Source organism: Panthera onca, chromosome E1 (assembly GCF_046562875.1).
Source record: "Panthera onca isolate mPanOnc1 chromosome E1, mPanOnc1 haplotype 2, whole genome shotgun sequence".
NCBI lineage: Eukaryota > Metazoa > Chordata > Mammalia > Carnivora > Felidae > Panthera > Panthera onca.
In genome coordinates this window covers 1,203,138-1,323,419 of record NC_138352.1, presented here as the reverse complement: position 1 = coordinate 1,323,419, position 120,282 = coordinate 1,203,138, and the positions used below count along the sequence as shown (strand labels likewise).

The following is a 120,282-nucleotide window of genomic DNA, read 5'->3' as shown; positions in this document are numbered from 1 at the left end:
AATGAATCAGGGCACCGTTGGACAATGGCTCCAGAATGATGGATGAAAAGGAAGCTGTATCCCAAAAATGGGAGGTGGCAAGACGCAAGCACTCCCCTTCTGGGCCATGAGGGTGTGACTTTTCGATGTTAGTTGCCAATACCATAACTACAACGGCCCCTAGAAGGGTTTCCTCATTCACTTGTTTATTTTCCCACAGGGCAAGTGCTAAATGTTCTTAGACTCAAGGAGTGGAAGGTTTAAAGGGAGGGGAAATGTGTTCTTTCCCGCTCTGAGCCCCGGGGGCGATCTGATGCTGGTAACTTGTGGATGTTGCAACGGCCCCAACCCTGGGCACCGGGAGGCTGGAGGGCAGCAGTCCTACCTAGCCCTCCCGGCCCCAGCCTCGCGCTACCACTTGGTCTCCAACATGCACCCCGAGTCTCTGAGCCAGTCTCACCTGGGAAATGAGGGGCAACAATCTGCCTCTTAGGGGAAGGATGAAATGAGGCAGAGGGACCCTTGGGATTAGGGGCAGGATCCCTGGATTCAGAGGGATTTAGAAGATAAAATAACTGACTGGCCCACCCAATCTGCTGAGGAGAAAGGATTTGGGATGATGCAACATGGGAAGAGCAAGGTTTGGGAGGTCGGCTTTGGCTGAGGCAGCTCGTGCAAGTGAGCCTCGGTCAGCTCCTCTACAAAATGGGGTGGTAATAATACCTCCTTCACGAGATGGCCGCGAGGGTCAAATGTGACAATGCATGGGCATGCTGTCGCACCCTCATGAGCTCTATATGAATATTAGAAGAAAGGGGCTCCTGGGTGGCTCAGTCGGTTAAGCATCTGACTCTTGATTTCTGCTCTTCATGATCTCATGGTTCATGAGTTCGAGCCCCACATCGGGCTGTGCAGTGACAGCACGGAGCCTGCTTGGGATTCTCTCTCTGCCTCTCTCCCTCTCTAAAAATAAATAAGTATTAAAAAAAAATTTTTTTTTTTTAAGTAGAAGAAAGACTAAGAGGAGCCTAGGGTGGTTGGGGAGATCATCTTTCAGGGTGCTGTGCCTGGACTTTCAGTGCTGAGAATGAGACCCAAGCCCGCATGGGCTCTTCTGATCTTAAGACCCTCTGATGGTGACTGGGTTGCCAGGGGGAAGTACTTGTGGCCTGGGTCTGTTCCTGGGACTTCTGCTTCTTGGTTGGCATCTCTGTAGCATGTTCGAGGAGCAGAGTGATGTCTCTGGTTTTGGTCCTCTGCCTCAGCCACCTGGAGGAGCCCCCACGGCAGAGAAATGGGAGGGCAGTGTGGGGTCGAGGCCAGCACCAGCTGCCTTGGGCCGGACCACGTGGTCAGATGGTGGTAAAGGGTAGGGGGATGGTGACAGCGACGAAGGTGGCAATCTGGGACTGAATTGTGCCCAGAAACCTCAGAATCCATGGCTGTTCTGGGCTCCCTTTCCCCAGACGCACATTCTGTCTGGTAGATGGAGGGGAACCGTGCAGGGAGGAAAATAGGAATAGAGAATGAGGGAAGGTAGCGCAGCTCTCACAGCACATCCAGCCTGACATAGCCCCCCTTTTGGGGGCCGGGGTGGGTCCTCCTCACCTGAGTGGACAACCCCCCGATGGTAGCTGCCAGAACGCACCTGAACTCAGGCTGCTCCCTTCTGCCGCCTCCCCCTTGAAATGAGTACAGATCGGATGTTCTCTCAAGCTGAGACCCTGTGTGCACAACCCTCAGGGCTGGTGACAGCAGACAGGGGAAGATGGCAGGGAAGGCCTGGGGGACATGACCCCAAGAAGAGCGGGAACAGGACAAGAGGGAGGAGACTCTAAATTATCCATCAGCACAGGCCGGCCAGTGGCCCGATGCATAAATGTATAGAGAAAATAAGTGGGGGCGGAGGGGGATAGAGAAGGGACCAGGGTATAAAAAGGGCCCGCAAGGGACTGATTCCAGGATCCCAGCACCCGGCTCCCCAAACCGCTCAGGGTCCTGTGGACGGCTCATCCCCAGCTGTGATGGCTGCAGGTAAGTGCCCCTAAAATCCCTTTGGGTTCAGTGTATACTGAGGCACAAGGCGGTGGCCCGGCATGTGGATGGGGATACTAACCCTGGGCTTTGGGGCTGCTGAATGTGAGCAGAGACATCTATGCCCAGACATTTGGCCAAGTTTTAAATGTTCTCCGTCCCCGGGCGGGGAGGGGAAGGGCTGACGGGAAACAGAGGCCTCTTGCTGTCTGGGCCACGGCCTCGCCCTCTGGGTCCCTCTCTGTAGGCCCTCGGAACTCTGTGCTCCTGGCGTTTGCCCTGCTCTGCCTGCCCTGGCCCCAGGAGGTGGGCGCCTTCCCAGCCATGCCCTTGTCCAGTCTGTTTGCCAACGCCGTGCTCCGGGCCCAGCACCTGCACCAGCTGGCCGCCGACACCTACAAAGAGTTTGTAAGTTCCCCAGGAATGGGCGCCGGTGGGGGGCAGGGGGGCGCAAGAAGGTGTGAATATCACCCCTGGGACGTAATGGGAGGAAACTGAGGAGCTCAGGGTTATTTCATCCAAGTGAAGAGGCTGTCAGCTGAGCACAAACTGAGGGAGCTTCCGAATGAAGCAGTGATGAGGACCGTGCAGCTGAGACCCCGGCGGGCATTCTTTCTGCAGGAGCGGGCGTACATCCCGGAGGGACAGAGGTATTCCATCCAGAACGCGCAGGCTGCCTTCTGCTTCTCGGAGACCATCCCGGCCCCCACGGGCAAGGACGAGGCCCAGCAGAGATCCGTGAGTGGCCAGGGACGCCCGGCCAAGGATCAGGGGCCTCCCTCGTCTGCAGGATTCAGGCCCTGGGCAGCCTTCTCCCTGGGGCCGAGGGTGTGCAGGGAGGCAGGTGGGCGGCCCCTGGGGCAGAGGCTGGCGTGCCCACCGCCCCCTCCATCCACAGGACGTAGAGCTGCTCCGCTTCTCCCTGCTGCTCATCCAGTCGTGGCTCGGGCCCGTGCAATTCCTCAGCAGGGTCTTCACCAACAGCCTGGTGTTCGGCACCTCGGACAGGGTCTACGAGAAGCTCAAGGACCTGGAGGAAGGCATCCAAGCCCTGATGCGGGTGGGGACCGTGGCGCTGCGGGTCCCCTCTTTGGGGCCTGGTGGCAGCCAGGCTGACTTAACTGAGGGGTGGGGGCTTGCGTGCACTGGGAGAGGCCGCCCCTTTCTTTGTAGTAAACAGTCCAGCCTTGACCCCTGAGAAAGCTTACTCGTTTCCCCACCGTGAATCCTCCGTGCCCTTGTTGGAGCCCTGGAGGGGAGGGCCACCCACAGAGGGACAGGGAAGGAGCAGTGGCCAAAGACTGGGCCTCTCCGTCCCTCTTCCCCTTTTTGCAGGAGCTGGAAGATGGCAGCCCCCGGGCCGGGCAGATCCTGAAGCAAACCTACGACAAGTTTGACACAAACTTGCGCAGTGACGACGCGCTGCTCAAGAACTATGGGCTCCTGTCCTGCTTCAAGAAGGACCTGCACAAGGCTGAGACGTACCTGCGGGTCATGAAGTGTCGCCGCTTCGTGGAAAGCAGCTGTGCCTTCTAGTTGGTGGGCATCTCGGTTGCCCCCTCCCCAGCGCCTCCCCTGACCCTGGAAAGTGCCACTCCAGTGCTCACTGTGCTTTCCTAATAAAATTAAGTTGCATCGTATCATCTGAGTAGGTGTCATTCTATTATGTGGGGCAAGGTCCAGGCTGGGAAGACAGCCGCAGACATCCTGTGGGGGCCGACTGGGAATGATACCTGACCTGATTCTTCCTGGGCTAGAAAGAAACCGACACATTTATTCCTCTCCATCACACATCGGGTCCCTGCCCAGGTCTGAGGTCCCAGCTCTCTGGGCAGTCATAGGTCAGGAGCACCCCTATCGAGTACCTGGAGGTGTTCCTCTCTCCCCCGTGGGCACCACAACACCAAATCTAGCCCCCAAGAGCAGGGAAAAAATGGAAAGCAAAATAAGCTATTAAGTACAGAGGCAAAACATCCTGACATGGGAGAAAATTATGAGAGAAATCCTAGAATTACTTTTGTGCACAAAGTCGAAGGCGAACACACATTAGACCCACCTACTCTTAGGAAAGGGGAACAATGCAAAATGGCTTTGGGAAAAACAGAACCAGCCTGTTTGGGATCTGGATGGTGGCAAGGGAAGTGGAAGAAAGACTAAGTTGGGGTTGCAAATTCAGGGCCAGCAGGTGCCAGGCAGACAATTACGAAAGTAATGAAGGCTTGGTGTGAAGGGATAAATCATAACTGACGCTCCACTTCCTTGTCAGGGACACATGCCAGCATGTGGGTACCGGGGAAGTCAAGAGAACTCAGGACCCAGCTAAGGTGGGACCTATCGAACCTTGTTGCCATTCAGGACTGTGGGAAGGGCTGCCGGACCTTCTGATTTTTCGAGGCAGACAGGACGTCCAGACTTTTTCCTTTTAATGTTTATTTATTTATTTTGAGAGACAGAGAAAGAGCAAGCACAAGCCAGGGAGGGGTAGAGAGAGAGAGGGAGAGAGAGAATCCCAAGCAGGTTCCATGCTGTCAGCACAGACACCGATGCGGGGCTCGAACTCAGGAACTGCGAGATCATGACCTGAGCCGAAATCAAGACCCAGTTGCTTAACCAACTGAGCCACCCAGGCACCCCAGCACATGTGAAATCTAGTTTTTAAACATCGGTGACAAATCCCTATTGAAAACATGTTTAAGGACAAAAATTAATCCAAACACAGTTTCTCCTCAAGCTGTCATTGAGCAATTTCTTCTGAGAACAGTGGATTGGGGTAACTTGTAAGGGCAAAAATCAGAAATAGTTGGACTTGTATTTATGCTCACGAGTAGATTACTTAACCTCTTGGGGACCCAGGGTCCTCGCGTATAAAATGAGATGATAATAAATTGCCTTACAAGGCTAATGTCAGGATTAGATAAAATGGTGTTTCTGAAGTGTTTGACACATTACAGCACTCAAGAAATCAGCTGTTTTGCACTGAATTTTGGGGGTGTTCCCTGTTTTCTGATGGAATGCTTAAATACTTGTTATTAAAGTTCATTTATTTATTTTGAGAGAGAGAGAGAGAGCATGTGCACATTCAAGAGTGGAGAAGGGGTACAGAGAGAGGGGGACACAGGATCCACAAAGGTCTCTGTGCTGAGAGCAGAGAGCCCGATGCAGGACTCGAACAGACGAACCGTGAGATCAGGACCTGAGCCAAGTCCTACACTTAAGAGATTTAGCCACCCAGGCGCTCCTACTCCCTGCAATTCGGATTTAATTGGTCTGGAAGGGATCCGGGAAGGAGTGGTTTTTAAAGCTCCCCAGGTGAGTCTAATGCGCAAACGCAGTTGAGAACCACTGAGTTAGGGACCACAAAGATGAGACAGCCGGGTCCACCGGAAATGAAGACCTGGGTCAGTTGCGGCACTCTCTGTTTCTAATTCTAACCAAAAATTTCTGAGAAGCAAGTAACGAAAAGGCAATTACTGTATGATTTCTCTCGGCAAGATACTTCAATTCATAAAGACCAGAAAGTGGAATGGTGGTTACCAGGGCTGGAAGAAGAGGGAATGACGAGCTGTTGTTTAATGGGTGGAATTTTGCAAAATGAAGGGTCCTACAGACACTATGGGAATGTAGTCGACACTACTGAGCTGAATACTTAAAATAGTTAAGATTGGGGTCGGGGGGCACCTGGCTGGCTTAGATGCTACAGCATGCAACTCTTGATCTCAGGGTTGAGTTCGAGCCCCTGGTGTTCGAGTTGGGTGTAGAGATTACTTAAACATAAAATGCTTTTTTAAAAAATGGTTAAGATGGTAATTTTTATGTTATGTCTAATTTACCCCAATTGAAAAAAAATTTTTTTTAAATTTCTAATGAAAACTCTTCCCAAAAGTAAGATTAGTGAGATTTTCTAGCAATAATGTTTGTCTGACTCCATGCGATCTTGTAAATTTACTGTAATCTAAAATGACCTAAATTTACTCTCACCTGAATTTCTTCTGTGAAAATTTAAAAAAAGGAAACCTAGTTTAGAATGGGATTGGGCGCCCAGCAGGGGGAGCTCTCTGCCCTACCACTTGGCAATTGCAGACCCAACTGGAAGAGAAGGACCTTAAGTGGAAACTAGTTTCCTAACCCAGTGAGAGGAAGAAGGTCTTTCCTCCTGCCCCGGCAACAGCGCAGCCAGTGAGAAACAGTCACAGCTCAGCCAATGAGAAGCCACCATACTTCCAGTTCTCACTTTACTCCAATGAATTTTTTGTTTATAACAGCCTTCCCGACTTCCTCCTTTCCTCTATTATGGAGAGGGGAATCTCTCCTTTATTCTGCGGACTTGCCTAAGGCTTTACTGCAGCCTGCTTGTTCTGAGTTGTGATTCTCTGATGTTCCCATATAAACCCATTTTTGCTAGCAAAATAACAGGCATTTTATTATTTTTTTTTTTTAATTTTTTTTCAACATTTATTTATTTTGGGACAGAAAGAGACAGAGCATGAACGGGGGAGGGGCAGAGAGAGAGGGAGACACAGAATCGGAAACAGGCTCCAGGCTCTGAGCCATCAGCCCAGAGCCTGACGCGGGGCTCGAACTCACGGACTGCAAGATCGTGACCTGGCTGAAGTCGGACGCCCAACCGACTGCGCCACCCAGGCGCCCCTGCAGGCATTTTATTTTTAAGGTTAACATTAGTCCAGAGAAGAGCCTCCAACAACTCTAAGGCTGCTCAGCAAACAGGTGCTGGCACCCACAGAGCCAATTGGGCTTGGCTGGAGGACCCTGGAGTTTGAGGGTAAGTTTTCACCTGGATTTTGAGCTCCGCTGTCTTTGTGTTTGAGTTCTCCAGACTTTATTTAGGATCTGTTTTAAGACCTTATCCCATCTGAGAGTGTTTGCTTGGCCTTCAGTTTGACTCCTGTTTGAAACCAGACTGCCCCTGGTGCAACTGTGCCTGTTGGAAGTGTATTGGCCTTGGGTTTGACAGAAAACAGACTCACTACAGCAGAACCTGGGGGCCATATCATTTGTTCCTCTTGGATCAGCTACCGTCCTTTTCATGGGCAACATCTTCAGCTGATATTGGCAGAACCCACAGCACACCTCTGGTCAGGATTCAAGTAGATACCTCAAAAACCCTTCCCAGAATTAATACTGTATAAAGAAACCCTTCAAGGCATCCAGACCAGAATAGAAGATTATAAGGCTTGGAGCCTCATTATCCCCTGTCCTAGTCCCTATAATACCAACATTTTACCAGTGAGAAAACCCAATACTGAAGATGGAGGTTTATCCCGGACCTCTGAGCAAAAAATAACACTGTTATCCCTTGGCACCTGTTGCTCCCAAGCCCCATATGCTACTGAGGTCTGTTCTCACTGAAAGCTAATTTTTCTCTGTAATTGATCTATGCAGTGCATTTTTACCATTCCTTTCATAAGGATAGCCAATACCTTTCTGCTTTCATTGGGGAAGAATGGAAATGCACCTGGACAGTAAGCCCCAGGGTTACAACACCAAGTCCTCCTTACTTTTCATGAATCTTAAAAGCTGATTTGGGTGAAAGAAAGTTTTCTGTAGGCTCTACTTTGTTACAATTTGTATATGATTGATGTCTCTGCTCCCCTTCTCAAGCCTCTTCACAGGAGACAGCATCCACCTGTTAGAACTTTTGGCCTTAAAGGGACATAAGGTCTCAAAAAAAAAAAAAAGCCGTTTGCTCAAACTCAGTTCAATACCCAGGGCATCTAATCCTGAAACAAGGACTACATTTAGACCTGGACAAAACCCCTCACAACTGCTTAACCCTGATAGATTACCTTTTGGCACCCCTCCCCCCCATGGAAAGTTACAGGAGGCTCTAACCATTGCAGGTTTTTCATGCTTTACTGATGGTTCTTATTTGAAAGATGAAAATGGTAAATAATGTGCTGGGTATGCTACTGAAGCTCCTTTTGAAGTCATTGAAACAGCAGCTTTACCTTTGACTAATTCAGCCCAACAGGCTGAATTATACACCCTTATTCGAGCATGTAACTTTGCTAAGGATAAAACTTAGCATTTATACTGATGGTCGGTATGCTTTGGATGTAGCTCATGACTCTGGAATATTATGGAAACAGCAAGCTGTCTTTACCTCCCATGAGGATAAAATTAAAAACGGCTTCTATGTCCAAAATTTATTAGATGCCATCCTTTTGCTGGCTGCTCTGGCTATTATTAAGGGTCCTGGGCACTTGAGACTCAATTTCCTGGAGACCAAAGTAAACCACCTTGCTTATATTTCCGCTAAACACACCGCTCCCAAGGAAACCAAAAGCTAAACCTCTGTCATGTTCCAAAGTGATGTTCTCCCAAATGGTAACTTGGAAAAATTGACCAGAGATACCCAACAGTTGGCCTCAGAGATGGCAAAACAATATTGGAAATGCAATAATTGTTGGCTTAATAAAGAGAGAGACCTCTGGTTTGGACCAAATAACAATCCAGCGCTACCAAAAATTCCAAATCTCTCATGTACATGCATTAAACCATTGGTCTACTGACAAAATAATAGCATTCATGAATCAATATTGGTGGGGAAATATTAATAAGGTCGCAAAAAGCACCTGCGTCTCTCGTTCCACCTGTCGAAAGTATAATCCAGGGAAAACTGTACAGATGGATTTCATACAGCTTCCCTTTCTCATGGATATAAATGTTTTAGTCATGGTTTGTATGTTTCTCACTGGTACAAAGAGTTCTCTTGTAGACAGGCCAATGCTGCTTCTGTGGCTAACATTCCATTAGAAAAAGTTATCCCTACCTGGGGACCCCCTCTCGAACTTCATAGTGATGAGAGAACACGCTTTGGCAGTCAAGTGCTTCAACAAGTCTGTGCTGTTGGCTGATTTCCCAGCACTTCATTGTGCACACCATCCTCAATTCTCAGGGTTAGTTGAACAGACTCATGGCACTATTAAGACCCAATTGGCTGGGGCGCCCGGGTGGCTCAGTCGGTTAAGCGGCCGACTTCGGCTCAGGTCATGATCTCGCGGTCCGTGAGTTCGAGCCCCGCGTGGGGCTCTGGGCTGACGGCTCAGAGCCTGGAGCCTGTTTCGGATTCTGTGTCTCCCTCTCTCTGCCCCTCCCCTGTTCATGCTCTGTCTCTCTCTGTCTCAAAAATAAATAAAACGTTAAAAAAATATTTAAAAAAAAGAAGACCCAATTGGCAAAATTTGAAGAAATCCCTCAAATACTCTGGCCAAAAGCTGCCATTAGTCTGAAATCTCAGATCTACCCTCTTTGGTACTCATAGACTCTCACCCTTTGACGTAGTCACAGCACATCCGATACACTCGGCCCCTGCCTCCTCTGACCCACGGTTGACAAAAAGAGAGATACTTCAATATTGCAAAGGCCCAACTGCTTCTGTTAAAATAACAGTCTTTTCACAGAACACTCCCAAGAGATGACAACCTTAAGCCTCACACCTTGAAACCTAGAGATTTCATCAGTTGGAAAAGACGCCTCCAGAAATGCTCTCTTCAGCCTTGCTGGAAAGGCCTTTGTCAGGAGCTTCTAACCAACCCTTATGCCACCAAACTCCAGAGAATAGACTCTTGGATTCACATGATACATCTAAAGAAAGCGCCAAACGCTGACTGGGCCCTCATGCCATCTGGTGACCTGAAAGTAGAGATGTCCCAGAATTGAAGCAGATGATATCTGAGGAGACCACTTTCCCAAGATGTCTGGGCAGGTCTGTCTACCTTTTTCTCACTGTTGCTTCTTTTTTTATGGAAACATAATGCCCTTGTCTGCATTCCCAAAGCCCTCGCAAAAGGGGGAAACCTCTTTTGATTATGGCCTTTTGGAAACAGCCTCATCATGATCCCAGGACAAATTAATCTTACACTTGCTTTTTCTGAAGGATTAGAAGGTTCAGAATTCACAAAAGGCTTCTTTCATCTGGACTATTAACTGACTTTAGATTCTTATCCAAATTCATGGTCTCTGAACTTTATGGTCTTTGCAGCCTTAGGAGGTTGTATTGTCAATAACACATTTGGTTCAAGCAGTTCTTTTGATATAACAATACTGTTTTTAAACATCTTTGAGATTTTTCTGTTTTGCAGAAAGTTCATCAGCTGTTGCTTTATATTTATAGCTGCACTGTATCTTCCCGATTGTGCTTGGTTAATTCTCTCAGTGTGCTCCTCTGGTATCCACTGCTCTTCTTTCATTGTTGCTTTAAGTGGAGACTTCCAGAAGGCACACATGATTCCTGGTTTGCCTTCATAGGGAGCGCCTTTCTCCCCTAAGTCTGAATAAGTGCAAATAAATATTTCAGTTAGCTACTTTCAGACGTGGAGTCCTGGTTTAGAACCATCATACAGTACGGAATTGCTATGTTACTTTTTCTGCTTTGTATAATCATTTTGAGTTTTGTATTTTGTTGCCTATCAGGCTTCTAAAAATGATGCACCCAATAAGGTGATGCTGGCTCAGTGCTTGGAGATGATCTCCAGTGCGTAACTACAGTCTTGATAGATAGGGACTACAGATAGGAAGTACCTGACAGTTCTCTCCCTCCTAATCTTCCTTGCTGCTCAAATGTGGTTTGAGTGGTTGCCAACCGCTAGGCGCTTTCCCTCCTACTTAGGACATGACAACTAGGAAAGGTCCTTCCTGGTACTGAGAAAACCACTAAATGTGGAGAAACTGACTCTTGATCAGTGACACTTTCAAAGAAAGATCTTGATCATGAGAGGGAAATGTGCAAACTAGTGAAAGGAAATCTTGTTTAGAAAGGAATTGGGTACCTGGGTGGCTTAGTGACTTAAGCATCTGACTCCTGATTTTGGCTCAAGTCATGATCTCACGGATCATGAGTTCAAGCCCTGAGTCTGACAGCAGGGAACCTGCTTGGGATTCTCTCTCCCTCTCTCTGTCCCTCCTTTGTGTGTGCGTGTGTGTGCGTGCGCGTGTGCACACGTGTGCACGCGCACGCCTGCACACCTTCGGGCATGCTCTCTCTTTCTCACTTTGTCTCTCTCTCTCAAAATAAATAAACATTAAAAAAAAAAAAAAGGAATTGGGAGGCTGGCAGGGGGGCTTTCACACACTACCACTGCAACTGCAGACCCAATAGGAGACAGACTTTATACCTGGATGCTGCTTTCCCAGCCCAGCAGGAGAAAAAAAGGCTTTCCTCCTGTCCCAGCAACAGCCCAGCCAATGAGAAACAGTCACAGCTCAGCCAATGAGAAACCACTATATTTCCAACTCTCACTTTAATGGGCTTTTTGTTTATAACAGCCTTCCCGACTCCCCCTTTTCCTCTGTAAAGCAGCAGGTCCTTTCCTTTGTTCTGCAGACTTGCCTATAAGTTTTGCTACAGATTACTTGTCCTGGATTACAATTCTCAGCTGTTCTCAAATAAACCCATTTTTTGCTGGTAAAAATAACTGAAAGTTTTATTTATTTATTTTTTTAACGTTTATTTATTTATTTTTTAAAACTGCTGTTAGCTGTTAGAACAGTTTTATTTATTTATTTTTTTTAATTTTTTTTTTTTTAATGTATAGGTATTCTTGAGACAGAGACAGAATGTGAACAGGGGAGGGGCAGAGAGAGAGGGAGACACAGAATCCGAAACTGGCTCCAGGCTCTGAGCTGTCAGCACAGAGCCCGACGTGGGGCTCGAACTCATGAACTGTGAGATCATGACCTGAGCCGAAGTCGGACGTCCAACCGACTGAGCCACCCAGGTGCCCCTTAACGTTTATTTATTTTTGGGACAGAGAGAGACAGAGCATGAACAGGGGAGGGGCAGAGAGAGAGGGAGACACAGAATCTGAAACAGGCTCCAGGCTCTGAGCTGTCAGCACAGAGCCCGATACGGGGCTCGAACTCACGGACCGTGAGATCATGACCTGAGCCAAAGTCGGACGCTTAACCGACTGAGCCACCTGGTGCCCCTGGAAGTTTTATTTTTAAGGTTAACATTTACATCAGCATTGCCAAAACAATATATTGAGTTTTGATTCTTTTTTTTAATTTAATTTAATTTTTTAAAATTTACATCTAAAATTAGTTAGCATCTAGTGCAACAATGATTTCAGGAGTGGATTCCTTAGTGCCTCTTACCCATTTAGCCCATCCCCCCTCCCACATCCCCTCCAGTAACCCTCTGTTTGTTCTCCATATTTATGAGTCTCTTCTGTTTTGTCCCCCTCCCTGTGTTTATATTATTTTTGTTTTCCTTCTCTTATGTTCATCTGTTTTAGTCTCTTAAAGTCCTCATATGAGTGAAGTCCTATGATATTTGTCTTTCTCTGACTAATTTCACTTAGCATAATACCCTCCAGTTGCATCCACGTAGTTGCAAATGGCAAGATTTCATTCTTTTTGATTGCTGAGTAATACTCCATTGTATATACGTATACACCACATCTTCTTTATCCATTCATCCATCGATGGACATTTGGGCTGTTTCCATACATTCCATTTGGCTATTGTTGATAGTGCTGCTATAAACATGGGGGTGCATGTGTCCCTTCGAAACAGCATCCCTGTATCCCTTGGATAAATACCTTGTAGTGCAATTGCTGGGTCGTAGGGTAGTTCTATTTTTAGTTTTTTTAGGAACCTCCATCCTGTTTTCCAGAGTGGCTGCACCAGCTTGCATTCCCAGAGTTTTGATTTTTTTATACACATTTGAGAGCAGAACTGACACTTTCCCCTTTCTTCACAAGTCTGCCTCAGAATTACACGAACCTGGCCTTCTGGGTCAAACAAACATGACACTGTGCCTCACACCTTTTTTCATTCAGGGGCCCCCATCAAATGTGAGAAATACTTTAAGAGATATCAGTATGAGGGTCATCAGCTCATCCCTATCAGCATGAGACTTTCCTAATTTTAGTGTCTCAGAACACCTCAGCTCAGTGCAAACTGATACAATTGGTCATTCTACTAGTAGTCCCACATCTGAGGGAACAAAAAAGGAGGAAAGTAGAGACAGGAAGAGGGAAAGGAATAGAAGAGGAAGAGAGAACACAATGGAAAAGACAAAGGAAGTGTCAGTGGTGTATGTGGCTTTTGACGGCCCTCCGTGGGTGACCTGGTTTTTTGACTCTTCCTTTGAGTTTATTATGATTATGGGTATGATTACCACCAGCAGCTAGTGTAATAAAAGCTGATATTGTGAACATGTGTGCAATACCATGCCAGTGTTTTTTACAAGTACTATGTCATTTCTTTCCAACTATAATCCTATAATAGATAAATAGTATTATTTTCCCTAGAGTAAGAAGCCTGACTGAAGATTTAACTTGTTTTCTCTTGGGTCTATAAAGAAAGACACCAGAAAGTCATCTTGACTTTCCTAAGAGGATAAATTTTTGGAGTATTAAAAGTAGTTCTCTTCCCCTGAAGATAATCAGGGTAGCCGCAGTTAAGTGTGAGCCGATTGCTCTACTGTTCAGGAAAAGAACAAACCTTTTAGGGGGTGGGGGTCCCCTGAAGACAAGGCAGCTACCCTTAGAAGAATTGACTAGGAGAATTGACTCCCTGACCCCAGCATCCTTGGGGAAGGAAAGGGAGAGAACAGAGGTTTCAAATCTTCCCAGGAAAGGGCCTACCGAAATCTGAAGACCCATCCTGGATGGCTAGTCCAAAGTAGTGAGCTCTGTAACCCTGCAAGTTCATGCAGAGAATCACCCCTACCTGCACCAAGTCCTGAGGAAGCAAATCATCCTCCTAGAAAGATCCATGGTAGAGGACCTGGGAACCTGGATCTGCAGAAGCACCAGGTTTTATGGACTGTGTGGGACTGTCAACAGTGACACCATGTGGCAGTGAGAAGCAAAGGCAGGAACCTCCACTGTGCCTCAGGGCATGGGGGCCTTGAAGTGGGGTTTGCTCAGTGAGAGAACCACAGACCTGATGCAGCTGATCTCAAGACACTGAAATGGCTGGAGATTGCTGCATCAGGCTGCTCTATACTCTTTTCTTTTAAACCCACTTCCTTATTTCCTTAAGTGTTGAATTCAGAAAAGTGAGCAAGTTATATTACATGATGAGTGATGGCTGCTGTATTGAGTGGAAAAATGGAGGCTGAGGTCATTTGGAGGGGGTGGGGGATGGGATGCTTTTTTGCAAAATCAAACAAATTATTTCCAGTTTCCTCCCAAGAAACTTTTTTCCTTGATCCTGAGTTAGGCATTCTTATAAAGACCTGTTTTCCCAGTGTTAAGGTGCAATTGTGACTTCCTGTTGACTTGCTCTGGCTTCCCTCAGTGACTGTAAGCTTGTAGAAGGCAGGGACACTGTTTTGTCCACCATTATATCTCCACTGCCTTGTATGTATTGAAATCAAAGTGTTATTTTTATACCTAACCCATAACCCAGACTCAGAGAAGGTCTGGAAAGAATGAATCTTTTTACTTTGATGCCTGATGCTGTATTCTTTCTAGCTAGTGTCTTCTATTTGGAAGGCTGTAGACCTCTATCTTGAGGTCTGAACTTTAGTTTCAAGGTCAGGTCAAATAGGCTGCCGCCCTGAGCCAACACACCACCTGCCCTGGGCTAGTTGTTTGTGCTACCGACTTGACATTCTTTTCTTAGAAACTGTACTCAAAATGCAACCATGTGGCTTAATAAAAGTTTTCAAAAATGACACAGAAAAGAAATACTTTCAGATATTGTAAAATCACTTTTATTTTTTACCATATCCAACATTTCAGTGACCCATACATGACTGATTTAGGAGAAAAGATCTGGTTTTATGATTTTTCATGTCTTCTGTAGGGGTGAATATATTTTTTCCAAAGAACAGAGAAGGAAGCTGAATCATGAAATCATATGGTGAACATTGTCACAGCAGGAGTTGTCCCGAAGCTTAAAGGAAATAGTTTTCAGACATTCAAAAATATATACTTCTTTATGGGAAGGGAGAATAACCATTGGAAGTCTAGCCTTAGAGCCTATATGGAGAAAAAAATTAATATGTCAAATGTGAACTCACAGGTGATCACTTTATAATGGATTATGAAAATGAATTCAGAGATGTTTGGAGCCCTTAACCTGTGAAGGCAATTTAATGGAAGAACTCTAACTTCCACTTCTGGGGCTAGGTAAGCTGCTTGTCTGAGTTTATGACGTTTACACTCCTCTAGTGAGTTGAAGCCAGCTACTGACCCTTAATGGTGTCACCAAACTCAGCTCTGGGAGCCGGCACTCCAGAACCTCAGGTTAGGGGATCAGGGGAATGTGTAGGTAGGAATAGGTTCTGATTCCTATCTCTTTGTTTGGTACTCTCTTTGAAGTCCTCTGTGGACTAAAAAACTGGTTCCCACTTAGTCATGAAGAAACCATGAGAAATGAGTTGCATTTCTGAGATATTTCTATCTGTTCAGTCTGATGTTGAAAGCAAAGGGCTTTCTTTTGGGAGTGAGTGGACTGATTAAGCACACAGTAAGAAGCAAGAGGCCCTCTCATTAGCTGGACACTGAGACTGAAATTCTGGTGACTAGAATGAACTCAGAGGAGCTGAGCTTGTGGATGGATGAGAGACAAGGGACATGGGGGTCTGAAACACTGTTTTATGGGACTGTAGAACACAAAGGGTAATGTCTCTTCCTTTTTCCTCCCCCACTTTCCTCCCTTAGGAAACCCCAGGAGTAGAGGTTGCTTTCAAACAAATAGCTGTTTCCATTTAACAATTATGTGCATTGCATTTTTCTGCTTGCTGAACAGCAAACTGGCTTTCCTCCTCTTTGTTCTTCTCTTTCTGCCTATAGGGCAATTTCCGCCTCTCTATTTTGCAAGGCTGGTAGTTCAAATACAGTGCTATGGTGATTACACCCACTCCAAGAGCGACAATAATGATGACAAAGACGGTGGAGCTGATTCCTTCATCCAGGCCTGCCCAAGCACAGAAGACAGAGAATTGGGAGGGTCAAGAGGGCAAGAGAATCCCCCCCTCTCCGGCTTACCATGCCCACCTCTCAGTCTCACCCTTCCCTACCCACTGAAATTTTTCTTCTTTCCCTATTTGGGTAAGAATCCCAACCCCCTTGGGCATTTCCATCCTAGGCCTGGCAGCAGGAAAGCCACAGTCACCTCGAACGATGACAGCAATGTCTTTGCTGACAGAGCCCAGTTGGTTAGAGGCTGTGCAGCAGTAGGTTCCTGTGTGGTTCTGGGTTGCTTTCCGTGGCACTTCAAAGTTGAATATCACTCCATTCCAGGTACACACCAAGGTTGGAGTTGGGTTTCCCTTTGGGACGCAGGCAAGCAGCTGCTCTGTCCCTTTCACCCACGTCTGGTTGCCAGGGCAGTCAGATTCCTCTAACCGGGGCTTGTCTGGAAAAGAGAGTCCCCCAAGGAGCTGAGCTCAGTGTGCCACATTCCTTCCTCACTGAGATGCTTAGCTTCCTCTCCCCTAATCCGAAAGCTGTGTCCCTCCCACCTGACAGCTTTACTTCCCAAGGGAAGGAGCACTGTTCCCTGCTTTGGGGCACTCTTCTGTCTTCCATTTTCTAGGGGCAAGGAGTCAGAGATGCAGCAAAGGCATCTTAATGGATTCAGACTCAATGATCTGGCCTGTCCTATCAATGCTGGCTTCCCTGCTTCCCATCTTTGCTTCTCAGTGAGTGAGGAGATGGGTAGGGGCGAACCCAGAGATGAGGGATTTTCTACTTTTCAAAAACACAGATTTTTATATGAAAATTTCCCCCCTCAGCATAAAGTCCAACTATCACTTCCTGTGTTCTCAGCCATCAACCCTCAACTAATACCAGCTAATCACCCTGCATTCTCTTTTCCGTTCCCAGGTCCCCCTCATGTTTCTCTCAGCTTACTTTCCTGGGGATAATGTAAGCTTGGGGAGCTTTAATTTTATTTCACCCTTTGATGTTTTATTTTAATGAGAAAAATGTAGCAACTCTAATAATGAAGTTGCTGGCCAAGAACTCTGGAGATGAGAGACTAATAATAATCCTTGTTTTGACAAGAAAAATCAGGCCTCTACTCACATAAGACATGGAGCTGGACCGCAGTGGTTTTGCTCAACCGCTGACCCTGAACCTCCAAAGAGGCCTCACAGGAGAAATTTCGGCCGTTATCTTCCTCCCTGGTGGTAAGTAAAAGCCAGGCAGGTTCCCCAGGGGCAGGGAGATCTGGGGCTCCCTTAAGCCGAAGAGTAGGGCTGGGTGATGTTAACACATGCCCCAAACAGGTCACATTAATGTCTGTCCCTGCCAATGGGTATAATTCTTCTATCTCTAGGATTGGTGGAGGGAAGCCTGTAAGAAAAGGAAAGAGAGAATCAAACATTTTTCTCAAAATTCTCAGCCAGTTCTATACTCTTGCTTCTGATGGTATGGTATCTAGGCAGATAAGACAGGGAAAACTTTGGATACCCTACTGCTTCTGTGCTGAATGGCAAGAGCAGTGAGATTTGGGAATTTGAGAGCTCTTCTTATGACAAATGCGGTGTCCATACGTTTGGCTATTGCCTCTGTGGCAAGGACAGCAAGATGGCTTTTCATCTTATAAATTTCCTCCCCACCTCAAAAAGTTGTTCCCAGAAACAAGCTGAAGGACCTATAATCACTCTGTAAGTAAGATGGCCACAAGAAACGGTGAAGGCTGAACACAACTACTGTCTCAATGCATGTCTCCAACCTGCCTGCACTCATCAGAGAAAGATCACATGAGAGTGTCCCGAGGAAAGGTTAATAGGGATATTTGCAGTGGAACCACCAAGGATTTACTGTGGAAGTTTCAGTGGCAGAGAACCCTCGTGAGGAAGGGAAGAGGCAGCTCACTTACTATAGACATGCACTGGCTCTCTTGTTTTCTGTTCCATTGGACCCAGAGATACAAGGCAAGACAGCTCCTGATCACCAGTCTCCATGGCCCGAACTGTGGCATTGGCCCATGCTGTGTCTCCCTTCCAGGAGACAAACAGGCTCAGCTCTTGGTCTCCCAGGAACATGTGGAACATTACCTCTCTGGCGGGGAACACCCTAGCCAACTCGCAGCTCACAGCCTCTGCCATCCCAATCTCCAAAAGTGAGGAGACCCAGATTTGGGGACTCTGAGAGAATTCTGCCAAAAAATGAAGAAAAGGAAAGAAAGGAGAAAAGCCATGATAAATCATGTGCTATATAGGACCCCACAATTTAGGAAGGGAGTGTGGCTTAAAGCTCTCTGTCTCCCAGGGTAAGATTACAGCCCAGGTAGAGATGGGGCTCAATTACTCTCACACCCTAATCCTAAACTCTGTGGGAACTTAGTCCCAAAAGGCCAAGGTAAGATAAAGAAACTGAGCCTCAGGATCCTTCCATACCTGGACTCTGACTCACCAAAGATCCGGAGTACCTTGATGGCTGAGCTACTGTGAAAGAGCCCTCCACCATGTGAACTCAAGTCCAGTTCTGCACGGCAGGAGAAATTGCACCTATCATCTTCCCTTTGGGCTTTGACATTGATGGTGATCTCAGCTCTTTGGGAGGCCACAGCCAAGTTCATAAAGTCCTTTCTGTGTAGTTCCTGGTTACCCTGGAGAAGGGTAAGGGTGAGGTTCTCCAGGGGTGCTACACTGGGCACATGGCACTTCACTGTGAAGGCTTCATCCATGGCTACCCATGCCGGCTGCAGCTCCAGGATCACCTGCTCGGGTGGCTCTTTAAGAGAAAAAGGTGGGCTTGATGAGAGAAGGCTACTCACCTCTCCAGAAAGAAATGGTATAGGACAGAAAGCTGGTGATACAAGGTGACCGTTACTCTTAAACCATCCGATCAACCGTGTCAGCTTTCTGCCAACCCTGCCCTACATAAGACAAGTCAGTCTTCTGGCTCTTCTTCTGCCCATCAAAGGTGGCTAAAGTCATAGCCAAGAAATGTGACTGTTGAGGGGCAGGTCCCTTGCGTTGACTGTTGCTGCCATTCTGGAGAACTTTTATCTCTTACCAGAGGTGCTTCAGAGGCATGAGCAGCTTCTGAGGAGCTCCTTAGCATCACACAAAAACTACACCCTAGTCTACCAAGCTTTTACCCCAAAGAGATCACACTTACTCTTACGGCAATATCCTTGCCAATGCTATTTGCCCACCTGAAAGATCTTCCTCACCCATGCCCTTCACTTCAAATCCTTACCATTCTGCAGGAGTGAAGCTCAAGAGCCTCCTTTTCCATGGAGACAGAGACCCTCCTTTTTCCAGTCCCTATTTATTCTAAGAACTTGTGCCAAATAATTTAGCACAAATTGTATACTTTTTTGATCATTTATAAGCTGGCATTATTAGTATATGCCTCCTATACCTGAACATATTCTCAAGCACGATGTCTGGATGCCCTCTGTGGTCTGCTCCTAATTTAAAATCCTTCACCAAAGGGAAATAGAAGTAATTGGCTCTAGAATTCCTGCAGTATAACAGAAATCTCTACTAAGGGCCCAAATTGTCTCCCCCAAAAGAAATCTCTAATTTTTCCCTAAATAAGACATAGTCATGTTCCCCCAGTCTTCCCTTCCTCCTCAGTCCTACTCACGATACACAGTGATGTCAAGGCTTGTGTCCTTTTGGATCCCTGCACAAGAGAAGAAGCACTGCAGAACAGAATTCTCTGTGACATCCTCCAGAAGAAACTCCTTCCACTGAGGTCCTCTGTCCACCTGGGTTTTCTTTAAGTAAGTCTCAATTCCACTGGGTCCTGGGTCTGGACAGGTAGTGCTGCAGTTGATCATTAGGGACTGTCCAAGCTTTACCAGGGCCTGATCTGGCCAAACGGAAACCTCAAATATCTCTTCAGTTGCTCCTGAAATGATCAACCACACATATATGCCAAAGACTTTGGTGAGGACCACAAGACCCTAGTCTATCAAGAAGGCCTAGTCTATCAATTTGTAGGTTAGAAATAGGAAACCTACCCTGAAGAAAAAGTTACAAAGAACCAGACAAGAAAAAGACCCTTAATGAACAGGTAGAACCCTGATTCCACCATTCCCTGCATTCATTATCTTTCCAGTAATCTTGGTTTCTCCATTAGTGTCACCTTGGAAACTACAGAGTTGTTAAAACTCATGCCAAGGAAACCATTCTCTTCCTAAGCTTCCAGATGTCTTAGAAGCTCCCAGGACTGGCTGCTGAGGGCCCTCAAGGGCTTAGTAGGCCCTAGAGAAAAGAGCTCTGTGCTTACACCTCAAATCAGTGTTTCTCTGAAATTATGGTCTAAGAATTGCCTTCACCAAAATCACCTGGAATGCTTGTAAAACTACAGACTCTAGCTCCACCTCAGACTGAATGATTAAGCACTTGTGAAGGTGGGATGTGGAAATATGCAGTGAACAGAACGAGCACTCCTGATGATCCTTATGCACGCTGAATTATGAACCCACTAGCCTAAAGGTGACTCCTAGGGTCATTCATTTCCCAGAATTTTTCACCGCTTCTCAAAATAAGACTATTCCTTTTTTGCTTTGGTACTAAGGCAACATGTTTTTGGATGCTTAAGAGTTTAGTCTGTTAGGGAAATCTCAGGTGCAATGAGAGAGACATCAGGTAAAACTTTCAGATGCCTTAGGTAGGTGAGAGGCACAGTGTCCTGGAAGCTTCCCCACAGGTCCCCTTTAGCTACTCCACGTCCACCATCTGTTTCGTCTACCAAACACCGGGCCCTTCTAGGAATACACAACTCATGTGGCAGTGTTACCCACTGAGGCTCCAGTTCCTTTCTTGCCGTCTGGAGCGCTCGCTCCTCACAATTAAGCTATGGGTCCTCTCCTATCAAGGCGCTGTTGCAACTTCATGACACAAAAGGTGGCAACAAAGAAGTAAAAATATCCCTAAGAACAGAAAACTAGGACAGTCCTGGGCTGGCAGGGGGCCAAAGAGAGAAGGCATATTTCTTAGGGGAGAGTTTTCTCTGATGGTTTGTTCTCCTGTTCCTCAATTTGGGTTCCCCAATTATAAGCTAGAGACACCTACAGATTCTATGTCCTAATGATCCAAAAATAGGAATCTCTCCCAAGGGTCCAGACAAATGAATAGTATATTTTTGCCCCATTCAGTACTTCTTATGCTCTTACTGACCAGCCACCTGCACTTTGGCACATACTGACTAAAGAAACTATCACAAATAGCCTTACCTGGGCCAGGGTTCAAGGCCAGCAGGGCCCAGACACAAAACAGTAGCATTTCCATCCTTGTGAGAAGGGCCAAAAGCTGGAGAGAAAGGAGAAAACAGTGCTGGAGAAAAGTGACCAAAGAAAGTAAAAAGGATATAGAGAACTATTTCTTTGGTATTGCTAAAGATCAAACCCTTTCCTGACACCTTGAATAGTCTGGAGAAATTATAGCAAGAGTAACAGTGGTATGGTGTGGATGTACTAAAAGGACGTAGCAAGGGGCACGTGGCGTGGGTGGCTCAGTTGAGCTTCCAAGTTTTGGTGTCGGCTCAGGTCAGGATCTCGCGGTTTGTGGGTTCGAGTCCCATGTTGGGCTCTGTGCTGGTGATGCAGAGCCTGCTTGGGATTATCTCTCCCTCTCTCCGCCCCTCCCCACTCGTGCTGTCTCTGTCTCAAAATAAATAAAAACTTCTTAAAAATATACAAAAAAAAAAATTAAAGGACATAGGAAAATAGTAGGGGATATTAGATTAAGTGAGATTCCTGTATATGTCTGTGTCGCAGTTATCTGTTTACATATTTGTCTCCATCTACTTGAGTCAGTAGAAGGCTATTAGCATGGAAACATGAAAAACGAAGTTTGGAGAGATGTAATCAATGTTTATCTAGCACTGTCCAGTGGGAAATGACCGTGAATCTAGAAAACATGGTCACAAGAGTCCTGTTCTCTGATGTAAGGGAGAAATGTTTCATCAGGGCTCTGTTCGTGACCTCTATGAGATATCCCTCAAGATAATCCATCTCTCTCTGCTCTGCCTCCATGTTCACCAAGCAACCTTTGGATTATTTCGTTGGCTGAGTTAAATCCTAATTGTCCACCTCTCTTTTCTCCACCGATCTGTACCAAGTTTTTTTTCTTTTAAAGCCCCCCACTGAAGCTAATTTATTCTAAGAAAGGTTTCTTAACTAATCCTGTCCCTCTTCACAACCCCTCACAACAGATTGTCTGCACCTCCCTTTACACCAAATGTGATTTCTGAAGCTGCATGTTAAAATGCAATTCACTTTAGTGAATTATTTTTAATGATGAATTCATTACTATGCTAGAAATTCCCTGAGGACAAGAGACTATATTTATCTTGCATCTCCACCTCCTAGCACAGCGCCTGGCATGTTATGGATATCCCACGAAGTGGATGACTACCCTCTAATTCTGTAGTATTTGAATTTTCATACATTGGGTTTTACACAGGTGTACCTTTACTTATATTCTGGTCTGAAAGAGCATATAAGGGTTTTTTTTGGTCTTTTTTATACATGCATAAGATAACAGGCATATCAAAATTTATATTTCCAAGTGAATGTTACTCTTTGAATACTTTGGGAGGCTATAAATTTATTCCAGTAATGACACCATTATTCAAAACTTTTTTTTGAAATGATTTAGAGCTGGCTTGTAAGCTACACAAGAAAAATCAGTCTATTAAACTATTTTGTTATTCTTTGAGGAAAAAATGATATGACTCAGACACCTTATTCACCAGATTTAGCTCTGAGTGCCTTAACATCTCTTTCCAAGGAAGATCTCCTATCAACTGAAGACATTCCTAAGTACCCCAGACTTTGAAGGAATTTCAAAATAAGAGTTTTAAGTAATAACAGCTGTTTGAAAAAGTACAAAAGCCCTGAGTGGAATTGCTTATATTCATACATTATTTCAGCAAACAATTATTGAGCACCTACAATATTCCAGGCTCTTAGAAAGGTATAGAAGTTACCAGGATTTATCCCATGACAATAGGAATCCCTGGAAGTTAGTGGGAAAGACAAATGTAAATAAAAATAACAATATTATTCCAAGTGTTACTATAAAAATGGGGGGGGGGTGACAGTAAAGTGAGAATTAAATGACTAAATTCAAGCCAAGTGTTTATCCCAACTCCTGGCACATAAGACTTCAATATGTTAGTGATGACGGTGATTGTGCCACTGCTACTGATAATGATAAATTGATCCAGGAGCATTGAGGAGGGAATCATTACTTCTCTCTGAAGGAGCTGAGGTTTCTCAGGTCTCCTTTGAACTGCATTTTCTATTATGACTGGAAGTTTATTAAGGGATGAGGTGATACGGAGAGGAGGTCAGGTCAGACTTATTTGAGAAAATTCAAGAAGTTCAGTATGGGTAGCATACAGGAAAAAGGACTGTGGGATAAAGAAGTAGGTATACAATTGGGTCAGTAAGCAGGAATTTACAGAGCTTTTAAAGCAGGGGGGTGAGATAATCAGCTTTATTTTTCAAAATGACAACACTGGCAGTGTGTGGAAAAAGAAAGATGGAAGAAAAGACTGATGGCCACGAGATCTGGTAGAAGGTGACTGCGGTAATCTAAGGGAGATCCAAGGGGGCCTGAAGGCATTAGTGACTGCAGAATTTTTATATAGAGGATATTCAGGGGGATCTCTGTCTGGTTGAAAATGGGGGTTAGAGGTTATGTTTGCATAGTAAACATACTTGTTTTACTTAAAAGCGTATGTTACAGATTAATAAAATAGCAGTGTTCTACATATTTTTTCACATCTTGCATAATATTTAGAATATATCAGTTATTCGTGTCTACTTTTATTTTAAAAGCATCAAGGGGAGGGGCGCCTGGGTGGCGCAGTCGGTTAAGCGTCCGACTTCAGCCAGGTCACGATCTCGCGGTCCGTGAGTTCGAGCCCCGCGTCAGGCTCTGGGCTGATGGCTCGGAGCCTGGAGCCTGTTTCCGATTCTGTGTCTCCCTCTCTCTCTGCCCCTCCCCCGTTCATGCTCTGTCTCTCTCTCTCTGTCCCAAAAATAAATTAAAAAAAAGTTGAAAAAAAAAATTTTAAAAAATAAAAAATAAAAGCATCAAGGGGAGGATAGAGGAAAATGGCATCCCCACTGTTTGAAGGGCATGCATAACATTCATTTAGCTATATAATTTTTTAAAAATATCAGTCACGTTGGACACTGTAGAATCCCAATTACTGTTGAATTCGTTGAGGTAAAGTGCTCTCTTCCTAACACCCATTCCAAGCTAGGCACTTACTACGGATCTGTATCTCACTTCATTGACTCTTTTCTCCACCACATCTTGTCTAATAGCTTCTAACATTTAGTAACCATATACAGTACTATGTTCCAGGCACTACACTGACTGGCTTACTTTGGTTATCTCATAGCAATCTTATGATAATTGCCACTTTTACAGATGAGGAGATGGAGACTGGAAGAGGTAAAGTAACTTACCCCAAATCACACAACTAATTAAGAGGTGCAGCCAGCATTCAAACCCAGGCATCTTTACTGCTGGGCAATTCTTACTACTTCACTGCTTCTTTATATTCAGTGACCCTAGATTATCTGTGCTTCGATGGGGCCACTGTGCCACAAACAGTCCTGCATAGTGGTTAATCCAAGAGCTCCGGTTCATTCATCTCTCCTTAGCTTGCTGATGGTACCTTTCTCTGCAAACCTAATCTTGCCGTGAATTAATCTTACAGATTATATTCTCCTAGAGCCTTGGCTAAAAAAGATTTCCCATCTTTGATCTCTATAAGCCAACCTGGGTGGTTTTCCCTTGTGGTTGCCACTAGTACATGCCACATAGATATAAGAAAATGGAGGGGGGGCGGGGTCGTGCTGATTCTTGTTGTTTTCATTCTGGGATACTGACAATACTTTGTTTGTTCTATGTTGTTCCAAGTGCCCTCTCCCCGCCCAACTATCCTCACAGCTGTTAAGAGTTCATCCTTGGGGGAGCCTGCGTTGCTCAGTCGATTAAGTGTGGGACTTCTGCTCAGGTCATGATCTCACAGCTGATGAGTTTGAGCCCCATGTCAGGCTCTGTGCTGACAGCTCAGAGCCTGGAGCCTGCCTTGAATTCTGTGTCTCCCTGTCTCTGAACCTCTCCTGCTTGTGCTCTGTCTCTCTCTCAAAAATAAACGTTAAAAAAAAAAAAGTTCATCCTTGTTTTCACGTAGCATGTTACGATCAGGTACTGAAACATGACGTTTTTTTATTCATTCATTTTCTTTTAATTTTTTTAACGTTTAATTATGATTGAGAGACAGAGAGAGCCAGAGCATGAGTAGGGGAGGGGTCGAGAGACGGGGAGACACAGAATGTGAAGGAGGCTCCAAGGTCTGAGCGGTCAGCACAGAGCCTGACGCGGGGCTCGAACTCACAAACTATGAGATCATGACCTGAGTTGAAGTCTGACGCTCAACCGACTGAACCACCCAGGTGCCCCTTATTCGTTCATTTTCTTACAAAGCAAGCAGCATCCCTAAGAGGAAATGAATTTTTAAATCTTTTTTAACTCCTTTGGCTTACTTGCTCTGTAGTATTATATGCCAAATGAAAGGTTTAAAGTGTCTGAAATCCTAGGCCTCTAATCCAGCCACTGAAGGGTTGCAGGGAGGGCGTAGGCAGGTGAGGGGAGGACGGCACACGCCGACATGCCCTTGGGATGGCTTTGGCTGTGGAGCGCACCTGGCCTTCCAGTCCGAATCTGGGGCGCTCCCAGGGTGCCCTGCAATTTCTCATACATCCGGGAGTCACATCCCACCCTCTGCATGGTCTTCTCCCTCAAATTCCCTGGAATTCGCTTCCTCCTCGCGGAACACTCCCCCCAGGTGAGCGTACGTTCGTGATCAGGGCTCAGCACGAGCACCCCCGTGTCCTCCCCCCATAGTGCCCGGGCCGCTGCCCGCCAGCCCCACGCTACTGCTTTCGGGACGCGCACCTCCCTGACACCTCGCTTGTCAGGCCGGCGGGTCTACCTCCCCTGCCGGACTGTCAGCCCCGGGAGGGCAGGGCATCCACACCTCGACCCGACACAACAGCTACAAAGACTCGAGGGCAGGACCGAGCCCGGCGCTCGGACGCGGAGCGCAACGCCCGTTCCCGCTCGGAAGGAGTCTCCCGTCTGGCCTGCACACAGTGTGGCTCTCACGCTCTCGGCCCCACAGGCCGGGAAGGGCTTCAGAGGCGGATGGTATTTAAAACGTGAAAGGTATGTGGAAAAACCACTCCAGCGAGTGCCCCTCTGGGTTTCCGGCCCACTGCCGCGTGACAAGGCGAAGCCCGTCACACGAGGTCAGGCCTCTGCAGACCTGACGGAAAAAGCCAGGAGGAGACACCGGCATGAACCTAAGCACACAAAGCAAGACCTAAATCCTCACGGAGGGCCGCTCCTCGCCGCTCCTGTCACTCCTAGGATAGCTAGACCGCTCAGCTGCCTCGCCCGCGCTGTTCTCAGAAACTTGCCACGCGCTCAGACCGTTTGGTAGGCAGCGCCAGGCGGGGGCGCGCGCGCGAGCTTCTGGCCGGAGGATTTCCTGATCTGCCCAGAAACTCGTGACGTTTACCCAGAAGCTTAGCAAGGGTTGGCCGAGGCCAATGGGGCGGACCAGGAAGCTGAACTCACAGGAGGGGGTTGCAAGGGAAAATGAAGGTAGAGAAGCCTGTGTCTCGCTTGGTAGAGAGCTCATGTTTGATTCAAGATAATAGGTACTAAGCAAAACAAAGTGAACACAAAAGAGTAAGGGTTGTTGTAGGAAATAATGGCTCTGTTAGAAAAACAAAGGGTTGTCCGCCCCTGTGCCTATTCGTTGCGTGACGCGGCCTGAGCCTGTGCGAAGTCGCGCGCGGAAGCTGGCTGCGCGCGCAGCTGCGTTCCCGTGTTGGGCCGCGCAGGTTGGCGTTGGGTGTCGGTTTCTCAGTTGCTCAAAAATCTAGCTGGCGTCGCTCTCGGCTCTTCCTGGGTGGCCTGGCAAGTTGGTTCCACGGGACTTTTTGCCAGTATCAAAAAGACTTTTTTGTACACCCCCGTTTCTCCACATACAAGTAACACGCTTGAGTAAACGAGCATTCCCTTCCTCACTTCCTACCAAACGTGCCTGCGCTCTTGCTCCCCCGCCCAGCAGCTATCAATAGCCATAAAAATGGGGGTGAGTAAATCCTCCGTTGTGTCTCTCCACCCCGGACCCCTTTCCACCGCTTTCGTGGCAAACATCTTCGGAGGGTCGTTTCTCAGAACGCTTTTCCGGCGCCCAGGTCGGGCCATTCTCATGGGCATCCTGTTGTGTCCTTGTCTCCCACAGTCCTTGGCTGACCGTGAGCCATGGGCTGAGCTCCTTGGTGCAGTGAAATTTGAGGATTTGGGAGTTTTCAGGGGACCAATTACGTGCATTCCCTATCTCATTTACTGTAACTCCTTTGAGGAGGCGCTACTATTACCTCTTTTGTGGAAGAGGGTTTATTTCTTTTAGATTATGAGTGAGTGACTTCTTGTCCAAGAAGGGCAGCTGCCTTTCTTGTACCCTAGTTGTACCAATGCTTTGTCGTCTTCCATACTGACATTTTGGGGGAGAATGTCACCTGGAATAGAGGCTTTGGGGCCAGACCAACTGGTCTATGAATTCCTCTACGATGTCTTAACTAACTTTGACACTATGGGAAAGTTACATAACTTCTAGTTCTTCTGTTAAAAGGAATGACATTTAGTTTATGTATTTGAAAGTGCCTGCCATTGTTTTTGACACTACATCGGTGTTTGATAAATGATAGTCTGTCTTCCTTTTGTGATCACAGGAAAGGCCTTTCCTGACGACTCCCCACTAAAACTGCCAGGCTTTATTTGAGTCTAGTTTATAGGACCTATCAGAGTAACCCCTTCAGGCTACCCGCATTTCTCTTTTATGGCTTCGAATGGTTTTGCTCACTTATGTTAAATATTTCTGCATAGTGATACCAAATCAACATCATAATTACCGCTTGCTAGAAACCAAAATCTCTGTGCTTATGCTTAGTGGGATTTTTTCAGCTGCTTGTTTTTAGGAGGTGCCTTTGAACGTCGTTTTCTATTTTGTCATATGCTTGTATTTTTAATGTCCTTTTCCCAATTCCTGAATGGTGTATCAACCTTAACTTTGATTTCTTCAGTGGAAATATTAAATTTTAATATTGTAAAGGCTGCTAATATAATCCCATCTAATAAAAATAGCTGTATCATATAAAAATGGTTTTTAAAAATTTACGGTAATTTTATAAATTGGCCAGTGAATTGAATCTTGGCAAATGGGCTTGCTCCAGTTGACCCATTTCTTTATGTGGATGGTACTTTCCTAGGGAAGTTGAGAAGTTGTTCCTTCAAATGGATAATTGCTTTGGCCTGGGTCAAAGTTATGACTGTGGGAACGGGTTATAGTAGTAGTGAGTTTGAACCTGACAAAAGCAAGAGAAACTGCAGCTAGAGGGGCGTCGTCTTCTGAAGTGGCACCTCCCTTTTGACTGCTTTACTTGGTTTCTGGGCTCCCCAGATCTGCTACTTCCCTGATCCCTCAAGACTCTTTTTCTCCCTTACCTGTTTTTTACTCCTGGGGCTGTCAATGCCCAACTCAGAGGCACCTTGTTTATAGAAGCTAAACGGTTAGGTGGGATCAGTACAGTCTTTTTTTTTTTTTTTAATGTTTATTTATTTTTGAGACAGAGACAGAGCATGAGCGGGGGAGGGGCAGAGAGAGAGGGAGACACAGAATTCGAAGCAGGCTCCAGGCTCTGAGCCGTCAGCACGGAGCCCAACACGGGGCTCAAACTTGTCAACTGCGATATCGTGACCTGAACCGAAGTTGGATGCTCAACCGACTGAGCCACCCAGGCGCCCTAGGATCAGTACAGTCTTAACCAGAATTAGAAGAGCAGATAAATTAAGGGTTAAATCAGTAGTTAGTACTAAGTGAATCAACCTTGACCAGCCCATCAGAGTCAAGGTGAGGATAAGATCTGAGCTAAGAGTAAACAAAGAAAAATCCAAGAATCCAGGTGGAAGGTCACTAATCAGTAAAGTCTAAGAAAGCAAGAGCATAAAGCTTGAGAAAGATTTGGGAACCAAAGTTAACTGTTAAGATCTAAGCTGGTTTTAACCTTCTGCCCTGATGGGGTAACTCCTGATCAGGACTGACTTGGAACAGAGTTCTGGGGTGGGGAAGCGGAGGTAACTTTTATCAGAGCTATTTCCTGAGCAGGCATTGTTTCTGCATTGTCCTTGTCCTCTTAGAGTTCACACTGGAGGGGTGTGTGGATGGAGGCAGAACCCTAAACAAAAGCCACAGCACAATACGATGAGTACTCTTACAGAAATTTTGGCTGAGTATTAAGGAAAACAGAAAACAACTAATTGATGATGGCAGTTAGAAGGTGGGGATAGAAAGTCATGGAAATTCCAGAGGCAGTGACATTTGAGTTGGCTTTGAAGAATAAACAGACACTTGCATAGCAGAGAACTGGGGAGGAACACTTATTCATTTAATCAATGTGAATTGAGTATTTAACTTTGTTCCAGGTATTGTTCTAGGTAGTGGGGACACAGCAGGAAACAAAGCCCCAGCCTTGGAGGAGCTTACATTCTAGTGACGTCATAGGCACAAGAATCAGTGTGAAAGAGCTTGGTATGTTCAGGGAAGGTTAAGTTCAGTTGGGATGTTGGTGGAAAATAAAGCTATAGAGGTAAGAGGAGGACAGAGTAAGAGCCAATTATCCCATGCTGAAAAGTTTGGATACAGACTCTTCTGCAAGCCCTTGCCTTTAAAAAAATTTTTTTTTAATATTTATTTTTGAGACAGAGACAGAACATGAACAGGGGAGGGTCAGAGAGAGAGGGAGACACAGAATCCGAAGCAGGCTCCAGGCTCTGAGCACAGGCTCTGAGCCTCAGCACAAAGCCCGACGCGGGGCTTGAACCCACAGACCGTGAGATCATGACCTGAGCCAAAGTCGGACGCTCAACCGACTGAGCCACCCAGGCGCCCCAAGCCCTTGCCTTATAAACATTTTAGAGCTGTGGAAACCTTTCTGCCAAAGAATCTTGCAAGGTCACTCAATATATAAAACAGTAAAAGCTGAACTCTTTGTTGAAGCAGGGAGGAGAGGTGGGGGTGACACAAGAGAGGATCTCCCAGTGCTGCCCTCCCTCTCACTCTCAGGTCGCCACAACAGCTCTAAGAAACCCGAAGGACCCCAGTGGGTTTAAAGCCTACTGCTGAATGTAATGGAGGGCACACAAATATGGGAAAATGGAGAAATGTGATCATATTTGCTGCCTTGGGATAAAATTGCCAGGAGAGATAGGGTAGGATGGCCTTTTAGCAGAGAAACTAGTTAGATGGGTTATGGAAGAGATGCTGAGGACCTGACCTAGGTGGGTAGGATAGATCCAAAAAAGATTTAGGAGGGAAAATCAACAGAACTTGATGACTGAGCAAGAAAGGGGAGCAAGAAAGGGAGGAGTGAAAGATGACTTCAAGAGAGCACAGTGAAGGTCCTTAAGACTTTCTCTATTCACCTCTTTGCTTTTTTTTTTATTTTATTTTTTTAAATTTTTTAATGTTTTTTATTTTATTTTTTGAGAGAGAGAGAGAGAGTGTGAGTGGGGGAAGGGGAGAGAGAGAGACACACACACACAGAATCCAAAGCAGGCTCCAGACTCCGAGCTGTCAGCACAGAGCCCGACATGGGGGTCGAACCTACAAGCTGTGAGATCATGACCTGAGCTGAAGTCAAACGCTTAACTGACTGAGCCACCCAGGTGCCCCTCACCTCTTTGCTTTTGATTACACGTGTCCTGGGCATCTGGTTGGGTCACCCCATCTTTGGCTTTCATCTGCCTACAAGACCAGTTTGAATGTCTCATCAAGGCCCTTTGTCATGTCCTCATGCTCTGTATCAGGATAGATACAGGAGAGGAGACTGGGAGGGAGGACAATGAGACCTTGATTTTGGACAGATGGGTTTACATGACCTATGGAGCGTCTAGCAGTGAATTGGAAATACGGATCTGAATCTCAGGAGAGGAGTGGTGATTGGAGTTAGATATTTAGGCTTATCAGAAAGTAGGCAGTAATTGATGGGATGTGAATAGATAAGTATGTCTGGGTAAGTCATGTATAAAGAAAAGAGCTAAGGATCGAACTGCAGAGGACCAGAGGGGAGGGAGAAGTCAGAGATCCCAGGGGAGACCTTTGCCTTATCTTCCCTCTGTCTTACTGGTCTGTTTTTCAGTCATACCAGTAGTTCTGGGTCCAAACTCAAGAGCCAGGAGGTCGCCTCTGAGGGGGTCTGGGAAGTGACCAGGAAGAGGACTCAGACTACAGTGCCACCCAGGTCTCTCAATGCACCATAAACGTCTACCTTGAATGGGGAGAGAACAAATGGTAGAATCATGCCCCAGGCCTTAGCTCCAGAGATTTCCAGAGTGTCACCTGGGCTGTAGACCTGAAACTCACTTCTTGAATCCTGGTATATGCTCCCACTATTGGAAGACACTATTCTTGAGTTTTACCTGCTAGGCTGTGTGAACTATGAAAATATGTATCTGTGACTTCATTGTGTACATAGAGGAGGAACTTTTGTACACTTGATGATCCGGCAAAATCGGATTCTCTTCACCCTGGGCTGTTTTGTGCCTTTTAGCCTTATTCCATTATCTTTGCCTAACTCATTCATAGCCTTTTTTACATAACATCCTCCAAGAAGACTTCACTAATCCGTTTCCTTCATTAAAGGTTTCCCCGTGGTACCTTATGAATACCTTTATGTTCGCAATTGTCATGTGGAGAAATGATCTGTTTATGCATTTACCTTCTTTGCTAGAAGATGTCAGTGACTGGCACATAGAAGCTGCTCACTGAGTGTTTCTTAGATGGTGAACACGGCATCAGCTGCTTTGCCATCCAGCACTTCTGCTGCTCTGACTGTGCGGTGCCCCAGGCCTGCCTCACCACCACAAACGGAAAATGGATGTGTCAGCCGCTTGGGATTCCACCTCGGCCAGGCTCCTGGTACATCCCCAGTAGTGCTGCCATTGTGTTAAGTGTTTCCCGCCATGACCTGTCTACCCATACTTCTGAAATTCTAACCTCCTGTGGGCCATCCAACCAAGGAGTGATCTTTTGCTGGCCTGCTGTAGCACAAGTACTGGGCCATCTCGCTCCAAGGGCCTTTCTCCTATGAACTCTTTGGCAGCTACTTTGTCCACCAAACAGCTGGGTCAGGAAGCATAGACCCACTGGGAATTGTCCCTCTGGTTTGGGTTTATTAAATACTTTTAAAATACTTTAATAAATTAAATACTTTAGTTCCATTAAGTGTTTGAGTGCCTGTAGATGCAATAGGGTCAGAGGTTATAGGAAAGTACCTCTTCTGAAACCATAGAATGTTTCAGAATGAAATTCTGAAAAGTGGTCAGTGAGCAGAGTAAGGATCAAGGGAAGAAGAGAGGAAGAGAAAAAAGGCATTCCAAGTGAAGGGAATAAAGGCATGGGAATGCTGCCTCCAGGACCGCAAGTGCTGCAACTGGCTACGCCATTAGGTCCTATGAGGGTGGTGTGGGAATGGTCTCCCCTCCCCCCATCTCTTTTGATTCTTGAGCATTAACCTAGTGCTTTCACAAGGTCTTGAATTGCCCCTAGTGATGTATCAAATCCCGTTTGCCTATTGGGTGACCATCAGTAGTATCTCCTTCAAATCAAAATGCTTCTAATTAATCAGGTCCTACCAATTAGCCTCTTTTCTTTGAGTCCCCATAGCACTGGCTTTTCAGTTTGAAAACTTTCTTTGCATGTAATAACAGACCAGAGGTAATAACAGAGAAATAACAGCTACGAACAAGAAGTCATATATAGTGTTAAGTGCCTGGATTTTGGATTCCAGAGCCAGCTCAGAACCAGGTTTGAATCCTAAAACCATCACAGTGAGAGTAGGGGAAGTAACTGAATCTTTCTGCCTTGATTTCTAAAATAGAGGTAAAATGAGTACCTCATATGCATAGTGAAGGTTAAAAGAAGTAATACGGGGGCGCCTGGGTGGCTCAGTCGGTTAAGCGTCCGACTTCGGCTCAGGTCATGATCTCACGGTCCGTGAGTTCGAGCCCCACATCGGGCTCTGTGCTGACAGCTCAGAGCCTGGAGCCTGCTTCAGATTCTGTGTCTCCCTCTCTCTCTGCCCCTCCCCTGTTCATGCTCTGTCTCTCTCTGTCTCAAAAATAAATAAACGTTAAAAAAAATTTTTTTTTAAACAAAAGAAGTAATACGTGTGGTACTTAATAAGTGTCAGCTATTCTCTGCTTAATGAATAGGAAATCTTCTTTATCCTTACCATAACTTAGATATCCTGTTTTCCCCCTGACACCTTGAGGATGTTTTATCATAGCAATTAACTCATTGTTGGTATTGTTTATCATTCTCTCTCACTACACTTAAAGATCATTCACTTGTTTAAACACATGTATTGATTAGGTTATGACAGTGGTTAAAAGTAACACAATATATACCCCAAATTATTGAAAACAGGTACTTAAATACGTGTACATGCACATTCACAGCAGCATTACTTACGATAACTGAGAGATGGAAACAACCCAAATGTCTATCAATAGATAAATGGGTAAGCAAATGATGGCATATACATACAACGGAATATTATTCATCCATAAAAAGAAATGAAGGGCTGGCACATACTACCACATGCATAAACCTTGAAGACATTATGCCAAATTAAAAAAGCCAGACGCAAAAGTCACATGTTATGTAATTCCATTTATATGAAATAATCAGAACAGGTAAATCCATAGAGACAATGCAGATTGGTGTGTACCAGGGGATAGGAGAAGAGAATAAACAACTGCTTAATGGGTATGGAATTTTCTTTTGGATGAAAATGTTTAGAACTAGATAGAGGTGGTGGTTGTACAACACTGTGAATGTACTAAACGCCAGTGAATTGTTTGCTTTCAAATGGTTAATTTTACATTATGTGAATCTCAATAACAAAGAAAAAAGAGAAAGAATTCCCACCTTCAAAGAATTTGTATTTTATCGAAGGAGCCAGATCAGACAGTAAGCCAGTTCACACCTAGGCAAGCAATTACATATTGTGATAATTGCTTGGTGAGAAATAAAGTAAGGGGAGAGAATGGAAAAGATAACAAAGGGCTGGAAGTAGAGAGGCTCTGAGGTTGGAAGGGGCTTAGCAGTTTGAGAAATTGCCAGGAGAACCTCTGGACTCACTCTTAGAGAACCAAAGGCAATGGTTTAAAATGAGCCCAAGGAGGTAAGCAGGCGCCAGGCCTTGCAGAATCTTACATGTCATGAGGAGGGAGTATGATATTCAACCTAAGAGCAATGGGAAGCTGGGGAGGGTTTTAATCAAGGAGAAAATGAGGACCTGAATTACATTTAACTGTTTTATCTTTTTTAAATTAAAAAACTTTTATTAAGATTTTATTTTTAGTTATTTTTATTTATTTGAGAGAGAGACAGAGAGAGACAGAGAGAGAGGGAGGGAGGGGCAGAGAGAGCGGGGGGAAGAGAGAGAATCCCAAGCAGGCTCTGTGCTGTCAGTGCAGAGCCCAACACAGGGTTCCACCCCACAAACCATGAGATCATGACCTGCACCGAAATCAAGAGTTGGATGCTTAATCGCCTGAGCCACCCAGGTGCCCCAAGATTTAATTTTTTTCTTCCTAAAATTTTTAGGGAGAGAGGGATACCTGGGTGGCTCAGTCGGTTAAGTGTCTGACTTCAGCTCAGGTCATGATCTCACGGTTGGTGAGTTTGAGCCCTGCATTGGGGTCTCTGCTGTCAGCGCAGAGCCTGCTTCTGATCCTCTGACCCCTGTCTCTCTGCCCCTGCCCCACTCATGCTCTCCTCTCTCTCAAAAATAAATAAAAACATTAAAAGATTTTTTTTTTAATTTTTAATGTTTATTTTTGAGAGAGAGAGGGAGGGAGGAAGAGAACGGGGGAGGGGCAGAGAGAGAGAGGGAGAGACAGGATCCGAAGTAGGCTCTAGGCTCTGAGCTGTCAGCACAGAGCCTGACGTGGGGCTGGAACTCACAAACCATGGGATCATGACCTGAGCTGAAGTTGGATGCTTAACCGACTGAGCCACCCAGGTGCCCCCATTAAAAGATTTTTTTTTGAGAGAGAGAGAGAGAGAGAGAGAGAGAGACTATCCCAAGCAGGCTCCACACTCAGTAAGGATCCCATGACCCTGGATCATGAACCGAGCCAAAATCAAGAGTTGGATGCTCAACCCACTGAACCACCGAGGTGCTCTACTCTCCGATTTTATTTTTTAAGTTATCTTTACACCCAGTACAGGGCTCGAACTCATGACCCAAGATCAAGAGTCGCATGCTCTACTGACTAAGCCAGGCAGCTGCCCCTTATCTCTTTTTTAAATGCACTTATTAGCTTGTCTGTTTTCTAGTGTAAAGGTTCTCTACAAGGCAGGTTGTATCAGAATTACTTGGCAGGCTTATTCTATTATTTTTCTGTAAATTTAAATTCCAGTATAATTAACATACAGTGTTCTATTAGTTTCAGGTGTATAATACTGGGAGGCTTATTTTTTAAGTTTATTTTGAGAGAGAGAGCATGCAAGTGCGCATGGGAAAGGGGCAGAGAGAGGGCGGGGGGGGGAGGGGGGAGAGAGAGAGAGAGAGAGAGAGAGAGAGAGAGAGAGAGAGAGAGAATTCTAAGCAGGCTCCACACCCTTAATGCAGAGCCTGATGCAGGGCTCGAATTCTTGAGCCAAGAGATAATGCCTAAGCTGAAGTCCGTTGCTTAACCGACTGAGCCACCCAGTCACCCCTGGGAACCTTATTCTTAAAATATAATACTGGAAGCCATTGGATTGTGTACGTGTGTTGTTTAGTGGGGGTGGCTAGAAGGGATAGTTTGGAATAGCTCCCCAGGGGATTTGCCCCTACTGCTCCCTCAAACTCCTTGGAACAAGCTTGAAAGTCTTGAAATGGGTACTAATTACATTATCATGAATTCTTTCCGCACTTTACAGGGGTGGAGAGGGGCCCTGATTCAATGACTGTAACAATTTCAGTGGCCTGTTCTGAGACTGGCAGTTAATGCAAAGGTGGAAGGAGGAGCATGATCTCTGAGAAGACCCAGAGGCAGGAAAGCAACAGCAAAGTAGGGTTCATCACTGGAGGAAAGATACCAGCAAGTACAAGTGAGCAGAACTGATTTCTAAAAAGGGTGGAGAACTGTACTATGAAGAGGCTCTGGGTGCTATGGTGCAAGACTTTGTTAGGGGTGAAAACAAAAGCAGAGAATTTATATACTGAAAATCTATCTTGGCTGCTCAAAACTGTTGTCTGAGTAGCAACAGCATTGCTTTTGGAGCTTGTTAGAAATGCTGAAGCTTAAGCCCTGTCTCAGACCCCAAACCTACTGAATCATAATCTGCATTTTGAACAAGAGCCCCAGATGTTTCTTTTGCTCATTGAAGTTTAAGAAGCACTGGTCTAGATCATGGGGAGAAAATCCCAGATGACCAGAAGGTAGGCTCTCTGACACAGCTGAAGCACTTTATTTTGAATACTTTATGATACAGGACAGTGGCTTCTGAAAAGGTATTGCATTTTTTTCAATTAAGTACTATAAATCCTGGAGAAAAAAACCTTATTTAACTACAGGGAGGTTTGTCATAATGCAAATTTCCACCCACTAGAAACATTTCCTGTGGAGTAAAGTACTAGGCTTCCTTAAAGTGAGGCAGAGCACGTTAAAAATATGCAAAAAGAACTCGGATCTTGGCCAAGTCAACCCTTCACACAGCTGGATCGGGTCTGGGGCAGCTGACATCCCTTGGCAGCTCTGAGCCACCAGGATGGGCTTTTAAACAAAGTCAAGTTGGAGGCTCTTCTGCCCCAGAGAACAGCTCTGTGTTGTCTTTAATGCTGAAAATGTAGGAAGGCGACTCGAGAAAACTATTTTCAGAGAGTGTAACTAGGTATCTCGGGGAGTCGGCTACACCTGGGAGCTCTCAGCAACTACCCATTCTCTGTTGAAGCCCTAAGTGACCTTCGACCTCTGACCCCGCGCCTTGCACAGCGCTTCCTGCGCAGCTTTTCGCCCCCGCCTCTCCGGCCAAGGGCTGGTCCAAGGGGTGTGGGCGTGGCTCTGGGGCTGACGGTTAGGGGCGGTGCCCGTCAGGGGCGGGTCTCGCGATGGGCGGGATTTGAGGAGGCACCCTGGCATTGGGCCGCTGGGTATAGGTGGGGCCTAGCGCTGGGGTTGTTTGGGCGGGGCAGGGAGTTAGTTACCGCCTCTGGGTAACTGGACTCTGTCGGCCAAACCTCCGGAGGCCGCGGGCGGCAGGCGGGCCTGCAGCAGATCCCGGATCCGGAATTCCCCGGGCAGGACCGGAATCAGGATCGGCCCTGCCCCAAACCGGGTCTGTGGGGAACTCGAGGTCTTGGACTAGGAAATCCCGGAACCCGGATCAACAAACCCCAGAACCCGGAATTTAGATCGGAAAGTCCCGGATCACGGATCGCGGAGCGGACTCGACACGGAGCCCGGAGCCCGGATCGCGACACCGCCGGACGGGACGGAGCGATGTCGGGCCGTGTCGCGGGCGGGTTCCCGCTGCCTCCGCTGAGTCCTGGCGGCGGCGCAGTTGCCGCGGCTCTGGGGGCGCCGCCTCCGCCAGCGGGACCCGGCATGCTGCCCGGACCGGCGCTCAGGGGGCCAGGACCGGCTGGAGGTGTGGGGGGTCCCGGGGCCGCCGCCTTCCGCCCCATGGGCCCCGCGGGCCCCGCGGCGCAGTACCAGGTGAGGAGCGCGGATGGGCAGGCGGCGCCGCGAGCACGCCCGGGGCATGGAGCGACTGGGGCCTCGAGTGAGGGCCCCGGGGCAGCCGACGGACAGAGGGCACAGGGGCCCAGCGTGCGGAGTGCACGGGACAGGGAGGAGGGCAAGGCCGGGTGGTGGGGCAGTTGGGGGAGAGGGTAAGAACGATTCTGGGGTGGAGGGTTTGAAGCGGTTGGAAGGGCCTGGAGGCTTTCTTGGAACCGGGATTCTGAGTAACTGAGGGATGGAGGAGTTGGAGCTAGTGAGTTGTAGGCGACTGGGTTGAGAATGCTAGTGTAGATCCTAGGGTAGGGGGTTCTGGGAAGTGCTGAGAAAGTTTTGCAAAAGGGCCCTCACTGAGAAACCAGGGTTACCCTGCATTGGCCTTGGTCCCACTCCAAGTCCGCGCTGTTTTGTTTTTTTTTTTTTTCTAGTTGGGAACTGGCAGAGTTCTAGCGAGTCTGAGATGGTTCCCAGCTGCTGATGAGGAGGAAGAAGGGCCTGGCTTCCCAGGCATGGGAGGTAGAAGATAGAGGAAGAGGATTCCAATCTATGCCAGGCAGGGTCTACTCCTGGTCAGGCCCGGGAGCCCTTGCATGGGATGGTTCTGGGTTCGACCACAGATGGTGGTGGCGGGGCCTGAGGAAGGCGGAAAACCCAGCCCATTCTGGGCTGACTCTCTTTTTGGCTTCCTGCCTGGTGTCATAGTGTCCAGGAGTTGATTAGTCTGCAGGAGCAGAGAGGCTCCACTGAGCCCTGATGGTCTGGGGCTGGAGGAGCCTGTGAGAGTTGTTCAAACAGCTCTGTCCTGACTTCTTTGGAGTTTGGCTTCAAATAGAGAGCTTCTCAGGTTGCAGCTTCAAAGGCCATTGAGAAGCAGAGACTTCATCCTTAGGGTCAGTGTATGAGGAAAACTCATACAGTATGAGGATCCTGCTCATCAGTCCCCGCCAAGTGCATTGTTTCTGGTTACCCCAGAACGCTTAGGAATTGTGCCTGTCCTTTTCCCCACTCCCTCTCCACTTTTATTTAGACTTTAAGTTCTAACATGGCCATATTCCACCCAACCTGTGTGCCCCAGCATTTGGCACTGGCTTCTTTGCTAATCTCCCAAGGAAGCTGGGGCTTACTCTGTTATCTCCAGGTACAGCCTCCAAAAATGGATCCTCATGGATTGGATATGCATTCCTCCCCTACCCATGAGCCTTGGGCCCTCACTTTCTAAAGAGATTCTTAACCGAGGAGTGATTTTTCCCTCTAACTGCTCATTCTCACTCCTCCCTGTAAAGAAAAAGGGTCTGGGTATTGACAGAGATAGACCTGGTCCCATCCACTCCCATCTTGCTTTGCCACTTGGGGATTCATGGCTCCAAGGTGTTGCTGAGGGGTCCCTGCGTCAGTCATTCCATTCCAGCCCCTGGGCTACCTAGCTGAGGGCTGGCCTTGGAGCCTCCTTGTGGGCCTTTGGCCTGAGAAGGATCTAAAGAACAGATAGGAGCCTCTCCAGTTCCTTTGCTGGAAACCCATGGGCACTGTGGCCTGGGGAATGCCCCTGAGAAAATGAATTCCACAACCATACGTAGGAAGTGGACTAGGGCCAGTGGCAAGGTTTGGCTGGCTGGCTGGCTGGCTGGGTAGTCCCAGGCTGCTAGGGTTGGGAACCAAGGGGAAGGCACTGAGCCTCTGCTTCCCCAGGCTTTCTAGCCCACCAGCTTTTCATCACCTCCTCTTCTTCCGGGGAGGGGCATTAGAGGTAGAAGGGGAGAGGGAGGACCCAGTTCACTCTGGCTAAGTTTGAGGAAGATCTTGCTTGGCCTCTTTCCAAGTCCAGTTGTGTGACTTCAGGAGATGGGACTTGAGATCTCAGGAGCAAAGGGGTTCCTGCTATCAGAGCACATGGGGTGAGCTAGAAGAGCAAGGGTTTCAGGGCCCAAGTTGGGCAAGTAGGGGAGCCAATGAAAGAAGGGAAGTGACGACCCATCTCCCTCCACACAGTGGAAGGAGTTCTAGCTGTGGATCGTACTCAACAGAGGAGCTTAAGGAAGAACAAAACCCAAAGGAACACAGATTGTTGGGTTCACTCCAGTGTTCAAAATATTTTCTAGTTAGGGAGGGGTATGTTCTCTTCTCCTAGGCCCGGCCACCAGGAGCGCCAGGGCCACGGGCTTTGAGGCAGGGCTGTGTGTGTGCTCTCTGGAGACAGCAGCATCAGGCCCAGCCACGCGCCGCTGCTGTCCTGGGTGGTGGAGGTAGAATCACACTTAGGTCGTGGGCTGCTGCTGGGCTAGGGAGAGGACGTTGTTGCACACTTCCGAGGTTCAGGGCACTGAGCCAGGCCTACCTCGCTCAACTGCAGGCGAGGGACTTATAGAGCCTGAGAGGCCTGACCTGGGCTTTGTTTTTTTTTTTTTTTTTTTTTTTTAAAACTCTTGGGGTTTTTATTTTGAAGAGGAGTTACTGGTGCTTCAAAGAGCAGGTGTGGAGCTTGGTAAGACTAAGCTGGGACTAAGCAACCTTCCCCTGGGCCTCTTCTCCCTCTTGGGAGAAGCCTGGGGCCTGGGGTGGGCTAGGGGCCCTGCGCCTGGGAAGTTTGGAGCAGATGTCTGGGAGGGGCCTATTCCAGGCCCTGCCCCTGCAGCCTTGACTGGGGACTTCCTGCTACAAGAGCACCTGCCTAGGAGGGATGGGTGGTGCCTAGGAGGGATGGGTGGTGCCGAGGAGGTTTTGTGAAAGTCCTAGTGAGTGGCTTCTTGGGGACCTCAGGGCCTTGTCTCACTCTGTGTAGGTCCCACTGCTCCAGCTGTTCTTGCCCTCTGGCTCATGTTCAGGGTGGGGAAAATATGTCTAGCGTGTCTGGAGCCTGGGTTTACAGCTGTGGCCACACTGAGTTTGTTTCCTGTAATCTCTGGCCATGGCTCATTAAGGCCGAGAAACAGGCTGTCCCTTGCCTTTCAGCAGCTTGGACAAATCTCTTCGCGGCAGGCCTCCTGAAGCCCCAGAGTCCCCCACGTTCAACTCCATGCCCCCAGATGGCTTTTCCCACCCTACTCCCCCTTTGCCCTTCCCTACATCTCTGGGTCACTTTTCTTCATCTCTCCCTCTGGTCAAGAGTCTGACCCTCTGTGCTGAGAACATGAGTTTGGCGCTAGATGAAAAAGCGGGGGGAAAATTCTCATCTCCATGATACCGGGCTGGGGGTAGGAGGTTCTCTGATTTGGTGCAAGTCCCCACCTAGCCTGGCTTGGTGGGGTAGTTGTGCTGGTTGCATAATCTGGGCCCTGGGGCCAGCCCTGTGAAGCTGCCAGGGACAGTGTGTGCAAAGCAGAGCTGCCAAACAGGCCTTGCAGGCAGCAGCTATGGAGGGGGAGGCGGGGGGCGGGCGGGCAGGGTTACTCCCAGAAATGTTGGGGAGCTGGACCTCAGTGGGAAATCCTTCTGCAGACTTCTACAGAAGCCGTTTCTGTAACCCAGGCTCCTGGTGACCCTATGACTGATCTTGCATAATCTTCCCTCCGTTCTCCAGTTTGGGATCGGGAGGGCTGAGTTAAGCACCCAACAGCCCCAGCCGCCAGGTGGTGCACGGACCGCGGACAGAGCCCGGGTGCCAGCCGCTCTCTGATAGGCCACACAGGAGCCACAGCTTTCCTCTTGGGGTCTCTCGGCATAGGGGTAGGGAACAGGGCAGTAGGGAGGTGGAGAGAAGGGTCCAGTTCTGGGTTGTGAATAGGGGCCATATGGTGACCAGATGGTCTCTGTACTGTGCCCGAGGCCACCCGTACCGGTTGGGACATGCTCCGGCCCATCCTGTTGTGGCTTGCTCACCTAGGGTGCCCCTGCCTGATAGGCTCGCCAGCCCATTGGACTGTCTTCCTCCCTTTAGTCACACCACTAGGCTGGTGCCAGGAGATGGATGTTGGGGCCTTGCCTGCTCATATCACACTGCACCCTTCCACCTGGCTATGACACTGCCCCCAGGCCATGCTTCTGTCTCCAGCTGGGGAAGGAAGTAGATAGGAGTGCTTGGTGGGATCACGCGATGGTGTTGGGAGTGTCTTAGAGCCAGCTGGTTCCAGGGAGCAGGGCGTCGTGCGCTCAGGCTGGAAGGTGGCAGTGGGCCCCAAAACACTCCTGCGGGCCCTTCCCTCGCAGGTAGGACTCTCCTGCCCACCCCAGACTCTGGCAGGCCTCATTTGCTGGCACTGACGCCAGGGTGGTTGAAGGGGGCGGGGCAGGTGTGGTTTACATTTCTGCTCTTGGGCACCTGCTCCCCTTTGTTCCTGGTCCTCCAAGTGGGGCTCTGCGGTGTGCTGCTCAGGGCCAGACCCAGCCCAGGAGAGGGATGGAGGGAATGGGCTATAGGCCCCGTGGGGCTCTGCCGCTGACCTATGCACCCCCATTGGCTTGCTTCTTCCAGCGGCCCGGTATGTCACCAGGGAGCCGGATGCCCATGGCTGGCTTGCAGGTGGGGCCCCCTGCCGGCTCCCCATTTGGCACAGCTGCTCCACTTCGACCTGGCATGCCACCCACCATGATGGACCCGTTCCGAAAACGCCTGCTGGTGCCCCAGGCCCAGCATCCAATGCCGGCCCAGCGCCGGGGGTAAGACCATCTTGTTTCTCCTGCTCTGCCCGGCACAGCTCTGGTGGTAACAGCAGTTCCTTCTGTCCTAAGCGCTCTAATGACTGAGGGAGACTCCTGGTTCTTCTGGGGGAGGGTCCTAGGGACTGGAGGGGGAAGGGAGGGGGAAGTGTTTTGGACCATTGACCCCTTAAATGGGTTTCTGTCCTCCCCAGGTTAAAGAGGAGGAAGATGGCAGATAAGGTTCTACCTCAGCGAGTGAGTATGTTGGGTGGGGGCCTAGGAGGCCTTACCCAGTGGCTGGCAGGCTGCGGGTACAGTCAGGTTCCCCCACCTCTGGGATAGCGGAGCAAGGAGCCAGAGCTGCAGCTGAAACAAACTAATGAATTCCTCTCTTCTTCTAGATTCGGGAGCTTGTCCCAGAGTCTCAGGCGTATATGGATCTTTTGGCTTTTGAGCGGAAGCTGGACCAGACCATTGCCCGAAAGCGGATGGAGATCCAAGAGGCCATCAAAAAGCCTCTGACGGTGTGTGCAGCCCCGGCCAGTCCTGGGCCTTCCCAGACTTCTCTGCCTCCCCCTGATGTTGTGTTCCGGCCTGGGTCTGCCGAGCATGGGTCTGTGATTTCTCACACTGCAGGATGCAGCCCATTAGTGGAACATGAACTCAATTTAATGTGGTGGGGCCAGCATGTTTGTTTGTTTTTTTTTAATTTTTTAATGTTTTTATTCGTTTTTGAGAGAAATGAGGGACAGAGTGTGAGTGGGGGAGGGGCAGAGAGAGACGGAGACACAGAATCCGAAGCAGGCTCCGGGCCCTGAGGTCTGAGCACACAGCCTGATCCAGGGCTTGAACTTGTCAACTACGGGACCATGACCTGAGCCGAAGTCAGAAACTTTAACCAACTGAGCCACCCAGGTGCCCCAGGCCCAGCCTGTTTTTAACAAAATATAAAATAGTAGAAATTATAATACTTCACAGTAGTATAATACTTACCATAGTAGTAAAAGTATTGTTTAATGATGTTTTGTTTCAGATATTTATATGTGTATGTGCCTCCTGAGTCATTTAAGATGTAAACCTTATGGATCATCGTCAGGAGTTTGCAGGGCAAGACTAGAGATAGATAAGCGTAGTTCCTATCTCCATGCACACACTCCCCTGGTTTAAAAATAATAATCTAGAACAATCCCCTGAGTGGTAAAAGCTTTCCAGAGGCCAGAATACTTTGGGGCCAGTGTTTGAGTTTCGTGTAAAATGTGTGCTAGAAGCTTCCGACTTGCCCGATAGCACCCTGTGCGCACCTGTCAACACCACCAATGCACTGTGTTGGAGTTGTCATTAGTGCTTCTCTCTCCTCCGTAGTTGTGAGTTCTTTGAAGTCTGGGACTGGGATTTCCTACTCCCGATTTCCGGTACCTAACAAGGTACCTGGCCCCTAGACAGCATTCAGTATTGATGTCGAGTGGGTTCAGACAGAAAGATTGGGTAGCATTGTTCTCCAACGTGTTGGCCCACCTCTAGCTGGTTGTCTTTCTCTCTTTAGCAAAAACGAAAGCTGCGGATCTATATTTCTAATACATTCAGTCCCAGCAAAGCAGAAGGTGATAATGCAGGAAACGCAGGGACCCCCGGGGGAACCCCAGCAGGGGACAAGGTGGCTTCCTGGGAACTCCGAGTGGAGGGAAAACTGCTGGATGATGTGAGTTGGGAGAGGTGGTGTCTGCAGGGGAGGTGGCCTGTGTGGGCTTAAGACTGAAGTCCTGCCTGAGGGAGAGGGCACTGCTGGGTCACAGCTCCAAGCCAGAGCTTGAAGATTTGGATGGTTGTTACAAGAGCTATCCTGCGGGTGGCAGTGAAGTGTCTTGAAGAAGGGGAACCCCTTTCTAATTCAGTCCTCGTTGGCTGCCAGCAGGGTGCACCCAGAGTCCTTTCCCTGCATCCGGCGCCTCATTTTGCCCAGTCTCCTTGCTTCCTTCGGGGCCCAAGAGTCTCACTACCCTGAGATGCAGGGTGGAAATAGTACTTTTTTGGGGGCTTAGCCTAGGTTACGTTGAGAGGTCAGCAGCACCCCCAACTCGCACCCATTACTGTTCCCCAGCCTAGCAAACAGAAGAGGAAGTTTTCTTCATTCTTTAAGAGCCTCGTCATTGAGCTGGACAAGGAACTGTACGGGCCTGACAACCACCTGGTAGAGGTAAGAGTGGCCCTGGGGCGTGGGGAGCACAGGCTGACATGCTGGGTGGGCAGAGAAGTGGCGTCGGTCCTGTAGAGGGCGAGGTGTGTGTGCTCCGGCCCCACTCCCTTGGTGATGAGGTCTGCTCCCCTCCTCCCTGCCAGTGGCACCGGATGCCCACCACCCAGGAGACTGATGGCTTCCAGGTGAAACGGCCTGGAGACCTCAACGTCAAGTGCACCCTCCTGCTCATGCTGGATCATCAGGTGACAAATGTCTGGGGCCCCAGGGAGTCATCTGGGGGAGGAGAGCTGGTTCCTGTGGTAAACCCTTTCTGTCCTGCCCGATCCTTCCACTTTGGTTTCTCACAAGACCACACCCCCCTGACTCCCCTCTGTCTATCTCCAGCCTCCCCAGTACAAGTTGGACCCCCGACTGGCAAGGCTGCTAGGGGTGCACACACAGACCAGGGCGGCCATCATGCAGGCCCTGTGGCTTTATATCAAACACAACCAGCTGCAGGACGGGCACGAGCGGGAGTACATCAATTGCAACCGTTACTTCCGCCAGGTGAGCTGGCGGCCAACCCTCCCCTTGTCTCGTGGCCCTTGCCCTGCCTACTGCTTCACCTCCCTGCGGGGCTTGTTCTTGGCCACATTCTCCACACTGACCCTGGGATGGCCCATTTCCCTCTGTGCCCTCCAAGGCATCACCAGGCCTTTGGTACTCTCCCTAGATCTTCAGTTGCGGCCGACTTCGTTTCTCGGAGATTCCCATGAAGCTGGCTGGATTGCTGCAGCATCCAGACCCTATTGTCATCAACCATGTCATTAGGTAAATGGAAGGGGGGGGGGGGGGATGGGAAGGCTCTTTGAAGAGCCATTTACCTTGGGGCGCCTGGGTGGCTCAGTGGGTTAAGCGTCCGCCTTTGGCGTAGGTCATGATTTCATGAATTCACGGACAGCGGTGCAGAGCCTGCTTTGGATCCTGTCTCCCTCTCTTTCTCTGCCCCTCCCCTGCTCACACGCTCTTTCTCACGCTCTCAAAAATAAATAAAACATTAAAAACAAAAAGCCTTATACGTTAAGAACAAAAACCGTTTACTTTTGGCTTGATGTAAAACCAAAGAAAAGCAGCAGGTTTGGTTTCTTGCTACCTGAGCATGTGCAGGTTTGGCCCGGGTGGGTGGGATGAACGTAGCTGTGTGCTGACCCCTCCCCTCCTGTGTCCTGCCTACAGCGTAGACCCTAATGACCAGAAGAAGACAGCGTGTTATGACATTGATGTGGAGGTAGACGACCCACTCAAGGCCCAGATGAGCAATTTTCTGGCCTCCACCACCAATCAACAGGAGATTGCCTCCCTTGATGTCAAGGTGGGCCCTCTGCTTTCCCAGCCTCCTCAGGGACCCAAGATGAGGGTGGACAGGCTGTGTTGGGGGGCATTTCTGTACATGTGGCACCTTGGGAAGGGATCTTGCTCTGAGTCCTTTGGGGTTAGGCCTGGAAACAGGACATGCTAGGAGTGGGGACCAGTCTGACACAAGCACTCCTTTCTCCAGATCCATGAGACCATTGAGTCCATCAACCAGCTGAAGACCCAGAGGGATTTCATGCTCAGCTTTAGCACTGACCCTCAGGACTTCATCCAGGAGTGGCTCCGATCTCAGCGCCGAGATCTGAAGGTGTGGTCCTCCTCCTGAGGTTGATCCCATGCTAAGCCCTGGGGGGACTTTTGCCCCCTCCCCGTCACTACTTCTGCTCGCAGGGGTGGGAATGGCACTGCATACAGCTCTCCTCCTGGCTCTCTGCAGATCATCACTGACGTGATTGGGAATCCTGAGGAAGAGAGACGAGCTGCTTTCTACCACCAGCCCTGGGCCCAGGAAGCAGTGGGGAGGCACATCTTTGCCAAGGTGAGGCTCTGCCCTGTGTGCCCTCTTGAGGCGGCAAGTGGCAGAGGCCTGAGCCGCCGGTCTCTCCTTTCTCCAGGTGCAGCAGCGAAGGCAAGAACTGGAACAGGTGCTGGGAATCCGCCTGACCTAACTGCTCAGGGACCCCCCCCCCCCCCCACCTCCACCTGGAAGGGGACCGCCCTCTGGGGCCACAGACACATTGACTAAGGATGGGGTGAAGGGTGTCTGCTGTCACCCTGTGTTCCCCGGCTGTAGTTTCGTAAATGTAGTGATAGGATTCCTTGTTGCTTGGTCCCCGAAGCCTTATATTTACTTTACACTTTGGCTTTAAATGGGTTCAGAACAGATGCCTCCTCTGCTCCCTGCAGGCAGGCAGGCCCAAGTAGGTCCGCTGGAGGCTGTAGTTTGACATTGCAATGGAGACTTCAGAACCAGGCCCGCCAGCTTTGCTTGTTTACAGACCCCCTCGGGGCTAGCATCAGTGCTGGCTCCGAGGAGCTGGGTGAGGAAGAGGGGCGCAGCTCACACTCTTCCTGGCCTTTCTAAACCAAAGTTCTTTGCCATTCCTACCAGCGCAGTCTTGCTGCTGGTTTTTTCCTTTCCTTTGGGTATTTGCACTATTTGGGAAGCAGGTTTTTCTATGCGGGAGCCACTTTTTTTGTACAGGGGTAAGTTGGGGTTTTCAGGGAGCCCTGTTTGGTGCCTCCTTCCTTCTTTTCTTTCCTCAATCTATGCAAGCGGCTCTGGCCGCCATCATCTCCTGGGATGCCAGAGGGCGGCCACCCCAGCTCTTGGGCCCAGGGTGGTAGAGCCTCCTTGGAGGGGACTCCGGTTCTCTGGCATGGCCTGAGGTACGGGTGTGCGCGAGCGGTGGAGGGGGAGGTGGGGAGAACCGTTGTTGCCCTTTGGAACTCGGTAGGGAGGGTGGACCCCAGGGCTTGGCAAGTGCCACTTCTGGCAGGTTTGGAAATTTCCAAATAAATCCTTGTTTATCGGTGATACCCAGACTCGGTCATTGAACGGTGTGGCCACGCATTAACAGACCGAAGTCCTTAAGAGCTTGTCCTGCAGAGCTTTATTTGAAGGAGCCACACAAAAGACCACCGCTTCACTTCCACAGCTTCTTGATAGACATGTTTTTCTCGCTGTCCTTCTGCATGACCTGGAGAGAGAAAGCATTAGGTTACAAACTGAGCCGACACACGCTCTTTTCCCACTGCTCCAGAGACCCCGTCCACCAAGGCCGGAAGGTAGAGGCCTGTACCTTGGCTACTGCCATCTCAAAGTCCTCCTGCGTGACGTGGACTCGCCGCTCCCGCAGGGCATACATGCCGGCTTCGGTGCACACACCCTGAGCGGAGAAAGGAAGCCAGGCACTGTTGCCGTATGCCCTCAAACTCGGACCTTTCTGCCTCTGCCCCTCTCAACTCGGGCTCTCCGATTACCTTTACTTCAGCCCCTGACGCTCCAGGCATGAGCTCGGCAATCTTCCGCAGGTTGATCCCCCGGGTCAGGTTCATTTTCCGAGAATGAATCTTCAAAATGTCCAGCCGGGCCTGGAGAAGAGAGAGGAAAAGCCTGAGCCCCGTGGCCTCCCCGCCACAGCCGGAGCCGCTCCCAGCGCTGCCCGTCACAAACCTCCTCATTGGGGGGTGGGAATTCAATTTTCCTGTCGATGCGCCCAGGGCGGAGCAGCGCCGAGTCCAGGATGTCGATCCTGTTAGTAGCCATGATGACCTGAGTGGAGAAAGCGGCGTGGTGGCATCAACCGAGCCCTTCCTCGGGCTCACCTCACCCAGGGCCTCTCCTTGGACACCACCTCACCTTGATATTCTTGGTGGCCTCAAAGCCATCCAGCTGGTTGAGCAGCTCCAGCATTGTGCGCTGCACCTCACTGTCCCCTCCGGAACCCCCCTCCAGCCGTGAGGAGCCAATGGAGTCGATCTCATCCATGAAGATGATGGAAGGAGCATGTTCCCGTGCCATGACAAACAGCTCCCTCACCATTCTTGCCCCTGTGCAGAGGCCAGGCGGGCGTTAAGGAGGCAATGAGCTCCCTACCCTTACTTCCCCCCACTCGCTTCTTCGTTTTCAGGTGTCTAGTCAGTTACCTTCCCCGATGAATTTCTGTACCAATTCAGAGCCAGAGACACGAATAAAGGTACAGTCTGTATGATGAGCCACAGCCCGGGCCAACAGTGTCTTCCCAGTGCCTGGGGGCCCATATAGCAGCACCCCCTAGAGAGAAACGGGAGAACTCAGGGCAGAAGCCAGCCCCCACACCACACTCCGTGAACATTTCCTGAGCGCTCGCTCTGGGCTAGGTCTCACACTAGATGCTAGGAGCGTAAGTACCGAATGCCAAGGTCCCTCATAAAGCTTCTTTCTGAACCACCTCAGTGCTGCTGCGGCAGCCCTCTCCCCCAGCCCCTCTTCCACGGGGAGGGCCAGCTTAAGCGGGGTCCAGTCTGTCCTGAGCCCTGTGCTCACTCTGGCCGGGACAGGACGAACAGTAACAGCAGGGCCCTCCCGCAGAAGCCTTGCTTCTCACCTTGGGCTGTGCGATGCCCAGCGCTTCAAAGAGCTCGGGATGCTTGACAGGCAGCTCGATCACTTCTTTGATCTCCTTTATCTGCTTGTCCAGTCCACCGATCATCTCATAGGTTGAATCTGGCACTTTCTCCACCATCATCAGTGACACCAGGGGATCTACCTTGTTGGGCAATATCTTGTGCAGAGTGTAGCTGTCGTTTCTTAGAGCCACTCGGCAATTGGGTGTCACCTGGGCAGGAGGAGAGACTTCAGCAAGTGTTGTGGGGAGAGCTGACCCCAACCCCCCACATGCCACACTCACATCGTTGATGTCGATGTTCTTGTCCACATCTACAACAAACTTGCCTTCGGGATGCACCTAAAGAAACGAGGGCTCGTGACCTTTCCCGACGGCCACTAAACCACCCACCTTGCCCAGGAAGACCTAGGAGTCCTAAAAGAACAGTAACAGGTGTCCCGGCAAGGCTACACACAAAGGTATGGGAACGCCCTGGGCATTGGGCTGCTTCCTGGGGGCCATGGTGTCTTTACCTTAACCAACACTTTCTTCTTATCCATGGCCCGGACTACTTCCCCTACATAGGAGCCCTGTTCCTGCAGCAGCTGTAGCTCTTCCCGCAGTAGGCGAACTGGATGGGAAAGAGTCAGGGGTCACTCAGCTGCTTTGGTGTCCCCTCTCCCGTGAGTCAATTCAGTATGCGTGAATTAAGCACCATTTTAAAGTTTTGGAAGAAAGGCCACAAAAAGAAAGTCAAAACTTAGGTCTTCAAGGGAGTTACAATGGAGCTCAGGAGAGGCATGCGCATGAACAACCATAAAACAGTGCAAAGCATGACCTTGGATTCTAGGAGAAAACAATAAGCACCAAATGTGACGTCTCAATTTAGGGAAATCTGAACAATCAGACCTCGGACAAAATGCCCATATAGTCTTCCCATCTTTTCCTCCTCACCTTTTGCATTAAGCTCATTCCTCTGTGCCTGCAGCCTCCGGAGATTCTGGCTCTTGTCATTCACAATCAGCTGTGGAGGATAAGAAACAGAACAGAAAATATTAGAAGATTCAACTCTTGGCTAAGATCCTCAAGGCTGGTGTGAGCCGAGTGACAGAAGAGTACAAGGCACCTGAACGTTACAGATTGTCTAACGTGATCCTAATGACGCTATCCTTTCTTCCAAGATTCCCCCTGGGACCAAGGGCAGGCCTCAAAACAGGCTAGTTGTCCTAATGCTGGTCCAGGAATTATAAGCCCTAATGGAGAAATGTTACAGCTGGCTGTCATAGTTAATTTCTCACGGGTCAATAACATGGTAGAGTGAAAAGATCATTGGGTCAGAAGGCTAAATTCTAACCGCACTGCTGCCAATTAATAGGTAGATAAAGCTAAGGAAAGCCATTTAAAAGGTCTGTTACCAAACTGTAAGTACACATGGGTAACATCACCTATCCTGCCTCTTTTCAGGACTAGCATGAAGAACAAACGAAATCACCTGTAAAAGCACTTCAAAAATGATAAACCTGATAGCTGCAAAAGTACCAAGAGTTCAGAAATTGTCCTTGTGGTTGTCCTTCAACATTTTCCTTCAATATTATCCTTCAACATTTTCCTCATTGCTGTAGTTCTTGCTCGATCTGTCGGCTAGAGCTCTGGGTTGCCCAATTTTCATTCAGTCCCATGGAATCAGCATTATACAGACTGGGCAACTGTCTGCCCTCCTCCTCTCACCCTGCCCCAACCCCAGTGTGCTAAATCTTTTCTGAGCTTGTCTTCTCTTTTATAAGAAACCCACTCATTCAGGCTTCTTCTAAAAAGAACGATCTTTGGCTAAAAGGAACCTTTTAGGTTAAAATTTGACTCTTCACGATGTATAATAAACTGAAAATTGATTACTTTCAAAGGGGTGGGAGTGAAGAGAAACCAGAGACAACTTGTATACTTGTTATGGTTGACTAGTTATTTCTTCCACTGCGCCCCCAGGGGAATAATATGGATTGGTAGACACATGCTCCATCAATCCTTCACCCCTTTCTACCTAGAAGGGGGATGCCTCTGGACCTCTGGAGTCCGTGCTCACCTGCAATTCTTCAATCTTGGACAGATAATATTGGCGGAGTCCACTGCCTGCTTTTCCCTCTTCCAGCTCCATCTGAAGACACAGTGTAATTATTGAAAAGGCTAAAAATCCAAGGGAAAATCCCATTTCCAGCCCGGACTTTGGAGGAATGATGTGGGTTCGAATTTCTCAGTCCATCTCTTTAGAACCCTCCACTCCCATGACTAAACTAAAAGCAGAATAAGAGTGCCGCCTACCTCATAAGACTTTCAGGAGGATCAAGAGACAACATACACGGGAGTGCTTTGTAACGAATCAAGCGCTACAGAAACCCGAGGTATCATTACTTACAAGCGGAGCCACCAGGAGGATCGGGGGCCCTGCCTCCTGCGACTCGCGGACGGGCCGGTTTCCGTTCCCACCCTTCCCCTCACCCACTCTGGCTTCCACGGGGTCCTGTCTTTCTCTCCCGGCCCTTACCCGCCGGGGGCGGCACTGACACAGCAGATCCAGTCCCAGGCAGGGCCCCCTCTGGATTGGTCCGCCCAACCCCGACTCACCCGACCCTCTTGCCCCCAGCTGGCAGTCCACCTCGGATCACGCCTTCTTCGCATCGAGCCCCCAGTCCCCGCCCGGCCGCCGCAGCCGCCATACCTGCTCCGGTCCGTCAAGCGCCATCTTCCCTCTCCCGCAGAGACCGCCGGCATCTGAGCCGCCTTGGCGCGCAGGCGCAGAAGCAGGGGTTAGGGGCCCGACAACCCTGGCAGAGAAGAGTTCCGGGTCAATGGGCGGGTTGTGCGGCGAGAAGTTTACAAAAACAGAGGCCATGATGGGAAGGTGGCTACGCGAGGTCAGGCGCTTTGGAAAGAGATGAAGAGGCCACAGAATTCCTAAATTTTGCTCCCTAGTAACTCAGTTTTAATTCAGGTAATCTGTTCCTCTGGCCCCAACTTCCAACTTACTGTACTTGAGGCCACGCTCAAAATGGCGGACACTTGGAGCCGGGGACGCAAGCGACGCAAGCGGAAGCGGAAGTACGTGTGCTGCTCACACGTGCCGCTACCCGAGTAGTGAAAAAGGTGCTGGGGGTAGGTGTTTGCCGCACCGAAGTGGATTGTAGCGCTTCGGGAAGAGGCTTTTCGATTTCTACCTTGTTTCCAGATTGAGTGACACTACTCCCACACACCCCGTTCCACCATGGGCAAGAAAGGCAAAGTCGGGAAGAGCCGGAGGGACAAGTTCTATCATCTGGCGAAGGAGACCGGTGAGTCAGGGCCCGCGCCGTTGCCACCAAGGGAGAGAGCGAACGAATGACCTTTTCGATTCGCCCCTTTCCGAATATTGAGTTTGAATTTTGAAGACGGGGTGGTGGGTTGTGAGACCGCAGAACTCCTGGGAAAACGCCCCGCCGAGTTTAACGTTTTGTCGGTGCCCCCAGGTTACCGCTCCCGCTCTGCTTTCAAGCTGATCCAGTTAAATCGCCGCTTTCAGTTTCTGCAGAAAGCCCGAGCCTTGCTGGACCTGTGTGCTGCGCCAGGGGGATGGTGCGTAACAGCCGGTACCTGTGGCTCTTCATGGCTGTTCCTTGGTTTCCGGCCTTGGAGGACTGAGAGTTGCATTGGGGGAGGGAGGAATGCGGTAACAGTATCAGCCTCAAACTTCTCTATTGTAGACGTGGGTCGCAAAGAAAAGGTTTGAAACGTGTATCTTACATGCTCTGGCCAGTGCACCTGATAGCGGTTCTAATACACATGGTGAGAGTTCACATTGTCAAGAGAGGAAAAGGAACGGTCTTGGATTATTTTAATCGTTATTATTCTTTTATAGGTTGCAGGTGGCTGCTAAATTTATGCCTGTATCCAGCCTTATTGTGGGTGAGTAACAGGTGGCCCTCCTGAGGGTTTAAAGGGGTGGGAGTGTGAGATACTGATTGTATTCTACGTTTTCTTTCTCCCTGCTTGAGGCAGGCTTTTGGAATTCTCTGACCTGATTTCTTCCAGGAGTGGACCTGGTTCCAATCAAGCCTCTTCCCAATGTGGTGACACTCCAGGAGGACATCACAACGGAACGCTGTAGGCAGGTAACAGGAATCTATCTCTCTCTCTCTCTCTCTCTCTCTCTGGTTTACATGCACGCAGCCACATCTGACTTCTCACTACCCACATCCCCTGAACGCAAGCTTTTTTCTGTGTAACATGCCTTGAGCAGTGTCTGCACATTCTGTATGACGAGGCTCGTGATATGCTTAGTCTCCACTGCAGGTTTTATTTTAATCAGGAATGAGGTGTTTAGAATTGGAAGTGCAGAGATATCATTGAAATCTTTTCCAGTAGGCTTCCTAGTAGAATGTAACTCCCTTGAAGATGTATTGTTGTTGTTGTTATTATTTTACTATTACATATTTTTATCATTGTGTCACCTGTGCCTGGCACAGGATTGGGCCCACTGTGGGCATTCAGCAAGTGACTGGGTAGACAAATAACTGGACCAGAGACCCCGTTCATAGTCATTTCTGTGTTCCTGTTGCTCTAGTCCCTCTTCTTCTCTGTAGGCCCTGAAGAAGGAGCTGAAGACCTGGAAAGTTGATGTTGTGCTCAACGATGGGGCCCCCAACGTTGGGGCTAGCTGGGTCCACGATGCCTATTCACAAGGTGCCAAGAGTGGGGAGCCTGGAGAGGAGAGTGGAGGTGGGCAAGCCCTCTCAGGCTGCAGAGGTCCTCAGCTAATTCTCTCTTTCCCACAGCCCACTTGACACTGATGGCTCTGCGTTTGGCTTGTGATTTTCTGGCCCGCGGTGGCTGCTTTATCACAAAGGTTTTTCGCTCTCGTGACTATCAGCCCCTACTGTGGATCTTCCAGCAGCTCTTTCGCCGTGTCCAGGCCACTAAGCCCCAAGCCTCCCGCCATGAATCTGCGGAGATCTTTGTAGTCTGCCAGGGTGGGCATCGCATTTTTGTTCTCGTGACTCGGTTTCTTAGCTGCCAAAGCACACTTGCTTATATATCGTATCGTCTTAGGATTCCTGGCTCCTGACAAGGTTGACAGTAAATTCTTTGACCCCAAATTTGCCTTCAAGGAGATTGAAGTTCAGGCCAAGACTGTTACCGAATTGGTGACTAAGAAGAAGCCAAAGGTGTGTTTGGGGAATGGGACCACTCTCAGGTTCTGGAACTCCGGGGAGGTTGGGCCTGGTGGTTCTTATAGACAGCTTAGAAGGGCCTTTTTAACTTTCTTTATTTCCCTCCCTAAGGCTGAAGGCTATGCTGAGGGCGACCTCACCCTTTATCACCGAACTTCAGTCACTGACTTTCTCCGAGCTGCCAACCCTGTTGACTTCCTCTCCAAAGCCAGCGAAGTGAGTCCTGAGATTTGAGGGGTGGAAGGAAGCCTCAGAAACGTGAGCCCCAAATCTCCCGATTCCTTTCCTTACTCCCAAACAGATCTTGCTAGATGATGAAGAGTTGGCACAGCATCCAGCCACCACTGAGGATGTGCGGGCCTGCTGTCAGGACATCAAAGTGCTAGGGCGCAAGGAACTTAGGTGTGTGGCAGGGGCGGGCATAGGTGCCAGGAGCCCCAAAGGCAGGGAAAGGCCTTTGAAGACGCAGCAGCGGTTTCTTCCTCAAGGCGTCATTTGAGGAATTCAGCTAGCATCGGATTTCTGGGAACAGGATGCTGCTGTGCTAGAGATTGGGAGGGCGGGGCCAAAAAGGGGGCAGGGGCGAAGAGGGAAACGGCAGGGTCAGTAACGGTATTTCTGGGGCAGATCCCTGCTGAACTGGAGAACGAAGCTTCGGCGGCACGTGGCCAAGAAGCTGAAAGAGCAGGCGAAGGCAATGGACATCAGGTGAGGAGGGAATTAGACCAGGGTAGGTGTTGACTGTGTGTCGGTGGGGAAGCGTGTTGAGAAAATAAGCAAAGTGCTTGGACCCCGCGGTCAGTCTTAGCTCGGGAGAGGAAGAGGAGGAGGCTGATGAAGAGTCAACAGCCGGGACTGTGCGGCAGCCCTCGAAGGAGGAAGAAGAGGAGGAGCAACTCGACCGGACCCTGGCGGAGATGAAGGCCCAGGAGGTGGCGGAATTAAAGAGGTGAGGGGAGTGGGGAGGCGTTTGGGGAGCCCCGCTGCGGAGCGCCTCGGTGTGTGAAGCTGGGGGAGGGGGTGAAGGCACAGATGGGGAACCTTTAGAGCTGGGCAGGCAGGATTCCTCAATTGTCCGTCCCCTCAGGAAGAAAAAGAAGCTGCTGCGTGAGCAGAGGAAACAGCGGGAGCGTGTGGAGCTGAAGATGGACCTTCCTGGGGTTTCTATTGCAGATGAGGGGGAGACTGGCATGTTCTCCCTGCGCACCATCCGGGGTCACCAGGTGAGGGTGGGGTTAGGGCACACTGAGGAGACCGAATGATCTCACTAGGTATTTGGACGTGGGGGGCACTGAATGTCTGTTTTAAGTGTGCTGAATGTTCATGGCTCACGTTTGCTGTGTTCACCCATAAAATGAGAGGGGCCTCATTTTTGGGGAGAGGAGACAGGGGAAAGAACCCAGAGCTTTGTGCCTGAAAAGCCAGGAAGAAACATACGACTAAAATGACGAGATTAGGGGCACCTGGGTGGCTCGGTCGGTTGAGCGTCCGACTTTGGCTCGGGTCATGATCTTGGGCTTTGTGAGTTTGAGCCCCACATCAGGCTCTGTGCTGACAGCTCAGAGCCCGCTTCACATTCTCTGTCTCTCTGCCCCTCCCCTGCTTGCACGATCAAAAAAATAAGTAACGTTTAAGGACATTTAAAATGATAAGCTCAGGAACGTTTATGAGTGGGATGTGCGTTTATTCTCATAGAACTAGAATATTAGAACTAAGAGACACTCTTTGCAGTAAGCTTAGGTGCTAGTAGATAGAGCCAGGGTAACTGGGATACCAGGACGCATGATGGTTTCCTTCGGAGGAGGGCAGCGTTCTTCCGTTCACCAAGCCCAAGTTAGCACCTTGACGCCATAGGCTGCTAGGTGGTGCTTTCTGCCAAATACTGGAGAACCTGCTTTTCTATCATAAAAGCAGCATCAACAAGCACAGTGAACTTTTGCGGCCCTTGTGGGAAGGGAAACCAGGTCATCTTTGGTACAAGTGCAGGAGGGAGAGAGCACGGTGGTTCTGGAGCAGACTGCCAGAGGAGTTCTTTGCCTTAGTTTCCTTCTCTGTGAAAGAATAATAGAACCTACTGACCAGGGTTTTGGGGACGAATCGAAAGAGGGTTGAGGCATAATCACTGCTAATGTGGTAAACTCGCAAGAACAGCTAGCTTTGTTATTAGGAAAATGGATTTTGAGGTTGAGTTTGTAACCGAAATCATTCTTGTTAGATGTATGTTGCCTGGGCTCTTTTATTCCGTGGAAACAAAACTTGTAGATTTATTTTCAGAAGGCAATGTGCTTTCTGAGAGTAATTTTTAAAGAATAACCAGCGTTTCAGACTATTTTAACGTTTGATGTTATATATAGGCTTTGGGGTGTTTTTTAAAATTTATTTCTGGTACTATTGGAAGACAGCGCGTGGGATAGTGGCCTGGTCTAGAACGGGAGGTGTTAAACATTTAGTCCTGTCACTTCTCTGTATCTGCCACAGCGTGTTTTCAAGCTCTGCTGATAACACAGCCGGGCGGGGGGAAGCAGTAGTATGTTCCTTAGGAGTACTCTTGATCTCTTTGTTTCTGTCAAACTCTAGTTGTTAGAGGAGGTAACACAAGGGGATATGAGTGCTGCGGACACATTTCTGTCTGATGTGCCAAGGGATGACATCTATGTATCAGATGTCGAGGATGACGACCCATCTGTGGACAGTGACTTGGATCCAGAGGAGCTGGCGGGAGTTGGAGGATCTCCGCGTCTAAAGGACCAAAAGCGGTAAGGGTGGCGGTGCGTGTGCAGGATGGAGTACTGACCCCCTCAGTGTGAGTTTTGAAGCACAGCTGGTCGTAGGCATTGCCAGAGGGTGTCAGGGAGCAGGTCCTCCGGGGCACCCATCCTCCACCCATTCTCCTTGGGTCTGCAGTGTACGATTTGCTGAAGTAGAAGATGGGGACAAAGAGGAAGAAGAGGAGAATCCGCTGCTGGTACCACTGGAGGAAAGGACGGTACTGCGGGAAGAACAAGCCAGTCTGTGGTTCTCTAAGGTAAGAAGAGGTTGGCAGCCCAGAAAGATAGGGAATGAGCGTTCCCTGGGAGAAAGGCGGCTTGAATATTCCCCTTCTCAATCACAGGATGGCTTCAGTGGGCTTGAGGATGATGCGGATGAGGCTCTGGAGATCAGTCAAGCCCAGCTGTTGTATGAGAGCCGTCGGAAGGGGCGGCAGCAGCTGCCACCTCCTTCCAGTTTGAAGACCGAGGAAAAACCTCCCCCGTGCCAGGAGAAGGATCCAGCAGGGGCAGGGGCTCCGTCAGAGGCAGAGGCCACCAGTGGGCCTGGCGGGGAAGAGAGAGATGGCAGCTCAGACAGCGATAGCAGCAGCAGCGAGGATGGGGGGAGGTGAGTGCCTGCAGGTGACAGGAGAAGGGATGAAAAAGCAGTGGTTGTGACCGTTTCTCCACGTTCGGGGTTTTCAGCTTTGGCTGTAGACCGTGAGTTTTAAGAAGTACCAACATTTCTGATTTAAGTGGTGTGCGGTATAGCCTGGGAGGGTGTTTTTGGAAGTTCAAGTCTTAAATAGGAAGCGTGATTGAGGCGTGAGGCAGGAGTGGGTCTGGGGAGTGGCAGAACAGTACATGATTGTCCCCCTTCTGCAGTTGGGAACCAAAGCATGGAAAGAAGCGAAGCCGTGGGCCTAAGTCAGATGAAGACGGGTTTGAGATTGTGCCCATCGAGGACCCAAGTGAGCTCCACGCCTTATGGAATGGGAGGCGACAATGGAAGTTTCCGTGTAAGGAAGGAGGCTTTGACATTGTCCCTTTTTCTCTCTAGTGAAACGTAGGATACTAGACCCTGAGGGCCTTGCCCTAGGTGCTATCATTGCTTCTTCCAAAAAGGCTAAACGAGACCTCATAGATGATTCCTTCAGCAGGTAAGAGGGCCAGAAAGTCATGAGAAGTGGCCCTGACTGGGGGTGGGTAAGGGGGTGATTTCTGCTTTAGGAAGCCTGGAGTGGTCCTCAGGGCTGCTGTTCTCTTTCTGCTTAGGTATACGTTTAACGAGGAGGAGGGAGAGCTCCCGGAGTGGTTTGTGCAGGAGGAAAAGCAGCACAGGGTACGGCAGCTGCCCATTGACAAGAAGGAGGTGGAACACTACCGCAGACGCTGGCGGGAAATCAATGCGCGTCCCATCAAGAAAGTTGCTGAGGCCAAAGCCAGAAAGAAACGGAGGGTAGGAGGGTAAACAGTGGGGCTGCCTGAGTGCAGGGAAGGGCGCTGGGAAAAGGTCTCACTGAGCATCTACCCCCCACCCCCACCCAACAGATGCTAAAGAAGCTGGAGCAAACCAAGAAGAAGGCAGAGGCTGTGGTGAACACCGTGGACATCTCTGAACGAGAGAAAGTGGCTCAGCTTAGGAGGTGAGGGAGAGGCATCACCCTCAAAAGTACATGGGGTTGAAAAGTAGCAGGAAGCCTTGAACCTGTTCCTTCCATTTACAGCCTCTACAAGAAGGCTGGGCTCGGCAGGGAGAAACGCCAAGTCACCTATGTTGTAGCCAAAAAAGGTGTGGGCCGCAAAGTGCGCCGGCCAGCTGGGGTCAGAGGTCACTTCAAAGTGGTGGACTCAAGGATGAAGAAGGACCAAAGAGCACAACAAAGGAAAGAGCAGAAGAAAAAACACAGACGGAAGTGAGCAGAGAGAGCCTCTGAGAAGACAGTGTGAGGACTCGGGTGATTCTGGCCCCCCTGGTACCAGCTACAGTCTCGTTTGCATCCCGGTCAGCGGGTGGACGCACAGGTGGGGTGCCTAGAACTCTCAAGGTGGTCCTGCGTGGTGAGATGTCCTCCTGCCTGAAGGCAGGTGTCGGATCCGTCCTGTGGGGGTATTGAACACACATACCTTTTTTTAAGGTTAGTGTTGGGGTGGCATATTCAGTATCGCTGGTCTTCCCCCAGCCTCCTCCAGTCATCCAAATAAAAACCAGGGTACTTTTTTTTCCTGACATTTTAGTTCCCATTAAGCGTTAACTCAAACACCTGGGTGTTCACACCATGTGCTGCACTGTTCTAAATCCTACTTTGTATGTACTCACTGTGAAGTACAAATGACAAACAATCCACAGGTCCCAGTAGTAAAACATTTACTAGAGCAAGCAGAAAGGAATGCACATCTTAAAGAAACCTTCACAAAGTCACAAAATTCGAAGGATGTATATTTCTTTTCCTTTTATAAACAAGATAGAACAAAAATCAAAATCATTTCAGCAAAAAATTTTTCTACCATTGTGGCAAGTTAAAAAAAAAATACAATGAAATAGAAGACACTTTAAAAGCTGTCAGAGTTTTTGTTTAAATTTAGCAACACTTCAGACCTGGAGCAGTCTTGTTTCCAGGATCATCTTTTCCTCTTGAAGGGCAGAGGTTCTGGGTCTGGCAGGCGACTGCTGCTTCCTGTCTCAGGACTGGATACAAACCTGGCTGGGGAACCTGACCATGGACTCCCACTTAGAATCAGACATCTCCCTTCCCTGCAAAGTCTAGAAGCACCAAAATGCTTCCCCAAATCTCTAACAAACACTTCAGTGGGTTGGGTTTGCAGAAAGCCAACTCCTAAAAGGGACTGCCTGGCCACACAGCTAAGAAAAAGAATTTTATTTGTAGATGTTTATAAGGTGACAGTTTAGTAAAAAATATACGCTACATATAATATAAACCTAGAGTGAGTTTTGTGCCCTAGAAGGCCCTTTCTTCCAAGGTATTCCCAACTGACCTTGACAACTCACCCAGAGCCCAAAAGGAAGTTCCCAGCGCTCGCTGCTTACAAGGACCAAAGCAGCTTGCTAAGAAGACATCTGAAAACTGATCCAGATGAAAGGGTAATGTCTCCAAGCTTCAGCTATCCACTAAAGGCAGGGGGTCCTTATACCGTGGGCCCCAACCCAGCCCTGAGACACCTAGTTACCAAAAATCTTTCTAAAAATAAAATTAAAGACAATTCCACACTTCAGCACATACCCTCTAACTGTCCCATCGACTTTTCTTGCGCTTGGGTGGCTCGGGGACAGCAAAACCGTCAGCTGTCTTATCTGTCTTGCTGTCCATCTTGTCCATCTTGCTGTCCACCTTGGGGTCCACCTTGCTCTCACGATTGCAACCTTCTTTCCTGCTTTCACCGTTCCGACCATCGTTTGCGCCTCGGCTCTCTCCATGTCGGCCTCCACCTCCTCCATGTCTGTTCTCCCCGTGACGGTGACCATCAGCATGACGGCTGCCGCTTTCTGGGTAGCGGTATCCATCTCCATGGCGACCACCATCTCCGTGACGTGGGCTGTCGCCATGCCGATTGCCACTCTCTCCGTGACTGTGGCGGCTGCCACCCCGATTTTCAGTATATCTCTCTCTCTTCCCGTTGCCTCCCCCAGGCCCTTCTCGGCTGTTATTCCCTGAAGCTGTGTTGTTGACTCCCTGGGCTCCAGTGGAAGGGTAGGTCACTGGAGCACTGCTGAGGTTCCCGGTGTTGCCAAAGCCTGGGATGCCCTTGGCGGCGCTGGCAATGGGGCTGTCTGGACTGTTATGGCCCTGTTGGGCTGAATTAGTTGGAACAGAATTCAAGCTCCCTGCACTAGTCCATCCACTTGCCCCAGCAGCAGAGCTTCCTGCCTTCTGGTTGCTTAAGCTGGCAGCAACAAAGTGACTCTTGTACTGTGACTAAAAGAGAGACAACAGGAGTAGGTAAGATAGCGGGCTCAAGAAAATTGGACAAGTAAGCTTGGCAATAGAAGGTACACAAATTCTATGCTATCCTGGCACGATGATTTGAGCATCCTGATGGCCCCGTTACTCTGTGGTCTCTCTGTTCCTCTATTAATGAGAGAGAATAAACCTAGGGATCTAACTGAAACATCACTGAGGGCAGATAAAATGTATAAATTAAGGCTCAGCTGGTTAGCCAGCCAACTGGAGGAGTAAGTATAGAAGATGTGTTCAGAATTCATAAGAACTACAGAATCAAACTTGTCTTAGCTGGAAAATGGCAATTACTCTCAATCCGATTACAACAGTCTTAGAGGCAGGCAAACTCTTGGCTGTGGAGGCAGGGAGGGAACACCAGCCCTGCTGCAGCACAACAGTCCTGGGCTTTGGGATGACGGAGGTCAGTGACCAGCAGGAGGAGATTCCCTAGCTTCTACACCTACACCTCTAGGTAAGCTACCACTAAGTTTATACTCAAAACTGAAAGCAGTGAGAAGGCTCTAAATCCAGCATCAAGCATATAAGTCCAGCTATCATCTCAGAAAGACTAGGCCCGTCATCACAGCCCAAGAGTTACCAGTGAAAGCTTGTTTATATGTTTAAATCCAGACCTGGAAAGCTGCCTTCATGGCCGTCAGCCGATCTCCCATGGCTCCTGTGGAGGGCTTGTAGGCCTCATAATTGCTCATTACATTGTTGTTATTTCCTCGGTCCTAAAAAACAAGCATACCCATGAGGACAGAATGGGCCTCAATATACTGGAAACAGAAGTGGGCGCTGCAATGGGAACAGGATATTTTTATTTATATTTTATGGAAAAAGGTACAGTAATAATCATTTTAAAATGTTTTATTTATGACTTTTAACCCAGTGATTCTGTTTTGGGGGAATTAACCCTAATATATTCGAAATGAAGTCAGATAATGCTCAAAGCTGATCATGTGGTACTATTTATACACACAAACCTGATATTTATAGAATTCTGTGGAGCTTTATGCTACAAAGAGGCCACAAGGCAGTATACAACATATGCATGTAGTATATACACGGTTCCACTCTTAAGTCTGAGTCTCCGCTTCAACACTTACTGGAGTATAACTTGGGGTGCCTCAGGTTTATTATCCGTACTTGCTGTCACTGGGTGGATGTAAAGATGGACTTAATATACAGGACGGCCTGCAGTGGCTGGTCCTGGCATATAGTAAGTGCTCAACGGTAGCTCTCGCTAGCATCTGTGTCCTGTGCATCGTTGTTACTGAGACACAGGAGCAGATTCTTCTCAAAGACACCGAGTTAACTGTAACGCTCCAGAAACAGACTGGCAGCTTTCTACTTTGGTTTGGAATCAAAATTAAGAAAGCCAGTGAGGGGACACTTTTGTTAACTGTTCTGTGAGAAAAGCTAGCTCTCACCTCACTCTGGTGCTATTTCCCACCGAATGTAGGAAGCAATCCTGAGTTTAGTTACAAGATACAGTAGAGTTTACAGAGTGACCCTGTGTCCGTAGCAGCAGGCTCTAGGCCATTGCTGGAGGGCTTGTAACAACAGACTGCTGGGCCCCACCTCCCAGAGTTTCTAACTCACCAGGCCTGGGATAGTGCACAAGTTTGCAGTTTACTGCTGCTGCCAGAGACCACAGTTTGCAAACCACTGCTAATCTAGACTATTTCCTGAGCATGTCTAGTCACCACGTACACATGGGTGCTTCTTCAATAGAAGTCACAACATTCCCTTCTAGACAAGGTTCTGAACTCAGAGAGGCTTTCGCAGGTAGATGAGGACAGTCATAACCTCTTCCAGGACTCAGGACCAGCCCTAAGGGCACTACTGTAGTCTGGACTCACCGTGTTCTCTGAGCCTAGGCCAGGCCGCTCCCTGTAGCCTAGGCCACCTCCACCAATGTTCAGCTTTTTGCCTTTGCCTCCTTTAAAGCGGGATTTCCGAAACCAGGCATTCTGTGTTGAACATAATTCAAGGTTAGGCGAGGGAAGAAGAGGCAGCCAGAGAAAGAAGACAACATCAAACAGGAAATTAAGGGAGAGGGAGGAACTTACTGCTTCATGTTTAGCCAACGTTTTTACGGCAACTGTTCACAGAACAGTTTAGTCCACCAAATTTGTCAGGAGTCTTAGCACCAGGAAGGGAAGTGATCACACAAGCCTCAGATATGAGACACTTACTCTTCTAATTTCCTAGAGGAAAATGAACTGATTTTCTATATCTCAATCTATACATACCACTGGACTATACAAATAATGGAGCTTTTAAGAACTGGTGGGTTCAGAAGTAAAGGAAAAAGGCTATGTAAAGTGAGGCTCATCAGAATTGGCTCTAGGGGCAGACGTCCAGGACTGGTAGCCCCATAACTGAAAGTTTTATTTACCCATAGCCCAAAGTGTTCCTTGAACTTATCACTAGCAGAACACTACTCATCAGATTTATTCACATTCTCTTCAGAATGCCAACATGACTGGGAGAGGTTAGTCCTTTATCTGACAATCACATGTTACAATCTAAATGAAGTACTTAAGAGGTAGGGTTGGCTTTAGAAAGGCACTGACCAGGGAAGCTGATCACACAGTCTGAGAGCACAGGAAACATGAGGCACAAAAAGGGATGCAGGAAAAAGCCAAAGACAAGATATATCCTGTTTGAAAATGTAGTTTACGACTGGCTCTCTGTACCCAGGAAAGAGAAGGAAACCGTATCCTATTCCTTCCTGCAATGCAGGTCCTTTACTCCCAGAACCCCGAGCATGGACAGCAGTACCACACTGTGAGTACATTATGGATAAGCTATTCTGTGAGCTGGCTTGTAAATCTAAAAAACACAAACTCTTTACTATCAGAATGTTTATACTGAATCCATTTGTAATATGGGGATGACGTGTTCAGATGACTCGAGATTTAGGGGCGCCTGGGTGGCTCAGTCGGTTGAGCGTCTGACTTCGGCTCAGGTCATGACTTCACGGCTCGTGAGTTCGAGCCCCGCGTCGGGCTCTGTGCTGACAGCTCAGAGCCTGGAGCCTGCTTCCGATTCTGGTCTCCCTCTTTCTCTGCCCCTAACCCACTCGCATTCTCTCTCAAAAATAAATAAACATTAAAAAAAAAAAATTAAAAGATGACTCAAGACTTAATTCAGAACGCCCAGCTTTGGATCGGTAATCAAGGTTGTCAAAGGTCTGAGACCTAAGTCTATGTAAAATAGTTAAATATATCGTTTTCTTAAGACATCACACATTTTTAGCCCCCCCCCCCCCCAAGGAGAAGACTGGGAGAAAGAATGGTAAGGGAAATAGTAGCCATCTTTGAGATTAAACTTACAAGTATGCTATGAGGCAAGCAGGCAGAAATTTCAGAGGGACAGATTTTAGCACAAAAAGGAATAGCTTTTCAAACAGATGTTGCTGAAAGGAGAGGATAAGCAGATGGACCAGATGAATTTTAATGTCCTATAATACCGATCTGTCATAAGCACTGTCCCCACCCACGGCCCCAACTTTCCTGTCCTGTTTCTATGTTATCTTCTCAAGCTTGTTGAATTTTTTTCACGTAGTTTTATAACCTGGGGCAAAGTGAAGTGTGCCCAGCCCCTCACCTGCATTGCTAGATCTAGGAGTTCCTTGGAAACATGTTGATTGGCTCCTTCCAAGTTCCGGACAAGGTCACCAGCAAAATTGCTGTCCTTGGGGGTCAGCAAGGTATACGCCACGCCCTTCTCACCCGCTCGTCCTGTGCGGCCAATCCTGTGAGTATGAGTATCAATGTCTCGTGCCACATCATAGTTAATGACGGTCTTAATTGAAGGAATATCCAGACCACGGGCTGAAATAAAAACAACCAAATTCTTTTATTTTTCAGCATGAGTCAGAAAAAACAATGTAATCCAAAATGCTGGCTCTTTAAGAAACCACATTCCTCTACTCTAGGCAAAGTGCATGGTTTGGTGAGCTAATACACAAGCATTTAATTAAAGTTACCCTTCAAGAGCAAATCCCACCATTGTCGATTCTATGATGCCAGGCCATCTAGCCTGAGACAGATGCCTTCTGCCATGGCCTCTCTCTTGCACCAAGAACATATAAAATAACTAAAGCCAGCATCAAATTGCCTTGAAGCTGAGAAATTATCTCCTTTTGGGGAGAAAACATGAGTTTTTAGGGGCAGCTATTAAACTGAAAACAAGGGGCACCTGGGTGGCTCAGTTGGTTGAGTGTCCAACTTCGGCTCAGGTCATGATCTCACAGTTCACGGGTTTGAGCCCCATGTCGGGCTCTGTGCTGACAGCTTGGAGCCTGCCTCAGATTCTGTGTCTCCCTCTCTCTCTGCCTCTCCCCTGCTTATGCTGTCTCTCTTTCTCATAAACAAATAAGCATTAAAAAAAAAATTGGAAAACAAAAATAAAAAACAAAAAACCGAGAACACAATGCAAGCCAAGAACCATACTTAAAAACCTTTTTGATCTTGAGTGAAGTATGCCCAATTAACATAAGACAGCTGCTACATTCAGACATACAACAAAGGCCTCGCCTATGATTAACTGACTCAAAATTTTTTTTTCCCCGAGTGTCTTCCCACTGCAGGGATTCTTTTTTTCAAAGAGAAACATTAAGTGAAAAGTGGTACCCAAAGCTCCAGATTGTGATCACTATGCTCTGAACCGCCTGTTCCATTTGGTGTGGCCAGCCAGGCCAGCAGAATGCCATCTCTCGGCCTGTTCAGAACATAGAAACGTAAGGTCACTGGGGGAAGTCATACTCTACCTGCAACATCTGTGGCCACCAGGACTGGGATGTCCTTTTTCTTAAAGTCTGAAATGACTTTGTTTCTTTCACTCTGATCCATGTCCCCATGAAGCAGCCCAAGATTATGACCCTCCTGCTTAAGGTTATTGGCTAGCTCTTCAGCATTGGCTTTTTTAGTAACAAACAGGAGGACACTTCCTGAAGAGGTAAATTCCACCAGACGCCGGGTAAGCCAGTTCCATTTACTAGGCCCAGAGTGAAGAATCTCCACAATCTGTGTCACATCTTCATTTGCCTGAAAAAGAGGAAACAGACGACTGTGACGTCTGCGCCAAGGGGCACCTGAACAAGGAGCAGACGGCACACGTTCCACCTGCATCTAGAAGAACCCTGAACAGTCCCTCTTCTCCTTGGGCCTTCCTTCAGCAAGTCAAGTACAGCTCAAAACCTGCATTCCTTCTCAAATTGCTGTGCTCTCCATCTCCCTCGATTTGTACATACACCTAAGTCGTAAGCCCAAGTACTTCGCAAGACCTCTTTATAGGCCTGTTCAGATTATCCCTAATCAATTAAGCTCCTTTTCTGTCCTTCCCACTCACTGCTCCTAGTACAATTCATACACGCACATAGAAGGCACTAAAAAACAAAATGCAGACAGGGGTGCCTGGGTGGCTCAGTTGGTTAAGTGTCTGACTTTAGTGCAGGTCATGATTTCATGGTCAGTGAGTTCGAGCCCCTAATTTTAGATGTAAATTTTAAAAAATTAAATTAAATTAAAAAAAAGAATCAAAACGCAATATATTGTTTTGGCAATGCTGATGGAAATGTTAACCTTAAAAATAAAACTTCCAGGGGCGCCTGGGTGGCTCAGTCGGTTAAGCGTCCGACTTCGGCTCAGATCATGATCTCACAGCTCGTGAGTTCCAGCCCCACATCAGGCTCTGTGCTGACAGCTCAGAGCCCGGAGCCTGCTTCAGATCCTGTGTCTCCCTCTCTCTCTGCTCCTCCCCGCTCCCCCCTCCCCGAACTTGCACTCTGTCTTTGTCTCTCAAGAATGAATAAACGTTAAAAAAAATTTTTAAAAGAAAAAAAGTGGGCAGTGTCAAAACACTAACTGTACAGAACTTAAGGAAGGAATTCAAACAACTTAAGGAATTCTCTAGGCAACTTTAATTCCAAATCACAATTCAGAGATCTCCCACACAGGACGTATGCACAGGTAAGAAAAATGCCACGAGCTCGTTTTCACCAGGGCTTTCAAGTCTCACCCACTCCATGCTGTGCAGTGAGCCTGCTACTCCTATAAGCATTCAAAATGTCAGTTCCATCCTAACTGACTAGTAGTCTTCCAGGCAAAGCCTTTTTTTTCCCCCTAAAAGTTTTTAACTTTTATTATGGAAAATTTTAAACATTCAAAAAAAAAAAAAAAAAAAACCCCGAAATGAACGTAATCACCTCCCATGTACCCATCACCCAGCTTCAATAATTATCCCTATTTTGACAATTTAGTTGTCTCCTCTATCCTCCTACCTTGTGTTTTTTAAAACAAATCTGAATCGTGTTGCCTCATTTGTAAATACATAATAACATAATTTTCCTCTCAACAGGGAGAAATTAATTCTATTTTCTTCATAATTTGAGAAATAACCCACTGGGGTCCCATCTGGCCCTGCTTATTAGGGTTACCTCGCCAATGTCTCCCTGCACCACACGAATAGGGTCGATCAGGATGTCTCTGGCCAGTTTTTCAATCTTTTTCCGAAAAGTTGCACTGAATAAGAGGGCTAAAAGGTAGAGTAAATTCTGTTACATAAACAGTATGACTTCTTTTTTGAATATCCACTAAGCCTCCTACTAACATTCAGAATTATTCAGCTTATAAAATAAACCCACCTGAACTTTAAACTTAGTTTCAAAACTGATTTACTAAGGAAAAAACATTTTCCTTTTTCTATTTTTATACATTTTCAGGTAAGACAGGGACTGTCCGCATGGTTCAAAGAGGCTCCTGATTGGGGCGCCTGGGTGGCACAGTCGGTTAAGCGTCCGACTTCAGCTCAGGTCACGATCTGGCGGTCCGTGAGTTCGAGCCCTGCGTCGGGCTCTGGGCTGACTGCTCAGAGCCTGGAGCCTGCTTCCGATTCTGTGTCTCCCCCTCTCTCTGCCCCTCCCCCATTCATGCTCTGTGTCTCTCTGTCTCAAAAATAAATAAACGTTAAAAAAATTAAAAAAACAAAACAAAACAAAAAAAACCCAAAGAGGCTCCTGACTTCAAATCAGCAGATCTGCACTGTGCTTTGCCTCTACATGCTGATAACATCGTGTAACTTGGGACAAGTCACTTAATCCTCAGCCTGGGGTTATCCTCCGCAAAAACAAGTGAGTTACATCTGATGATCTCTAAAGTCCTGTCAAGTTCAGACAGACTATTTTTATATCCTCCTCTATGGTTCTCACCAGGACACACATGATCATTTTTGCTGCCATACTGTGAGTGCTTATAAAATACTTAATTGTTTATTCCGAATATAAATGTGACTTAATAAAACTGCTTCATACATACTCTGTCTGTCAGGACGGACATGACTTGCTATGGATCGCACCTGGTACTCTGGAAGCAGAATAAAATAACATCAGAAGTCTGTACTATAGTTTGGGATGCTTGGGAAAAAGTCATTATAGTAAAAATCTTCCTATGAGAAGTTATAACTATTAAGGAAAATTTGAAACTCCTAGACCTATCATTTAGTATGAAACCCAGAAACACTTTCCCTCCTCCCAGCTGGGCTGGGCCCAGCAGTGTTCCAATCAGTAAAGATGGGTTATTCAGAATTTCACACATCTGGCTTAGTCAGGGAGGACAGGAAAGCAAAGGGCCTTCAATGATACGACATCCACCTACCTAAGAACACAGAACTTGACCTCTATGATTAAAGGCATATGAATAAAAATATAGAGAAAATATTCCTCCTATATACAAAGGCACTTCCAAATACCTGTAACCCAGCCAAGCCTAATGTATACTTCCTGAGAGAACTCCTAAAAATAGCTAACGATCTAATCCTGTACAAGAGTATTTTTAGCTTCTCTCATACAGAAAGAAAAAAAGTTAAGTCTAGAAAGACAAGGAAAAAGCGAGTATCAGGATGGGAGAAGAAACTGGTATTAAAGGCATACCAAATCCCATGTCAAACATGCGATCTGCTTCATCAAACACAAGGTAAGAGACCCTCTGAAGATTGGTAGCTTTCTTCTTCACATGATCAATCAGCCGACCCTGTAAGATTCACAAAATGTATAGTGAGTATAATTAAAGGCATTTACAAGAACTTTCTATAATTGTGTTCCTGGCAAAAGTGCTAATAATCCAGTTGTAGACTGTAAGACACTGGGTCTGACAGCCTTGGACTTCATGCACTACAGAGCACAAAAGAACAGAAAAATTAAAAACCTAATTAAACCTAATTGTGAGAAAACGGCCAGAACTATTTTGTGAGGTATTTTAAAATGACCTAATTTAAAACCTTATTGATGGGGTTTAATGTTTAGACTATACTCTTCTAGGCAATTCTGACTATATTCCAAATATCTTTCTGATTCTTGATGCTCTCAGTAACCACAGACCCATTTTCCAAGAGAGCATTAAAAAAAAAAAAACACAAAAACCGATTTAAAACAAAGGAGAATTTACACCTATTAATCTTAATAGACTGCTAATCTAGTCAACCAATCAAAATTAAACCAAAGTCACAGGGTGAGTATTCTTCACCCTGCTATATCACATTTTAGGGGGCATGCCATTCAATAACCAATCCTTTTTCCATACCATTCCGTAAGTGGCCGAGGAGCCATTTAAACCTAAGACATACTTACTGGGGTACACACAACAATCTCTGCCCCTTCCTGAAGAGCCTTGGCTTGCTCCCACATGCTCCCTCCTCCATACACGGCCACTGATCGAAGATTATACGCTTTCCCAAACCGCTTACATTCTGCATGGATCTGCAAAGTTGTGGACACAATGACATGAACAAACCATGACACTGACAAGTACCTGTTACTACGCAAAAGTGAGTTCTGAAAGTAAATGAACCATTATCACGTACATCCCAACAGACTGTCTACAATCTGGATTATTCATTTTTTTAACTTTTTGCCATTATAATTATAATCCATTCTACCCAAACAAAATGAATTAACTCAGGAGGAAAACACAAACAATTCCCAGGTATTTTTTCTCTTAAAACAGTGTTTTTTAGGGAAAAGTATGTACTTCATTATGTAGAAAATACATAACAATATTTTCCAAAAGTTTCCTGGTAGCACAACAACATGAATGTACTTAATGCCACTGAACCATACACTTAAAAAATGATCAAAATTATAAAATGTTTTGTTCATTTCACCATATTTTTGAAAAAAGTTTCCCGGGGCACCTGGGTGGCTCAGTCGGTTAAGTGTCTGACTTTGGTTCAGGTCATGATCTCATGGTTTGTGAGTTCAAGCCCCATGTCAGGCTATGTGCTAATAGCAGATCCTCTGTGCCCCACCCCCTCGCTCACTCCCTCTCTCTAAAATAAACATATTTTTGAAATAAATAAATAATTAAAAAATGAAAAAAGTTTCCCAGTTAATCCTATCCAACTGACTGGCTAGTCCCACATTAGTTCACATACGAAAGGGAGCATTCTACACCAAGTACATACCTGCTGGCAAAGCTCCCTAGTAGGACACACGATCACTGCAATCGGTCCATCACCTGGTTCCAGTTCCTTCTGGTCCATTATATGAATCAACATCGGCCAGATAAAGGCAGCCGTTTTTCCACTGCCTGTTTTGGCAATACCAATCATGTCTCTACCACTTAACGCCACAGGCACGCCCTAGAGAAAAAATAAAATATATCCACCCTAAACTTTAAAATTTTAAAGATGTACTGCAGGAAATCTTGGGGAAATCAATGACATTCATTTCCAAAGGAACAAGAAATAACCTGATGGGTTATGCACACTGTCTATAAATTAACAAGAAATACCTAGCATTTCCATAAAATTCCTGATTTATAGGAAATAATATTATCATTCTCTTCACGTGGATCAGCCACCATTTACAAAATATGAATGACTGTATTTAGCCTGAGATACAGAAATGAAAAACTGCAATTCATAGTGTAAGTGGATTGCTAAAATTAAAAAATAAAATTTCCCCATGAGAAGGTAGACTATCTCACTCATCCAGAAAATTCTCATATTCTGTATAGGAATGAATAAATCCAACATATAAATGGAAAACAAGTTATTACTTCCAGTTACAGAAGTGAGAATTTTCATATCAGAGACAAAGGATTCCTAGTCACTGACAGTGCTATTCTTGTCTACACACAAATCTTTTTTGTTACGTTTAGGCTAATGAATTGTTTTCTTCAGGTTATATCTTTAAGACATTTATCAGATACAAAAGAATATTTCCCAGCCCTATTAGCAACATCTTAGAATGGTAAATAATTCACTTCTGCTCTTTAATTTTTAAAGATTTCAAAAATATTCTTGGATTTCATGTATGTTCTTCCCCCCCGCCCCCCCTAATTAAAGCAAAAGGACTAAGCCAAAGAGGAAATATTTAGACCACTTCTTTCCACGTCAATATAATTCTGGATCAAATGCTGTTTTACTGTTTTGCATTGTTTGTAGAATAAGTATGGTCACTGGATATGATTCTACCTTGTTTTTCTTTCATTATGTTTTACTTACCTGGCACTGTATTGGAGTGGGCTGTGTGTACTCAGATTTCCGAATCTGGTGCATAAGTTGTTCATCAAACCCAAAATGAGCAAAACTACTTCCTGGTCTAGGAGGTGCAGCACCAGAGACCTAGAGATAAAGACAACTCCCAGGAATGACTCATACCTCAAAATAAGCAGCATCGGAAGTTCAATGGTGTCTACCTGTATCTTATACTTAGCTTGAGTATAAAAAAGGGAAAATACAAGTCTGTGGCCAAACACATACACTGTTTGAAAAGGCAGAACTCAAATAATAACGGATCTAAAACCTCACATAAAAAACTCCATGTTAAATATTCCTGAGATAATTGTCATATGATTTAAAATGATTAAGTGCCCCATTTGCAATGACATGGATGGAGCTAAAGTGTATTATGCTATACAAAATAAGTCAGAGAAAGACAAATACCATTATGATTTCACTCACAGGTGGAATTTAAGAAACAAAACAGATGAAAATAGGGGGAGGGAAGGAAGAGTAAGATAAACAGAGAAGGGAGACAAACCATAAGAGATTCTTCACTATGGAGAACAAACTGAGGGTTGCTGGAGAAGAGGTGGGGGACAGGGAGGATGGGCTAAATGGGTGATGGGCATTAAGGCGGGCACTTGTTGGGATGAGCAGTGGGTGTTATATGTAAGTGATGAATCACTAAATTCTACTCCTGAAACCAATATTACACTACAGGTTAACTAACTTGAATCTACATAAAATCTTGGAAGGAAAAAAACAAAACAGATAAACTGGGAAAGATTTGAAAAAATTTTTAAAATGATTAAGAGCCTAGAAAGCTCTTAAATCAAGATTTCCTTATAAGAAATAAAAAATATTGCTCAATGATTGGAAAAAGACATGAGTATTTTTTGCCATTTTGCAGTAACTATTAACCAGATGGTAGAAAAAAATTAAAATTTACTCTTCAAATAAAAAGGGCAAATGAGCTCCAAATAAGACATGTCTATACCCACTAGATACAATCTATTGTTTCCAGTTTTAGTTCTGCCTGAAGAATCAAGTATCCCACTTAATGATGGTCCACAGCCACAGTAAAACATTGTTCAAACTACTCAGGTGAAGAATGGGGTTTATAGCCTCCTTTTTGACTCTAACAGTAGTAGCCTTGCAATGCTTCTCATACTGATATATCTAATCAGTATTTCACTTAAAGGGCTTTTTTGAGGGGGAGGAGTGGGGGGCGGTTAGCCTTGAAAAATAGACAATACGTGCATATGCATGCATCCTCTCTGGGAAAACAGAAGTTCAAAGTTCAAACATAGAAACTGGTAAGGCAGATACAGCCCAGAAAGCTGTCCGCACTAGAGTAGATATTACTGTATCATCTGTGTGTTTCACTTAACTAACATCCAGCAGTGCCTAAAACAATGAGGTCAATGTGCAACCCAAAGCTTTTTGGCAATTTAAAACTATTATCCTGAAATGAGTGCATATTCTAAGGTGTTAATTTCTTCTTCTAATTATTTTAAACATATGCTACATATTGAGTATACCTTAATTTAAAAATATCCTAGGATTCCACATATTGTTTGCATCTATTAATCTTGTCTCCTTTTCCTGAAGTTGGGACTTATATTCTTCATTCTAGCCCACCCAACACAGTTCCTAGCACACTGTACTCGCTGCAGAATTACTTACTGATTTTAAGGTCACAATGACTTATTATTTCAATACAACATACAAAATTGAATACATATTCATGTGTGTTGCATTAAAGATATAACAATTCTATCCCAAAATAGGTGGAAGACTAAAACAATAAAATCAAGACACAGGAGCCTTGCTATCAAAGATAGTCCAAGGACCATTAGAAAAGAAGGTTATTTTAGTTTGGATAAGCAATAATAGTAACTGTCAACTAATTAATATAAGAATATTTAGCACCATGGTTGACTTACCCGAAGATTGAGCTTATGACGGAGATCTATTAGCTGCTGAGGGGTGAGGTTGGTGATCTCTTCATGCTCATTGTAAAAATTTTTTTCAAATGGTGGATAGTCAATCTGCAGGTCCAATTATTCAAAGTTAGTCTAGAATTCAAGAGTCAATCCTGTAAGTTTGATTTTAATGCAAAATAACCTTTTACACATATTACACAAGTAAAGCCTTAACCAGCTAGTGAGGACAAAAGAATTCACTTATTCATGACACACATCCCAAATGTACAGCCAGTATCTTTTCCTGTATTCATTTTCTATATAAACACCAACCTACTTCCTTTTTTTTTTAAATTTTTTTTTTTAGCGTTTATTTAATTTTGAGAGAGAGAGACAGAGCATGAATGGGGGAGGGTCAGAGAGAGGGAGACACAGAATCTGAAACAGGCTCCAAGCTCTGAGCTGTCAGCACGGAGCCCAACGCAGGGCTCGAACCCACGGACCGCGAGATCATGACCTGAGCCGAAGTTGGCCGCTTAACCGACTGAGCCCCCCAGGTGCCCCACCAACCTACTTCCTAAAGACACTCTTAAAGGATACCTCAGATCTGAACAACCGTGATGCAGACTAAGGAATCTACAACGCCAAAGGCCTCAGAAGACAAGTATTTTAAAGACATTCCACCCTATAACATTTGAATACATGTTTTGGAATAAGCTGTTCACACAGCTCTGGCATTTTTAAAAAACTTTTTTTTAATGTTTATTTATTTTTGAGAGAGAGAGAGAGAACAGGGGAGGAGCAGAGAGATAGGGAGACAGAATCAGAAGTGAGCCCCAGGCTCCGAGCTGTTAGCACAGAGCCCAAGGCAGGGCTCGAACTCACAAGCTGGGAGATCATGACCTGAGCCAAAGTCGGACGCTTAACCAACTGAGCCACCCAGGTGCCCCTCATAGCTCTAGCATTTAGAAACATTTCTAATATTTCCTCTGAGGAGAGCTCTGCCTTTAGAGGGAGTTCTACTCTTTTTAAAACCTGAAACTCTTTATGTAACTTTTAAAAACTGTATGGCTAACTATTTCTTATTCTAAAGAGGGAAGAAGTCATTCCTGACACTCTTTTCATAACTTATTGTACCAGGACTATAAAAAGAGGCATATCAGGGGTGCCTGGGTGGCTCAGTCAGTTAAGCACCTGACTTCGGCTCAGGTCATGATCTCACAGTTAGTGGGTTCAAGCCCCACGTCAGGCTCTGTGCTGACAGCTCGGAGCCTGGAGCCTGCTTCGGATTCTGTGTCTCCCTCTCTGTCTCTGACTCTCCCTGCTCACAATGTTTCTCTCTCTCATAAATAATAAACATTAAAAAAAAAAAAAAAAAGGCATATCACCACTTACACATTTGGCTGATTCTCTTTAACCACATAAGAGATCTACAATAAAATGACATTAACTGTGGGTGCAACCTAAAGTTTAATTATATTTCTATGGTATGATCAACAAAAAAAAGTAAGCATTGTTTTAAAAGTTCCCCTTTAGCACTACTGTTGCACTAAGCTGTAACAGGATGTTCTTCAGTTCTCTTTATCAGAATGAAAGCTCCATAAGGGAAAGAATTCTTGCTCACAAATTTTACATACAAATATGTAATTTTTTGCATATGGGTATGAAATAGAGTCATAAATATACAAATAAATACTTAATGTGAATGTGAACAAAGCTACTTATAGGCAGAAGGGTTATCCTTTTCCTTACTGCTGGTCTCTCTGGGCAGACTGCCCACACTACATGTGAACAACTGTGGGCCACCCTAGCATGATGATGAGATTTGAGAGCTTCACCAAGGATCTCAAGTATTTTATGAGATGATTATTTCAAGTACTTATGTGTTTTTCCTTATTAGGCCATCATCCTTTGTCATAGATGCTTCCTCTCACGTCAGTCTCACATACTTAGTTTCATCTGCCACATGTAAAATACCAAGGCATTATTTGGTAGCATCTGTGCAAAAGGAAACATTTCAAAAACTGAATATAATCCATAGTCTAGACCAGTCGTTTTCAAACTTTTTTGTCTCAGATGCCCTAAAAAACATGAACTTTTGCTTGTGTGGGTTTCATGCATTGACATTTACCATATTAAAACTAAAACTGAGAAATGTCTTTAAGATTTACTCATTTGAAAATAATACACTCCTTATACTCTAACATAAAAGCCTTAATTTTTAAAAAGTCATAACCTTGTTTTACATTTTTACAAATCTTTTTTAAAGTTTTACTTAAGTGATCTTAATCTCTTCACCCACTGTGGCGCTCAAACTCACAACCCCAAGATCAAGAGTTGGATGCTCTACCGACCAAGCCAGCAAGGTGCCCCTTTTTTACAAATCTTTTTACAAGTCTAACTTAAAAGAAATTGGTTCCTACTATATTTAGATTGTTGCAACATATTGCTTTGATTGAAACCTATGAAGAAAATCTGGCCTCACAAACATGTAATTGGAAAGGGAAGAGAGTATTTAATAGTCTTTTCAAATTATTGTGGATTTTTACTCTTCTTTGATAGTATACTAAGACTTGATCAGTGGTCACTTTTTTTTTTTTTTTTTTTTTACAATGTTTATTTATTTTGAGAGAGAGAGAACAAGCAGGGGAGAGGCACAGAGAGAGGGAGAGAGAATCACAAGCAGGCTCCATGCTCAGCTTGAGGAGCCCGACGTGGGGCTTGATCTCACTACTGACAGATCACGACCTGAGCTGATACCAAGAGTCAGATGCTTAAGTGAGCCACCCAGGCACCCCTGAAAATTCTTTTGGACTTTGTGGACTCCCTGAGAAGATCCTTCTAGGAGTCCTTGAACCACAATGTGAGAACCACTGTCCTAGACCTAGACTCACTAAGGCATGCAAGGTCTAGTCTGATATTTAACCTGAATGAAACACAGATTTTTTTCAAGTGGATATACCAATATCCTCATTCTCTTTTCCTGACTTAAGGAAACTAAAATTCCTAGTTCCACTTTGAAGCAACAGTCTCTCATCTGCTCCAGATCTGAGAGAAACAAGACTTACGGCAATTAAAAAAACATCTGTGTTTTTTCACAGATGTTGTTTCAACATCATCATTTTGAAAGGTAGATGATGATCTGGAAAATAAGTACAAAAAACTGCTTTAAAAAATTCTTAGCCTAAAATCAAACGGGAGCAAGAGATTCAGCTAAACCTTGAACAACAACATAGGCTATAAAGCCTGAACCACTCAATCACTTTCAGACTCAACTACACAGCAGACATGAGAAGATCCCAAAGAACACATATTTTCGTGACATAAGGAGTATGAATCAGGATTACTCAAATATTGCAAAAACCTAGCATTAAAGCTGAAGAGAACTATCAGCTTTTGAAATGAGAATCAAATTTAGCAGGAAACACCATACCTCTGAATGATCAATGGGAGGAAGAGGATCAATGATTTTCTTGGAAGGTGCAATTGGATTTCCATCACTATCATATTCCAAATTATCTTCTTCTTCCTCCTGAACCACACCAGCAGTTGGGTTCTCTGCCATGTACCGAAAATAAGCTTCCTGCAGGAAAGCACAAGAACATAATCATATTCAAATACAACTAAGAACATTTCTGCTCCTGTAATTGGTGCACACAGTGTACCAGATGACTGCACCGTTTAATACCTACCAAGTAAGGCAAGACTTTAACTAGCAATGATTCCTTTAACAACAGCAGTATTCATAGGGACAATCAGAAAAAACGAATGAGACAGTTAGTACTACACAATGATTTAACAAGAAGCTTTACAAATCTGTCTGTCCCACAGTCTTCCTGGGGTGGGGTGTCTACCTATCCTGTCCAGAGCTGTGGAACACATGCTATGGATTTACCATCCAAGTTTGGAAGTTGACACTGATTAGAAGGGTCACAAACCTGGAAAGGGCTACTGCTCATTCTGTTTCCCTTCTCACCATCCCACAACTGGACATTGGTGGAAAAATACTAAAGGCCAGTCATTAAATTAATGTTCCATCTTGAAATACAAAAATCACAAACAGACCCTTAGAAAGAGGTAGAGGTTAGATGTTGCTAGAGGCCATCAGTAGATCCCATATTACTTCTTGATTCAGCAGTATAAACATTAATTTTGAAAAAAAAAAATCAAGCTGAATAAAGCTCATGATTTGTTTTTGATGTCCTAGTTGATCAAAAGTTCCATCTTCAACATGGGGGAAAGCCATGTGAATTTTTCTATTACCAACTAGTCATACATGTAGAAAAGGAGCAAGGAATGGCCATTTCAGTGAAGGCAAGCTCTAGCTTGTCCCCAGTATAGACTTTGTGGGGTAAAAATAAAAGATAGAAATACTGCATAGGAACTCACTTGGTCATCTTCCTCTTCAATGTCATCTCGAATACCCCTGGAAAAACAAGCGGAGAAACAAACTTCCCTGCAAATGTTCCACATACCCAGCTCCATACTTATAGCAGATTAGTGTTGAATTCCATACAGTAGCACAGGAACACTCAACACTAACAATAACAAAGCAACAATAAGCACACTGTAAACTATCCATCCATCATACATGTGTGGCTTCACTCTAGAAGCTGCAGTTTGCATGGGATGATATGTTACTCCTAGAAACATCAATTACTAACGAGGATAAGGAGTAAAAACTTTTGAAAATAGATACCCAAGGATCCTAGCCTTGTCAACCCCATACGACAAACACAATACAGTTGTAAAACGCATTTTAAAAAGCAAACTGCATTTTATAAAGAGACAAAAATAAATAAATAAATAAATAAATAAATAAATAAATAACCCTGGCATACACTAAAAAGAATATCACAATTTTAATTTCCCCAGAGTTTCTAAGTCTGGAGTGACTGGATTCAGCCAAAGTCCTTGGGGACAAAGAAAAACTATCTTAACTCTTTTGTAACTTTGGTACTAAAACTCCTAAGCAGTTCCCATGGAGAAGGGGGGCCATCGCCACTTGCAGCGCCTGTCAGGAGCTACAGAAAGTACGGCTGCTAAGTTCCCACAACCATGTCTTTCTAATCAGACTTTCTGCCTGACCTAGAGCACTTGCTGTTCTCAAGGCAGGCAACATCACCAGTGCAGGGCAGCCGGGAGAGGGTACAACACACGGTAAGCACCAAAGAGAGGGCCGAACCTCCATATGGCACAGGAACCTTGGGGGGGGCCTGAGGGACTGACTGCCACACAGGAGGAAATCCAACCACGCCTACCTGTGCCTGGTAGCAAAAGCCTTAAGAGGGGTGTATTCAGAAAGGGAAAGAGGAGAATTCTCCTTCCCAGAAAATAAAGTATTTCAAGTTCTGATTAGATGCTAAAGCATGATATCACTCAAGTAAACCAAGTTAATCATTTGTTAATAACACACTTTTTTATGATAATCACCATTACTCCTCATAAGCAATCATACAGACATTAACCTACTTTATATTAATAATGGGACAAAACTCAGAACAATGAGCCCAAACTTTAGTTAATTGTACTCTCTTAATTCCTACTGTAACTCACTCTTGTATCTACTAAAAAACTATTTACAATTAAACACCAAATACTATTCTACTAAAAAGAATGCTTATTATTGCAAATGCAAGACTTTTGTGATGTCTATTACCTACAAAAATAATATTCAAGATACAGGAGTAACTTCAAGTCAAGACATTTGAGAATTTTAATGTTTCTCTATAAACTTTGGGGGAATAAGCTTTGCAATACTTTAGCATTTTTCATGTAACCTTTGTGAGGGAGAAGAAAACAACTTACTTTACGTTTTTTCTTTCCTTGTCCTTTTCTTCAAGCCTCTTCATGTCTCTAGCCGCCTGATCCTAATGAAACAAAAAACCTGTATGGAATCATATCCACTAAAAACATTACGAAGGGAATTTCTTTATAAAGAATTTTTAGATTTGAACTAGTGACATCACAGTTTTGGCTATGCATTTTGACAATTATATCTTGATGCAATCAAAGTGCACTTTTGACAATTTTTAAAATATTTATTTATTTTGAAAGACAGAAAGCAGGGGAGGGGCAGAGAGAGAGAGAGAGAGAGAGAGAATATCCCAAGCAGGCTCTGCGCTGTCAGTGCAGAGCTCGATGTGGGGCTTAAACTCACAAACTCTGAGAGCTTGACTTAAGCTGAAATCAAAAGTCAGACTCTTAACCAACTGAGCCATCTAGGCACCTAACAATTATTTTTTCAAAGAGAAATGTTCTAAAATCTTGGTTATATATGGACTGCATTGCATACATGGAAAAATTAGAAAAAAATTCCTTGATTGGTTACTCTTTAAAAAAATGAATTGTGGCTGTAAAACGCCTTAAATTCAGGCAAATTAGCCTTTCTCAAAGCATAGCTTAAGACCTTTTACATCAAACTACCAATGGAGTTAGTAAAAAAAAAAAAAAAAAAAAAAAAAATGCAAATTTCTGGATCTGACTTTGGAAAAACTGTTCTCACCATTTGGCAATGTCTGGAGAAATTTCTGGTTGCTTCTGGGTGGAGGGAGTGGGAAACAGGGGGGGTTGTTACCAGTATCTAGTGGGTAAAGGCCACAGATACTGATAAACATCCTACAATACACAGGACGGCCCCCATAACAAATTAGCAAACCCCAAATGCCAAAGTCCTGAGGTTGGGAAAACACTGCTCTGAATCTACCAAATCAGAATCCTTGGAGATGGAGTTAAATGCGTGTACTTCACATTTTTCACAGGCAAGTCTTGTATACAGCAAAGTGATAAACACTGATCTAACTCCCTGTTTTATACATGTGAAAATCAAGGTCAGAAGAATTAAGTAATTTTCCCCAAGGTTAAACACATCCTTGCACTACTGCTTCTTGTTACAAAGCAAGTTTTTCTGATTTCTGTGATTTACAAAACTGTCACTAACTATAACCTAGCATGGTCAGGTGTTCTATCTAATCAAATGTTCCCGATAAAGAGGAGTTATTCTAAAATGAAATACTGCACACAAACAAATCTACTTTTTAAGGAACTGAGACAGACATACACTATACTCGAGACTGTAACTGAAGTGAAAATGACATAATGTAACATAAGGAAAGGGCCACAAACACAGGACATATTTTTTTAAGCCCACATGAATCTTTTTTTTTGAAACACTTGCTAAAAATACATCTTCATCGTGAGTTCAAACACTAGAAAAGTTTATACTTTCCAGAACAGAATATACCTGAGATCAAGGATTAATGCAATATTGTGGCAACAACACTCTCTCCAAGATCAGACAATATCCAGTCTCTCTATCCTAAAATCAGCAAAACCCTTTCCAACACTATCCCAAAAAACACCCAGAATGATGCCATGTCAAAAAGATTTACCCTCCTACAGCTTCAACTACTTGAAATGCCAAACAGGAGAAACTGGGCCATTCTTGGATACTTCCACTCAAAAAGGGTTACACCAACTTGCGTTACTAAAAATTTAAATCTGAATTAAAACTGAGAAAATCAACAAATGATTTTACTTATTCACCATTAGGGATTTCAAGATATAATGAGAAACAGCCCTTCGGAAATGTCCGTACGTCAAGAAGATGGGGGGGGAGAAAGATACATATACATATAAGACACCCCAAACATGACAAACCATTTATCGCCTTTACTTGCAGAGAGAACAGCTTAACATACTTACTAAATTGTTACCATGTTGCAAAGCACGTGAAAGTTCTGAATAGTTCTGGTAAGTGTTATGGCAGAAATACAGTACTACAAGAACTCAGATACAGAATGACACAGCAGAAAAGAATATGAGATTTGGAACTGATTCTGGCTCAGCTACTTATAAAGTGCATATTCTTTAAGAGGCAAGTAATTGGGGTTATTCTAAATCAAAGATGGGAAACTGAGTAATGGGTACCAATCTGACAATCGGTAGGAAGTAAACCAGGATAAGAAAAGTTTTTCTTTAGGTATAGACATGCTTTGTTTGCATTTTAACAAGCAGGAATATTCTAAAGAAGCAAGCTCTGGGGCGCCTGGGTGGCTCAGTCGGTTAAGCCTCCGACTTCAGCTCAGGTCACGATCTCACGGGTCCGTGAGTTCGAGCCCCGCGTCGGGCTCTGGGCTGATGGCTCAGAGCCTGGAGCCTGCTTCCGATTCTGTGTCTCCCTCTCTCTCTGACCCTCCCCCGTTCATGCTCAGTCTCTCTCTGTCTCAAAAATAAATAAACGTTAAAAAAAAAAAATTAAAAAAAAAAAAAAAAAAAAAAGAAGCAAGCTCTAATTTTTCCTGTATCAATCACATGGCCCTGAGTCTTTTATTTTCTGATATTTGACAAGAGACCTAAGCTCAGAAAAATATTTCTCCACCGTAAGAAAACTACAACACGAGTGTGATGATAAACAGTTCTAAGTGGCAGCCTCAAAGTCAGGAAGATAAAACAGACTGATAGAACTAAGGTGAACCAGAAAAAGTGAGCCCTATCTAAAGGAGGCAACCATTTGCTCAGCACAAGCCTATTTTTGCCATGCAAAATGCAGGCTTAATACTGCCAGTGCCCACTTTTCAAGAGTCTGCACTTTTAGACAAAATCTCCTGATCTTAAAAATTCTGGCCCACATGTTTAAAAAGCAGTATCTAGGCCAAACAAAAATATCTATATTGGATTCTCTCTTCCCTCCTTTCTTAGAGAGGAGATCTGGCTTAAGACTTAGGTTACAAGTAACGGAGAAACCTGGAAGGACTTTATTTCATAAGCAACGAAGTGACAGTTTTTAAGTAAGAGGAATAACACCATAAGCAACATGCTTTAGTCTAATTACTCTGTTTTTGTATACCACATAAATGGGAGAACAGAAAGCCTAAAACAGGGAGAAAATTTAGATCAGGCAAGAGGTAATGAAAGTATAAAGCACACTGACTATAGTGGAAGCAGAAAGGAACAGACACAAAAAAATACTACAAAGATGAACAGAACTTGCCAAAGGAGGGGAAAGGTAGCATGATTTACTGGAAAGAGCTAGGTTCTCAGGACTACTAAGCAAGAAAAAATATGGTCCCAGCTCTACCACAAAGCACCAATGGGATTTAGGACAAGGGCTCTGAATTACCATAGGGTTCAATTTATAATCTTCTTAGTTAAAAAATTACATTTCTATGTATTCTTTTCTGCCAATCCCTACTGTTATTTTGAGTATTAAATGAAGTCATGAACATGTTTGATTATCTGGCATTAAGAGGAATATATAAGACAAAGATCTGGTTGAGGAAGAAAAAGATGCCAGGGGGACACCATCCATGTAAAAATGGCCAATATGTTTTAGAAAAGCAGAGCTGAAACCAAAGAGAGACTGTGGAACTAAAGGCATGAATTATTCACACAGAAGTTAAGTTTTAGAAGTGGATGAGGTCACTAGGAATGTATAAAGAGTGAAAATAGCAAATCGACATAGAGAACTGTAAGAATAATCATGTCTGAGAAACTGGAAGAGGATCTTAATAACAGTAACAGACAACAGAGAGATATGTAATGATTTTTCTTGGTATGATGATATGGTAGTTATGTTTTTTAAGTGTTATAGAGGTGCAGAAATACAAATGGATGAAATGGTACGTCTGAGATTTACTTTAAAATAATCTAAAAGAGGGGGCTAGATAACACAAGATGGGCCAAAAGTTGCTTACTGATAAAGCAGGGTGAAGGGTACGTGGGAGCTCATTATTCTACTTACATGCGTTTGAAATTTTTCATAATAAAAAGTAAATAAATATAAAAGAGAAATGGAGAAAAAGGACAAAATGCAAAATCACTAAAGCCTAGTGAGAACAGTTTTAATAAGGAAGCGGTTACAAATTTCAATTTCTACAGGGAGGTCATAGATGCTGATATCAAGAAATAAACATTAAAAGTACAGAATACAGGGGCGCCTGGGTGGCTCAGTCGGTTAAGCGGTCGACTTCGGCTCAGGTCATGATCTCACGGTTTGTGAGTCCGAGCCCCGCATCCAGCTCTGTGCTGACAGCTCAGAGCCTGAACCCTGCTTCAGATTCTGTGTCTCCCTCTCTCTGACCCTCCCCCGTTCATGCTCTGTCTCTCCCTGTCTCAAAAATAAATAAACGTTAAAAAAAAAAATTTTTTTTTAAATAAAAAAAAAAGTACAGAATACAGAATTCATAATTTTAGCAAGTTCCTTAGAAGTTTAACTGCCTTACATAAATATGTACTTAATAAATTGACACTGAATGAAATAATGTTCATTCCATTAAGAATATACAAAGAAATATTAAAACTTACACACATACAAATCTTGAGCTACCCTTGTTCAAGGGTCACAGTTCAAATTTTTAGGCATTGATCATCTCTGAAAATGCTACAGGGCATGTGGATGTATGTTTAAGAAACTATAGAGTAGGAGAGCAAAATCCTCCCCAAAAAGGGTCAGAAAGCAAATTCTGAATGACTGAATAACTAGGTTAATTTGGTATCTAACTGTTGCAACTTCTAACAAAACAGCCTCGATACTTGCCTCCACTTCAGCCATGAATGCCTCCAAGGGATCATCATCGCTGTCAGAATCTGGTGGCTTGGAATGGAACTGCTGGCGGGTAGGTGAGTTTTCGGCAGGAATATAAGGCAAATCAACATTGCTAGAGTCTTCTTCCTCATCTTCAAAATATCTGAAAATTAAAATGCACAATTAATAAAGGGAGTGTTTACTTTGGGGTTGGTGGATCCTTCGTTCAACAGAAATTTTTACTATGGTATATGTAGGTTACTATTAAAAGATCTGAACTCTACATGTTAAATTAGAGATCTCCAGGCTTTAGCAAACAACCTAATTTTAATTGTTTAATATATACAAAATTCTAATACTGAGAAAAAAAAGGGGAAAAACAGTCACACCAAATTCTCCCATTTTTAGCGTCTATTCAAATCACATTCTAGTTCTGTTAAAAGGGATGAGTTTTCAGTACAAATTTAGTATATCATTGTTGAATAGATATATCAAATATTAGAGTTTGTGGTATGGAAAAAATTACTTTTGTATGAAATATTAAAAATCTAGTGTTTTTTTTTTTAATATAATCCTTCAAAAACATTTTAGCAATATATTCACAAGGCTAGGTAGGGACTTCAGAAATGTTGGGCTACTTTCTGAGGACAGAACACTTACAGTTAAAAATATATGCTCAGGGACACCTGGGTGGCTCAGTCGGTTGAGTGTTGGGCTCCTGATTCTGGCTCAGGTCATGACCTCACTGTTTTGTGAGTTTAAGTCCCATGTGGGCTCTGTGCTGACAACACGGAGCCTGGTTGAGATTCTCCCTTTTCCTGCCCTTCCCCTACTCATGCATGCATACGTGCACTCTCTCCCTCAAAATAAATAAATAATCTTTAAAATAAATAAATAAATAAATAAATGCTTAATCTAAAATCATTCCCCATACTTAAGTATTCAGAAAAACAACTTCAAGGTCTGGAAAAGTATCCTTCTCTATAGCTCTTTATAAACTAAAACACAACAAAAACAATGTTTACATTTAACCTCAAAATTTAATAGTAATACAACCAAATATTAAATAAATAACAATTGCAGTTTAAAATTTTAAAGCATTTCAGGTTTTTGCAGGAATTATTTTAAAAGCTCTAACAACTGTTATGTGCTATACACACACACACGCATATTCATTTATATAGGTTTCATTTAACTAATGAAAAAGTATCCTTGAATTGGTAAAATGCTCTTTAGAATAATGATCCTTGACTTTTCTAAGTCTGAAACATCTACTTCTGTATTCCTGCCACATACCAGTTTTTTTTTTACTTTTTTTTTTTTTAACGTTTATTCATATTTTGAGACAGAGTGTGAGTGGGGGAGGGGCAGAGAGAGAGGGAGACACAGAATCTAAAGAAGGCTCCAGGTTCTGAACTGACAGCACAGAGCCTGACGTGGGGCTCGAACTCACAGATTGTGAGACCATGACCTGGGCTGAAGTCGGACGCTTAACCGAATGAGCCACCCAGGCACCCCGCAACATACCAGTTTTTAAAGACACCGCTGTGTACTTGAAAAATTCCCATCTTGAGTTCATAATTAAAAAAGGAAAAATCTCAAGCATGTCACAACCAGGTTGGAAATAATAGCAGTGAGAGATTTCTTCAGAGTCAGTAAACAATTTATAATCTATAGGAATTAGAATTCAAACCTTTAAACCCCAGCTTTTATTAACAACCACTTTACCAAGTTTAAAAAGATAATTGTTAAATATGTTTCCTGTGAACTGCTGGCAAAAATCTGAATAGATTTTTCTCCCACCATAAGATGTTGCAACCTGACAGTTTTCAGACTTGGGAGTTGAGACCAAATGTGTCTCTCTACCAGCTGTGACAACTGCCTGTGACAAAAACTTATATGGGGTCAATAAAAGACTTCAGTAAAGGTCATCAAAAACCACACGTTTAAAACTCTTCAGTCATATTTAGGTTCAAAGGCCTCAAATCTTTTTTGGAACAAGGAAAGATATAAGCAAGCACATAAGCATTAGGTTCCTTACAAATGAGTAAACTCAACAATTTAACTTATTAGGAACAACACAATTCAGTGGGAAAAGCAATTGAAGAGGTCTTATTATTATTTGGGAAACAAAGGGTTTCTTCATCTCACTTTCTGTTGATGGAATGAGTATCTCAAAGCCCAACCTTTGCTCAATTACCAGGATTACCACTTACGCATTTTCTTCATCAAAGTTGGCCCGTTTAGATCCAATTTTGTAGAAAGAAGGGAGCTGTGGTGGAGCTGACTTTCCAAATCCGGAAGAAGAGCTGGTTGCCCCAAAGGCACTGTGGGACTGTTGTGGGAGTTTGGGTTCCTCTTTCTTTCCAGCACTGATGGCAAAACCTCCAAAGCCAAATCCCCTCTTGGTGCCTGGACCACCTTTATTCCAATTCATGGTGTCAATGATTTATCTGTTAGGAACAAGATACATTAATAATAAATTCAACTTTTATCAATAGCTCACGGAGTTTTATGTCCCTTCCAACTTCTACCTACATCTTTAAACTTCTGCCTCTCGATGAAAACTCTAACTTTGTACTTCAGCTATGCAATATGCTAACCTCAACAAACTGTCATATTTTCTAAAACACTGAAAAAAACTGTTGTTCATTTTTTGGAATCACAATCCAAACAGGAATGCAAGATTTAATATCATCCTCTTCAAAATGATTTGACCACTAATTTAACATCTTTAAGCTACCAAAAATACTCACAAGGTAACAAATATTTTGGGGATCTGATAGGTACTTGTGTTTGGCAACAAAAAGTACCAACAGAAAAAGACTTTAATCTCTTAATATTTATTCCCAGGAGTTTATATTATTGTCTACCAGGAAATAGATGATCCTCACCCCCCAAAAGAGACTAAAACAACCTATAATTACAATATAATGTAATGCTTATTGTAACAAAATCAAAGATTGTTCTCCAGGAATGATATCAAGAAGAATGAAAGAATCAACACTTAAAAAGATTAATTTAGTTATTTGTAGATAGTATCTATGTAATTGTCTCTGAAGGATACTTATGAACCACACATTAATTGAGCAATGCCCACTAGAACACTAGCCAGGAAGAAACCATGATTCACTGATCTGTTGCTTGAAGTACTAGTTAGCCAATGGTTAAGGATTACAACGAAATTTCCTGAGCATCAATCAAATCAGTTTAAAAACAATACTGTATTTAAAAAAATGCTATATTATCTTATTAGTCTTGGCTCCAAAAAACCTTTTTAACAACAGAAGCTACCTAAGTTTTATAGAAAAGCAGAAAACCCACAAAGCAAAAAGGAACAAAATTTTAAACTACTTGAAATTTCCTCTCCTAGATACATAATTTTGATATCTTTGCTATTTTTTCTGTACTATGTGTACACACACACACACACACACACACACAATTTAAAACCAAACCATACTATATTGTTTTAGTTACCAATTTCTTCACCTAAAGATACACTATGAAAATTTTTAAATGTCAATACATCTCTCCACTACTGTTTTATGATGTTGTGAAAACTATCACATATCTTTGTGCATACCTATAATTATTTCTTCAGGATCAATTTTAAAAATGCAATTGCTTAGCCAAAGGGAATATGTACTTTAACTTTTTAAAATTTTAATTACTACTTACATTTATGGAAAAGTACCTGATACATACTGAGTAAAATAAGAGCATGAAACAAGGTGGGTGGTATGGTTCAATGTAACTCAATATAAAAGCATGTGTTACATATACAGATAGCTGGAGGGCTTTTTCTCAAAATTTTAATAGCAGTTATTCCATTTTTACTTATTTCTTTGTATTAAGGTTTACTATTAACAGGAAAAATTAAAATGTTTATAATGGACTCTGAAGCCAATGTGGGAAAAAGTTCCTAAAGCTGCTTTTTATGATGACATTGTTGAAAAGACCATTAACAAAATGCTCTACTTTTCTGGTTCTATGCCCCTCCCCATATACACCTTGTAAGTTTTGTTTGAACTGTTATTATACAGCACGTAGACCAGTCTACTGAGTATTAAATCTGATTTATGCTGTGTCAATCTTCACCCTTAGTTTCAAATAAGGAATTTCCTTTTTTTTTGGGGGGGGGGGGGCGGGGGGGACTGTCTTTAATAATTTTAGACCTTTTGGGGTGCCTGGTTGGCTCAGTCAGTTAATCAGTTAAGTGTCTGACTTCAGCTCAGGTCACGATCTTACAATCTGTGACTTCGAGCCCAGCATCGGGCTCTATGCTGACAGCTCAGAGCCTGGAGCCTCCTTTGGATTCTGTGTCTCATCTCTTCTGCTCCTCCCCTGCTGACACTCTCTCTGTCCTTAAAAAATAAACATTAGGGGCGCCTGAGTGGCTCTATCGGTTGGGCGACCAACTTCGGCTCAGGTCATGATCATACGGTTCGTGGGTTCGAGCCCTGCGTCAGGCTCTGTGCTGACAGCTCGGAGCCTGGAGCCTGCTTCAGATTCTGTGTCTCCCTCTCTCTCTACCCCTCCCCTGCTCACATCCTGTGTCTGTCTATCGATAATGAATACATGTTAAAAAAATTTTTTTTAAAAACATTAAAAAAATAATAATTTTGGACCTTTTATTACAGTTACACATGGCTAAAATAAGTACTTAATAAGTACTAGTTCTCTTGAATTTAATTAAGACCATCTACTGCTTTCTTCTTGAATCCCTTAGGGAGAATCAACATAATTCTAATCAGATGGATGAAATTTAGTTAGAATATTTATAAGCAAGAAAATTTTAGTATCTGATAATGTTGTTTAACCTATCTGTGAACCTGGCTTTACAAGATCTATTCCCAAACAACAAAAATGATGGATCTGAATTTTAACCTCATTTTTCCTAATGTGTATAAAATATTGCAATGGGCTAATAAATAAACAACAGAAATCAGAATGTAAGCAAAGGAAGGATGAAAAAAAACATTCTGTAGGTTTGGGTAGATTTTAGGAATCACATGGGGGCACCAGGGTGGCTCAGTTGTTTAAGCATCTGACTTTCAGCTCAGAGCATGATCTCATGGTTCACAAGTTTGAGCCCTGCATCGGGCTCTGTGCTGACAGCTCAGAGTGTGGATCCTGCTTCAGAATCCGTGTCTCCCTCTTTCTCTGCCCCTCCCCAACTTGCACTCTGTGTCTGTCTCTCTCCCTCTCTCTCTCTCTCTCTCAAAAATAAACATTTAAAAAAAAAAAAAAAGAATCACATGAACAATCTCCTAGCAGGGAAACTTTCAATGGTTTACTGAAAGCTTGCTGAGAAATGTCAGGCAGTGTACCAGGTGCTGGGGATTTATTTTATTTATTTAAGTCTATTTATTTATTTTGAGAGAGAGTACACATGAGGGAGGAGCAGAGAGAGAGAGAGAGAGAGGCAGAGAGAGAGAGAGAACCCCAAGCAGACTCCGCACTGTCAGTACAGAGCATGACGTGGGGCTCCTTTTCACGAACCAGATCATGACCTGATCCAAAATCAAGAGTCGGACACTCAACCAAGTCACCCAGGTGCCCCCAAGTTCTGGGCATTTACATATGAAAAACACAGTCCCATTTTCAAGGGGTTCACGGTGTGGTTGCTAATAAACCAACATGATGTGCTGTAGCACAGGTCCTGCACAAAGTGCATTCACTCGTGGCCCAGGAAGGAGGTATTAAACCCAGGATGAATGGAGAAGACTCAGCTTTTCTGAGATGATGCTGGTGTTCGGTTTTAAAATCTGAAGAGGCATTAGACCAGGGTAGAAGGGTGAGAGGAGGGCTTTTTTTTTTTTTTTTTTTTTTTTTTTTTAATTTTAGTTGGAACACATATAGTGCAATATTGGTTTCAGGAGAATTCAGTGGTTCATCAGTTACACACAACACCCAGTGCTTATCACAACAGGCCCCCGCCTTAGTACCCATCACCCATCTAGCCCATATCCCTCTGTCAACCCAGAATTTGTTTTTTATCATTAAGAGTCTCTTGTGGTTTGTTTCCCTCTCTTCTCCCCGCCCCCAACAAACGTTCATCTGTTTTGTTTCTTAAATTCACACAAGTGAAATCATATGGTATTTACCGTCTTCTGAATTATTTCACTTGGCACAGTACATTCTAGCTCCATCCATGTCATTACGAATGGCAAGAATTCATTCTGTTTCACGGCTGAGTAATATTCCATTGTATGTATACACACCACATCTTCTTTATCCATTCATCAGTTGATGGACATTTGGGCTCTCTCCATAGTTTGGCTATTGTTGATAATGCTGCTATATAAGCATTGAGGTGCATGTACCCCTTCGAATCTGTATTTTGGTAACCTTTGGGTAAATACCTATAATAATGCAATTCTTGGCTTATAGAGTGGTTCTATTCTTGGTTCCCCCCCCCCTTTTTTTTAAAGTTTATTTTGAGAGAGAGAGTGAGAGCACTCGGGGGAGGGGCAGAGAGAGAGGGAGAGGGAGAAAGAACCCCAAGCAGGCTCCGTGCTGTCAGCAAGGAACCTGATGTGGAGCTCAATCTCATAAACCCGGAGTTGATGACCTGAGTTGAAGCCAAGTCAAGTCAGATGCTTAACCAACTGAGACACCCAGGCACCCCTGTTTTTAGTTTAAGAGAGGAAGGCATTTTAGATTGAGGAAACTGTAAGTAGTACCACGGAGAACTGGAAATAGTGCCGTGCAGCTAGAGTTCAGTGAGACTTCTAGGAAAGTTGTAGGTCACATATTCAGAAAGACAGACAGGCCCAGATGTGGCTATGCTAAAAATATACAAAACTGTACTTTACCAGCTATAAGAAATCATTACTTTTAAGCAAACAGGGGACATGTTTCAGATCAGTGTTGAAGAAAGATTAAATGGTAGACAATATGAAAAGTAGGAGGCAAGGAAAGTGGCTAAGAGGTTATCATAAAAATACAGATGTAAAGTAACATGGTACTGAACTAAGGAAGTGGCTACAAGGAAGGAGAAGGAGGGGGTGGAACTGAGTTATTAAGTGTCTATGAGAAAGTTCAATAGGGGCGGGTGAGTGACAAGTGGATGTGGAAGCTAAGGAGCAAGGAAAGGTCTAGAATAAGTTTGGAAGTGTCTGGCTTTTACAGATTGGGGGAATGGTGGGGCCATTTACAGGGATAGAAGCCTAGAAAAGCCACGCTTGGAGAAGCAGGCAGAACAGGAGATGGGAGAGCTAAGGAAAGATGCTAACTTCATCTTTCTATAACTTCAAAAAGGGTCTATAACTTCAAAAACGGTCTGTGATGGAGTACAGATGTGATACAAGACATGTGCATTCGAGGTTACTGGTATAGATAAGCTAGCAGAGAGAGGGCACAGAGAGTGAGAAAAGGGACAAGACAAATGTTAGGGTTGATCAACAGTTAGGAATGGGCAGGGGAAAAGAAACTCATGTGGCAACCTGAGAAGGAAAGGAGGAAGGGGGCACAGTAGAGAATAGTGGCATAGAAGAGGAGAGAAATTTTATAGGCAGAAAGAAATGTCCAATGTTCCATTTTCAATGGAAATATGTTTGTTTGTTTGTTTGTTTGTTTGTTTTTTTAATGGAAATATGTTTGAAGGGGAGCCTGGGTGGCTCAGTCAGTTAAGTGTCCAACTTCAGTTCATGTCGTGATCTGGTGGTAGATCCTGGATTGGGCTCTTTGCTCACAACTCAGAGCCTGGAACCTATTTCAGATTCTTTTTCCCTCCTCTCTCTGCCCCTCCCCTCCCCTGCCCTCTCTCTCTCTCTCTCAAAAACAAAATAAACATTAAAAACATTGGTTTTTGTTGGATGAATAAATATACATTCAGGCTCTTCAAAATTCACCCCAGTATTTGTGAAAACCATCATCTTCCATTATTACAAACCCTGCCATCCAACCTTCCTGATTAAATCTAAGCCACTCATCCTCAATGTACCATTAATTTCTTAGTGTTGACAATAAGTCTTCCTGTTCGACTATGTAGGCTTTACTACCTAGGTATATGACTACAGATCCTTGACAATCAGAGGTTTGAGGGATAACGGATACAACAAGCAAAAGACAGCTAACCTAATCTCTATTTGGTTGCATGTTTAAAAAAAAGAAAAAGATGAACCCTCCTCTGTTTTAAAACTAATTTCCATTCTCTAAGCAAATATTGTTTGGAGAAGAGACATCTAGTGGAGAGTTAAGGAAGAAATAAACATAGTGAGATTTAAAAATTAACTATAGTCCTGCTATTTGTGGGTCTTCTCAAAGCTCCCTTTATTTGGTCTTAACATACACGCACACATACACATGCTTCTAAGCCTCCTCTCAGATAATAATAACATAATAATATGCCTGGTACATCCTTCCTACCAAGCTGGCAAACTCCTATCAAACAGCTCTGAAACTTCACCTCTGCCTCCCTAAACACTTCTCACATTGACAAGATGAAAACACCTGCAAGCTTCAGTCCCCGTAAAATCACCACATGGCTTCCACACCCAGTTAAAGTTCAGACTTCCTTAAAAACAACAAACCACCAAAAAATCCTAAATAACCCAAGTTAAACAGAGGCAAAGTACTTGAATAGACATTTCGTCAAAGAAGATATATAAATGGTCAATAAGCATATGAAAAGATGCTCATCCCTAGTGAAGGGAAATGTAAATGAAAACCACATCCCCGGGGCGCCTGGGTGGCTTGGCTTGGTCGGTTAAGTGCCCTTAAGTGCCCGACTTCGGCTCAGGTCAAGATCTCACAGGCCGTGAGTTCAAGCCCCGCATCGGGCTCTGTGCTGACAGCTCAGAGCCTGGAGCCAGTTTCAGATTCTGTGTCTCCCTCTCTCTCTGCCCCTCCCCTGTTCATGCTCTGTCTCTCTCTGTCTCAAAAATAAACGTTTAAAAAAAAAAAAAAAAAAAAAAAACCACATCCCCTCATACTCTTTAGGATGACTACTAAAAAACAAAACAAAAACAAACAACACAACAGAAAATAACAAGTGTTGGCAAGGATATGGAGGAACTGGAACCCTGTATAGTGCTGGTGGTGACATAAAATGGTTCAGCCACTGTGGAAAACATTATGGTGGTTCTTCAAAAAACGAATCCTAGAACTACCATATAATCCAGCAATTCCACTTCTGGGTGGAATATCCCCGAAAGAACTGAAGCAGGAACAGACATCTGACCTATGATTTTTTTTTTTTTTTTTTTTTTTTTTTTTTTTTTTTTTGACAGAGACAGAGAATGAGCATGGGAGAGTGCAAGGGGGGTAGGGGCAGAAGGAGAGGGAGAGAGAATCTCAAGCAAGCTCCACACCCAGCACAAACCCGACGTGGGGCTCAATCTCATGACTGTGAGGTCATGACCTGAGCTGAAATCAAGTCAGATGCTTAACCTACTGAGCCACTGAGGTGCCCCTCTGAACCATGATCTTAGCAGTACAATTCACAACAGTCAAAAGATGGCAGGAACCTAAGTGTCCATTGATAGATGAGTAAACTAAATGGGATATGTATACACACACACACACACACACACACACATATACACACACATACACTATGTAAACACGTACATATATCAACATTATTCAGCCTTAAAAAGGAAGGAAATTCTGACAGGTGCTACAACAACATGAATGAAACTTGAGGACATCACGTTAAGGAAATAAGCCAGTCAAAAAGGACAAACAGTGTATGATTCCACTTGTATTAGGCAGAATACAGTCAAACTCAGAGACAGAAAATAGAACAGGTTGGGGCACCTGGGTGATCAGTCTGTTAAGCGTCCAACCCTCGATTTCAGCTCGGGTCATGATTTCATGGTTTGTGAGATTGAGTCCCGCATCAGGCTCTATGCTAACAGCATGAAGGCTGCTTGGGGTTCTCTCTCTCCCTCTTTCTCTACCCCTCCCACACTTGTGCTGTCAAATAAACAAACCGATAATTAAAATTTATAAATAATAAATTAAAAAAATTAAAAAATAATTAAAATAAATATATAATTAAAATAATAAATTAAAAAAATAATAAAGTAGAATTGGTTGCCAAAGCCCAGGAGTGCAGAGGAATGGGGAGTTATTGTTTAATGGGTACACAGTCTCAGTTTTACAAGATAAAGAGTTCTGTGAACACTATGGTGGTGATGGCAGCACAACAATGTGGATGTAATCAACGCCACTGAACTATACGCTCAAAATGGGTTAAGATTTTTCTATGTGTATTATAAAAACAAAAAAATCATGAAAATTAAAGGATTAGAATTCCATTTGCACAAGTGTTTTTAGGTTGCTATTTTATTAGTTTATAAGGAATAATGCTGTCTAGACCTCAGTCTCTACTCTGAAATGCAAACATATTTGTGAAAATTTGATTACATCTTTTTCTTTAAAAAAAAACCCCGCTTTTTAAAATTTCTAATTTGATGGGGCGCCTGGGTGGCTCGGTCAGTTAAGCGGCCGACTTCGGCTCAGGTCATGATCTCACGGTCCTTGAGTTCGAGCCCCACGTCAGGCTCTGTGCTGACTGCTCAGAGCCTGGAGCCTGTTTCAGATTCTGTGTCTCCCTCTCTCTCTGACCCTCCCCCGTTCATGCTCTGTCTCTCTCTGTCTCAAAAATAAATACACATTAAAAAAAAATTTTTTTAATAAAATTTCTAATTTGAGGGGCACCTGGGTGGCTCAGTAGGTTAAGTGTCCGACTCTTGATTTCCGCTCAGGTCCCAGATCTCTCAGTTGATGAGATGGAGCCCTGCCTCCATCTGTGCTGACAGGGTGGAGGCTGCTTGGGATTCTCTATCTCCCTCTTTCTGCCCCTCCCCTGCTCTCACACACTCATGCCCCCCCCCCCCGCCCCGTGTTCTTTCTCTCTCTAAATAAATAAACATCTAAAAATAAAATTTCTAATTTAAAAATAATTAGCTCTGTAATAGAAGCATAAACAAAGTTTAGTGAGCACCTGCTTTAAAGAGAACCTAAGTCTGGTCTTAGTAATAACTTTATTTTATACTGACCACTAACTACTTTGTTATGTGTCGATGCTATGAGTGATACCCCTCCTTACCATTTCCATCTCCACTATAGCAAGAATTTCTTAACAAGTCCCTGTTATCCAGCCTCTACACCACTACCAGAGTGATCAATAATTCACAACGTACTGAGTACCTATTTTGCCAGACCCTTTTCTAGGTGCTTTGGATATAGTAACACAATCAGACACAGTCCCAGCCCTCAGGGAGTTCAGTCTAGTCCAGGAGAAAGAAAAACCAAATCATAATTTCAGGTAGTAAAAGTGCTATCAAACCAAACCAAGAAAAAAGCAAGCAAGAAGAGGTAAGCTATTACAAGAGAAAGAAATCAGGTCAGGCCTCTCTGCGATGACTGATAGTTGACAATTAACAAGTGACCCTCCACCCCCTCAACTCTACTGTTCTAAGAATGTCTGTTTTATTGGAAAAGTCTTGGTGATGAACATCTAGAGACTGTATCTACAACCAGCAAATATTCCATAAGCTATGAAAAATGTCTATGTGCTAAAGTACAAAAAAAATGAGAGATACATAGCAAAAGAGAAAATGAATTTTCACCTCCTTTGGTCTGTTAATAGTGTGGAACTAGGGAAAGTCATATGACTTTCGGTGGGCCAATGCTTAGGAAAAACCCTCTTCCAGGTTTTTTCAGATCCTGACCCCGAACCTTCCTGCCGCATTTCTCATTCTGTCATTCCCTTCAGTTCAGTAGCTCCCGACAGTTTGTCAATCAAGCTGGAACGAGACTCTCCATTGTGGCAACAAACTATATACTTCACCATTCATATCTCCCAGGGTTTTCATGCATGCATCAGTGTTCCCAGAAAACCAAGCACTTTGGTAAATGCCCTTCCCTTAACCTGGATTCCTTTCCCACCAAATCTCTCACTTATACCTACCTAAGTCTTCTCCTTCAAAGCCCATCTCACATACCAACTCCTAGAACCTATGACATGAATACAACTCTCCCAGAGAAGTGGTAGCTCATTCCTTAAACTCCTTTTCTAGTCCTAAAACACCCAATATTTAATCATAACTATTAGTGCTCTTTCTCTCACCAACTCCAAGTTACAAGTTTTATAGGTGAAGAAGCTGACTGACTCATTTTTTATCTCTTTTCTTTTCCACAGCATGTACTCATTATTCATGTTTATTCAATATGCAGGAGTCCCAAGGAGAAAAACTAAAGACAGCATAAAGTCTCACTTGGTATGGTTCTAGGTAATAAAATGCTATGACTTAGTAGAAAATCGTAACAGCATCGTAAACTAGCACAGACTATGCAACCAGAATATGTTCACAAACTCTAGCTTTGCCACTAACTTGATATGAACCTCAAAAAAGTCATTTGGCTTCTCTGGGCCTATAAGATAGGGAGAATATCACCTACTTGACAGGGTTGGTGTGAAAAACTGAGTTCATACAGAAAAATACACTTACAAGAAAGCTTGGCACATAGTAGGTGCACAATATGTATTAGCCATCATGTTTATCATTATTATTATTTCTCCAGAAGTCAATTTCTCCACTGGTAAATGGAGAATATCAAGCCAGAGTTCTCTAATCTCTTTCAACTCAGGGATCCCATACAAGTGCCACAAGACACTGAAGATGTCAGAGATCACGAAGAGCTGACAAGTGGGGATGGCTTCATAAGACAGCTAGAATCCCAGGCACAGAAAGACGCAAGCTGATTAGAGAAGTGTGAAGAAAGAAAACATTTTAAGGAGGAAAGCTAGATATAGCCAAGGTTAGGAAGAATAAGCAATGGCAGAATAAGCGTGGAACATAAGGAAGATAATTTGGCTAGGGTACACGTTTTGGGCAATGGTGAAAAATAAGATCTGATCTAAATGACTTTTAACAACAGTGGACTACAAAACAATTGATTATAAAACCATGTTACTTATCATTTGTTTCTGGAATTGGAGAAACCTCTAGTGACAATTTGCATCCACTCTAATAATCTGCCCTGAGAACATCTCACTATACACTGGGCACTATACATTCTTAAATTAGAATCTATACAAAACCCAAGAATTTCTTCATATTCTTCTAAAGCCAAATACAAGTAAATTCTGGTTACATTTATTCTGGAAGCCTTTTTTCCCTCTCCGTTAGCTTAAAGAAACTAAGATGATCATATGAATTTGATAAAATTAGAATATAAAGAAATTCATTTCTCTGTGAATTACAATAAATTGTAACAATGTAAGTCAGATCATACCACTCCTCTGCTCAAAAGCCTCAGATGATTCCCAACTCAGGCAGAGATAAAGTGAAATCCTCATAACAGCCTAAAAGTTCCTGGTTGTTCTGGCGCTCCTCCTCCAGATCCTCCCTGACCTTCTCTCCTACTACTCCTTTGCTCACAGTGGTCCAAAGCACAATGGTCTTCTAACTGTTCCTCTAACAGGCCAGCATTGTCCTCTTCAAGGTCTTTACACTTGCTGTTCCCTCTGCCTGGAACCCTCCTTTCCCCAGATACTACTGGGCTCACTCCCTCATCTACTTAAATATCCGCTTGTTTGTACTGATCTCCCTGACCGCCCTATTTCAAAATGCAATGCCTCCCCAACCTTCTTTCTAGCCCCCCCCCCTTTTTAAGCCTAAATCCATAATCATCTTCTAACATAGAGTATAATTTACTTATTTATTTATTATCTCTCTTCCCCCCACTATAAAGTAAGACGCAGGACGGCAAGAGTCACAGAGGTAGAACAGTGCTAGAAAACAGGCACGCAGCAAATGTCAATAAAAATATTCCTTGAATGAACTGCAGATTAGGCCATATAATTCCCCTTCTAGGTAAAGGAACATACAACATACTTTTCCCCGCCCACCGATGAAAGTCTAAAATTTAATTTTTGTTAAATTAAACAAAATTAATTTTGTTCACCTCCTATGTGCCAGAACTGAGCTTGGTTCTGGAAAGTTCAAGTGAATTAAGACATAGTATCTGCCCTTTAGGAGCTCCAGGGCGTGCATATGGAGAATGGACGTAAAGATATCCTTTCCAAAAAAACCCAATATACAACTAGAGAAAATTAAATGACCACCTTAACAACTGAGGAGTAAAGGGGGAATCACCACTAAGGTAATAAGGAAAGCTAGGATTCCCCCAAATACTCGACTGGTAGGATAGTTCCTCCTTATAGTATTGGTGTGTATGCTTGCAACTCCACATAAATTATTTACGCGCATCAGATAGGCTCTTACGTAGGCCGCAAAAAAGTTTGTGCGACGATAGTGATGTACTCAAGGCTGCACAAAGATCACTGTTTCTGTCTTCCGATTTGGCAACTTTTGCCTATCGGGTCTCCCCGATTTGGAGGCTTGCATTTGCCAAGTGCTGCCGACTTGGGTCAGAACCCTCCTTGTGGCTATCCCTGCCCAGAGACCAGCACCCTGCAAATCCCTTTCTTAGCAGGACGGGCGGGCGCCGCCTCCGGAAAGCCGCCAACTGGGCCAGAATGAGAGTTACGGGAGAAGCGGGAGCCGTGGGAGGGCAACGAGGTTGGGGAGGACCCCTAGAGGCCTCGGCCTCGCACTCCCACCCCTCCCGGCCCCCTGGGTCTCCGGTGCCCCAAAGCTCCGCAGACTCTTTGTTAAGCGAGGCCGCGGTTCCCTGGCCCTCGCTAGGCCCCGCAGTTGCCTCCAATGGCCCCGAGGGGTAGCGACCCTGAGTCCAGAACCTCCTCGCACAGACCTGCTGCTGTGGCTGCAGCGGCAGCTGATACTACCGCCGACGCGGAGAATCCCAAGGCCAGAGGACGCGCGGTCCAGGCCGCGTCCGCCGCGCTCCTTCCTCTCCGCCCCCTTCACCACCGCCGCCGCCGCCGCCTCCGCCGCCGCCGCTTCTCGGCCCGTTGCTGACCGGGGGGAGGGGAATGCAAAGCTGACATGCGCAGTGCAGAGAGAGCGGGCCGGAAGGCGGAGCCTCGGGCTACGGTTCCCGGAAGGCGCCGCGGGCTCCGGACCTTAAAGCTCCAGAACACCTCGCAGACTTTCACTCTCCAGACACTGATGCTTTGAGGGGGGCAGTGCTTGTAGCCCAAGAAGTGGGCCTACGGGTGAAGAAAGCGTAGCAGTGATAGCCGCCTAGAAATCTCAAGAAAAGGCCTTGGGCGGAAACCACTTATACATAAAATTGTGGACTCCCTAAACTCTGGTCCTTTTTAAATACGACCTAGGCAACATTTCTCTGCATGCCTCTAGCCACGTGGTCCCATAGAGCATGGCCACCTTTAGCTTCCGGAGCACCAGCTCAGAGTGATGACAATTTGAACCCTAGTGGAGAGGGTTGGGAACAGCGTGGGCGGTTCCGGCCCGGGGGCCGGGATTATGTAATTTTCCCAGCAGCCCCACCTTGTCTCAGCTGGGCGGGGGAGGAGGAGGTCTCGCGCGGTTCCCGAGGCTGCGTCCCGCCCCCGCTCCCCAACTGCGCGCAGGCGCGGACAGTCCGCACGCATTCTACGTAACGGATAGCGGAGGGTACGTGAAGAGTGGCTCAGCGTGACTGAGCTACCTGGTACGGCTGTGTCCTAGAGGGATCGGGAGTGGTAAAATCTCGGTGACCGTGCAGGTGGCGGCCGGGCGGAGAAACGACGGCTGCAGGAGCGCTTGGCTAGGTTCTAGACGCCGATACAGGTAGGAAACGGACCATGACGCGTTAGTCGGTGGGGCCGGGCCGGACCGAGCGGTGACTTTTAAGTTGCGTGGCCTACTCCGGTCCTGATTCCCACCCAACCTCCCTGTCAGGCTCAGGGTGACATGGATCGCTCCTTCTCACCTCTGCTGACCTTAAAAACTAAAGACAAGCTTTGCCCACACCAAAGCCCATTTTCTTTTGGTCTTCGAGGTTGGAGTGATTTTAACGGTTTTTGAGAACTTACCCGCAGAGCTGTGGGCAGATGCCAACTAGAAGGGCAAAGTTACAGGAAGCTTAAAGTGTGCAGCAGGAAGAATGGAGTATAGCCGTTGGGATGAATTGACTCTCCATGGAAAAACCCTGGTGGTTTAACAGAAGCAACAATTTCTGTGGCCATTTCTAACATAAAAGTATTTTTTTATCCAACGGGTGTAAAGAGACACGGGAATGTCTGCATGTTTTCCAGAAGTCTCATAGTCTGGCAGTTGTCAGAAAGGCCTAATCTGAAACGACAACAAGGAGTGATTTCTCCACTTCTTCCTCTTTGGTTTTTAAGTCCAGATCCAGTTTTGGAGAGACTACCGGGTGAGCTAGCAGGAGATAATCAAACCAGACTTGTTAGTGCTTGTGTTCCCTGCCCCAGGACTCTCAGGACTGGGTGGCCTGGCAGGGAGTTGTGCTTTTGAGAAATGAAATGACAGGTGCAGCTGAGAAACTTCTCAGAGGGAAGGCCAAGGTATAAGTGACTTGGATAATTTTAACCTAAATAACCTTGAAGGCGGCTTGTTACAGTGCTGAGTTTTCTTCAAATGTTTCTATGGTGTGAACATTCTAAGTGGAAGTTCAATTGGAAATGATCAGACTTTTTGGCAGTTAAGCAAGTTGACTGTGCTAATGTTAATCTTTATTTGCTTCTATTTGAAAAAGTATAAAACTGGGATCTGAAAAGGGAAGCACTAAAAGTTAAGGTTTTAAATCTTAAAGGGTGTTCCTAAGGCACAGGGGAAGGAAATAATGAGAATTAGTATTTAATGAATACTTTACATGTGCCAGGCACATATCTCCTGTAATAGCAACTACAGCCCTATGAGGCATGTAGTGAATGGATATCCCTTTTTTGTATGTGAGGAACAGGGAATTTTAAGTAATTAGTTTAAGATCATATGACTTGTAAATGGTAGGGCTGATGTTTTAAACTAAATGTAACTCCACCAAAGTACATACTCTTTTTCATATTTCTTCCAATTTTGACTATAATAAAGATAATTAAAGGAAGCTAACAATGTTTGGAGACACATCACAAACCTCTTTTGAGGTTGGTGTTGAGAAGGCAACTATGTTTTTCCATAAAATGTCCCCTGGTGCTAACCTTAAAGATCAGATATTGGAAAGGATTAGCCTGTCCTTTATGGCATTTCTCAAATCATTTGTGCCTTTCACATTTTATGAACTTTGTTCAGTTCTGAGTATATTTCTTGAGCAGCCTTGCATTGCAAGGTATTAGGCAATAACCTTTGATTGAACTGATTCCTTTAATAATTTACAGTGTTGTTGGGGCACCTTGGTGGCTCAGTCACAAGAGCATGAGACTCTCAATCTCAGGGTCATGAGTTCAAGCCCCATGTTGGGCATGGAGCCTACTTAAAAAAAAAAGAATTTACAGTGTTGTAAATATGAGATATAGAATATTCACTGTCCCAGAGCACCTTGAAGGAGTAGTGCATCGGGACACCTGGGTGGCTCAGTCGATAAAGCGTCTAACTTCGGCTCAGGTCATAATCTCGCAGTGCATGGGTTCAAGCCCCGTGTCAGGCTCTGTGCTGCAGCTCAGAGCCTGGAGCCTGCCTCAGATACTGTGTCTCCCTCTCTCTTTCTGCCCCTCCCCTGCTCACACTCTCCTTCTCAAAAATAAATAAACATTAAAAAAAAAAAAGAAGAGTTGTGCATACTCCCTTTTGCCACCACTCACCCTGTTAGTACTAAACTCCCTGCATTCTGATTTTCATCCTAACCACTTCCCTGCAGTTGCCAATAATGATTTCATTGTTAGCATTTGGAAATTTCTGGTCCATATCTTACTTGAACTTTTTGCAGCAATTGAAACTGAGCTCTGTTTCCTTCTTAGAAATAGACTTCTCCTTTTGACTTCTATGTTACCTCTTTGACCAGAGTCTCTTCTTTTTTTCTAACCATTCCTTACTTTCCCATTCCAGTTCTTAGCTGTAATGATATGTTTCAAGAGTTTTTGGTGCTTTAAAAAAAATTTTTTTTTAACGTTTATAAGTGGGGGAGGGGCAGAGAGACAGGGAGACAGAATCTGAAACAGGCGCCAGGCTCTGAGCTGTCAGCAGGGCTTGAACCCATGAACCATGAGATCATGACCTGAGCTGATATTGGATGCTTAACAACTGAGCCACCCAGGTGTCCTGGTGCTTTTTTTTTAAACCTAACTCTTAATACTCCCTGGTGATCTCATCCATTCCTGCACCGTCTCTGTTTGCATCTTAGACTTGTATGCTGAACTCCAGACTTATATTTCAAATATAAGTATTTGAAATACTTATGTAAGCATTATATACAATACTTATACAATATAAGTATTTCAAATACTTCCTTTTCTCCCTCTCTAAAATAAGTTATACTTTTTGTAGGGATTTTGTGAAAATCAAGAGATAAATGTTAATCATCTAACATACTGCCTGAAAATACTCCAGACTTTTCAACAGGTAGTAAATTTAATTTATTGTCTTCCCCCTCCCGCTTTGTTCTTTATCTCAAGGATGACTTTGGCTATGAATCAAGCCAAAATTTGGAATCACCCAGATCTTCCTTTCCCACATTCCCTATATCCCGTCACTGTATGCTGACATGTATAATTCTTAGTATCTGTCAAATCTGTTTTCCTCTTCATTCCCAATACCACTGCCAGTTCAATCTTATCTGACTATCTCAACACTTCTACTTTTCCAATTCTTCCTGTATATGAGCTGTCAGGGTTAACTTGCAAATCTGATAGTGCCACTCCTACCTAAATCCTTTAGGTGATTCTAATTATCCAGACTTCTTAGTGTGGTATTTAAATAAGGACCATCATGATCTGGCTCCTGCTGTCCTTTCTAGCCTAATTTCTCTGACTTGGGTCTACAAACCCAATGCTCTATTATACCAGACTTTAAAATACATTATTTCAGGAGTCTGTGATATAGCTATTCTATAGTCTGCAGCACCTTCTTTCATGCAGGAACCATGCTTTTAGTTTTTAAGAGAATTTTTTATTACAAAAACACATCATAGGAAAAAAAGAAAAAGTAAAGGCAAAATGCTCATTATCTTACTATACAAAATAATTACTTATATTTATGTCCTTCTAAACCTTTTTGGTTTTGTGTATGTGCTTCTAAAACAACATGGTTTCTCGCTTCATTTGTAACGATTTTTTGTTTGTTTATTTTTTTGAAAGAGAGTGTGTGAGCAGGGGAGGGGTAGGGAGAGAGGGAGAGAGAGGAATCCCAAGCAGGCTCTGCACCATCAGTACAGAGCCCAATATGGGGCTCATGACCTGAGTGGAAATGGAGAGCTGGACACCTAACCGACTGAGCCACCCAGGTGCCCTATTTGTAATGATTTTTAATGGACAAAAAGTAAATTTATTTTTTGTATGTGTCCATAGTTTAACCTAAGAGTTGCAAATTTTTTACTATCATAAATAATATTGTAACACATATCCTTGAAGCTAAAGTATCATGCAAATTTATGATTATTCAGGAATCATGTTTTACTTCTCTTGCCATAGTTAATCTGATGTGGTGATATGTTCAATGAGGGTAATTTGATTAGATATGGTAGGATCATCTTCTGAAAAGCAGTAAAAGCCAGAGGAGTTTATAATATTCTGTAGGAATTTGTTAGCCTTTGGTGGTTATTGAATTCTTAGGTAACAAAAGTTGTATTTTAGGAAGATGATACAGTTTTTTTGGTAAGAGAAGTAGGGAGCGAGTTGAGATGGGGAGACCATTTAGGATAATACTTTGATTGTTCAGCAGGTGATGGTAACTTGGATTATCATGGTGACTTTGGGAACCAAAGAAGGAAACACAAGGATTAGATATCTCACTCTTTTCAACAAGTTAAGCCTGGAAAAATGGGATTGATATTAATGGAGAAATTCAGGTACCTGTTGATTTTGAGATGATCGTCAGGCAGTAATCAGCAGACTGCAGCCTGAGAGACAGACTGTTTCTGTATAGCCTATGAAGTAAGAATGGGGTTTTTTTGGGGTTGTTTTTTTTTTTTTTTTTTGCATTTTTAAAGGGTTGTTTTAAAAAAGAATATGCAATTGAGACCAATATGTTGTTCACAGAGCCTAAAATGTTTATTATTTGACCTTGTACAGAAAAAAAGTCTGTAGGACATGAAAATGGATGTGTCTGTTAGAAAATCGGTGCTATAGGGCTGGTGTGTAGATGAGAGATGAGGACTGGAAGTACAGCCTAAATAGATTTGATGGTTTAAATCTAACTACTTTTTAAACTCTAGATCAAATGTTCTCCCTTTTTTGGTAAAGCCTTACCTGTTTGATAAGATGATTTCATTGTCCTCTTTGTTTTCATATCATTTGGCACATTTTTGTCACAGATCTGATTTCATGTTATTTGTTGGTTCAGAAACTTATTTGGGTGGTGGAACATCTAGTGTTCTTTTTAGAAAGCTGTGAAATACTGATGAATTTAATTCTATTTATTTAATTACTACTTTAAGTAAGTGATATAAAAATCATAGTCACTGGCCTACATTTGAGAAGCCACTTGAGAAATGGTTCATATGGTAGGGATTCTGGAGACATAACTGGGATCAAATCATAGCTCTATGCCACTTGGTAGTTGTGTTACTTAGCGTAACTAGTTGTGTTACTCTGCCTCCTTTTACTTGTCTGTGAAATGGGGATGTTAATATGTTACTTTCCTCAAAGGGTTATGAGGATTAAATTAGTTGCTTTTTGTAAAGCCTTTAGGACAGGGCCTAGAACTTTTGTATATTAAACATGTGCTTTGATTATTGATATTCAGATATCCGGATACACACAAAATTGATCTAAGGATGAGTAGCTTTTCTATCCATTTATTACTGCTAATGGATCAATAGTTGGATCTCATTCTTATTTCATTATACCACTTCCCAGTTCCTATATAAAGCTTTTATAGGCTCTCAAAAACAAAACAAAACAAAACAAAACTTAATACCCAGTGTTAATGGAAACCAACCTAAAGAAATTAAACGACTTGCCCAGGATTTAACAGATAAGTAGTGACACAGTCCAGACTAGTACCCAGATCTCTTGACCCTCACCATTGCTCTTTATATAACACTATTTGAAATGAATAGTATTAAGTTTTTTTAAAGCAGGAGAGAATCATAGATATATTTTTTATTACAAAATTTGGTATGTGCAGAATGGCTGTCCATTAAGGGTTTTTGTTTTTTGTGTTTTTTTAACTCATTTTTAAGGTGCAATGAAAGCCTTCCTTGCTTTCTGTGTTGTCCTTTTGGTGTTTGGGAGTGTCTCTGAAGCCAAATTTGATGATTTTGATGATGAGGAAGACATAGTGGAATATGATGATAATGACTTTGCTGAATTTGAAGATGTCACAGAAGATTCTATTACTGAATCTCCTCAACGGGTGATAACTACTGAAGATGATGAAGATGAGACCACCGTGGAGTTGGAAGGGCAGGATGAAAACCAAGAAGGAGATTTTGAAGATGCAGATACCCAGGTGAAGTTCTTTTTCTTGATTTCTTAGGAAAGTGGAAGCATGGGAAAATTTGTAACTGACACTTTCCCTAGACATTAAAAGTAACACCCAGGGGTGCCTGGGTAGCTCAGTCAGTTAAGCGTCTGACTTCAGTTCAGGTCATGATCTCGTGGTCTGTGAGTTCAAGCCCCGTGTCGGGCTCTGTGCTGACATCTCAGAGAATGGAGCCTGCTTCAGATTTTGTGTCTCCCTCTCTCTCTGCCCCTTTCCCGCTCTCACTCTGTAGAGACAGAGTGAGACACTTCCTCTCTCTCAAAAATAAATAAACGTTAAAAAAAAAAAAGTAACACCCACATCTAGGGAGTGATATCTTACCCTCTGGTATCTTTATTTTTGTTTGGTAGGTGGAACTCTTCTAAATTTTTTGGTAGGTTCCCACCTTTTACATTGATGGAAGAATGGATTGTATTTTTCTCCTATGGAGAGCCTGGCTGGAAGGGGTAGTGAATACCATGTGTGGGTGGGAATTGTATCCCATGAGTTGGATGGACTCCATCTCCTTCAGCCTCAGCCAACATTAAATGGAATGATTGTTCATCTTTAGGTTCCTGCACACCTCCAGAACAGTTGGGAGAGTTATTATCTAGAAATGCATGGAGAGTTATCATTTCTTACAAACATGGAATATCTGTGTTCTGTGCTGCTGCTTACATGTTCTGTTTTCCTCTACAAATACTGCCTACAAAAATGAGATGCAATTGCTGGCCACATTTGTAGGGGGAAACAGATTGTGCCTCGTTTTTGTAGGAGGGAGATACGGAGAGTGAGCCATATGATGACGAAGAATTTGAAGGTTATGAAGACAAACCAGACACTTCTTCTAGCAAAAATAAAGACCCAATAACAATTGTTGATGTAGGTATACAGGATTCTGAATTCTAAACTAACCAACAAAATATCTGGTTGTCATTAATCCCAGAAATATAACTAGTGACATGTAGCTGGTGTTGATGTAATGGTGGGAGCTGTGAAAGAGTTTGTCATCAATTCTTCTGATAAAACCACACCTAGAGAAGCAACCCCTATGTTCTTATTCTGGCCCTCCTAGTTTTATTTATCGAGGAATGATAAGACTAGAAACTGGATTTATTTGGGGTGGGACTCAGAATCAAGTTTAATACAGAGGGCTTTCCAGCTTTTCATTCTGTTTGATTGTCCTCACATTTCCTTAAAGAATCTTTCTGAGGCTGACCTAGAAAACAAAATGGGCATATTTTTCAAAGTATAACCATGATCAATGACAGTTATCTAAATTATCCACTTCTCTTTATGGGTTTTTTTATTCTCCTTTATCCCATGAGTTGGATGGACTCCATCTCCTTCAGCCTCAGCCAACATTAAATGGAATGATTGTTCATCTTTAGGTTCCTGCACACCTCCAGAACAGTTGGGAGAGTTATTATCTAGAAATTTTGATGGTAACTGGTCTGCTCGCCTACATCATGAATTATATCATCGGGAAGAATAAAAACAGCCGCCTTGCCCAAGCCTGGTTTAACACTCATAGAGAGCTTCTGGAGAGCAACTTTACCTTAGTAGGTAAGTTGGGCCAATACAAAACCAGCTGCATGCTCGAACGCCACCTGGTAAGAACTATTTGTTGCCCTCAGTATAAGCCTCTAACTGCTTTCATGGACTGCTGAAGAGGATGCTTTTTTTTTCTCAAGGATCCCATTTTTATTAGGTTGCATGTACTGAATTAATTGCATTTATGAAGTAATTTTCTAATTTTTCATTAGTCAGTAAGGAATTTTGACATTTTAGGTAGCTTGATAAATGCTTTCAGTTCATCTTTTAGAAATTAGAAATCCCTTAGAATTCCCTCAAGTTCTGGGAACTTTAGTTTTGGATCCACTGAGAAGGTACGCACTAAAGTATCTTAGAGGAACCCCTGGACTTGTGTGGCCTAGAGAGTAAAGTGGACTCAACCCACCTTCACCTCAGTTTGACCTTTCATACTTTGTTTCCTTTCAGTAAGCAAGTAAGTATCTATCTGCTCAGCTCTTTAGCAGATTGCCTTTTTGTTATATTAGGTCCTTTGCATACATTGTTTCTTATGTAATCCTTGTAACGACACTTACTTGGAAACAGTTTCTGTTTTCTAGAGGAACTGAAGTCCAAGAATGTTACAATTTGTCTAAGCTAGTACATTGCAACATGATACTAGAACAGTAGTCTACCTGCTTTCAAAGTCTGTGCTCTCTCCACTGTACCATAGTATTTCAGAGTACTTTTTGACTTGGAAATTAGGAAAAAAAGAAACAGCCTTTAATGCCTTCCACTTCCCCTCATGTGTTTTCATTTGGTGTGTCAGTCTGCTTTACCTTGTGAGGTCGAGCAATTTGTACACTTAATGGATTAAATGAAGGGAGGAAATGATTGGAATTTGAGGTCTCTCTAGATCTAAAATACAACTCAATGCCAGTGTTACCATGTTGCTGTTGGAAAAGCAAATTTGGTTAAAGTTAATCCATAGGATACACAAGAGGGAGTGGTGAATAGTTTGTATTAATGGTACTTTTTATTTACTGCATAGGAGTTTCTTTTTGTTAGTTTTAACTTTTGACAGACATTTAAACTGACTTTGCTCCATTTTGTAGCTAATTCTGAGGCATTTATATTCCAATCAGATCATCATTAATAAGTCATCTTGAGTCCATAATTTAAAAAAATTTTTTTTTTAAGTTTATTTATTTTGAAAGAGAGAGAGCAAGCAGGGGAGGGGCAGAAAGAGGAGGAGAGAGAATCCTAAGCAGGTTCCTGCTGTCCATGCAGAGCCTGTGAGATAATGACCTGAGCTGAAACCAAGAGTCAGAGGCTTAACTGACTGAGCCACCCAGGTGCCCCTTTAAGATTATATTTTTAAGTAATCTCTACACCCAACATGGGGCTCGAACTCACAACCCCGAGATGAAGAGTTGCATGCTCTACCAACTGAGCCAGCCAGGCACCCTGGAGTCTAGTTTTTTTGGTGGAGACAATAAAGAATATTAAAAGGAATGATGCCCATTTGTTGTAACATATGTCCAAAGAAGAGTTCTATAAGATAGCAAAGTATTGCTTCACTAAAGGTATGATCATTTGGGGGTCAGAATGGAGGAAGATGTGGTGATTAGGCCCCAACATTCTCAGTGAATCACATTAAGTGGGTTTACCCCTAGGGGATGATGGAACTAACAAAGAAGCCACAAGCACAGGAAAGCTGAACCAGGAGAATGAACATATCTACAACCTGTGGTGTTCTGGTCGAGTGTGCTGTGAAGGGATGCTTATCCAGCTGAGGGTAAGTACAGAATTTCTGGTACAATGTATATCTTCCTTTAATTTTTCTCCAGTATGATTCCAAGGCCAAATTCAGTGTCTTATCCTTTCTTTTTTGACTAAATTAGGTCTAAAAATCATCTTTCTACTAACTGGTAAATGTAGAGTATATTTGATAAAACATGTGATTCCCCTTTCAAGGTCTTTTCTTTATAGTAATAAAAGTTGCAACTATTCCCTTGTTTTCTCAGTTCCTCAAGAGACAAGACTTACTGAATGTCCTGGCCCGGATGATGAGACCAGTGAGTGATCAAGTGGTATGTATTTTTAGTAGTTTTCTATGTATACATTGAATTCTTAACTTCTTAGAGTCTATTCCATTCCTTGCCTGGATTCTGTTTGAATTTCAGGCAACTTGTGTCCCTTGCCAAAAATGGACCCTTTTCTATTTCAACAGATTACCTTCTACTTAGGGTGCCAACTGTGAGGAGTGGGAACATGTGCTTTTTGTAGGGAAGGAGATAATACTGTAGCACTAGGTAGGTTTGCTGAGTCAGCCTGGATGATGGGGGGGTGGGGGGAATAGTTGTCACAGACAGTTTGCCCTCATGTCTTACTCTGTGCTTTGTGTATGCTTTTATCTTGACAGCAAGATGGGTTTCTTTTCAAATATTTTTTGCTTCAAATAATACGTCTTTGGCTGAATGAGCTTAAATTGTGATCTGGGGACCTTATTGTTTGGTATACCTTCTTCCCTTTATTTAAATCAACATGTTGGGGCGCCTGGGTGGCGCAGTCGGTTAAGCGTCCGACTTCAGCCAGGTCACGATCTCGCGGTCTGTGAGTTCGAGCCCCGCGTCAGGCATCTGGGCTGATGGCTCGGAGCCTGGAGCCTGTTTCCGATTCTGTGTCTCCCTCTCTCTGCCCCTCCCCCGTTCATGCTCTGTCTCTCTCTGTCCCAAAAATAAATAAAAAAACGTTGGAAAAAAAAAAAAAAAAAAAAAAAAATTTAAATCAACATGTTGATCTGCAGATTGTGTCCTTTGTCAAAAATGCCACATTCCCCCCTCTCCATTCATTCAATAAGTAAGTGCTGCCTCCCAATGCTACAAGAATCCAAAATATAAAAAAATATAGTTTCTCATATATACTAGTAGAACAAGAAATGGCTGCATATATGTCAAAATACAAAGCATTATTTGGTTAACAATTGCTGTATAAGTAATATAATTAGATACTTTGAAATGTCATTGGATTGGGGTACTTGGCTGGCTCAGTCTGGAGTGTATGACTCTTGATATTGGGGTTGTGAGTTCAAGTCCCACATTGGGCACAGAACTTGCTGGGCTGCCAGGGGGAGGTCATTGGCTTGAAACTCATTTTAAAGGTCTCATTTTTAGTTGCAAACCTATCTTTTATTCATTTAATTTTTCTAATATGGCCACTGATGGTTCAATCTACTAATTTTTAGAGACTCATCAGTTAGGAGTCCTGTCATTCTTTCTCCTACTAGTTACCATCTGATTAGGTAGAAAGGAGGAAATTTTGCTGCATCTTCAGCTATCTTTTTGTGGAAACTCTTCTTTAGAGTGTTGTTTTAATCCTTTTCAGTTCTTCCCTGAGGTAGATTTAATCTGTTTTCCCTCAGCCAGCAATCATTTTATCCCTTTTTTTCTGCAAAGATAAACAGCCTCAACAAACATGATTTTCTATATTTTTTAGTCCTTTTCCTGGGTTTGTTTGTTTTTTTTAAGGTGTTGTTTTGTGTAATTTCTGCTCAACAATGGAAAAGCAGAAAATCTTTCCTTTTATAGCTGCCATCTTGCCAGGTCTTTGCTATATTTCTGTACTTTAACACTTCCCTTCGAAATACTGATCATTTTTGGCCCAGACGTTTTAAAATATGATTAACATGACAAATAGTGTCATGTTTTATCATACCAGACTCTTCAGGTTTTTTTACTTTATCTCCCTGGTCCAATGCAGTTTATTAAAAACTATTTAGCTATCTCTGTGGTATTTTCCAACATGAGCAAGCAATTCTCTGATTGTCCAGATACCAGCTGTTTATGTCCAGCAATTCAGTTGTATTCACTTCTGATACTGTATACTTGGAGTTGGTGCCAGATTCCACAAGTAAAAAAATCTGAGTCCCGTGAGACTGCTCTCACTTCAGATGCCAGTTGCAAGTCCCAGGCCATCGTACTTCTGATTACCTGGCTATAAATCAAGAGTTCGCTGGCTCAATTGGTAGAGCATGGGACTCTTGATCTTGGGGTTGTGAGTTCAAGACCCATGGTTGGATATGGAGATTATTTAAAAATGAAATCTATTCAGGAATAGCCCCATTCAGGTAAGGTGTGGGGGTGGAGGTGGTGTGCAGAGCTTCCAGGCTCTCTTTGGATTGTACTGCCCTCCCAGCAAATCTAAATGTTCGGCAACTTGAAGTTCTAGAGCATGGGGTCCTCTTCTCAAGGTCATTTAGGTGGTTGGCAGAAGTCATGTCCCCATGGTTGTTAAGTTCCCAGTTTCCTACTGTTGCCAACTGGAAACCATTCAGCTCCTAAAGGCCATTCTGCAGTCTTTGGCACATGGTTCCCCCCATAAGCCCTTTCCCACTTCAACTTTTTTCTTCAACTAGGGCCCTGTCCCTTTTGAGTTGAGGGCTCACTTGGTTAGATCATTCCAGGATAAAGTCCCTTTTGACTAACTCGGTCATCTAATCAGCAACCTTCTGCCACACGACACAACATAATCATGGGAATGATATCCATCATTTTCACAGGTTCCTCCCATTCAAGGGGAGGATGTACACACCAAGGGGTGGGAATCTTGGGGGCTATCATAGGAAACTAACAGGTGAGTTTTGTAATTGTTTTTAAAGCAAATAAAAGTAACCATGAACGATGAAGACATGGATACCTATGTATTTGCTGTTGGCACTCGGAAAGCCTTGGTGCGACTCCAGAAGGAGATGCAGGATCTGGTATGTTGTTCCAACTCAAATATATGTAAAACTGTCCCTTTTTATTACATAGACATTCAACTTGAGGGCATAGGGTATTTAATCATATCACTTGAATCGTTAAGCACCACTTTGAAAGAGGTCAGAACATACTCTCTTGAGGAAGAAAGTTTTGTTTATAATAAAATGTCATGTCTTATCTTCAATTACTTCTTCCTCTAGAGTGAGTTCTGTAGCGACAAACCTAAGTCTGGAGCAAAGTATGGACTGCCAGACTCCTTGGCCATCCTGTCAGAGATGGGAGAAGTCACGGAGGGAATGATGGATACAAAGGTAAATGCAATAGAAGACATAACATTTGCAGACCTCAGCATTTACAGGGCACAAGTCCTTCATTTTATGACAATGCTCTATTCCTTTCCCTCACAAACATTAAAATACCTTCTTTAAGCAATAGATTAGTTTGTCAAAAAAGATAGCTTAATTAGTCAAGTAAATCTCTCTAAACCAAGAGCAAGTTATTCCTAGGATTGCTAGTGGCTTTCAAGTTTTTTGTAAAAGGACTACAACATTAATCCTTATCACCATGGCATTTAGTCCATTTTTTTTTTTCTATTGATTGTGGAATGGTAGCACATCTCAGTATCTTAAAAACACGGAGGGGCGCCTGGGTGGCGCAGTCGGTTAAGCGTCCGACTTCAGCCAGGTCACGATCTCGCAGTCTGTGAGTTCGAGCCCCGCGTCAGGCTCTGGGCTGATGGCTCGGAGCCTGGAGCCTGTTTCCGATTCTGTGTCTCCCTCTCTCTCTGCCCCTCCCCCGTTCATGCTCTGTCTCTCTCTGTCCCAAAAATAAATAAAAAACGTTGAAAAAAAAAAAAATTATAAAAAAAAACAAAAAAAACACGGAGTAGCTTAAAGACAGTTCTCATGTAAGTTCAAGTTGATGTGCTTATGAAGACTCCCCTGAAACTATTTTAGATTTTATCTTCATGCTTTCATTCTTGTTTGGAACATTATTTTGAGATGTATTTTCAGCTGTTCAATAAGAAATTCGATCATTGGTATGACCAAAGAAAGATGCTGTTTTCATCATAGACATCCCTTATCTTAAATTTCATTTTTTAAAAGCTTTAACCTTAATGCCATTTTGAAAAAGTAAGAAGGATTAAAAAGTGAATATCTTTATGAAAAAAAGGGAAATGCATCAAACCCTACATAAAAAAAATTTTTTTTTCTTTATTTCAGATGGTTCACTTTCTTACTCACTATGCTGACAAGATTGAATCCGTTCATTTTTCAGACCAGTTCTCTGGTCCAAAAATTATGCAAGAGTACGTATGAGATAAAAATATTGAAATTAACTGTCCCCGCTAGCTTTCTGTGTTGAAACACCCACAAGGTGCTTCTGCAGTTTTTCTTGTCAAATGAGGGAAGTTGATGACAGGCATCCTAAGTTTTCCTTTGCTTGGACTGCATGTGTCATGAAGGTAACTGAAAACCTATGGGAGACAAGCCTCCCAGTTTGCTGTGTGTCACCGAATGTATGCACCAGCTGCTCAGTGAGGTGTATGATAATCTTACAGAATGGCAAATACTAAGAAAATGTAATTGCTAATCTCTTTGTCCTTTGTAGTCGAGATTTTTCTTTCCTTTTTTAATTTCTAATATGAATCTGTGATGTTTGACTTATGTTTGATTGCAAGTCTCTGCATTTTATAGTTCATGGCCCTTTCTGGCTTCCTTCTTTGAATAGTTCAGTGATTGTATTCTTTCGTGGTGTATTATCAGATGCTGTCAATGTGATAAGAGTTTCTGGCTTTAGAGTAATACTGTTTGATTGTTCACATTCAGGACCCGAGTTTGTTTGAAATTACATCCTGTCTCAGGAGCGCGTACTCATTTAAGTTTACCCTTGGTGTAGAATTGGTTCTGACCTAAATTTTTGGTTAGGGGCTTCTCTCTCATAAACTATGGAGTTGGGTTAAAAGCTAATCCAGATTTTAGTTGCGTGTCAAAATTATTCAGGTCCTTATGCCTCTGGATAGTATTGCGTCATCCTTGCTTTGCTCAATTTAGTAACAACACTGCGGGCAAAGTATCACATTGTGACATTCATGGAGCCTTTTATGTGTAGGGGGAAGAGAGGAGGGTTGATAGTCAAAGATTACAAAGGAATCTTTGGTGAGTAGGAACTAAATTCTGTATGCTATAGTAGATCATTTATAAATTTATTCTGAGCCCTGACTCAAAAATAAGATGTTTCATTATAGGAAGATATAAGTTGGAAGTAAAACATAAAAATCCATCAAAATAAGTAAACATATTCTTTAAAATGCGGGCCTCATACTTAAATACAAGCTCATTTCTGGCTCCCCAGGTAAGAGGAATATATCCCGCCTGGGGAGCATCACTGGAATTCCCAGGTGTACAATGAAGATGACTTGGGAATGCATCCATTAGATAGACGAGTGGACCAGGGGATCTGTAAAGCTTCTTCAGGCTTTGAGATTCTATTCAACTTTGAGATGCCAAGCCAAATACTGTGCTGATTATTTGCAGGTATCTGATCATCTAAGTGAATTGAGTGACTTATGTGAATGGAAAGTATCTTTCTTATGTTCTAAAATAGCCTTTCTTTTATGACAGGGAAGGTCAGCCTTTAAAGCTACCTGACACTAAAAGGACACTATTGTTTACATTTAATGGTAAGTGTTCTGTGCTTAGCCTGAGTTCTTCATTTTCTGTGAGACGATCTTAAGGAGAGTATTGTTCCCTCCTAAAAGCCACAAAAACTTACCTTAAAATTACCTCCATGCCTGCTTTTTGGTTTTTGGGTTTCTTCAATAAGAGATCCTTTTATTTATTTTAATTTGTTTTTTTCCTGCTGCATTTTAGCTGCCTAAGACACTAAGGAGAAAGGAGCCTATTTAAAACAAACAAACAAACAAAACACCGGAGTTGGGTGACCCAGAAGTATTAATGCTGCCATTAACTCAATAGGCAAATGGCTTTGTTTTCCAGTGCCTGGCTCAGGTAACACTTACCCAAAGGATATGGAGGCTTTGCTACCCTTGATGAACATGGTGATTTATTCTATCGATAAAGCCAAAAAGTTCCGACTCAACAGAGAGGTAAGACCCACAGCCTTTATTATAAGTTGGCACCTTTTATTGTTATTTTCCCCCCAGGGGAGTCAGTGAGCAATGATTTCAGTGATTATATCTTTGCTAGTTTGCTAGTTGACTTGAAAGTACTAAATGGGAATAGTTTTTAAAAAAATACTAACGGTTGTCTGGGTGGCTCAGTGGGTTGAGTGTCTGACTCTTGATCTCAGCTCAGGTCATGATCTTGTCGTTTGTGGGATTGAGCCCCACGTTGGTCTCTGCGCTGACAGCTCCTTCTCTGCCTCTCTCTCTCAAAATAAACCAACTTAAGAAAAAGAAAAGTAAAAGAATACTAAAGGGGACTTGAAATGGATTGAAATGGATTTCTTATGAAACACTTTGTTTCTTGGGGAAAAGGGCAAACAAAAAGCAGATAAAAACAGAGCTCGAGTAGAAGAAAACTTCCTGAAGCTAACACATGTGCAAAGACAGGAAGCTGCACAGTCTCGGCGTGAGGAAAAGAAAAGAGCAGAGAAGGAGCGAATCATGAATGAGGAAGATCCTGAGAAACAGCGCAGGCTGGAGGTAAGACTTTTCTTCTCCCTGCTTAGTGGTAAAACTAGAATTTATTAGGATACCTATTGTGCCATATTGACTGTTAAGGTAATTCTGTGTAGGAATGTACACAGACTTAAAGGTTTAGCATTTTGTCAGTACTTGGGATATTATTAGTTACTTGATAGCACTATAAAGGAGAATAAATTATCCTTCCTTTTCAAACCATCTTAGATTGAGTCTGTGATCCTGGAGGATGATATAAATGATCCTTTCCCCAGCACAATCCCATTTTGAAAGTTCCACTGTGATTTTTCAAGCCAAACACCTAACTTAAGTAGAAAGAAATTAGGAATTTTAATAGAAGCCAGCACGTGTCCAAATACATCTTGTTTTATGAGATTTTTAATTTGATTATAGAATTAGACAATTCTAATATTTTTGTTTGTATTTTTGTTTTCTATTTTGTATGTAACCAAAATCTCAAACTCAAGAGCTTTATAGGTTGTGGTATGTTTTAAACATCAGCACAGTCTCACATTTTTTTGAAATAAGATGCCATAGTCCAGCTCTAAATTTTAAACCTTGTGAATGCTGGTCAAAAAAAAAGAGAGAGAATAAAGTTCTGGGAGATGTGAATTCTAATGAGAATAATCTCGAGAACTGAAGAAAATCCTTAGAAATGAAGGAGACCTGCTGCCAGGAAGCAGTGAGGCTGCTGAGTGGCACTGCAGTTGCAATGGTGTCATTAATGCTGTTGAGTACAGTCTCCAGGATACCACAGGCCTCCTCCCATTTTATCCTTTCCACCATTTTTCATTTGATTTTGTTTTCCTATAAAAGCAGTGTTAACGGGACACCTGGGTGGCTCAGTTGGTTAAGTGTCCGACTCCTGATACCAGCTCAAGTCGTTGCTTTTGCAGTCATGAGATTGAGCCCCACATCAGGCTCTGCATTGACAGCACAGAGCCTGCTTGGGATTCTCTCACTCACTCTCTCAAGATAAATAGATGAACATTAAAAATAAAAGCAGTGTTAACAGTGATGGTTCGGTTCTTTGGGGTACTTACACAATAGCACAGCTATGTTTGGATAAACATTCAAGCTTCCCACTGCTGCGCTGGTAAATAGTTTTTCCTCATCTAATGTTGAAACCTAACATAGTCAAAAGTTCCCAAACCACCAATTTTACAAATCACCCTTTGAAATGTAATTTGTTATACTGTCAATAACTGTCCATACTACGTGCTTCTGTTTTCCCTATTCCATATCTTCTCAATCCTATACCAATAGGGGAGTATATTTCTCAGCACATTTCTACCCCAAACTTCTAAAAATATTAAGTTTGAGATTACATATGAAATAATCTTTAATCAGTTGTGACCCCTAGTAACCAACAGTGAAGTCATACTTTGGCTTGGCCTCTAAGGTTTCCCTCCGTACAGGTAATAATAACCAGTGACTTTTACCACCAAAATAATGTGTTTGGAGCTTCTTTTTCTCTTTCTGTCTAACCTCGTAATTCCTAAATAAAAATAGGATAAAAATTCCCATTTGAACATTACACATCGAAATATTGTGCTTAGGTTTAACATCTATGCTAATAAGAGATGCAAAATTAACATCTCTTGTTAGCCTGAACAAACAAGATCTTAAGGTTTTCTGAACTGCAGTACAAATCCTTGGCAGATACACGTAAATGTGATGATAAAAGTTAAGTTGGTGTTGGAAAGTTAAGTTGGTATAGGAAAAGTCAGTATTCTGATTTACTGCTTAAACGCTGCTTAAGGCTGCTTAAACGTAGTGTTTAATTTCTTTCTGAGATTTGAGTTACCTTTACTTCCTTTCAAGCTAATTTTCTTTAACCACCATAGATATAAGGAATTTTTATAACTATTTTTTCAAATGTTATTTACGGTACAAGCCTAGGTTTTTGAATAATAATATAGTCAGTATTCTAGTTTTGATTTTTTTGTGTGTGCTTAGAACTTTAGATTCCCTTTTTTTTTTTTTTCTAGGAAGCTGCCTTGAGGCGTGAGCAAAAGAAATTAGAGAAGAAGCAAATGAAAATGAAACAAATCAAAGTGAAAGCCATGTAAAGTCATCCCAGAGATCTGAGTCCTGGTGCCACCTGGAAGCTCTGAATTCACAGAGAACAAAAAATACCAGTCCCTTTCTCATCTTAAAGTCCAAACACTCCCAAGTGACTAAGAAATCCTTATGTCATCATCTGTTCTGTTTTTGGAGTTTTACAGAGGTTATAGATGCAAGGGAAGGACTCTGTTTCTGTAATTCTCGTCCAAATAACCAAATTATTTTGATTATTTTATGAAAGGAATATATAAGATTTGTGTAGTGTTAAAATATTTTTAAAATTATAACACAAGTCATCAGTGCTTTTAGTGCTTTGATGTTTGAAGAAATATCATGAAGTTTATAGATATATAATTAGATTGTTGCTTTTTGTTTAAACTGGGTAGTTGCAAAGGCTATGAAGACTGACTCTAAACCAAGATTCCACAAATAACTATTGGAATTGCACAATAAACATTGCTTGGTGTTTTCTTCTGTGTGTACATTAACCTTATAAAAAAGTAAAATTTAGAACACTATATGTGGTAGTGCAATTTCAGGGACTCAAAACATAATGTAGTTCAATGTATGTTTTGTAGGTGGGAGGTGCTGATGACAGTGTTATATCTATAGGGTTTAGGATACTTACATGTACATGGAAAATTCTAAGGATAGGTAGTACAGGAGCACAGTTTCTTCCTTACCTGATACCACGAGCTAATGACAATGTGAATGCTGTATTTAAGTGGGTGTATGTTTTCCTTGAGTAACAAATGCATGAAAAATTAACTGCTTCACCTAGATCAGATCAGCGGTCTGTGTGAAGTTACACATGTTTCTCCTTCTTGGTTGTTGCAAACTATTGGATGTTCATAGAGAAGCTCTATTCTCTGTGTATGGCTGTGTCCCTTTGCTTCTCCTTCTGCTTTTATTTCTAACACAGTTGAGGCTGGGTATGTTCTTTCAAAGAAATAGCCATGAATATGCATAAATATACTTTTAAAAATGAGCTTTCCTAAACTATTGAGAGTTCTTTCTGCCTCTTGAGGAAGGAACTCTTTGAGGAGAGGCCCATCTATCTGCACGAGCATTTAGCTTGTTCAGATTTCTGCATTTTATAAATGCTTCCTACTAAGAAAGCATTTTTTAAGTCACTGCTTGTACCAGGTAATTTTTGCTGGGGATGGGAAAAGGTTGGGTTTTTTGGTGGGAGAGGGGTGGGTGGATATTTTTTTGTTGATGCTTTATGTACAGGTGTGTTCTTAGGCAATAACGAGTTGCTGTGAAAACAGTATGTGCTGCTGCCTTTGTAACTGCATGGAAACTTTCCACATGGGTTTTTCTCTAAGTTAATGCAGAAATGTGTAAACTGGGAGATGCAAATGTAATATTTTTTTTAACAGTTCATGAAATTAAGTTATTAAAATAACAAAAATAACATTTAATTACTTTAATGCTATAGAATTCTAGAATTAGCCTTGTTTTACAAAGTTTAAAATAGGTTTTAGAAATCAAAGTTGATATGCTTAGCTATCTTTTGATTAATAAAAGCTTTCTTAAAGTCCCACACATTTGGACCATGGCAGCTAATTTTGTAACTTAAGCATTCATATGAACTACCTATGGACATATATTAAACTAATTGACAAAAATCTCAGAGTGCCGCCTTTACTTTTCTGGGGTTGCCCTATTAAGAGTATAAGCCCATAGAAGTGTTCTTTCTGTTGCACGGAAGTCAGCACTGAAATGCTTTTCCTTCAAAAGAGTTGGCCTTGATATTAATCCCTTAGTTGTTACCAGTTATTTTTAGAATGTTTTCTATTTTTAGAGCCATATATATTATTAACGGGCTCCTCCTCAAAGTCCCCCCTCTTTAGTTAAGGCACCATTATCTCTTTCTCCTATAAATGAGAGAATATTGTTGACTGTCACACATTGGAAAACCATTAAGCCCTCTTCTGCATTGCCGGGCGCTTAGCAATGACAAAACAGGCACTGGCCGGGAAGATAAAGACCTGGCTTTAGTGCCAGCAAAATCAATACTAAGCCCTTGACTTTGGGCAAGTCACTAGCCTCTTTGAGTCTCTGTTCTGTTCCTCCTCCTAGAAAGTAAGGATAGTAATTATTTTCTTTCCTACTCCATAGGTAGGTCAACACTAAGAGGTAATGTGTAAAATTCTCTTATAAACTATAGCACTTTAAAAATGTAAGGTATCGGGGCGCCTGGGTGGCGCAGTCGGTTGGGCGTCCAACTTCAGCCAGGTCACGATCTCGCGGTCCGTGAGTTCGAGCCCCGCGTCAGGCTCTGGGCTGATGGCTCAGAGCCTGGAGCCTGTTTCCGATTCTGTGTCTCCCTCTCTCTCTGCCCCTCCCCCGTTCATGCTCTGTCTCTCTCTGTCCCAAAAATAAATAAATAAATGTTGAAAAAAAAAAAAAAAATTTAAAAATGTAAGGTATCATTGTGTCTCCCTCTCTCTGCCCCTCCCTGGCTCACACCCTGTCTCTCTCAAAAATAAATAAACATTAAAAAGAAAAAAATTAATTAAAAAAAAAGGGAGCACCTGGGAGGCTCAGTTCGTTGGGCGTCTGACTTCAGCTCAGGTCCATCTCACGGTCCAGGAGTTCAAGCCCTGTGTTGGGCTCTGTGCTGACAGCTCAGAGCCTAGAGCCTGTTTCAGATTCTGTATCATCTAGGACTATTCTCCAAATGGTGTATCTTTGCTTTACTCTCTTTTGCTTTCCTTTATCCCAGTGGAAACCAAGCAGATCTTCTCAGAGTTCTCTAACTTTAGCTGCAAAATCTGACAGGGTATTTTGGAATGAGGCGTGGATGATCTACATTTCTGTTTCCTTAGTAATAGAACATTTCCCTGTCATGCACTAGCTGTGAAACTCGTTTCTTTAGATGGGAAGTAGACCAAAGGAAAACACTGATTGGTATTTCAT

At 44.2% G+C, this 120,282-nt stretch overlaps 7 protein-coding genes and 1 long non-coding RNA gene across 16 annotated transcripts; 4 read left to right on the top strand and 4 right to left on the bottom strand.

Moving 5' to 3' along the window:
* Nucleotides 1-2,251: 2,251 nt before the first annotated feature.
* Nucleotides 2,252-3,585, top strand: LOC132687459 (somatotropin). 2 transcript variants are annotated; one of them, XM_078436983.2, is made up of 4 exons: nt 2,252-2,421; nt 2,635-2,751; nt 2,912-3,073; nt 3,349-3,585. In XM_078436983.2, the coding sequence occupies exons 1-4, from the start codon at nt 2,338-2,340 to the stop codon at nt 3,547-3,549; spliced, it is 564 nt and encodes a 187-aa protein (XP_078293109.1). In that variant the 5' UTR covers nt 2,252-2,337; the 3' UTR covers nt 3,550-3,585. The 2 variants fall into 2 exon arrangements, with proteins under 2 accessions (XP_078293109.1, XP_078293110.1); XM_078436984.1 differs by lacking the exon at nt 2,635-2,751.
* An 11,093-nt stretch (nt 3,586-14,678) lies between these two features.
* Nucleotides 14,679-26,443, bottom strand: LOC132687461 (intercellular adhesion molecule 1-like). Of its 3 annotated transcripts, none has more exons than XM_060645720.3 (8): nt 26,316-26,443; nt 21,139-21,214; nt 19,542-19,808; nt 18,357-18,677; nt 17,821-18,099; nt 17,022-17,291; nt 16,108-16,350; nt 14,679-15,909 (listed from the first exon to the last, which is right to left on the bottom strand). In XM_060645720.3, exons 2-8 carry the CDS (start codon nt 21,191-21,193, stop codon nt 15,701-15,703), a joined length of 1,644 nt encoding a protein of 547 aa, XP_060501703.2. In that variant the 5' UTR covers nt 21,194-21,214; nt 26,316-26,443; the 3' UTR covers nt 14,679-15,700. The 3 variants fall into 3 exon arrangements, with proteins under 3 accessions (XP_060501703.2, XP_060501701.2, XP_060501704.2); XM_060645718.3 differs by having other exon boundaries at nt 26,328-26,443; XM_060645721.2 differs by lacking the exon at nt 26,316-26,443 and adding an exon at nt 25,889-25,975.
* Nucleotides 26,064-47,463, top strand: SMARCD2 (SWI/SNF related BAF chromatin remodeling complex subunit D2). Of its 3 annotated transcripts, XM_060645723.2 has the most exons (15): nt 26,064-26,158; nt 36,000-36,170; nt 41,319-41,464; nt 42,210-42,394; nt 42,589-42,631; nt 42,778-42,900; nt 43,920-44,075; nt 44,475-44,570; nt 44,714-44,815; nt 44,958-45,119; nt 45,286-45,383; nt 45,789-45,924; nt 46,111-46,233; nt 46,363-46,464; nt 46,541-47,463. In XM_060645723.2, exons 4-15 carry the CDS (start codon nt 42,219-42,221, stop codon nt 46,592-46,594), a joined length of 1,371 nt encoding a protein of 456 aa, XP_060501706.1. In that variant the 5' UTR covers nt 26,064-26,158; nt 36,000-36,170; nt 41,319-41,464; nt 42,210-42,218; the 3' UTR covers nt 46,595-47,463. The 3 variants fall into 3 exon arrangements, with proteins under 3 accessions (XP_060501706.1, XP_060501707.1, XP_060501705.1); XM_060645724.2 differs by lacking the exon at nt 41,319-41,464; XM_060645722.3 differs by lacking the exons at nt 26,064-26,158; nt 36,000-36,170; nt 41,319-41,464 and adding an exon at nt 37,239-37,777.
* A 53-nt stretch (nt 47,464-47,516) lies between these two features.
* PSMC5 (proteasome 26S subunit, ATPase 5) lies at nt 47,517-52,011 on the bottom strand. 3 transcript variants are annotated; one of them, XM_060645726.3, is made up of 12 exons: nt 51,726-52,011; nt 51,093-51,164; nt 49,970-50,039; nt 49,549-49,646; nt 49,319-49,375; nt 49,016-49,246; nt 48,576-48,702; nt 48,289-48,479; nt 48,103-48,201; nt 47,910-48,020; nt 47,729-47,815; nt 47,517-47,626 (listed from the first exon to the last, which is right to left on the bottom strand). In XM_060645726.3, exons 1-12 carry the CDS (start codon nt 51,897-51,899, stop codon nt 47,573-47,575), a joined length of 1,371 nt encoding a protein of 456 aa, XP_060501709.1. In that variant the 5' UTR covers nt 51,900-52,011; the 3' UTR covers nt 47,517-47,572. The 3 variants fall into 3 exon arrangements, with proteins under 3 accessions (XP_060501709.1, XP_060501710.2, XP_060501711.1); XM_060645727.3 differs by having other exon boundaries at nt 51,632-51,765; XM_060645728.3 differs by lacking the exon at nt 51,726-52,011 and adding an exon at nt 51,329-51,367.
* Nucleotides 52,012-52,128: 117 nt separating this feature from the next.
* FTSJ3 (FtsJ RNA 2'-O-methyltransferase 3) lies at nt 52,129-59,497 on the top strand. Its single transcript, XM_060645717.2, has 20 exons — nt 52,129-52,335; nt 52,510-52,615; nt 52,899-52,945; nt 53,072-53,151; nt 53,623-53,722; nt 53,815-54,009; nt 54,089-54,204; nt 54,322-54,426; nt 54,512-54,612; nt 54,838-54,918; nt 55,013-55,159; nt 55,298-55,433; nt 56,788-56,966; nt 57,115-57,235; nt 57,323-57,588; nt 57,846-57,931; nt 58,021-58,120; nt 58,236-58,419; nt 58,512-58,606; nt 58,688-59,497. The coding sequence occupies exons 1-20, from the start codon at nt 52,269-52,271 to the stop codon at nt 58,878-58,880; spliced, it is 2,505 nt and encodes an 834-aa protein (XP_060501700.1). The 5' UTR covers nt 52,129-52,268; the 3' UTR covers nt 58,881-59,497.
* Nucleotides 59,312-98,808, bottom strand: DDX42 (DEAD-box helicase 42). Of its 2 annotated transcripts, XM_078438302.2 has the most exons (18): nt 98,624-98,808; nt 86,101-86,337; nt 83,897-84,047; nt 79,168-79,229; nt 77,749-77,785; nt 76,793-76,942; nt 73,381-73,485; nt 71,435-71,554; nt 70,391-70,567; nt 69,558-69,686; nt 68,862-68,961; nt 68,248-68,295; nt 67,371-67,468; nt 65,703-65,979; nt 64,538-64,764; nt 62,785-62,895; nt 61,552-61,653; nt 59,312-60,895 (listed from the first exon to the last, which is right to left on the bottom strand). In XM_078438302.2, the coding sequence occupies exons 2-18, from the start codon at nt 86,319-86,321 to the stop codon at nt 60,206-60,208; spliced, it is 2,805 nt and encodes a 934-aa protein (XP_078294428.1). In that variant the 5' UTR covers nt 86,322-86,337; nt 98,624-98,808; the 3' UTR covers nt 59,312-60,205. The 2 variants fall into 2 exon arrangements, with proteins under 2 accessions (XP_078294428.1, XP_078294429.1); XM_078438303.2 differs by lacking the exons at nt 77,749-77,785; nt 83,897-84,047; nt 86,101-86,337; nt 98,624-98,808 and having other exon boundaries at nt 79,168-79,224.
* A 568-nt stretch (nt 98,809-99,376) lies between these two features.
* On the top strand, nt 99,377-118,990 carry CCDC47 (coiled-coil domain containing 47). The gene is made up of 13 exons (XM_060645731.2): nt 99,377-99,564; nt 105,071-105,339; nt 106,126-106,233; nt 106,743-106,917; nt 108,540-108,661; nt 108,891-108,956; nt 111,524-111,625; nt 111,827-111,937; nt 112,850-112,935; nt 114,251-114,309; nt 114,626-114,735; nt 115,126-115,293; nt 117,282-118,990. Exons 2-13 carry the CDS (start codon nt 105,076-105,078, stop codon nt 117,360-117,362), a joined length of 1,452 nt encoding a protein of 483 aa, XP_060501714.1. The 5' UTR covers nt 99,377-99,564; nt 105,071-105,075; the 3' UTR covers nt 117,363-118,990.
* LOC145713099 (uncharacterized) lies at nt 111,284-112,854 on the bottom strand. Its single transcript, XR_014136028.1, has 2 exons — nt 112,498-112,854; nt 111,284-112,250 (listed from the first exon to the last, which is right to left on the bottom strand). It is a non-coding gene; the product is annotated as an uncharacterized LOC145713099 (long non-coding RNA).
* Nucleotides 118,991-120,282: the final 1,292 nt, after the last annotated feature.

What these genes read in the sequence shown, in the direction of transcription:
- LOC132687459 (XM_078436983.2), top strand. Translation starts at nt 2,338, where the DNA reads ATGCCCTTGTCCAGTCTGTTTGCCAACGCCGTGCTCCGGGCCCAGCAC. An exon ending in CCGACACCTACAAAGAGTTT is followed by an intron (nt 2,422 to 2,634) that starts GTAAGTTCCCCA and finishes TTCTTTCTGCAG; the next exon opens with GAGCGGGCGTACATCCCGGA. An exon ending in GCATCCAAGCCCTGATGCGG is followed by an intron (nt 3,074 to 3,348) that starts GTGGGGACCGTG and finishes CCCTTTTTGCAG; the next exon opens with GAGCTGGAAGATGGCAGCCC.
- LOC132687461 (XM_060645720.3), bottom strand. Translation starts at nt 21,193, where the DNA reads ATGGAAATGCTACTGTTTTGTGTCTGGGCCCTGCTGGCCTTGAACCCT. An exon ending in GGCCTTGAACCCTGGCCCAG is followed by an intron (nt 19,809 to 21,138) that starts GTAAGGCTATTT and finishes TGATCATTTCAG; the next exon opens with GAGCAACTGAAGAGATATTT. An exon ending in CATTGCTGTCATCGTTCGAG is followed by an intron (nt 15,910 to 16,107) that starts GTGACTGTGGCT and finishes GTGCTTGGGCAG; the next exon opens with GCCTGGATGAAGGAATCAGC.
- SMARCD2 (XM_060645722.3), top strand. Translation starts at nt 37,562, where the DNA reads ATGTCGGGCCGTGTCGCGGGCGGGTTCCCGCTGCCTCCGCTGAGTCCT. An exon ending in CCATCAAAAAGCCTCTGACG is followed by an intron (nt 42,901 to 43,919) that starts GTGTGTGCAGCC and finishes TTCTCTCTTTAG; the next exon opens with CAAAAACGAAAGCTGCGGAT. An exon ending in GGAGGCACATCTTTGCCAAG is followed by an intron (nt 46,465 to 46,540) that starts GTGAGGCTCTGC and finishes TCCTTTCTCCAG; the next exon opens with GTGCAGCAGCGAAGGCAAGA.
- PSMC5 (XM_060645726.3), bottom strand. Translation starts at nt 51,899, where the DNA reads ATGGCCTCTGTTTTTGTAAACTTCTCGCCGCACAACCCGCCCATTGAC. An exon ending in CCAAGATTGAAGAATTGCAG is followed by an intron (nt 50,040 to 51,092) that starts GTGAGCACGGAC and finishes TATCCTCCACAG; the next exon opens with CTGATTGTGAATGACAAGAG. An exon ending in CGTCAGGGGCTGAAGTAAAG is followed by an intron (nt 47,816 to 47,909) that starts GTAATCGGAGAG and finishes TTCTCCGCTCAG; the next exon opens with GGTGTGTGCACCGAAGCCGG.
- FTSJ3 (XM_060645717.2), top strand. Translation starts at nt 52,269, where the DNA reads ATGGGCAAGAAAGGCAAAGTCGGGAAGAGCCGGAGGGACAAGTTCTAT. An exon ending in TGTGCTGCGCCAGGGGGATG is followed by an intron (nt 52,616 to 52,898) that starts GTGCGTAACAGC and finishes ATTCTTTTATAG; the next exon opens with GTTGCAGGTGGCTGCTAAAT. An exon ending in GCGAAGGCAATGGACATCAG is followed by an intron (nt 54,919 to 55,012) that starts GTGAGGAGGGAA and finishes CCCCGCGGTCAG; the next exon opens with TCTTAGCTCGGGAGAGGAAG.
- DDX42 (XM_078438302.2), bottom strand. Translation starts at nt 86,321, where the DNA reads ATGAATTGGAATAAAGGTGGTCCAGGCACCAAGAGGGGATTTGGCTTT. An exon ending in GTCATAAGCTCAATCTTCGG is followed by an intron (nt 71,555 to 73,380) that starts GTAAGTCAACCA and finishes CTTTATCTCTAG; the next exon opens with GTCTCTGGTGCTGCACCTCC. An exon ending in AGATTGTTGTGTGTACCCCA is followed by an intron (nt 68,962 to 69,557) that starts GTAAGTATGTCT and finishes TGAATCTTACAG; the next exon opens with GGTCGGCTGATTGATCATGT.
- CCDC47 (XM_060645731.2), top strand. Translation starts at nt 105,076, where the DNA reads ATGAAAGCCTTCCTTGCTTTCTGTGTTGTCCTTTTGGTGTTTGGGAGT. An exon ending in ACCCAATAACAATTGTTGAT is followed by an intron (nt 106,234 to 106,742) that starts GTAGGTATACAG and finishes GTTCATCTTTAG; the next exon opens with GTTCCTGCACACCTCCAGAA. An exon ending in AGTTCCGACTCAACAGAGAG is followed by an intron (nt 114,736 to 115,125) that starts GTAAGACCCACA and finishes CTTGGGGAAAAG; the next exon opens with GGCAAACAAAAAGCAGATAA.